The 106847-nt window shown below is 36.5% G+C and overlaps 3 protein-coding genes across 4 annotated transcripts in view; all 3 read left to right on the top strand.

The window, feature by feature from the left end:
* Positions 1-23458: 23458 nt before the first annotated feature.
* LOC129239352 (D-2-hydroxyglutarate dehydrogenase, mitochondrial-like) lies at positions 23459-42717 on the top strand. 2 transcript variants are annotated; one of them, XM_054874799.1, is made up of 8 exons: positions 23459-23547; positions 31671-31772; positions 38132-38273; positions 38341-38732; positions 38800-38968; positions 39045-39174; positions 39237-39559; positions 42443-42717. In XM_054874799.1, exons 2-8 carry the CDS (start codon positions 31680-31682, stop codon positions 42691-42693), a joined length of 1500 nt encoding a protein of 499 aa, XP_054730774.1. In that variant the 5' UTR covers positions 23459-23547; positions 31671-31679; the 3' UTR covers positions 42694-42717. The 2 variants fall into 2 exon arrangements, with proteins under 2 accessions (XP_054730774.1, XP_054730775.1); XM_054874800.1 differs by having other exon boundaries at positions 23459-23552.
* Positions 42718-50969: 8252 nt separating this feature from the next.
* Positions 50970-89441, top strand: LOC129239351 (D-2-hydroxyglutarate dehydrogenase, mitochondrial). Its single transcript, XM_054874798.1, has 8 exons — positions 50970-51081; positions 60342-60443; positions 77302-77443; positions 77508-77899; positions 77957-78125; positions 87733-87862; positions 88605-88927; positions 89005-89441. The coding sequence occupies exons 2-8, from the start codon at positions 60345-60347 to the stop codon at positions 89253-89255; spliced, it is 1506 nt and encodes a 501-aa protein (XP_054730773.1). The 5' UTR covers positions 50970-51081; positions 60342-60344; the 3' UTR covers positions 89256-89441.
* Positions 89442-103619: 14178 nt separating this feature from the next.
* The window catches only part of LOC129236838 (6-phosphogluconate dehydrogenase, decarboxylating), a 9033-nt gene continuing 5805 nt past the window's right edge, over positions 103620-106847 (top strand). Inside the window, exons 1-3 of the mRNA XM_054871092.1 lie at positions 103620-103865; positions 104215-104323; positions 104433-104547. Coding sequence (XP_054727067.1) covers positions 103858-103865; positions 104215-104323; positions 104433-104547 — 232 coding nt within the window. The 5' untranslated portion in view covers positions 103620-103857. The remainder of the gene's footprint in view (positions 103866-104214; positions 104324-104432; positions 104548-106847) is intronic.

The raw sequence follows: 106847 nt of genomic DNA, 5'->3' as shown, positions 1-106847 counted from the left end.
ATTTAAAAAAAATTTAATAATTGTAAAAGTTATCGCTGCCGTTTCTCCAGAAGTCCCTTGCGGTAATCATCACAAGTCCTTGGAGATTCATCTAAAATCAATCGGACAAGAGAAATTAGTTTTATTAATAGATAATCTTGTGCCTGATAGAGGCTTTTTTTAATTAACAATATGGCGGCCTCAGGAAATATTTTTCAGATTTTCGAGAAAAACCCCGAATTGGCGCGTACACTTCTGTTAGGTGCTTGGTCGAGCTCCTCCTCCTATTTCTGGTGTGCGTCTTAATGTTGTTCCACAAATGGAGGGACATACACTTTCAAGCCGACTCCGAACGGCAGATATTTTTATGAGGAGCTTTTTCATGGCAGAAATACACTTGGAGGTTTGCCATTGCCTGCCGAGGGGCGACCGCTATTAGAAAAATGTTTTTCTTAATTTTGGTGTTTCACCGAGATTCGAACCAACGATTTCTCTGTGAATTCCGAATAGTAATCACACACCAACGCATTCGGCTACGGCGGCCGCCGCAAAAAACATAGTTTTGAGAAAAACGCATTTAAAGTTTGGCTATAGGCTCCGGAGCACCCGAGCGCCCTTTGTTAATTGTTGAATAACTCAAACAGTACTTGTCGGATTGACTTCAAATTTTCACACAATATTTTTAAGAGATTATACTTTAAGAAAATGAAAAAAACTAATTTTTGGAAAATTCTGACTATCCCTAATCCTTAATGAAATTACTGATTTGGGAGTAATCTTCGACTCTACCTTTCGGTTGTCCTATAACTGGAGGATATTTACAGATTTGCCAAAGAATCTGGAAAATTCTCACAGGACTAACTATCTCTATCTCTGTCTCTATTCTTTCCTATCTCTTTCTGTGATACTTTTCTCCTTCCCTCCTTGACTATCTACCCTCTTTCCAGAGCTTTGAATACAATGGGCTTTTTAGCCTGAGTGTTTTAGGAGCCACCAAATGTGCTCCTTGGTTCGACCATTTCAAATTTCAATTTCACACCTTTTAGTTTCTTAGTCATATCGCCATATCGTATCCTACATTTGCCTTCTATTGGCGGTTTCCTTTCGACTTTGCGGATCCTTATACTTTGAAGTCACTATTTACTTCACTCGTACGATCCAAGTTGGAGTATGCCGTCTTTATTTGGAGGCTCATCATCAATGCCACATCAATAGACTTGAACGCATTCGAAAGAAATTTGCACTTAGATCTTTGAACTTCACTGATCCGATTCCTTTATATAAAACAAGGTGTGCATTCTTCTTCTTCTTAATTGGCGCGATAACCGCTTACGCGATTTTGGCCGAGATTAACAAAGCGCGCCAGTCGTTTCTTTCTCGTGCTAACCGGCGCCAATTGGACACACCAAGTGAAGCCAAGTCCTTCTCCACCTGATCTTTCCAAAGCAGAGCAGGCCTTTCTCTTCCACTACTACCACCAGCTGGTACCGCATCGAATACTTTCAAAGCCGGAGCGTTTGTATCCATTCGGACGACATGACCCAGCCAACGTAGCCGCTGGATCTTTATTCGCTGCGCTATGTCTATGTGGTCGTAAAGCTCATACAGCTCATCGTTCCATCGTCTGCGATATTCGCCGTTGCCAACGTGCAAAGGTCCAAAAATCTTACGCAGAATCTTTCTCTCGAACACTCCAAGCGTCGCTTCATCGGATGTTGTCATCGTCCAAGCTTCTGCGCCATACGTTAGGACGGGCATGATGAGAGTCTTGTAGAGTGTTAATTTTGTTCGTCGAGAGAGGACTTTACTGCTCAATTGCCTACTTAGTCCAAAGTAGCACTTGTTGGCAAGAGAGATTCTACGTTGGATTTCAAGGCTGACATTGTTATCGGTGTTAATGCTGGTTCCTAAATAGACGAAGTCTTTTACAACCTCGAAATTATAACTGTCTACAGTGACGTGGGTGCCGATACGCGAGTGCGCCGACTGTTTGTTTGAAGACAGGAGGTACTTCGTTTTGTCCTCGTTCACCACCAAACCCATTCGCTTTGCCTCTTTATCCAGTTTGGAGAAGGCAGAACTCACAGCGCGGTTGTTAAGGCCGATGATGTCAATATCATCGGCATACGCCAGCAATTGTACGCTCTTATAAAAAATTGTGCCTGAGCGATTAAGTTCTGCGGCTCGTACGATGCTCTCCAACATCAGGTTAAAGAAGTCACACGACAGCGAGTCACCCTGTCTGAAACCTCGTTTGGTATCAAACGGCTCGGAGAGGTCCTTCCCAATTCTAACAGAGCAAGGTGTGCATTACTAAACTTAAAATCGTTACAAAGTAGACGAAGTATACTTTCACTCTGCTTTGTTTTCGGTATTATAAATGGAGCAGTTGACTCGCCTTTACTCTTAGAGCACATTCATTTTCACATACCACGAAAAAATCTTCGGAGTAATGATGTGTTGATTCTAGAGCGGGTTAGAACTGTTTATACTTTGAAAGCAACTTTCGTTAGAGCACTGAATGAATTCAAGTTCTTTGGCTTTTAATTTATTGCTATCTAAATTTAAGTTCAAATTATGACTTACTGATTTCGTTAAATAGTATCGAAACATGTAGGTATATACACATAGTAGAAAAAGTCTGCGTTCACCTATGCAAATATTCTTTGCATTAGAAAAAGTTCAAAACAATAAATATTTCAGAAATTTTTTTTTATGAGTTTTATTAAGTTCACTTAAACGTAACTATCACACATATTTCGCTACCAATAACAAAATCAAATTTAAAATGAGATCACATAAAATTAAAAGGGCCATTCAAACTAAACGGAAAAAGTTTGCTTTCACTTCAGTAATAATAAAATTAAAGGCTTAAGATCATAGAAATGTTTTAAAATTAATAGCTAGTTGGATATCCACGCCTTTTTATGACTTCTATAACGGCGTCTTTTCATTGATCTAACTAGTTTGGCTGTTATTTCTGGACTTATGGCTTCCCATTCCTCTTTAAGCGCATTCTTAAGCATTTCCTTGCTAGTTATTGTACGCTCTCGTATTTTTTTTTTTCTAGAACGTCCCATAAGTGCTCAATGGGGTTAAGGTCAGGTGATTGTGGGGGTGTGCGAAGTTGTTTTGGAACATTCTACAACAACCACAACCTAACAATCTCTGCTGTGTGGTTCAGGTCGTTGTTCTGTTGGAAAATAAATCTTTCACCGAGTCCCAGTTTGATTGCACTTGCCATGCAAATAATCGTCACTATTCGAAATGAACGCACACTTTTTCTGCTCAGCCTATTTAAGTAACTGTACTACAATCCCGTTATCTGAACACGACGCAGCTCAAACTCCAAAAAATTTTGTTCATACCCTCTACGAATAATTTTCTTTGAAATAAGTGAAAAGAAATAACTGAGAGTTTTAAAATAAACACGTTAAATTATTTTAATACTTTATAACAGTGGGTGAACGCAGACTTTTTCTACCATGTGTATAATTCATACAAATACTATGTAGTCTGTTATAAACCTTGCATTTCTTGATTTACTAAATGAATAAATAACTAAAAAAAAAATCCTATTTTTTATTGAAATTGACCTAGAAAAAATGCAAGTTAAAGAGTCAAGGCGATGTAATTTTTCCATCAGCGAGGAAGAAATTCATACGCTTCGCCAGCTGGACCTAAGCTCGGATGCGGAGGTTAATTCACTATCCATCTTAACCCTTCTTCTCCTTCTTAGCATCATATATATTTTTAAAAGCCTATACTTTTGAAATATCAAAAAAAAAAAAAACAAATATCGATTTTTTGAAACTTCTAGACCGCCGGGACCCCTTAAGGCTACTTCCGTACACCGCCGCACGTTCAGCTTTTCTAGTTCAACTTCCACGACTTCGAACCATCTCTTTCTGCGGCTTCCTCTACTTCGGCCTCCAACAGGGCGTAATTGAACTGTCTTTCGAGTTGTTCTCTCCTTAGGCATTCTAAACACGTGCCCAAGCCATCCTATCATCTGAGATTTTATAAACCTTATCACAGTCTCGTTTTTTGCTTACAGTTCCAGCTCATGATTATATGTATATAATTCGATAGGTGCCGTCTTGAAGTCTTACAGGTCCATATATGTACATACGTTTCTTTCAAATTCCTGATAAGCTGATTAATGTCAATAGTTTTTAGGGTCCATAGTTCGCAACCATAGGGAAGCATGGGGGATCAAGGTTTTGTATATCCTTAACTTTCGGTCACGAGATAATAATTTTGACTTAAAACTCTATCAGTTATTGTCAATGGTGTATCGTTATTGCCTGATATTTTGATACCCAAATATAATATATACACTCTCGAATCCATAGTCTCCGATGAGTAGGTCATCATGCCTTAACCCTTTACTGCATAAATTGAACAAGCGTTGAAAAAAAAATTTGTGCAAATAACTTTATTTAATTATCGATAAGACGTATTAAAAGAAAGTTTTATATTTTCGTTTTTTGTTTTTACGAAACCATTTAAAAAAACTAGTTAAAAAGTATAGAAAACAGTTGAAAAGCGCAAATATTATTATCCATCAAGAAAGATGGGTATATCGACACCTTGAAAATATTTGTTTTTGTCAAAAAGTACTTACGTTTTACTCTGTTATCGTTTTTTGAAAATAAATCACTTGCACAGAAATTCTGCTTTTTCACCCACTCGCACAAAAGTGAGGTTATTTCGAAATATCATAAAATCATATTCCCTTTTTTTGCCTTTTATTTTTGCTAAATATATATTTGATGAATTAAAATAATTTGAATTATTTTATGATATTTGATTTGAAAACAAAATTGAATCAAAAGTGAAATACCCTGAATGGGCTCATGTGCGGTAAAGGGTTAAACTTATGAATTACTGGAACTGGAACGAAAAGAAAGATTGAGACCCTATGTTCCACCTAGAAAGCACGGGAAAATATATATATAACTGTAATTTTGTCTAGAATAACAAACTTTGTCAAAAATGAATCTCTCAGGCTGAAAAATATTGTAGTAAGAAATTTATTTTTGTTTTATTAAAGAACCACAAAAATATGAAAAGCTTTACAACAGCTTCACGTAGCGTAAATTTTAGGTAGAAATAAACATCATAAATGAATTTCTCGAACCCAAAAATTGTAGGATATCATAACTTTGCAGAAGAATTCCAGAAAAAAAAAACATTTTTTGATCGGCTTCCTCTTCCATTTAAAAAAGTGCGAGTATAGAAATTTTGCATGGAAGAAAAAGCGTAAGCAAAATAAAAATTCCAACAATCAACGGTATTTTGCAGTCACTTTAAACTTATGCTCTGCTGTACTTAAATTCAATGGGCTACAAACTGCATACCCAGAAAAATTCTTAAAATTTAAATTGGTTGAAAAGCGGAAAGTTATGATGAAATTTTGAGAAAGTTTGCAAATCTAATTATTTGTTATAGTTTTTTGATTGTAGTATGAAATATATTAAAAAAAAACTAGTGGCTTGTGGCAATTTTGCAACGGGGTCTATACACCTTGATCAACAAGTTCGCGAAATAACAGCCAGGCGACGCTCTAAGTAAACTGATTTGATTTTTTTTTCTGTGGTTCATGGCCACATGGGATTGGGATTACATCCATCCCAAAATTTTATTGCCGCCTCGGGTAAATCTACCTCTGCATGTGTTTTCGATTTTTTTAAATTTTAAAAATGGAACGAGTTTGTATTGAATTTTGAGTTAAAAATGGATGCGAGAACCTTAGAAATATTATGTATATATTATTATGGGAAACTATTTCTGTAATGATACTCTCAAGAAAACAGCCGTTTACGAGTGGCATGAACGCTTCAGAAGAGATCGTAAGTCCATCGAGAATAACGAACGTAGTCGTACGCAGGGCGTCGACATCGAACATGGAACTGATGAAAACATCAATAAAGTGAAAGAAAAGTTGAAATAACCGCAAATTAACTATCAAAGAGCTGGCAGAGGACTTGACAGGTGTTAGGTGTTAAACAGGAGAGATGATTAACTATTTTTTATGGCCGGAATTGGATGGTATTGATCTGGACAACGTTTATTTTCAACAAGACGGCGCAACCAAACCATTGATCTTTTATGGAAAAAGTTTCCGGACCGTGTTATATCTCGAAGAGGTGATCACAATTGGCCACCGCGATCTTGTGATTTAACAACTTGAGACTTTTTACTTTGGAGCCACGTGAAAGGTCTACGCCAACAGCCCAGAGTTGTTTGAAGACCTCAAAGATGGAATTCTTGAGGCTATCAAGGACATAGGGCAGTCACTTTGCAATTCGGTTATGGAAAATTTCATGAAAAGGGTATTGTCCTGTAAGCGTGGTCGTGGTGGTCATTTGCCTGATGTTATTTTCCACTACTAACGGCATACCTTCCTCTTTATAATAAAATAAACATCCGATCATTTATATTAAAAAATATCATTTTTCTTTGAATATCAAAATGACACCTCTGTTTGGAAAACACTTTAGTTAACGACTTGGGTTTGGCTCGCGTTGCGGCAAAGTGGGTCCAAAAAGACCTGAACGCCATGCAAAACAAAGGAAACGCGTTGATAGCGTTGGCTGAATCCCAGCTAAAGTTCAACAAACACATCATTACTGGAAACGAGACGTGAGTTTATTAGTACGACACACAATCCAGACATCTGGTCAATGAGGGGAGAGCTCCGAATGAGCGAAGACCACGGAAGGTCAGCTAGTTAATAAGGACTATTAATTGACGCTTTCAGACGTTTACGTGAAGCAATTCGCAAAAAAAGAAGGGATTTGTGGGAGAACAACTCGTGGATTTTGCACCATGATAATGCGCCGTCGCCCGGTGCCATCACAATCCGTGAATTTTTGATCAAGAACGGAAGGAAAACCACCAACCAGCCATCGAATTCATCTGATATGGCCCTCTGTGATTTTTAACTGTTTGAGTGAGTCAAAAAACCCCTACGGTGAAGGTATTTTAACAGGCGAAAGGAAGTGATGGTAAAATCGATGGCTCTGCCGAAAATAGAGTTCCAGAAATGTTTCGAAAACTGGATCAAACGCTGGCAAAAGTGCATTGCAGTTGATGATTTTTATAAACGAGGTGTGTTGAAAAAGTATCGCGAGTTTTGTGTTATTTTTTTTTAATTATTAATAAATATTATGAGATATTATGCTCTTGTTCCAACGTTTTTTCCAATCTTCGAAGCACTTCAAAAAATAATTTTTTTTTTGTCTTGTTCAGCTCCTCCTTCGATGCCGCCTTTATCTCGTCAATCGTAGCGTAGCGTCGTCCTTTCATGAGCCTCTTGAGTCTCGGGAACAAGAAAAAATCACAGGGGGCCAGATCTGGGGAATACGGTGGCTGTGTATTGTTTTTGGCCAAAAATTCGCGCCCAAGCAACGATATGTGAGCAGGGGTGTTATCGTGATGCAAGAGTCAATTTTTGTTCTTCCACAAATCCGAGCGTTTCTGGCGGATTGCTTCGCGCAAGTTGCGCATAACTTGCAGGTAATATTCCTTTTGACCTTTTTACCCTGTGCCAAGAACTCGTGATGCACAATGCCTCTGCAATTACCCCTGCGAAGAAAACGGTAAGCAAAACTTTTATATTCGACCGAACATGGCGCGCTTTTTTCGGTCTTGGTTCGTGTGGCAGCTTACACTGAGATGATTGAGCTTTGTTTTCCACGTCATAACCATAAACCCACGATTCTTCACCAGTTATGACCCTCTGGAGCAAATTTAGGTTGTCGCGGACAGAGTCCAACATCTCATTGGCAATGTTCATGCGATGCTGCTTTTGGTCGAAATTGAGCAGTTTTGGTACGAATTTTGCGGCGACCCGTCTCATGCTGAAACCATTGAAAAAAAAAATCGAATGGCACGAGCCAATCGACATGTCTAGGACCTCAGCAACTTCTCTAACGGTGATTCGACGATTGGCCAATACTTCTTTTTGGTATTTCTTCACTTTATCAATTTTTACGTCTGTTGTTGAAATGCTCGGCTGTCCGGCACGTTTTACGGCGTTCACATCTTCTCGCCCTTCTGAGAACATTTTGTACCACCGATAAACGTTGCTTTGGTCCAAAGTAGCTTCTCCGTATGACAGTCAACATTCGGAATGCATCCGCACACTTAATTTCGTTTTTCACACAAAATTTGATACAGGTTCTTTGATCCATCTTTTGGAATAGGTAAAAATCGAAGACGAGCCGAAACACGTGCAAGCAAAGCAGGTGTCAACAATTAACTGAACATTGAAAATGGCCGAACTCGTCGGCATGAGTGAAAGACATGAGTACTAACATATCGCCACAAAAAAATCGAAATTCAAAATTCGCGATACTTTTTGAACACACCTCGTATTCCGGGAACTTTTTGACAAAGGTGGTATGATAAGAATTTGTAGGGCACGAATCAATATTGGTTAGGATAGGTTATCTGTATGATCTGCCCCTCATAACTCGGTGTTAAATTATCTGAAATCAAAAAACCAAAGTTATTTCGTTAGATAATCGTTTTCGCCGAGAGGGTTTTTTGAAATTAAAATTTTTTCGATTTTTGGGAACACGTTAAAGTCAAAAACACGATTTTCGCGTAAAAAATCGGTGAATTAGTTACCGTAAAAACAAAAGTATCAACAAATTCGAAAAAAACTCTTCGGCGTTACCTTGTAAAACATCTACAGAAAAAGTGTTCAAAATTTCAAAGTTATGAGGGCACCGGCTTTGAAAAAGTAAGTTGTGGGAAAAACGCTTTAACGCTAACGCTAAACGCGGTTGAGCCAGGTAGGTAGCAACACTTACATGGCTGTATCTTTGTAAGTTTTGCTCCGATTCATCTAAAATTTTCACAGAATATTCTTGAAAGGTTCTTCATTTAAAAAATCAAATAAAAAAAAATGCAAAAAAAAAAAAAATTTAAAAACGTAAGGTAAGTGCATCCAAATGTATTTTTTACAAGACTGTACCACATCGAAATTAAAAGTTCTCCAAAACCTGGTAACATAAGTTCTTTTTACTTAAAAATATGTTCTTTTTGTTAACAGAGAATACATTCACAAATGAAAACTGAGCTCAGCGATCAGTACAATATTTAATATAATGGGAGTTTTAAAATTTCATACCTTGAAAAAAGTTTAAAGCCGACAAATTTGAAGCAAATCACTTTGCGTAGTCATTCCTGCAAATAAAAAACGAATTGATAAAATATTAGTACCGATTTTTAATTCTTATTATAAATAATTACATATTCCTCTCAAGGTCTGTCGGTGTCTATGAGCACTTTGCAGTAGCAGTAAAAATGCAGCATATATAATTTTTACTAATATTGCAATTTAGCTTGCTACCGTAAACTTTTACTGATTACTTAATTTCAGTAAAAGTATTGATGAGATAATTTGATTTGATAGATATCAGATATTCTACCATGAGCCGGTGCTACGAGAGGCTACGAATTGTACTGGCTGTGAGTTCAGTACAGCCACAATATTTTTCATGATATGCGCGCTGAGTTAACGCAACCAATCGATATACCCAATATTGGGTTGGGAAAATAGCTGTCCACGCGAGAGGCTCACTTAGACAAAGAATCAAAATTCGTCCATTGTGATGCCATATATACGTATATATACAATAATTGCGCCTACACTCTTTCTGGGTGTTTGACCGAGCTCCTCCTCCTTCTATTTGTGGCATGCGTCTTGATGTTGTTTTGACAAATTGTGATTCCGTACACAGGAAAAATAGAGGGAAATAAACCAAACAAAGGAAAAAAGGAAGAAGGGGCTTTGGTTTGCGACCCACGGTGGCTAATTATATTTGTTTTAACCAACAATTTGTCTGAATATTAGTCCGGCGAGAGCAGAGCAGCTGAGAAGAAAGTGCTGAGATGATCCCCCCTCCTCCGGTAAACAGTTTCTGCAGAAAGGACTTTCCAAGTCTCACCACACGGATACCTAACGGATAAGGCTCGGTAAGAACATCCACGAAACTCGATATCTGCAGCTTTGCTAGCCGTATAAGTTCCCTCGAGCGCATCCGATGTACGCTTGGCTAGAAAAATCTCACGACTTTGCAAGTTTGCGCACTAAGCCAGCGCGAGGCTCATCTTTCCAGGAGTAGACAACAGGTTGTTAAGGATGCCCCCGTAAAACGTATAAAATGTTTTCATGGAGTTGATATACTCATCTTTCTCGTCAGATGTTAAAATTTTTCCGCTTTTCAATTGCTTTTTGTATTTTAAAACTATTTTTTAAATATGGTTTCGTAAACAAAAACAAAAAATATACAAATTTTTCTTTATTTTTCCTGTCTTACGTCTTATTAACAATTATCTAAATAAAGTTATTTCCAGCGTGAAACATTTTTTTTGTAAGCTTCATTAATTCATGCCGTAGAGGGTTAAATTAAATTTCAAGCAAAACAAATTCTTTATTTAATTCTAAATAAAATTAATAAACGTTTTTTCTATCGTAACCTTTTTTCATTCAGCCCCACATCACAAATTTGTGGAGATACACCTATGAATGTATTTTGTGAGGGTTCTTGTAGAGGAAATCATGCCTGATACTGTGAGACTATTTCATGAAAGATTTTCTTAAAGCTCCACTATTCCTCCACGCAAACGAGCAGAGCAAAATAGATCCTTTCTATAGAAAATTGGCTTAGCTTGATATGTATGCCAGCAAGCCTTTGCCATAATACTACATAATTTCGGTCAGCAAATAAACTTTGGACTGTTTAATTTATCATTCCTTTCACAATTTATTGCAGCCAGCTTGTAGTCCTACCGCGAACGCCATTTAGAACTCTGGATAGGTATAAATTAAAAGGGCTAAAATAATAGTGAACTAAAAGCATAAAAGTGACAAAGTAAAAAAAAGTGGGGATATTAAGAATATAAAGAATGAAATTTAAATCGATACACTAGTTTTATACTACACAATAAATTATACTTACAGTTGCGGACAAAACTCTCCGTACGACCCCTTTTTTCCTAATTTCTCCCGATCTAAAGCATTTAAAAGAAATGTAATGAGGCCGTTTTGTTTTAAGGGGTAACACCACTGTACACGCGTAAAATAAACACGATTTTTAAAGAATTTTTTTGTATAGAAGGAAAGGGGAAACAATCACTCTGATTTGGGAAGTTATTACTTATATACTAAAATACAAAACTACAAAGTTTGATCGAAAAATTTTACAAAATGGCGGCATTGGAGACATTTTTGTAATGTGGTTTCTCTTGAAGGAGCTTCGCGGCACGCAGCACAGAGGGTGCAAATTTTAATCTGGAACAAAGAAACATTTTTTTTCTTAATCTAGATAAGAATAGCTAGAGAAACACGTAGGAGATTTAAAAAATATTTATTTTTGTGGAATTAGCAAGCATTTGAAGGAAAAAACTCTATTTTGGACTAAAAAAAACGGCACTTAAATAATTATAACAATCGTTTCAATTAATCTATCGAAAATCCCCTACGCTCTTCTCTTAAGAAGGTAGTGAAAAACCTGATTAAAAATATTTAAAATTGTTTGAGTTATGCTGCGTGCCAATTTCAGAAAACGTGTTTTGAGAAAAACGCGTTTAAAGTTTGGAAATTTGGAGAAATCGGTAGGTAGCAGTCACCAACGCTTGGTTAAAAGCTTAAAATATTTATGAAATAAACTTCGGTAACGTATAAAACTTTTTGTTCTGTATTTTAAAAGGTTCAAAGAATTTTTTAAGCTTATAAAAAAAATCAATTTTTTGAAATTTCTACAGTGGTGTTACCCCTTAAGTCTAATTGTATAACAAATGTAAAAAACAAATTTGTTCTCAGTATTTACTTTAAAAGTTGTTCACGAAAAACCAAAAAAAGGTACTGACAAAAGTGTACATAAGAACTTAGAAAACACGAATTATCTAGGAAAACTGATTAACTTTGCGGAAATTAATATTTTGTTGAGTCACCACCAGCATCGATGACTGCTTGCAAACGTCTGGGCATTGAAGCTGCTAAGTTTTCAAGCTCCTCCGCCGAGATATTCTGCCATTCCTCGGATCATTATCTTACTGGAGGATCCAGCTCGAGCTTAGACCTAGTTTGTCCACGGATGGCATCAGGTTTTGTTTCAAAATGGTTTTGTATTGGAAGCGATCCATATTTCCTTCAATGAAAACGATATTTCCAACTCCTGTGGGTGACACTGCCACCGCCATGCTTTACAGAATCAGATTCCTAGGAGCCATGGCAGTGTTTGGTTTTCTCCAAACTTTGGCTTTGCCGTCGTTGTATTTGGGCTCATTAGTGAATAAAACTAGTTTCTATCCCCTTATTTTTGCAAACTCCAGACGAAGCTTTAGGTTTTTCTAGCTTATAAAGGGCTTCTTGTTAGAAGTTCTGCAGTTGTAACCCTCATTATTAAGGGGGTGGACAACAATTTGATACCTCTCGGCTACCTCCTGGGCCAAATCAGTAGCATGTATTTTCGGATTCTGATTCACTGCTTTGTGAATAAAGGATGCATCTTTCCAGTTGAGCTTCTTGGTCCGGCCACTACGCGGCTTACTCTACAGAGAATTCGATGTTTCAAAGTTTTTACAAATAGTTTGTACCGTAGACTTGCTTAAATGCAATAAATCAGTTATTTCACCAAAGGATTTCTTATTACTTCTGTACTCAACAATTAATTTTCTGAAATCAGTAGAGATTTATTTGCGGAGCGACATTATTCCGATCGTACACTTTTTCAAAAGACAGAATGCCATACATTTTAAGAAGAATGCAAAGTATATATAACAAACTAAAACAAACGGTATTTTACAGTTAAGTTTTCGCAGAAAAGAAGAGCAAAATAAGTGTCTTAATATAACATATGCACACTTTTGTCAGTGCATTTTTTTGGTTTTTCGTGAATAACTTTTAAAGTAAATACATTTGTTATATAAAAATAAAAAAAATAAATAATTGGCGCGTACACTTCTGTTAGGTGTTTGACCGAGCTCCTCCTCCTATTTGCGGTGTGTGTCTTGATGTTGTTCCACAAATGGAGGGACCTACAGTTTCAAGCCGACTCCGAACGGCAAATATTTTTATGAGGAGCTTTTTCATAGTAGAAATACACTTGGAGGTTTGCCATTGCCTGCCGAGGGGCGACCGCTATTAGAAAAATGTTTTTATTAATTTTGCTTTCACCGAGATTCGAACCAACGACCTCTCTGGGAATTCCGAATAGTAATCACACACCAACCCATTCGGCTACGGCGGTTGTTATATAATTATAATTAGACTTAAAACAAAACGGCCCTCTTTAGATCGGGAGAAACTAAGAAAAAAAGGGTCGTACGGAGAGTTTTGTCCGCAACTGTATGCATTTTTTCTACTACAGGGTCCGGCACTCGAAGTGTAAACGCTCGCGCAGGTGATGCCGGTTAGTTGGCTAAATGGCAGACCAGAGTATTGTTTAAAAGCGCGCGGAAACATTTTGCCGAGAGTAAACGCAAAAAAGGAAATTAGTAATGGATTTCAAACGTAAAAATGTGATTGCATTATATTTGGCTGGAAAATCACGAGCTGGATGTGAGCTGGTTGAGCTCGAGCACTTTAAAGTAAACAAAGTTTTTGTACATCGCACCATTACTCGTTACAATGACACTGGTAGCATCGCGAAACGTCAGGGAAGTGGTCATCAAAAGACTGCAACGTCACGTGAAATGGTTCAAAAAGTGAAGAAGCAATTTGAGCGAAATCCCCGACGAACTGCCAATCAAATGGCGAAAGAACTGAAAGTATTTGACCGTAGCATCCGCCAAATACTGGAAAATGATCTTAAAATCAAGTCTTAAAAGATCCAAAAGGCGCATGATCTCACACCAAAGCAGCTACAAGTCAAACTTGAGAGAGCGAAGGAGTTGCTTCGCTTGGCTGAAAGCAGTCAAGTTCCGCACATTGTGTTTTCTGACGAGAAAATGTTTCAAATTGAGCAATTCGCATAGGGTTTATTTAAGCGACCATTCATACGAGAATTTGAGTCATCGATTGGCCACCAGGAGGCAGCACCTACCACAGGTAATGGTTTGGGCCGCTGTGACGGCAGATGGGCGCTCTCCAATCGTTTTCATAGAGCCTGGCGTCAAGGTAAATGCGAAATATTCTCGGGAAAGTATTCTGGAGGTTGCTTTGTAGCAGTGGGCAGGCAAACATTTCGGTAGCAGACCATGGACGTTTCAACACGACTCGGCACCATCTCACTAAGCTCGAGTGCACCAAGAATGGCTAAAAAACAACGTTCCGAACTTCATAACGTCCACACAGTGGCTCTCAAATTCATAAGACGCGAAGCCAATGCATTATTATTCTCTTTCGGCCATCTTGGATAGCAAATTACAGTTGATTTGTTAAATAATAATAAGAATGTGATGTTTTTTTCATTTCGCCTTGAGTTAAAGAGTTAAAAAAAGTATGCGAAAGGAATAAAAAAATAATCAACATGAAAGTTTCATAACAAAAGGCCGAATTCTTCAAAGTTGTTTAGTTCCAGACAAATCTTGCTTACACAAACTCTCAGTGCTCATATTAACAGTCTGAGTCAGAAAAAAAGAGCCGGTTTTTTTCTTGTAACTTCAAAATAAATTTCATAATAGTCCCAAGCAAGAGCTACGACGCCAATGCTAACTCAGGTTGGTATCGTTCGAAACTTTCCCGTAAACGAAACCAAACAAAAATGAGTGAGAAGTCCGCGAAGCGGTTTGAGGCGGTATTTTCATGCACGCATTCGAAAGGGCCGAAATTATTCTACGCCGCGGCTGCAAAAGTAATTAAAAAATCAAAAAAGTTTGTTGTGATGTGGAATCAGCGGTATAAGGTGTTCAAAAATGTTGATGACTTTTCAGAGCGCGGCTTGAAGCGAGTGATGACAAAAAAGCATGATAAAGTGATAGTCCACTTTTTAAGCGGAACCCTGCTTTGTGACTACGCCAAGCACGATCAGTTCTTGCTAAAAAGGGAATAGATGTCAGTATCAACACCATCGGAAGTCGACTGAAGGAGGCGAACATATCCTACCGTCTCACATCATCAAAACCACTGCTCTCAAAAAAACACATTGAGAAACAACAAAACAAGAAAATGGTGTCACAGTATTGGCCTGGCCTTCCCAGTCCCCAGACGCCAACCCCAAAATAATATAACTCACCACTTGGAAGACCAACTCAGCGCCGAGGAATTTCAAACAACTTCCGCTTAGCTTTATACAGCCCACCCTGACACCAACTAAAATCTGAAGATAATGTATCTCTCATCGAAAGATACAAAGGACGTTTTATTATAGGAGGCGATTTCAACGCTAAGCACATACATTGGGGGTCTAGGTTTACAACGACAAAAGGGCGCGAAATGTTTAAAGTCATAATACAAAGAGGTTGCGAAATAATTTCAACTGGCAAGCCAACATATTGGCCTTCAGACACCAACAAAATGCCTGATTTGATTGCCTTTTTTGTCTAAAAAAATATTCCCGCAAACCATCTTTCTATTTCCGAAGGCTTCGGTCTGAACTCTAACCACTCACCGATCCTTTTAGAAATATCAGGGAATGCGGTGCTTAATAAAACGTCTCCTCGTCTATATAATAAATTCAGCGACTGGCAGTACTTCAAATTGCAATTATAAGCTGTAGTGGTAGACACCGACCGTATCGTGACCATTCAATTCACGCAAATAATTCAAAACGCAGCATGGAACAGTACGCCATAGCAAGATGTCACATCAAATAAGAAAAAATACCCATCATATATCAAGTTGCTGATAAATAAAAAACGAAAACTTAGACGTCGTTGGCAGCAAACCAGATATTCTGAGGACAAATTGAAACTCAACCAAACAACAAAACAACTACACGTTCAAATTCAGACATTCAAAAATGATATATTAATTTCAATCGATTTCTTAAGAGCCTCACATCTGATAAATCCACAGACTACTCTTTATGGAAGGCAGCAAAGTCATTTAATCGATAAAACACATAGCGCCCATCAAAATAAACGACACCCCATGTTTTTGTTAAAATATGTTCCTGTGTACTGAAAGACAGCAGAAGTAATTATGATTCTAAAAGCCGGAAAATCGCCAAATGATGTGTCTTCATACCGACCTAATTCTCTGCTACCAATGCTGTCCAAACTTTTTGAACGACTGTTACTGACTCAAATGTTGCCGATTATAGAGAACCAGAGAGTTATTCCAACGCACCAATTAGCTTTCGAAAAAATCAACCTACAATCGACCAAGTTCACAGGGTTGTTAGAACCATAGAGTGTGCGATAGAGGAAAATAAAATTTGCGCAGCGGTGTTCCTTGACGTCTCGCAGGCGTTTGACAAAGTTTGGCATACGGGCTTACGCCACAAACTAAAATTGATTTTGCCCAGGAATTATTGCCGAAATCCTTTCTTCCTACCTTGATGGCAGATACTTTCGTGTCAGACTTGACAACGCCTATTCTTCATTACAAAAAGGAAGCGCGGGGGTACCTCAAGGAAGCATCCTAGGCCCTCTCCTATACCTCTTGTATACGCATGACTTACCGAGCAACACGTTACCGCAACCTTTGCAGGTGACACGGCTATCCTAGCAGTTGGAGAATTAATCGAGACTACAACGACGAAATTGCAATCAGCGGTGAATTCTATTACAACATGAGCAAAACAATGGCGTATCAAAGTAAATAATTCAAAATCAGTGCACATTGTATTCGGCCTGAAAAAAAAAAAACAATTTACAAACCAGTCTACATAAACAGCGTAAATATACCGTACGTTAACGAGGCAAAATATCTTGGAATAGCCCTTGATGTTAAACTGCGTTGGAAGCTGCATGTCAAGAAAAAGCGTGAAGAGCTGAAGAGCCAAAAACAAAAACCCTTCTTTATCTTATTGGCATACACTCTATTTAGAGTTAACGAACAACAAGCTACTACTAGAGATCAAAATAAGAAACTTTGCCGAAGGAACTATACCTCCAAAACGAATTCTGATGTCCCTCAATTTGGGTCGAACTTTTTAGTTTCTTTTCTCATGTAAAGGCCAAAAATGGTGATATTTTGAAATGATTGTATGGGGAACCCCCCAGGGGAGTTCCAGGGGGTGTGCCACTGGCATGGGTGGATCGGCCGTCCAAAGTTAGTGGGGGTCGGTCATACATTTGGACTCGATTGGAGCACTCTAAATGGGTCAAAGTGGGATTTTTCGTTCGACCCAAATTGGGGGACATCTTATTATTTTGATCCTTAGAATACGATTTTCACAGAGCAATGAGCAATTTTTAAATCGACCCGCCCTACTACACATAAATTGCCCAAAAGCAGTCATTTTGACTAGTTAGGAAATTTTAAATAATCAAATGACTCTTATTGAATTAAGTAAATTTCTTATATAACCAGTCCGGCTCTGTACTGAAACAGCAGGTTTCATTTTACCGTTAGAGCAATTTCCTGTTGCCGCCACATGGTAATTTGTCGATTTGGCTGTATACTTGATAAGTTGCAGTTGCTCAATAAGCTAAAGTAGCAGTGATACTTGTTCTAAGAAATTGTTTATTTTATTTTTTTTGTTCCCTAAAATCAATAAAAAAATGTCGAATAGAAATGAGTTATTGGAAAAGCTAACGAACATAAGTGAAGAGCGCTCCGATATAGAGTCAGATGCAACAAATTCTGAACTAAAGTGAAACATCTGACACTGAAGATAGTGATGAAGATTCGATCACCAATGATGAAAATAAAAGTGTCATCAATATGCCCAGGAAAAGGTTTAGGGTGCTAAATAGTGCAGACTCTGATGAAGAAACTGAAAATATCTTTCAGGAGACCGAAACAGCTGCCGATGGTACTGTATGGTCAAAATTTACCGAAGGTAGTATTCCTGGAAGGTTATCATCTACTTCTATTTTCAAGGGTGTGAAAGGCTACGCAAAAAGGAACATTATGGCAGATAATCCTATCAGTGGATTCTCGTTGATAATAGATAACTATATTAACAAACATATAAAAAAGTGCACAGAAGAAGAAGGCCGTCGAAATTCGAGGAACGATTGGACAATATCATTACCGGAAATATCTGCATTTATAGGGATTTTACATAGATTTCCCCCTTAATTTGCATAAAATGTACAAATAAAAATGAATAAATTTTTTTTTTCCAAGTGAAGTAAATTTTTTTTATTGTTTTTTTTATTGTTATCATGTACTAATAACTGTAAATAATATAAAAAATATTAAAAATTAACTTTAAACAAATTTCTTTACACATTAGTTATTCTTTCATAATGCAGCCATTTTGACTGCATTTGGGCAATATAGGTATATACTAACTTTCAGTCTTTCTAGTGTTAAATAAAAAAATTATAATAAAAACAATTAATTAAAATAAAAACAAAGATGTATCGCGCGGACCGGCCTTAAAATTTGCAATTTAATTAAAATAATTAAAAAATTATTTCTAACGAGATATTCCGAGCATTTTTTACACAACATGAAAGATTCACAATTTACTTATAGTATTGACCAAAACTAAACCACTCCCTCATAGAACTTCAAATAAAGTAGTGCATATCTTTACGTCTTTTAAATCGGTATCAATAAATTACAACAAAAATTATACATTTTCTAATGTAAAAAAAAACAAAACAATACTCAGAATATTCGAAAATTAAATGCTCAAAACTACAACTAAAATAAATTTTCAAATACAAAATCTCTCATATACAAATAAAATACAGCAACAAATTGCAATCAACTAGTTTCCATTTCATCTCTAAATGCCTAGTAAAACACAAGCATGCATACATAATAAGTATATGCGCGGCGTAGTATTCAATTAAAAAATGACGATTAGATTCAAAGAAAACAAAATGAAGGACCACACCATCAGTTGATCGGTTTTCCCCTTACTCACAACCCATATTATGCCGTCATTTTATTTAAATCATACAACAACCACCACCATTTTCTATTTTTTTTTTCTTTTTTCTTTATGCAATCGTGAGTCACGACCGTTTTCGTTTGCATGGGTCACAATGGTTGTATGTAGGTAGGTATATACATATGTGTGTGTGTGTGCAGTCGTTGTGAGTTAGGTAATGTGTTGCTGATGAGACAGAATATAACACTCCTTCATTTTTACCTACTCATGTATATGCATACACACAAATATATATGAGCGAGGGTACATACCCAAACATAGGTACATGAATTGCTTTCACAATTTAACCGCCCTCGTTTGCGCTGCCTATACACAAATGTATATACATATATATATATACGTATACACATTTGTGTGTGAATAAATTGTGAGACTGAGAGATGTATATTGCGCAAAGGTGTGGTTTGAACGGGCATATGCGTAGTTGGTATTCTCTTTAGATGAATTTGCTTCTCTCAAACACTCTTTATGCAATGGGTCATAGCATTTTCCTCTCTTTTGTAGTTCATTGAAAGTTACGCTATACAACAAACCATGGTGAATAATTTTATTCACTAGGTGAATTTGAATCCAAACACTATTTGCAGCGGGAGGAGAGAGAGAGCGATAATTTTAGTATTTTTGTATTAATGGAAAGCAAAAATGCCTGTGCACAGTTAATTTGCTTGAATGACACAATAGATACGTGTTTCTTGACGATAAATTTTCCATTTCTAATAGTATGCAATAATAAAATTCATACAATTCTAATAATTAGTTGTTCCATACAATTTTTTAAATTTAAATACTTATTATTAAAATACCTGTCTAAATTGGAGAGAGAGAGAACGGTTAGCTAGTTAAATCAATTGAGGAAACTAGATTTTACTGTTGTGTTAGTTTTAGCACTGTCTGAAAAGTGCTTTTTTTACTGATTTTGCTTTTGTTTACTGATTTGGGAGCTAATTCAGAAAATTAATAAAGTTATGTACAAATACACTGACGCAAAAAGAAAATCGGGCATATCGGAGAGAAAACTAAATTTTTTTTTCAGTAAAATGCTAATAAAAATTTTTTCTACAGTAAAATAGTAATACAATTTTTTTTTCATTACTTTTTTTTAACAATAAAATAATTTTTTTTGTTTACAGTAAAGTTTTTATTTTTTTACGATTTTGTCCTAGTAAAATCTAAATTTACAAAAAAATTTCTACAGGAAAGTAAAGAAAAAAATATTTTTTTCTACAGTAAAATAAAAATAAATGAAAAAATGTTTACGATAAAATATTTTTAAATCAAAATATTTTTAAATCAAATAATAATTATTTTTACAGTAAATTACTTTTTTTTTGTTTACAGTCAAATTTTTATTTTTTTTTACGATTTTGTCTTATGAGGTGAGTAAAATATACATAATTAAAAAAAAAAAAGAATTTTACAGTGAAATGTAAAAAAAAAAACAAAAAAAAAAACAGAAAACTAAAACTAAAAAAATTTCAACAAAATATTTTTTTTACCGTAAAATATACTTTTTTACAGTAAACATTATCTATTTTACGATTTTATTTTATGATGAGAATAAAAATTCGAATATATTAAAGAAATATATTTAACATTGGTACAAAATTATATACTTTCGTGTACACAAAAAAAAAACAATCCGGCAAAAAAAATCCGACACACCGGAGGGAAAACTAAAAAAATGTTTACAGAAAAATATAAATAAAAGAAATTGTTTTACAGTAAAACATATTTTTTTACTGCAAAACATTACTTTTTAACGATTTGTCCCAGTAAAATATAAATAAAAACAAAATTTTCTACAGTCAAATAAAAATAAAATTTGTTTATTACAGTAACATACTTTACAGTAAATTTTTTTTTGTTTTTGTTACAATAAAACTTTCTTTTTTTACGGTTTTGTTGTAAAAAAAAGTTTTTTAGAGTAAAATATAAATCAAAACAAAATTTTCTACAGTAAAAGAAAAATAAAAAAAAATGTACGGTTTTGTTGTAAAAACAAGTTTTTTAGAGTAAAATATAAATAAAACAAAATTTTCTACAGTAAAAGAAAAATATAATAAAAAAAATTGTTTAGTCAATTTTTTTTTACAGTCAATTTTTTCACACTAAACACAACATTTTGTTACAGTAAAATAGAAATAAAAACAAAATTTTCTACAGTCAAATAAAAACAAATTTTTTCGTAAAATATATACTTTTTTTTACAGTGAAACATTGTTTTTTTACAATTTTGCCAAAATTGCAATAAGTTTAACAAATTATATTTAACGTTTGTACAAAATTGTATACTTTCATGTACACAAAAAAAAAATCCCGCAAAAAAAAATCCGACATACCGGAGAGAAAACTAAAAAAAAGGTTTACAGCAATATATACAATAAATAAAAAGTTTTTTTACAGTAAAATATTGTTTTTTGTATACAGTAAATTATTTATTTTTCTTTATGATGTGATTAAAATATGAGTAATTTTTTTTTTCAATAAAATATAAATAAAAAAATTTGTGTGACAGTAAAATATATTTCTTTTCCCAGTAAAATTTTTTTTTTCAGTATAATTTTTTTTTATGATTTTGTCTTATGACGTCAGGTTATAGGTATTAAAAAAAAATAAAATGCCTTGGTTGTAAATAGTAGATAAAATTTAAAGAGAAATAGTAAATAAAATTTAAATTGCTGGTCGACTTGTACTCCTTTTCATAACTTTTCAATCAATTTTTGTAATCCAAGGCGTCTGTTGTTGTTGTTGTTGTTGTAGCAGCATAGACATCCCCCGTGCATATACGAGGAATGCTGCTGAAGTCACAGTCCTTGGCCGGATATAAATCCGGGTCGTTCCGGTTACGCGGAACCGACTGTCGCGGTAACGCCAAGGCGTCTATTATCTTGTAACAGTACGATTTTTCAAATAATTTCTATGAATTTTGTTTTTTTTTTGCTTCAATGACGCTGATATCGAGAGATTGTGGATGTGCTTCAAGGGCTTTTGAGCAGTTAACCCCTAAGAATTAACCCTCAGTTCGACACCTTTTCTAAAACCTTCGATAGAGCACCGGGGTCTGGCCTTCCTTTCGTCCTGTTCGAGGATCCTTTTCAAAAAGTTATATCCCTAAATCGATGGAAAATTAAATTTTAGTATGCCACCTGGAAGCTCAAGTCGTTAGCTGTGATAGAAATATTTTAAATTCACGTCCAAAGTTGAAAAAGCGAATCTGGCCATACCCGGTGCCCAACGGAGGGTTAAATTTTAGCTTGAGTTATTCGTTTCACAAATGGTTGGACGCAAGGAAATCATTCGTCCTGGTTTTTGTGGTTTTTATTCGATTTCAATAACTTTTGTCGTCACGATCGTTTTTTAATAAACGCAATTTTGGAATGAAAAAAATTTTTCTTTGACATCAATTTCGAAATTGAAAATTATATTTTCGAAATTAGAAATTACATTTTCGAAATTGAAAATTACATTTTCGAAATTGAAAATTACATTTTCGAAATGGAAAATTACATTTTCCAATTTTTAAAAATTGCATTTTCGAATTATTGAAAATTACATTTCCGAAATTGAAAATTACATTTTCGAAATTGAAAATTACATTTGATATATTGAAAATTACATTTTCGAAATTGAAAATTACAATTTCGAAATTGAAAATTACATTTTCGAAATTAAAAATTAAATTTTCGAAATTGAAAATTGCATTTTGGAAATTTACTTTGAAAAAAAAAAGTTTAAGGACGTAAGTTTCCATAAGGCTAGATTTATTGGAAAAAGTAGTCAACATGATGGTAACTCATAGCTACGGCGGACATATGCCGGATATCATATTCAAGAAATAAGTGTCATGGAATTATCTACCAGATTATAATAAAAAATACAAATTCATTCCAACAAAATGTCTGTTTTTTTATCATTTTAAGTTCTCAAGTTCTTAAAAGAACACCCGCTATAATAATTGGTCCTCTTGGGTGTTTGACCGGTCTCCTCCTCCTATCTAAGCCGTGCGTCTTGATGCTTTTCCACAAATGGAGGGACCCACAGTCCGCTGCCGCCCTCAAAGACAGATACTTTTTTTTGAGCAATTTTTTCATGGCAGAAATACACTCGGAGGTTTTCCATTGTCTGCTGAGCGGTGACCGCTACGAGAAAAAGTTTTTATTTATCATCTTGCGTTTCATGCGCATTGTTTTAATTCCGTTATACTGTTATAAATAACGGTTATAACAACAAAGTTATATTTTTTTCTTGTAATTGGCAGTGGAAAAGAAAAAAAAATATATTTTTGTATAAATTGCCACATATATGGGTATATTTCCAAATAAGCGCATGGGTATATTTCCAAATAAGCGCGATCAATTTCAGGCGTAACAGTAAATGCTCTAAAAACATTCCTCTCCCACTTATCTACGTGAGCGCTTTGACAATCGCCTTATCATTGCCGTGAATTTTGAATAAAATCGCTCAACTGACGACGACTAGCGTTTCATTTTTGTTTTAATCTCTTACTGTGCGGGTGATAATAAATTAGTTATAAATTCACAAGTTCTGCGGACGCCCGTTGTGCATGACAAGTAGCTGATAAAAAGAAGTAGCGTAAATGAATTAATTTTTTTATATTTATTGTGAACTAAAAAAAAGAGCATTGATAAAAAATGCAATTTTAAAGTGAAAGCTATAAAATAAAATCTAATCGACTATGCGATTATCAGCAGTGCGAAATTTGAGTTTTTGCCGAAATATTTTATCGATTTTTAGTTTTCTCTCACGCTTTTCCATGCCTTATAAAACAGTTCATACAGGACAGACAGTTTCGAGCCCCAAACAAAAATATGCCAAACGTCGGTGCTCATAAGAGACAGTAGAACGGCAACAAAATTTTGCTCAGCTTTAATTTTATTTTTTTTTTTTAACAGTTTTTCTAAGCTTAAAATTTTTAGTCAGAAACGTAAAAAAAAGCTGAAAAACTATTACGGACGAAAGAAGAAGCGTAAATCATGCCAATATTGCGCTTTGCAATAAAATAATTATGAACCAAGTACCAGTTTGCCCGACATTGCTTTTTCAGCTGAAATTTAATATAAGAATATGGAAAATTAAAAACAAAATCCGGTTTAATATCAGGTCAGTCCATAAGTTCGTGCGTATTTTACCCATAATTTCACTTTTGTACGATTTTTGCATACAAAAAATTATTCGCGGAATATAACGGAACTATTTATATTTTCTTTGATATATTGTGCATTCAACCAGTGATTTTAATCGCGGATCGAAGCACGTGTTGTTGAAAAATAAAATGGAATCTTCGAACGCGTATAAGAGGCATATTTTGTATTTTTGTATAAAAGTGGTAAAAATGCAACAACTGCTGCTGCAGAAATAAACACTGTTCACGGAGAGGATGCCGTGAGTGTAAGGACTGCGCAAAAGTGGTTTCCAAAATTCCAAAGGATGGAGGATGCCCCGCGCGCTGGACGTCCTGAAGTCTTTAACTCCGACGCCTTGCTTGAACTCGTGGAAGCTGAGCCAAATTTGACAGCTCAGAGGTTAAATTCATCGCATGGAACAGTTCACAGGTACCTGGTGCAGTTGGAAAAGGTTTCAAAACTGAGAAAAAGGGTTCCGCATAGACTTTCCGTCGCCAATCTTCAGCAGAGAGTGAATGTGTGTTCTCAGCTGCTGCAACGGGTTGAAAATGAAAGTTTTTTGAACCGTATCGTTACTGGTGATGAAAAATGAGTCCTTTACAGTAATCCTTTTCGCAAACGCGAATGGTTAGATAAAGATGAAACACCAGAACCGACCCCTAGAGACGGCCTTCACCTCAAGAAGATTCTCCTGTCTATTTGGTGGGATATGGCCGGTATTGTTTATTATGAACTTCTGGAACCAAACCAGACGACAACTGCTGATTATTATTCCCATCAGCTATCAAACCTGAATGAGGCACTTAACAAAAATCTACCGTCTTTAGTGAATAGACGCAAAGTTTTGTTTCACCACGACAACGCAAGACCTCATAACGCAAGGCAAACATTATTAATTTTCAAACCACCTTTAAAAAACGCACGAACTTATGGACTGACCTGATATTAACCTGTCCAGAAATCTAAAGCAAAAAAAAGAAAAAAATGCTGATCCCTTGCGTTTCTAGCTCCGACAGGTTACCCTGTATCACTTGCAACTGACATTCAAAATGGATAAAATTTTGATCTGATATGAATATACAAATACTCCCGTGATATCACAAAGGAAAAACGAATAAACAAATCTGATAATCGTCATTTAATTTGCACCCATTGGCAACATTTATCTCCAATAACAACATTTATCTCCAACGTAAACAATAGACACACACACATATGTACTGTTAGAGTGTATGCAGCATGAGCTAATAAAATTTTGTTCAGCGTAGAAGAGAGAGAGAGAGGAGAGAGAGCTTGTATGGTACTCTGGCGCTCAATCAGTGGCTACAGTAGCTCACTAAACGCATCATAAAAACTATTATAGTTTAAGATAAATGCATTTATTTTTAATTCAAAATGTGGAGAGGCAACAAATTTGCTAAGGTCACAAGTTTTTGTTTGCATTATTTAAATGAAGATGTGTACAGTCAGCAAAAAAATAAAGTGTACACCACATATTGCTAAGTTTTCACTATTTATTCATTTATTTTGTAATTTCAGTTATTTTTTTCATAAAAAATATAGTTGTTGTACTACCATTTAGAGCAATGCTTAAAACTTTGTATAAAAATTGTAAGAATTCGGCAAATTTTCATCAAATTTTCAAACTTTCAACTCAGAATTTCAGAAAAATTTCAGGCATGCGGTTTTATAGATCACTGAACTTTGTTGTTTTTGTTTGAAGTACATAAAAAACCATTTGAGATTCTTTTTTCGGAAAAGAAAACACCCAAAACCAACAGCAGAAAAACTTGTCAAAAATCAAATCGTTTGTAGTCAGCAAACCATTGTTTTATTGTTGTCCTGATGGAACAACAACCGCTTGAACGGTATTTTTCCCCATCAATAAGCAGTGTAAAATTAAAACACGAAATTCGAAAGTATCCTCAATCTTAGCACAATAACTAGCACGAACTAATGAATAGAACATCAACAGCTGTCCTTACCTTACCAGATACCTTACCTAAACGGCCATATTTTCTCTGATTTTCATTAAAATTATTTAAAATGAAGAAGTCAATATATTGTTTTCAAAATTGGCATACAGTTTATTTATACATTAAAATAATATACATTTTTTTTTTTTTTTTAATCATTTAAAATGGCGGATGTACACTCAATTCTTCCAGGAAGGTCGCAGCGGGGCTTCTCAATCGACGGGCATTGTAGCATCGGCGTCAGTGACCTGAATACAAAAAACCAACAATTTTTTTGTTTTTAATGTCATAATTTCTATATGAATTAAACAAAAATGAAAAAAAATCGCAGAATAAAATGCTTAAACAAAATGTATTTTGAGGCGAATTTTCCTACTATTTTTGCTTCGAAAAAATAATTTTTTTGAAAAATTTTCGAAAACTTGAACCACATAGAAAGTAATATCATAAAAAATATGTGTGCAAAGTTTCAGGGAGATCGGTTAATAACTTTCGAGTTATCGTGTACGCCAATTCGAAAAATATAGTTTTGAGAAAAAGGCGTCTAAAGTCGGCAACGTAACTATACCTCTCCCAACGCTCGAACGCAAAGAATAGAGTCGTCACGGTTGACGATCTATAATATAAGAAATACTTAAATTTACGTTCTAAAAATTGTTTGACATATTCTTAAAGGATTATTTTAACATTTTATGAAAAAAATAAATTTTTTTTCGAAATTTTACAGGTATCTGTCCCCTTAAGATTACAACTAACTGAAAAAGAGGTGAATGCAATAAAACTAGTGCCATCTATGTGCTAGGCCCGGGACTTTGTCAGCCCATATGTTACAAATAATTTTTTTTGTTTTTGGGATCATTGTATTTATTATTACTACTATTGTTTCAAAACAAAAAAAAAAAGAAAGAAAGTGTGAATATTCATGAACACTTTTGTTAGTCACTATACATATTAAGTTGTCCATGTTAATTCCGGCATGCATGCGCATGTTTAGCACCTGCTAGTAGATAAAACTAGATTAGTACGTTTATTTGTTTTATAATGCAACCTGAATTCAAAAGAGTTGAAAAGTTGCCAAATGGTTTATGAGCCTCGAGATAATTTTTGCTTTTATATGCATGCGTGACATGTTAATAAATATGTTTGTCATACTGTGTGCAGATATTTAAGCAAAAGATATTTATAATTAAGAAAAAATAATCAAATTAACGGAAAAGTAAAAAGAAAAGAAATAAATGGGAAAGGCTTCCCACAAGAAAGAGGTTGTCTGTAAAGTCGGTTTACTGACGATAGTTTAACGTGATAACGTCATAAGAAAATACTAATTGAATGGTTGCATTTTTCAAAAGAAAATTTTAATTTTATTTGTTTGATAGATATTTTGTATGGATATAGAGAATGAGTCAACATTAACATAACATAATATACTTTAACATAACATAACATAACATAACATAATATAACATAACATAACATAACATAACATAACATACATAACATAACATAACATAACATAGCATAACATAACATAACATAACATAACATAACATAACATAACATAACATAACATAACATAACATAACATAACATAACATAACATAACATAACATAACATAACATATCATAACATATCATAACATAACATAACATGCTGTTCAAGCAAGGTAACGACGCATGAGCAATATAACGACGCATTTTTTGGTGCGTGCAGCTGGCTACATAGAATTATAAGACGTTATCACGTCAAAAAATAATAATACCATTAAAACAACAGGTATTATTAACAAACTTGGTTTTATTTTAAATTCTTCAAGTAAATCAAATTAATAATAATCAATAAGAAGGCATATGCAAATACAAATAAGTGAATTTATATATGTACATATGCGCATATACATACACATATACGCTCACTTAAGTAGGAGAGAGCAAGATGTCGAACGTTGCCGTTCGTTTGCTTTGTCGTTCGTTCCGCGCTTTCGCTTGCAGTTCATTCAAGGTAACGGCAATGAGCAAGGTAACGACATATGAGCAAGGTAACGGCAATGAGCAAGGTAACGACATATGAGCAAGGTAACGGCAATGAGCAAGGTAACACTAATGAGCAAGGTAACGACACATTTTTTCGTGCGTGCAGCCTGTTAAATCGAATTATAAGACGTTATCACGTCAAAATGTTTTTATTTGAATATAATTTAGTATTTGACTAGAGTCGATGGCCTAAGCTGCTTGTACCCTATTTTTAGACATTAAGCATTGTATTTTATACTATGTTTTAATAAATAATAATAATATTTGACTCTAAATTCTCTTTTCGAAAACTTTTAAATTACACCACTGCAAAGTTCATATTCTGCACTGGCTTTTATTCGACGTTTTAGTTCGGACTTTGTTGATTCATATATCTACTCTAAAGCAGTTATACGAGTATACCTTTCTGGTGCATTCGAAGCTAGAGGCTCCTTATTTGGAGACCATCTTATGCTTGTCATATTAGTAACTTGAACGTGTCCAGAAATTCTTTATGCGTTATGCTTTGGGCTCTTTGCATTTCACTGATCCAATTCCATTATATAAAAGTCGTCGCTTGCTCATTCATCTAAACAAACACTGGATATTAGAAAGACTATTCTTTGCCTCAATTTCGTTTTCGATTTGATAAGTGGGGCTCTTGACTCCCCATCGCTACTCGAGAAAATTAATTTTAATAAAGGTCAACATAAAGATTTAAAACACTCAACATCGTTTTTTTTCCATTAAAAAAAAAATTATTCGAAAAAATAATTGGATAATTAATTAATAAATAATTATACCTGCTGACTCAAGACTTCAATGAAAATTGTTGCTTCGGCCGATTTGGTTGTACGCTTCGATTTTGTATTTCCCATTTTTATTCTTTCCTAGATTTGTGGCTGAGCTTCGCCTTCAGTTTGTGCTGTGTGTGTCTTGATATTGTTCCATTGTTTTAGCGTTTTTGCATTTATATTTTCTAGTAATAGTTTGAGATATTTATAACTAAACACAGCCTTTCGTATTTGCTTATGTGCGTCGTTTCAAAAAACGCAGAACCTATAGAAATGAAACCGGAGGAGCTTTCCATAAACATCCAAAGATACAAAGTGCGAAATATAAAAGCTGAAAGTCAAAATAAGGCTGGCGGAATCTGAAAATGCAGTCGAAAACTTACAACAATTTCCCAAAATAATTTTTTTTTTAATTTTTTTATTTATTTGTGTTTTTTTTTTTAATAATCTACAGTACAAATTACTTTACAAACTAGACAAAAATGCATAGAAAATCAAGCAACATTTGGCAACTAAAATATAAGCAACCAATAAAAATACAATTAGTAATATAAGATTTTAATATTAATAAGTTTTCCATAAATCTTCTAAAAAATGTACACAAAAATACCAGATAAAAGGCTGTAATTTTGAAATTAACTTAAAATGGAGTTTTACAAAAATATAATTTCCAAAAATATGGCAGAGTAAGAAAGACTGAAAGGGCTTTCATTTTTTAATATGAACGTTAATATTTATTAAATACATGTTTTAGTAAAAAAAATTAGTAAATTCTCTTATGCTGAATTTGAGGCTGAAATTGATAATGGAATCATCCCTTTTTTTTGCTTTTTTTTTGTTTTTTGAAATATAGGAATGAAATAAAATATATCTTTTAAATAAAGATTTTAGTAAAAAAAAAAATAGTAAATTCTATTATGGAGAATTTTCAGGCTGAAATTGATAATTGATTTTTTTTTATTTGAAATTTAATAATGAAATAGATAAAATATATCTTTTAAGGCACCTTTCTGGTCTAGAGACGTGAAAATTGAAAGCATTGAAAATTGAAGAAAAACAATCGGTGTCAATTGAAAATCGTTTTTATTCATTAGATCAATTCTTTATTTACAAAAAAAAAAAATATTTTTTTCAATGACAATAATAAAAAAAAATTGCTTCCCCTGACGTAACAAATGCCACTGGCGCAACTGATCGGGCTGCTTAGGTAGGTCTGAAAAAAAAAACACAAAATCGGTCGATTATTCATCAGGAGATATGTTTTACATATGATTTACAAAAACAAAAAAAATTTTCTAGATATTTTATCTGTTTATTTAAAAAACAAAAAAAAAGGGAATTTTTCACGTTCTCGCTCTTAAAAAAACTAGAAAAATTGATTATATTATAAAATTATAATTCTGCTATCCGCGACTCAATAACATATTAAAAATTCAAATCAATCGGTTCAGTACTTTTTGAGAAATTACCAACGCCAACTCGGAAAAAATGGTTTCAAGAAAACCACGGTTAACACGCTTATACCTGGGCGTCGTACTCCAAACCGGACTCTTTTTAAAGGACTGTAACGTCTAAACTACAACGTCTAAACAACAACTACAATTTCAATATAAAAATTTAACATGAAAAAAAAATCGATTTTTTCGAAATTCTAGACCAGAAAGGTACCTTAAATAAAGATTTTAGTAAAACAAAAAATTAGTAAATTCTCTTATGCTGAATTTTGAGGCTAAAATTGGCAATTGAATCATTATTTTTTTCCTTTTTTTTTTTTTTGAAATATAGAAATGAAAAAAAAAAAATATATCTTTTAAATAAAGATTTTAGCCATTAAAAAGTATTATTGCTGAATTTTCAGGCTGAAATATATATAATATAATATAATAATTGAATCATCCACTGAGCACAGCTGCTATAAATTTCAAATTGTATTTTTTTCTATTTTAAATTTTTTTATGTAATTTTGACAATTTAAATATTTTTTTATTTCACAATATTTTGTATTTTTTGTTTCAAAATAATTCTATTTATTTTAATTACTGCAAAATATTTACTTTGCACGCATTCGTTGTCAGCCCTCGCTGGAAGAAGCGCGATTTGCCGACGGCAAAACATCTGGTGCGCCTGCATACATACACACATATGTACATGCATAAGTGTGTAGCTTGGCTAGAGGCCTGTAATTGAAACTGGCCGGCAAATATGAGTGCAAGTATGGCGCGCACAAAACAATGCCAACCGCTTTCAGCTGGCGTGCGCCTTTCATTTTTTCCACCATTTTTGGATATACATATTATATATAATATAAACATTCACTTGCATACATATATATTCGCATTCGCTGTAATGTAGTTTAATGTCTCGTAGGTACACTAACGCGCAAAAAAAGCCGCACTTCAGGTTAGACGAATATTCATCGCCATACTTCTGTTGAAAATATTGAGTTCATTATTTTTTAAATAAAAAAATAGTATATATTTAAACCATACCAGAATATTTAAATTGGCGTTAATGAAGTGGGTTCGTCGCAACCGAAGTAAAATTTAAATGGGGTTTTGTGACGAATCTTTTTAACACAAAAAAATATAAAAAATTTGAGATATTAAAATAAAATTAGCTAGCATGTTTCTTTGAGACAGAAAATTAAAATTTTTTTGCTTCTTAATATTTACAGGATTAAATAAAACTAACTTCATTAAAAAAAAAATATAATTTCATATCTATAACGGACTTAACTTATAACAGAACTTAGGACTAAGTATATTTATTTAATATCTCATATTTTAGCCTGAAGCAATGTCTCTTGGAAGGATAGGAAAATTACAATTTTGCATAGCAAAAGCAATAAGAAGAGCGTATTCGAACGCTGGAATTCCGGAATTAACGCAGGTAAGTAGAAAAACTTGAAAAATTTCTCGAAAAAAGTTGTTACCAATAAAAGCATTCAAATCTAAAAGCCAAAACTCGAAAAATCAAATTCAAATTACGGAGATGTCTTAAAAATTCTTCTTTTTTTTTAATCATGAAAATCGTACCAGCTGGGTGTACCATATTTCTTAGGCATCTCTTTGTTCGCTCCATTCGATTTCTTCTTTGATTACTAGCGGTTTTCTTAAGGGGTTATATACCTTGTGGTCCGGTGAAATTAGCGAAAGTTGGGTTTTTTTTTTAAAATATGTAGCAATAATTTTATTGTATAAAAGTTTTTATTATTGGATATTACAATGTTTAAAGAAAAAAAAGGCTTTGTTTGTGTAAAAATATTTAAAAATGGCGGAGTTATGGCGTTTCCCCCCAAGACCCTTTTTTTGGAAGAGGCTTGCGGTGGACGCGATTCAAGTCCACCAAGTCAACTGAAATCAAAAAATCGAAAAAATTTCATTAGTATAGGGTTATATCTTCTTAGTGAACGATCAATATATTAAATATTTTGATTTTTGTGAAAATAGGAACATGTTTTTAAAAAACTCCACTTCTACAGTCCTAAAATTGGCATTAAAAAATTCATATCTGCAAAATAAAAATTTATACATAAAAAGTTGATCGTTCACTAAGAGGCGACATCAATTACGAACAATTTAAAAAAAAAAATTATAAAAATCGGTTGAATACTTTTTTTGCAATCGCGTCCACCGCAAAAGCATTTTTGGAAAAACACGTTTTTGAGATAATCGCGTTTAAAGTTTCAAGCGCCGCATGAGGCCGTACGCTCAGGACGTGACGACGCACAATTTAAAACGCTGTAACTTTCGATCTATTGCTCAGATCTCTATGAAATTTTTGGAAAATGCTCTCAAGGGATTGTACTTTACGATAAAGAAATAAAATTTATTTTGATTTTTTTGAAAAACACAAGGTATATAACCCCTTAAGAGGTTAGGCAACTGTAGAAATTTCAAAAAATTACGCTAGATACCTATGAAATGAGACTTTTTTTCAATTTCAAACGTTTATTAACAAAAAATGATTACAAATTTAATATTCAAAATAATAGCCATCGACCGCTAGCGACACATTTTTCCTATCTCTCAGACAATTTGTGAATGCCGCGCCAAAAAAATTTACCGTCTTTGGCCGCAAACCAATCATCGAGCCATTTTTTGGCTTCTTCGTGAGAATTGAAGCGCTGCTCGGAAAGTGCGTGGCCCATCGATGCAAACAAATGATAATCGGAAGGCGCCAAGTCTGGTGAGTAAGCCGCATGCACCAGCGGTTCCCAATCGTACGTCTTCACCAATTCCCGAGTCGCTCTTGTTCGATATGGCGGTGCATTGTCATTAAGAAAAAATACTTTGTGACGCCGATCGGCATATTCTGGGCGTTTTCGGTGTATAGCGTTGTTCAAATCGGCCAATTGTCATTGGTAGCGTGCACCGTCAACTGTTTCACCTGGTTTTAATAGCTCGTACCAAATCATATCACGCTGATCCCAGAAAACACACAGCATTGCCTTGCGGCCGAAACGATTTGGTTTGGCCGTTGTTTTTGGCTTGTGGCCGGGCGGACCATACGATCGTTTACGCTTGGGATTGGAAAAATACACCCATTTTTCATCACCCGCAACGATTCGATGCAAAAAAGACTTCCCTTTGAGCCGGGAGAGCAGCATTTCACAAGTTCTCTTGCTGCCTTTCAGTCAGTTCATGCGGCACCCATCTTCCGACCTTCAAAATCATGCCCATGTCTTTCAAACGTTTGGAAATGGTTTTTTGGGTCACTCCCAACTGCTCTGCCATCATTTCTTGCATTTGACCATCATCTTCATCCAACAATGCTTTCAATTCGGCGTCCTCAAACTTTTTCGGTAGCCGGCCAAGGTCCTCGTTCTCCACGCTAAAATCACCACTTCGGAATTTTTCAAACCACCTGAAGCACTGTGCTCTACTTAGAGCATGCCCACCATAAGGTTCTATAAGCATTTGATGAGCTTGAGAAGCGTTTTTCTTCAATTGATAACAGAAAATCAAGGATGTCCGCAAATCGTAGTTTGAAGGCACGAAATTCGACATTGTTAAGAGCGACAAAAATGGATTGTTGTATGAAACGTAACAAACACTGAACTGAATATTGTTGACAGATGAGAGACGAAAAAAACAAGACATTTGGAAAGGTTTAAAAATACTCCTAGCGACATCTATGGACTAATAGCTGAAAGTCTCATTTCATAGGTATGCTCACATAATTCAGTCGCAGTATTACATCTAGTTGTGGTATTTATCGCAAATAAAAGCAAAATGTACAACATTTTGTTAATTAATATACTTATTCGCGTACTAAGAAAAAAAAAATTACAATAATTTCACCACAATAGCATGAGCCGCCTGTCGATTTATCTTTCGTGCAAAACTCTTTTACTAAGTAATCTCTGTATCTAAAGCTATATTTAATAAAACGCAAAAGTTTATCCCAATGATCATTTTCTACAGTTGTGAATCATTTAAGGTAAATTTTCCGAAAAAGATTTTACTATATTCTCTTAATATTGGGCAGCGCACCAAGAAATGTGCTATGTTTTCGAGCTCGCCTAAACATACACATTGAGTAAGGGTTATTTTCTGTGTCCAATTTTGTTGGTATTTACAATTACCATGTTACCTCTAGCTCTCATTATCCATATGCTTGATTCTAAGTCATATTTTTGACGTGATAACGTCTTATAATTCGATTTAACAGGCTGCACGCACGAAAAAATGTGTCGTTACCTTGCTCATTGCCGTTACCTTGCTCATATGTCGTTACCTTGCTCATTGCCGTTACCTTGAATGAACTGCAAGCGAAAGCGCGGAACGAACGACAAAGCAAACAAAGCAAACGAACGGCAACGTTCGACATCTTGCTCTCCCCTACTTAAGTGAGCGTATATATGTATGTATATGCGCATATGTACATATGTACATATATAAATTCACGTATTTGTATTTGCATATGCCTTCTTATTGATTATTATTAATTTGATTTACTTGAAGAATTTAAAATAAAACCAAGTTTGTTAATAATACCTGTTGTTTTAATGTTATTATTATTAATTTTTTTATTATATATGAAGGAAAAAATGTATGGTAATATTTACCATATACCTTATAAGATATGTTGTCTATACTAATATTATAAAGAGGAAAACTTTGTTTGTTTGTAATGAATAGGCTCAAAAACTACTGGACCGATTTTCAAAATTCTTTCACCATTCGAAAGCTACATCATCCACGAGTAACATGGATTATATTTTATTTTGGAAATAGGGCTCGAGATATAGGTCAAAACGTGGACCCGGGTAACCTTCGGATGTGTATGTACAATATGGGTATCAAATGGAAGCTGTTGGTGAATGCTTTAGTCCCGAGTATTTTTCATGCCGCTCCGTGACTAGGGTCTCGAGATTGAGACCAAAACGTGGACCCTAGAATGTGTTTGTACAATATGGATATCAAATTGAAGCTGTTGGTGAATGCTTTAGTACAGAGTATTTTTCATGCCGCTCCGTGACTGGGGTCTCGAGATATAGGTCAAAACGTGGACCCGGGTAACCTTTGGTTGTGTATGTACAATATGGGTATCAAATGAAAGCTGTTGATAAGTGCTTTAATACGGGGTAATTTTCATACCTATTGATGACTAGGGTCTGGAAATATATGCCTTCTTATTGATTATTATTCATTTGATTTACTTGAAGAATTTAAAATAAAACCAAGTTTGTTAATAATACCTGTTGTTTTAATGTGATTATTATTTTTTGACGTGATAACGTCTTATAATTCTATGCAGCCGGCTGCACGCACCAAAAAATGCGTCGTTATCTTGCTCATGCGTCGTTACCTTGCTTGAACAGCATGTTATGTTATGTTATGTTATGTTATGTTATGTTATGTTATGTTATGTTATATTATGTTATGTTATGTTATGTTATGTTATGTTATGTTATGTTATGTTATATTATGTTATGTTATGTTATTCTCTATATCCATACAAAATATCTATCATAAAAATATCATAAAATATAAAATTAAAATTTTCTTTTGAAAAATGCAACCATTCAATCAGTATTTTCTTATAACGTTATCACGTTAAACTATCGTCAGTAAACCGACTTTACAGACAACCTCTTTTTTAAAATAAACCAGACCTTTTGACCAATCTAATTCCTTATATAAAGAGTGGTTAAATTTCAAGGGCCGATGTTGAATGTGAACCACACCTAAACGTCAAGTTTTTTTCTGCATTTCATTTGACATTTTTCAATTTCCGACTAACTCAATTTGAACCATGGAAAGATACACAATCGAGCAACGCGTTAAAGTTATTCAGGTGTATTATGAAAACGGGCGTTCAAATCAAAATGCATATCGCGCACTTCGTGATTTTTTCGGTCAATTTAATCGTCCAAATGTGTGTACAATCGAAAAAATTGTGCAAAAGTTTGAGCAAACCGGGTATGTAGGAGATGTGAAAACACCAGTGCATGCTCGTACAGCTCGTACTGCAGAAAATATTGCTGCTGTTCGCGATAGTTGGGTTGAAGAGCCGTCCACCTCAACTCGTCGTCGTGCCCAACAATTGCACCTCTCACGCTCGTCGTTGATGAACGTAATGCATAACGACTTGCATTTACACGCTTACAAGGTGCAATTGGCTCAAGAACTAAAGCCTCTTGACCATTTCAAGCGTCGTCAATGGTCAGAATGGTGGCAGGAAATGGCAACAGTGAATGACCAATTTTCGAAGAAAATCAACTTCAGCGATGAGGCACATTTTCACCTCAGTGGATTCGTCAATAAGCAGAATTGCCGCATTTGGGCGAATGATAATCCAAGAGTGATTGCCGAAAAACCAATGCACCCACAAAGAGTGACTGTTTGGTGCGGTTTATGGGCCGGCGGCATCATTGGGCCGTATTTTTTCCAAAATGAGGCCGGTCAGGCAGTTACTGTGAATAGTGTTCGCTATCGTGAGATAATAACGAACTTTTTATGGCCCGAATTGGAAGATATGGATGTGGACGATATGTGGTTTCAACAGGACGGTGCCACTTGTCACACAGCTAACGAAACAATGGCTCTTTTGCGCGAAAAATTTGATGGCCGAATAATCTCACGTCGCGGCGATGCCAATTGGCCGCCAAGATCATGTGATTTGACACCGTTGGACTTCTTTCTTTGGGGTTATTTGAAAGAAAAGGTGTACGTCGATTAGCCAGCAACAGTTCAAGAGCTAAAGGATGAGATAATTCGGCACATTAACGGCATAGAACCTCAATTATGCCTCAGCGTTATCGAAAATTTGGACCATCGGATGGAGGTGTACCGCCGAGGCCGCAGCGGTCATTTGGCCAATATTTTGTTCCACACGTAATTGAGTCATACCAATATTATCATAACAAAGAGAAATGACAATAATTTTCTAAAAAAATTGTATTTTATTCAAAATCAACACCGGCCCTTGAAACTTAGCCACCCTTTATTATTTTATGTAATTCTTAATGCGCGCCTTCGCGAGTTTTAGCAAGTCGTTCAGTTTTTTGTCAACAATATCCTTCAAGGATGAAAAATATGCTGATTCTAGGCACATTTGGCCAGTCCTACATAGAGCAGGACAGTGACAAAGTAGGTGTTTCAAAGTACCCCTAGCATTCGGAGACCCCAGTGTCCCGTCCCGTCAGTACTCCAACCAATATTTACTAGGTTTTTCTGAAGAGTGATAAAATCAAGTTTATAGTTTTCGTCGTCCAAGTCCTTTGCAGGTTGCGTGTTGCCATATCGACTGCGTTTCCAACGCTAGTTCCTAATTTAGTTCCGTTTTCAGAAAGGAGAGTGTTGGGTATATTTCTGACGAGTACAATCTTGGCAAGCAAATACCTGCCTTAGCGACATCATCGGCTCTCCCATTTCCTGCTATTCCTTTGTGTTCTGGTATTCAGTGAATAGTGACCTGCAGAGTTCTTCTACTTTGGATCTGCATTGTTGAACACATTCCGAGTTAGTCCAAGGAGCCATAATTGCTTTGGCTATCAACGAAAATGTTTGTCCGAGTATTAAAAGGGGCTAAGTCCACAGCCAGTTCAGCTACTTTTATTATGGCATAGATTTCAGCTTGAAATATACTACAGTAATTAGGGAGTCAGAAAGACTTTCAGAGAAAAGATTTTTGATAAGGCACCTTAATGTATGTACATATGTATATGGCCTCAACTAAGAATAAAAATTCGAATACAGTGATTTTATTTATACTTTATTCTTCTCCATTTTTCTTTTCAGGTGCGACACAATGTGAAACGCAGTCCGTTCACTGAACTAGAAGACAAGGACATTGCCGTCTTTGAATCCATCGTAGGCAACCGTAACGCCTTGCGCGAAGACTTGCAAGCCTATAATGTGGACTTTTGGAACACCGTACGGGGTAGGCCAAATGTGATCGTGTGAAAGGCCATTATTTTATTTTAAAATTCGCACTTTTTCAACCATAGGCAACAGCAAATTGGTGTTAAAGCCCGCCTCCACACAGGAAGTAGCTGCCATTTTAAAGTATTGCAATGAGCGCAAATTGGCGGTTTGCCCGCAAGGTGGCAATACTGGTGTGGTAGGCAGTTCAGTGCCGGTTTTCGACGAAGTTGTGCTATCTCTGGCACGCATGAACAAAATCATACACATCGATGACATCACCGGCATAACTGCCTGTGAGGCTGGTTGTATTTTGGAGAATTTGGATAATAAGGCGTGTGAATTGGATTTAGTAGTGCCACTGGATTTGGGCGCCAAGTCCAGCTGTCACATTGGTGGTAATGTTTCCACCAATGCAGGTGGATTGCGCGTGGTGCGTTATGGCAATCTACATGGCAGTGTGCTGGGTTTGGAAGTGGTGAGTGTGGCATAATCGGCAAACCGGCTAGATTCTAATAACTGATCGATAACTGTACCAAATATAGGTGTTAGCGAATGGTGAAATTTTGGATTTGATGTCAGACTTCAAAAAAGACAATACCGGCTATCATTTGAAACATCTCTTCATTGGCGCCGAGGGTACGCTGGGTGTGGTCACCAAAGTTTCGCTGCTGTGTGCGCCACAACCACAAGCGCAGAATTTGGCATTTTTGGGTAAAAAAAAAACAATTACTATTTTGTACTCTTTATAATCACGAAAGCGTCTTACTTAACGCAACATATTTTTAAGGTTTGCCCAATTTCGATGCTGTGCTCAAGACCTTCCAGAGCGCTAAACGTAATTTGGGCGAAATTCTGTCCGCTTGTGAAATGATTGATGCACCAACCTTGCAGGCTGATTTGGATCACTTTGAGTTGAAGTAGGTCATAAGAGCTTTTGCTTTTTTTGTAATTTTCTTAGCATTTTACCTTCCAATTACAGTCCACCTATATCAGGTTATCCATTTTATATGCTGCTCGAGACTTCTGGCAGCAATGTGACACACGATTTGGAGAAACTAAATAAGTTTGTGGAAATTGGTATGGAAAAGGGCGAAATCATTGATGGCACTATAGCAAAGGGCGCACGTCAAATGCAAGAAATTTGGAAGCTGCGCGAATTGGCGCCAATGGCTTTGGGAAAAGATGGCTATTGCTTTTACTACGATCTTTCGTTACCGCTGCGCGATTTCTATAGCATCGTAGACGTGTTGAGGGAGCAGGTTGGACCGCTAGCAACGCGAGTAACAGGATTTGGGCATTTAGGTAGCGGATTTGCTTATTATATTTTTTATAATATATATATTTTTAAATATTTTTTTTATACTTTTTCATATATTTTTTTATACTTTTTATATATTTTTTTATATATTTTTTATATATTTTTGTATATATTTTTTATATTTTTTTATATATATTTTTGTAGACATTTTTTATATATATTACTTTTTTTATATACTTTTTTATATATTTTTATATATTTTTTATACATTTTTTATATATTTGTTTAGATTTCTTTTTATATTTTTTATTATATTTTTTTATACATTCTTTATATATTTTTTTATACATTTTTATATATTTTTTTATATATTTTTTAATTTATTTTTTTTATATTTTGTTTTTATATATTTTTATATATGTTTTATACATTTTTTATATATTTTTATATTTTTTTATACATTTTTTATATAAATTTTTATATATTTTTTTAAAATATTTTTTATATATTTTGTTATATGGTTGGTTGGTTTAAGGGTGACCCCGCATCGGAGTGCCACATAGACCGTAAGTTGGATCCGTTGTGTTGCCCTAGAGCTCATTATGTTTAATGATTTCCCCACCTAACTGAGATTTTTATTGTAGATTTTGGTCAAAGATATTAATTCGTTTCGAGAATTTGATGAGAGATTCGATTTTCAGGTCCGAGAGTATTGAAAGATTGTCAATTGTTGGAGAGCCTAGAAGAGCGAGTCGATTTCTGGCTGGACCGGGACAACTGCACAGCAAATGTCTGCTCGATACTTCCTCATCTTCGTCCTCGCAATATCTGCACAGGCCGTTTTGAGGAACCCCGAGCCGACGTGCGTGAGTGCCCAAAAGGCAGTGGCGGGTGATAAGAGATATTATATGCCTTAGTTCGTGTTTCGAAAGACTTATAAGGGTTTTTGTCTGTTTCAGATTGTAGATTGTAGATTTTGTTATATATATATATTTTTTTAAATATTTTTTGATATATTTTTATACATTTTTTTTATATATTTTTTAAATATTTTTTTATATATTTTTTGCATATTTTTTTTATATATTTTTGTTTTATATATTTTTTATATATTATGTTTTTTGTATATTTTTTATATATTTTTTTATATATTTTTTAAATATTTTTTCATATATTTTTTACATTTTTTCTTTATATATTTTTTTATACATTTTTTAAATATTTTTTATATATTTTTTTACATATTTGTTTATATATATTTGTTTATGTATTGTTATATATTTTTTTATATATTTTTTAATATATTTTTGTTATATTTTTTTATACATTTTTTAAATAAATTTTTATATATTTTTTTAAATATTTTTTATATATTTTGTTATATAATTTTTATATATATTTTTGGATATCTTTTTTAAATATTTTTATATTTTTTTATAAATATTTTATATATTTTTTAATATATTTTTGATATATTTTTTTTATAAATTTCTTATATAAGGTTGGCCAAAAAGTCTTGCGGTATTTCCCCAAGCTTGTCTTTGCAAGCGCGTAGTTCTAGTTGTATTCGTCGCATCGGTTCACGCTAGAGCTTTTTGGAAAGCTCTTTTCACGTGCTAACACGTCTTTGATTAATTGTTGTTTGCTTTTAGTCGTTTGTGAGTTATAGCGTCGCAAACATGGAGCAAAATAAAGAGAAAATACGGCATATTTTACAGTACTACTACGATAAAGGCAAAAATGCATCTCATGCTGCCAATAAAATTTGTGCAGTTTATGGACCCGATACAGTTTCCATTTCCACCGCACAACGATGGTTTCAACGTTTTCGTTCTGGTGCAGAGGTGATCGAAGATGCGCCACGGTCCGGAAGGCCTGTCGTCGAAAATTGCGATAAAATTGCTGAATTGATCGAAAGAGACCGGCATAGTAGCAGCCGTAGCATCGGCCAAGAGCTGGGCATGAGTCATCAAACCGTTATAAACCATTTGAAGAAGCTTGGATTCAAAAAGAAGCTCTATGTATGGGTGCCACACGACTTGACGCAAAAAAACATTTTTGCCCGTATGGATGCATGCGAATTGCTTCTGAATCTCAACAAAATCGACCCGTTTTTGAAGCGGATGGTGACTGGCGATGAAAAGTGGGTCACTTACGACAACGTGAAGCGCAAACGGTCGTGGTCGATAAGCGGTGAAGCTGCCCAGACGGTGGCCAAGCCTGGATTGACGGCCAGGAAGGTTCTTCTGTGTGTTTGGTGGGATTGGCAGAGAATCATCCACTATGAGCTGCTCCCCTATGGCCAAACGCTCAATTCGGACCTGTAATGCCAACAACTGGACCGCTTGAATGCAGCACTCATGCAGAAGTGGTCATCTTTGATCAACAGAGGCCGAATTGTCTTCCATCAGGACAACGCCAGGCCACACACATCTTTGGTGACGCGCCAGAAGATCCGGGAGCTCGGATGGGAGGTTCTTTGGCATCCACCATAAAGTCCGGATCTCGCAAGTGATTACCACCTATTTCTGTCCATGGCGAACGAGCTTGGTAGTCGGAAGTTGTCCACAAGAGAGTCCTGTGAAAATTGGCTCTCCGAGTTTTTTGACAATAGGGAAGCGAGCTTCTATAAGAGGGGCATTATGAAGTTGGCATCTCGTTGGGAACTCGTCATCGAACAAAATGGCGTATATTTGACTTAAATCGCATTATTATAACCAATTTTATGAACAATTGAAAATTCAATAAAAATACCGCAAGACTTTTTTGACAAACTTATATATATTTTTTTTACCAATTTTTTTATATATATTTTTATATATTTTTTATATATATATATATTTTTTTCAAGTATTTTATTTCATATTTACGCTTTCACATTTTTAATATAATTGTTTTTTTTTTTATTTCAATATTTTTCTTTTCAGGCGACTCCAATTTACATTTGCAGGTTACATGCACCGAATATACAGACGAACTTCATCGCAAAATCGAGCCGTTCATCTATGAATACACGCACAAGCTAAAAGGCAGCGTAAATGCTGAACATGGCATAGGTTTTCTTAAGAAGAACTACTTGAAATACAGTAAATCACCTGAAGCGATTGCAATGATGCGCGATGTGAAGAAGTTGTTGGATCCCAACGGTATATTAAACCCATACAAAGTGTTGAATTGAGAATTGAGTTTGCATTTACTCTTGACCTACCATTATGCATAAAAAATTAAATAAATAGAAGAGCAAACATTATTTCATGTTTTTTTTGTTTTTGTGTTTACTATACCCTTACGTAGATCAGTGCGTGGATTGTCAAAATATGAAATACCAACCACCATTTTGCATTTTTTGTTAGCGACATTCTAATTTGCTTTTGCCTACAGCAAATAAGAACGTTCTACCCATTTCCCACGACAAATTCAATAGCCAACTGAACAAAATGTTTTCTGGGAGTACATACATACATACGTAGCAGCAGAAAGCTATACAGAATGCCGCCCTCCGGTGCCAGCTACGCGTCTTTAAGCTCCTTTCACTTACTACGAAAGGTGTGGCTTTTTAGCTCAACGAAGAGCGCGTATTTTGCAAATACTTGCTCTCTTTAATCAAAAACCACCGCATGAGGTGAGTATGTTCTCCACCTGTTTGGTAATTTTGAGAGCGGAGAGTAAATCAAAAAGGTGGTCAATAGAGAATATATCTAGCGAATAATTGTGTAAAACAGAGAGAGCAATAATGAAATGTTTTGCTTTTTTTTTTTGTTTGAAGTGTTGTTATTTATAGGTTATTTATTCACGAACGCAGCACTAATCCGCAATTTTTTTTATTTAACGATGCTCTTAGTGACAATGCAGAAATAATTTGTGCTTTTTGTTACTGTATTTATTTGTTGCTGCTTGTTTACTTAACACAATGGTGCCACTTTTCAGTTAGCATAAATGTATGTATGTAATTACCACAGCTCACGGTATAAATGACATTTTCCTGAATAAAGTGAGAGTATTTTTTTAATATTTTACAGCTATGTTAAATTTTTTTCTGAATAACACCATAGTAATTTTTTTTATTTCACGACAATCTTAAAAATGTGTTAATTTTTTGTTATTACGTTCAAAATATGTATACTGGCAACACTCTCTAGAAGAGACCAAACAGCTGGCACGGATTTATGGAAAATACCAAGGCGAAACTATGAAAGGTGGTGTCGGTAAATCAGCTGGTTTATTTTTGTGTTTTGCCTTGCTCATTTGTGTGGCTGTCAGCACAGAATGGAACAAGGCGAATTCATTCTTTGCTTTCTACGTTTCCAATACTTTACCGTGACAATCAAACGTCCAAGCGTTGTTGTTGGTCTAGTGTTACCAACTTTAATGAATGCGCCTTGGAAAATACCAATATGCCGCCAGCAGCTGACGTACCAATTAGTGACCTAAGAAGATATAAAGAGAAAAAGGGGCAGCCGTTCCTCTAACAAAACTTAGCTCAATAAACTCACCACACAAAAACCAATAGGAAACTGATTAGAATAAATTTAAAACCAATTATTTATAATGAGGAGAAATTTTCTAGCCGAGTGTTGTTACCGAAATGGGCGTAAAACTGCATCTCCTTGCCTTTATAAGTTTTTTGCAGACGCCCATATAGCCAATTCACTGACTTTTCCATGGTGAAAAGATTTACAGATATTTAGAGGTGTGCGGACCGTTATTCGGCTTCGAGCGAATTCGACCCAATCAGCTGATGGACTGACGTCACTTGGATTGTGTTTCCAAAAAAACTGACATTGTGTTTGTGATATACAAAAAATATCAACAACACTCCGTTGCCCTTTGAACAACGACTGATTGGACGAGTATGTGAAATTATCGAGCAGATTTCGGCTGACAATAAGTTTGTGTTAGTGATACACGAAAGCAAATCAACACAGTCTTCTCTGTGAATATGTGTGAAATGATTATGCTGAGTATCCCAAGTGACGTGTCAGCCAAGATTCCCCCACAATTTTCTTTTTCATCATAGTTAGAGAGCAAACCTTGAAAACCGATCATCCTTGTACTCTTTCGTGTTGTTCTTGGTATACGCAGACGCAGCCTTTATCGGCAGGCTCAATAGAAACTGAAATGCAATAAAAACCCAGTATATAGAGAACACAAAGATAGTGCCAATGCGCAAATTGCTACTTTATTTTTGGCGAATTTGACAACTGAGTGACGTCAGTATAGAAAATGAACAAACATTTTTGTGCAGTATGCATTCTCTCTATCTTAGCTTTCTACTTACATTCACTTATTATTCTTCTTCTTCTCATTTGCTTATTTTCTGTACTGACGTCAACGCCTTGGATGGCTACTATTCTTGGCATGAACCTTCTTCTTCTTAATTGGCGCGATAACCGCTTACGCGATTTTGGCCGAGCTTAATAAAGCGCGCCAGTCGTTTCTTTCTCGTGCTAACCGGCGCCAATTGGACACACCAAGTGAAGCCAAGTCCTTCTCCACCTGATCTTTCCAACGCAGAGGAGGCCTTCCTCTTCCTCTGCTACCACCAGCTGGTACCGCATCGAATACTTTCAAAGCCGGAGCGTTTGTATCCATTCGGACGACATGACCCAGCCAACGTAGCCGCTGGATCTTTATTCGCTGCGCTATGTCTATGTCGTCGTAAACCTCATACAGCTCATCGTTCCATCGTCTGCGATATTCGCCGTTGCCAACGTGCAAAGGTCCAAAAATCTTACGCAGAATCTTTCTCTCGAACACTCCAAGCGTCGCTTCATCGGATGTTGTCATCGTCCAAGCTTCTGCGCCATACGTCAGGACGGGCATGATGAGAGTCTTGTAGAGTGTTAGTTTTGTCCGTCGAGAGAGGACTTTACTGCTCAGTTGCCTACTTAGTCCAAAGTAGCACTTGTTGGCAAGAGAGATTCTACGTTGGATTTCAAGGCTGACATTGTTATAGGTGTTAATGCTGGTTCCCAAATACACGAAGTCTTTTACAACCTCAAAATTATAACTGTCTACAGTGACGTGGGTGCCGATACGCGAGTGCGCCGACTGTTTGTTTGAAGACAGGAGGTACTTCGTTTTGTCCTCATTCACCACCAGACCCATTCGCTTTGCCTCTTTATCCAGTTTGGAGAAGGCAGAACTAACAGCGCGGTTGTTAAGGCCGATGATGTCAATATCATCGGCATACGCCAGTAATTGTACGCTCTTATAAAATATTGTGCCTGAGCGATTAAGTTCTGCGGCTCGTACGATGCTCTCCAACATCAGGTTAAAGAAGTCACACGACAGTGAGTCACCCTGTCTGAAACCTCGTTTGGTATCAAACGGCTCGGAGAGGTCCTTCCCAATTCTGACGGCGCTGCTGGTGTTGAGCAACGTCATCTTACATAGCCGTATTAGTTTTGCGGGGATACCAAATTCAGACATAGCGGCATACAGGTAACTCCTTTCTGTACTGTCGAATGCAGCTTTGAAGTCGACGAAAAGATGGTGTGTGTCGATTCTCCTTTCGTGGGTCTTTTCCAAGATTTGGCGTATTGAGAATATTTGGTCGATGGTAGACTTTCCAGGTCTGAAGCCACACTGATAAGGTCCAATCAGTTGGTTGACGGTGGGCTTCAGCCTTTCACACAATACGCTCGCTAGAACCTTATAGGCGATATTTAGAAGACTAATCCCGCGGTAATTGGCACAAATTGCAGGATCGCCCTTCTTATGGATTGGGCAGAGCACACTTAAATTCCAATCGGCAGGCATGCTTTCATCCGACCATATTTTGCATAGGAGCTGATGCATGCACCTTACCAGCTCCTCGCCGCCATGTTTGAATAGCTCAGCCGGGAGTCCGTCGGCGCCCGCGGCTTTGTTGTTCTTTAGGCGCGTTATCGCTATTCTCACCTCGTCATGATCGGGTAACGGAACTACAATTCCGTCGTCATCGATTGGGGTATCGGGATCTTCACATTCTCTATGACATGCGCAGCTGTCACTGTTTAACAGGTTCGAGAAGTGTTCCCTCCATAATTTAAGATTGCTCTGTACGTCAGTCACCAGATCGCCGTCTTTGTTCTTACAGGAAAACGCCCCGGTCTTAAAACCTTCTGTAAGCCGCCGAACTTTCTGGTAGAATTTTCGGGCGTTGTTCCTATTGGCCAGCATCTCAAGCTCCTCGCACTCACGTATTTCGGCCTCTCGTTTCTTCTGTCGGATAATACGTCTCTCTTCCTTTTTCAGCTCTCTGTAGCGATCCCACATGGCTCGCGTTGCGCCCGATCGCAGCGTGGCTCTATAGGCGGCATCTTTTCTTCCTGCGGCAGCATGACACTCCTCGTCGTACCAATTGTTTTTTCGGGCTCGCCGGAATCCGATTTCTTCTTCGGCGGCGGTACGTAGGGAACGAGAAATGTTGCTCCATTGCTCGCGTATGCCGATTTGTTGGGCAGTGCTTTCGGAGAGCAGGAGTGAGAGTCGAGTGGCGAATCTCCTGGCTGTCTGTTGTGATTGCAGCTTTTCGATGTCGAACATTCTTTGCGTAGGTAGATGCACGTTTTTTGCTGCACAGAGGCGGGTGCGCAGTTTGGCTGCAACAAGGTAATGATCCGAGTCGATGTTGGGTCCTCGGATCGTACGTACATCTAATACACTAGAAGCGTGTCTTCCATCTATCACAACATGATCGATCTGGTTTCGCGTTTTTCGATCAGGAGACAGCCAGGTAGCTTGGTGTATTTTCTTATGCTGGAATCTGGTGCTGCAGACTACCATGTTTCGGGCCCCGGCGAAGTCGATCAGCCTCTGTCCGTTACCGGATGTTTCGTTGTGCAGGCTGAATTTTCCGACTGTGGGACCAAAAATTCCCTCCTTGCCCACCCTGGCGTTGAAGTCGCCAAGCACGATTTTTATGTCGTGGCGGGGGCAGCGCTCATAGGAACGTTCCAGGCGCTCATAGAAGGAATCTTTGGTCGCATCGTCCTTCTCTTCCGTCGGGGCGTGGGCGCAAATTAGCGATATGTTGAAAAATCTGGCTTTGATGCGGATTGTTGCGAGACGCTCGTCCACCGGAGTGAACGACAGTACTTGGCGACGAAGTCTCTCTCCCACAACAAATCCGACACCGAATTTGCGCTCCTTTACATGGCAGCTGTAGTAGACGTCGCAAGGTCCTATGGTTTTCTTTCCTTGCCCCGTCCATCGCATCTCTTGGATGGCAGTGATGTCAGCCTTTATTCTCACGAGGACATCAACCAGCCGGGCAGAGGCACCTTCCCCATTAAGGGACCGGACATTCCAGGTGCATGCCCTCAAATCATATTCCTTATTTCGTTTGCAGGGGTCGTCATCAGTAAAGGCAGTTCTCATCCGAGGCTTTTTTAATCTTTTCATTGGGGAGGATTTTTAAGTGGCGGGTCCCAAACCCAGCGCACAACCAGCTATCCTGGAATGTTTCGCCTTCTCACGTTAGCTCACTCCCGAACGGGTGTTCGGAAGCTAACCAGAGGATACGTGGGCTAATCCCGGACGTTGTGAGCTGCTTGAACCATATGTAGAAGAATCGTCCTGGCCACTCCCAAGTGAATGGCGATCAGTAACTTTCCCCACTTGCGTGGACTTCTACACATGGAACCATCCTCCGAACCATCCATGAACCAATGACGCAAAATTACGTAAGGAAAGAATAAACATAAGTTATTTTCTGGCAGTGACGTCACTATCTCGACGCCATGTTGCTTTTTATTTTACTGTCAAGAACTACGAACTATACGATGGACCGAAAGCGAAGAAACCGCAGTGAATGTTGAACGCTTTAATAAACATATTTATTACGTAAAATCGTTTGAGCTTTAGTAAAACAGTGGCCTTAATATATATTTTTGCTAAACTATACTTTACCTTCTGTATACTCACTCCGCAGGAGACAATGAAGAAAACAGCAGCGACTTCTCAACGCTTGAATAAACATATTTTTTATGCAAAATCTTTGAAAATTTTAGTTTGGGACAAAGGAATACATTATTTTTCTAGGTAGATGGCTGCAGTGATCGATATCTCGTAAGGTATCAATGAAACAATTCGAAGTTTATGCTCGTTGGCATGGTGACAGTTGTGAGTTACAGGGTGTTAACAATGGAAGACAATAAAAAGAGAATTCGGTACATTTTACAGTTTCTCTTTTATAAAGGCGAGAGTGCAAGCCAGGCCGCTGAAATTATGAATGGTGTTTATGGTGCCGATACTGTAACAGCGAATTAGGTGCCAGTTTGGTTTCGACGATTCCGTAAGGGGGTTACATACATGCGTCCAGAATTTTCAAAAAATCGATTTTTTTTACAGATTATTATTCTTTATATTGTAGTTTTAGGCGTATTTCTGTGGAGGTCGATTGTAAAATTTCCCCATAGATACAAAGTTATGGTAGAAAATGTAACTGCCCGACGAGAGTTTGATGCGCATAGGTAGCTGTGGCAAAGTTCAAACTCGAATTAAATTTCGGAAGGTGTTTTTTTTCGAAATTCAAAAATCCGATTTATAACTACAACTTTATTTAATAAAGAAAAATTAGAATAAATTGTTTTATAAAGCTTAAGTATTAATAAATAATGTATAAATTTTTTTAATATTTATTTCTGTTGTTATCCCTTCTAAAAACATGTTTTTTTTTTGTTTCTGACGCTGCTGGACGTATGTAACCCCTTAAGGCATTTTGATGTTAAAGAAAATGTCAAAATCAAAATCAAAAATCAAAATAATCGCAGTTGACCGGCATGTTAGTAGTCGTAGCATTGTCCAGGAGCTTAAGATCAAGCAGAAAGCAGTTTCAAACCTTTTTTTGTCTGCTAGCGTTGAATAAAAAAACCATTTTAAGTACCAAACAAGTCAAAAGCAAGCAAACAAAGAGCCGTACACAAAAGAGAAACCACAAAGTAATGACCTCACATTCTTCTTCTTGAGTGATCTGGTAAAATTGGTACATAAATTCGACGAAACTAATGCTCATAGCGCCTAAGGATGACAGATACCAGGTTTGCTCGTTAGGTATGATGAAAAACAAATTTTTTTGAGGCGAACTTTGAATTCTACGTCAATCGTTTTGTGTTTTACAAAATTTAGCTTTAACTGAGTGAAACACAAAACGAATGACGTCGGCACGTCTGTCAAATTTGTTCAGAGCCGAATAACGGTCTGCTAGGTAGTACACCTCTAAAAATCGTTTCACCATACATAGATCCATGGAGCTCTCCTTCAAAATATGACCCGTCTGAAGCGACACACACCCATGGTAGGCCTACGAAGGGATGACCTCTTTGATCTCCTCTATCGAATGAAATCTCCTTCCACGAAGTGGTAACTTCAACTTGGAAAACACGGGGCCATATCAGGTGAATACGGTGCTTGCACGATGGTATTTACTTGGTGTTTGGTCAAATAATCCAGCAGAATTTGGGCGCGGTGCGATGGCGCGCTATCATCATACAAAATCCAAGAATTGTTTGCCCACATTTCCGGCCGTTTGCGACGCACAGCATCTCTCAAACGCTGCAAAACGGATAAATAATATTCTTCAATGACTGTCTGGCCCGAGGAAAGGTACTTATGGTGCACTACGCCTTGGCAATCGAAGAAAACAGTCAACGTCACCTTCTCGTTACTTTTTGATCATTGGGAAGTATGATTATTTTCAATTATATTGAGGAATTGTTAAAATTCGTTCAGTAAAAGTGCTATAATTCCCTCAATTTTGCTCTGATTGGCTTGAAATCTTGACACATAACTACAAAAGCGTCAGCGTTTCTAAATGTGCAAAAATTATGAAAGTCAGGAATTCTAAATTTATTTCATATACACAGACAGGCAAATATTTTGAATAAACTAAAATAGCCAACCTAGTCAGACAACAACTTTCTACAGAAATTGCAATTTTTTTATAAATTACATTTTGGCTCATTTTCGGAAATTCTCCATATATCAGTAGATCCAAATTAAATAATTTACAATCCAACCGGCTGGTAACACTGATTTTAGCCGCATTTCTTTCTTTTTCCACTTAGAAATTAGCAACCAAAGATTAGACAAACATAGGCACGTACATACATACACACATACATTCGTGCATACATACAGAGAATTGAAAACAAATTTTCTACAAGCACGTATGCTCAGAGACAAACCCCCTCTACAATAAAATTATTCTCCGCGTTGAGCAGCGAAATAAACATTTCTCGCCTACACTTTTCCATTGTGTTCTAAACTTATTTCGCTGCAAGGGTGTTGGTGTCCGCATGGGGCTTCAATGTGGTTGTCGTTGTTATTTGCACGAGTTTTCATAAATATTTATTCGCTTCCACTATCAGATGTTTATTTTCTATATATGTATGTATGTACGTTAATTTTGGCTGATTTTAGTATTTCACCTCTACGCCAAAGCCAGGCAGTTTTGTTGGAGAGTGTGCAAGTTTCTCTGTAGTTGAACACATGCGTTACAGCTGTGTTGTACTTTTCTTGCAATATCTCTTGAGTAGTGAGACTTTGGCGTTTGTGATATTTTTTGGTGCAAAAAGTGATAGTAAGTAATGCGAAAAAGTGATTTACACATCTTAAAACAGTTCAAAGAAATAATTGCAAATGAAGTTGGGGTGCAGAGGTTTTAATTTGGCATTTGACGTTTGTCCACAGTTTGTTTACATACAAATGCATGGCCAAGCGTGTAAATCATAACGGTGGTAAAGTGTGAGAGATGTAAAAGTCAGAAAGCGAAGAAATATAAACAAGAACAGGGTTGTTACATCTGTATAGTAAAATATGTGCCAAATGTTTAATTGCTGGCCGGCGTTAAGATTTTTTAATACATCAGTGATATAATTTGAGATATTAAATACTACTACAAATTAAATTGAAGGGCGGAATAATGGAATGTTTGCTGTTTAGGTATTGCATAGCGCATTTTGTATTGCACTTCAGTTATTGCGTAAACTATCTAGCCACTTTTGATAACGCGCAGTGGTGCAGCAAAAAAATCCCCGTCTGCTATGTGAGCTCAAGCGTTCTTATGTGATAACATCAAATCAACGTCATTAGCCGTTAGAATAGACGGCTGCATATATTTATAAGTGTGCACACATGAATCTCATTACACAATTACTTTGTAGAAGGAATTATAAAATTTAGATAAAAAGCAAAAAAAAAAAATTTTTTTAGTGGCCCTGTAAAACCACTGATTCATAACTCATAATAATCACCTAAAGATTGAGACAAATGTATGTAGTCCAAAAGCTGGATTACTCCCCAAACGAATAAAATTGATAAATTATTGGGCTTGTTCGAGTTTCAATCACAACCGCAGTGTTGCATGATTTGTGCAAGTATCACGTTCGATGTAAAATTCTGGCAACATTATCAAAAGCATCACGTTCGAAGTGTCAAAAATTCGGCAAATGTTGCGCGCGAATACAAATAAATCGGCATCAAAAATTTTTTGTTTGCCAAACATCAGAAAAGTATCAGTTGAGCAATTGCAACAGTGTTGAAAATTGTCATCAGTACAGCAGTATTGCCGCTTTTATTACGTCCCTCGAACAAGCCCATTGTATCCAGGAATAGTATCCAAAATACTCAAAAGGCTTAACAAACTCAACTAGCAATTCCTGCGTTTTGGTCTGAGCACGACGAAGCACGAAATAGCTCTCGTCTACCCAGTCTACCGTTAAATCCCATTTAGGCAAGGTATAGTAATGCTATTAAAACAATAAATTCGTGTAGAGTTGGCTTGAAGGCTACGGCTATTGTTTTTGTAATAGCATAAAATTTGCTGCTGAAGTGACAGTCATTGGTCGGCCATAAATCCAATCGTTCCGGCAACGTAGAATGTTGGACAGAATAATAAGATGGTGTCTATCGTGGCACCGTTAGTTTGAACTCAACAAATTTGACAATGAGTGACACCGTATTAGCACCAATATGACCAGATTATCATTTTCGTAACTTGACTTAGCATTTTTTTTTTTGTTATATCGTGTCGGAGTTTAGTTCTTTCTTCATGACATTTTTCTAGGCTGTTCTAGTTAAAATGTAATTTTTATAATTTTGTAAAATATACATTTTTTTAAATTAGTTTAATAATGCGCTCAGTTGAATTTAGCTTTACTTTTTTTAACATCTGGTCACATTGCCCGCGATTGCGGTTATTGTTGGTGTTCTTCTCCTTTCAGCAGTCAAATCTCTCTCTCGCTACTGCAGTGTTGCCTAGCTTTGGATATAAAAACGCACTAAAATGCCCATTTAAGGAAAATAAAACACCAAATTTTTATTGAATTACTTAAAGAACTTTGAATGCGTGACAAATTGTCTTTAGAATGTGCGTTTTTTTTAATAAATGTGTTATGGTTACGTACAATTTAATTTGCGAGTGTTTCGTTAAGGGTACGACTTTTTTGCTATATTTTGAGGTTATGTAACAAGATAGGACACTCTTTTTGTAAAAATGTCATTATGATTTCTTTAGTATTTTCTGGTATCTTTTTGCTTATTTTTACTATGAATACATCTCTTGATGACCTTTGTCCCACTAAGGGCCAGAAGAAACGCCAGAAGAGACGACTACATCTCTATGGTTTTAATTCGCATTCAGTAAATTCAAACGCTTTTTAAAATGTGTAAAAAGGTGTTCAATGTTAAGAAGAGTTGAGAGAGGGGCATTTAATATTCAAAAAAAAAAAATAATAATAATAAATAAATAAATAAATGGCGCGTACACTTCTGTTAGGTGTTTGGCCGAGCTTCCCTCCTATTTGTGGCGTGCGTCTTGATGTTGTTCCACAAATGGAGGGGCCTACAGTTTCAAGCCGACTCCGAACGGCAGATATTTTTATGAGGAGCTTTTTCATGGCAGAAATACACTCGGAGGTTTGCCATTGGCGACCGCTATTAGAAAAATGTTTTTATTAATTTTGGTTTCACCGAGATTCGAACCAACGACCTCTCAGTGAATTCCGAATGGTGATCACGCACCAACCCATTCGGCTACGGCGGCCGCCTAACATACCATTAAAAGGAGCCAAAAAATAAATTTTCACTTTCAAAATATCAAATTTTATAAGAACCAAAAAATTTTCATTAACACTAAAATCTTCTCAGAGTGACCTTTTTAATATTCTTTTGCTTAATAATACAGTTTTTTTTTAAATTACAGTTTCGGTAGCTTTAAATTAAAAATACAAAAGAAACAAACACAAAACTTAAAAAAGCACTAAATTTATTGCAAAGAGCAAATGGTTGGCAACACTTCACAACTCAGCTAATGAGACGTCACGCACTCTCTGATGGGCGCAATCTTGTTTCTATCATTCTTGCGTAGAACCGACTGTCGTGGGAATGGTACGATGTTCAGAAAACAAAAACTTCTTGTAGAGCAATCGTAAGAGTTACGGTCGCCAAGGCTTTTTTTAATATTATAATTAGTTTTTGTTCGTAGCACCAAAAAATTATTAATTTATTTTATTAAAAATTAATGCAAAAAAAGTAGAATGAGAAATAATGCGAATATTGTAAAGAGATAAAAAATGTAATTAAGTGATAAAAAGTGTAACTATGAAAGGTGAAAGCGCACATTTTCTTCAATATTAACCTCAAAGTTGGCGATGACCAAAACAATATTATAAAATGCCAATCTATCAGCTAAATCAGCTGATTTGTTTTTATTTTCGCCGTGCCTATCCAGATGTCAGCATAAAATGAAATGCCAACAAGCCATTGCACTCGCACTAACGCCAACTTCATGTCAGCTGGGCAATATATGTAGTTCGTCCTTTTCTTTTTCTTTTCTACTTTGATTTGTTGTGGTATTTCAAAAACGTTGTTGTTGGTTTAGTGCCACCACATTCAATGAATGCGCCTTGTTACTACACTTATACAGTATTTCCCAGATATAAGCACCATCTAAAATACAGATTCGATGCTTAAAAGCGCGAAGTGCATATATGAAAATCCCTTTTATAAGCGCTAACTGTGCAAATATATAATTCCACGGTTCTAACACATTGGCGGTACATCTATTTGAAAGATATGAATCTCGTCTATGTCTATTTATTAAATAAATTTCCATGTAAAACAAGAACAAGTTGAGATTTCAGTTATTAATTTAAAATAAATACACTCGTGTCTGGATATAATGAACTAAATATTGCAACGCCTGTTCGCAGATTGTTTACTATAGCAGAGTCAACATATTTTAAAAACTTGTTTTATTTGCTCAAAATACACAGGGCTGTATACATAAATGCAAGAGATTATTAAAATAAATCCTCGTTTCATCCACAGTTGATATATAATAGGCGTTTTCAATTCGCTCTCTATATTTGGGCTCTACTCGCCTGATCGAAAATTTACATGTGAAAGCAACAACAAAGTTATCAAGCAAAATTCGCCACAAATGAGTATGGTTATACCTCACAATGCACAGAATGCCGAGGTGTGGCCAACAACGTCTTACCGGCTCTCAGCTGTTTTGAAGGAATACGCTGATTTACTGACGTCCCGATTATTTTATGACAGCGGTTTGTTTACGAAAACACTGAGAATATGTTGGTGATATAGAAAAAAAATTAACACGCTAATGATCACGTTGCTTCTGAACAATTCTGATTCGGCGAGTTTGAGAATACGTGGGAAATGAGTGGGCAGAATTCTGCTGCCAAATCCCCGATGACGTGGCAGCCAAAGTTACTCTATTATTTAGCTTCGGATGAACAACCTTTGTGGTCCATCAGCCTCAGTTATACATCATAAAATTGATATAATTCAATATATTTAATGCTGCCCTATGTTCTATTTTATGATATTATATTATGCAATTTTCATTAGGCACCGTTCATACAGAGCCATTGTGTTGCTTTAACTCGCAACTTGTTGAAGCGGGGAAGTGCTAACGCACGGCGAATTGAAGACGCCTAATATACGTATCTTTTCGTTTATTTCCGATATTGTAAATTTAAGCTGTAATTAATGGTGCCATAACTGAAACCAGATCAATCAGCTGTTCTAATCAAGCATATGGGCATCACTGTAAAAAGCACCATAGCTCCATAGCCTTAACCGTATGTATATATTGATAATAATTTGAATATTAGAAATGAACGACGAAAAATTAATTGACTTAATGGAAAATTATCCGCAAGTGTTGTCATTAAATGTACTTCAATATCAGCTGTTTATGGTTATGACAAGACTAATCGACACATTTTGTAATGCTGCGGCTATGTTTATGGTCACTGCTATGGCTTATCCCTACAGCACAACTAATTGCGGCTTTGATACCCCAAATATTCTTACCAAAGACGAAATGTCTTTTACGATTTCTTCAATGATTTAAGATTTTTCTTTTCAGCAAAGGAGTTTGCTCGAAGGCAAGATGCCATTACCAATTTATTAGCCTTCGGAATCTTTAAAATATACGTAAAACAGCACACTTTCAGCCCACTCAACGGTTTGATCGGTTCACTATATGGAAGTGTTCGCTATATCCAGCGACGACAGTATACATACGTATGTATGCGCAACAAATTTCAAATGCACAGAGATCAATTAGGTACCAATGCGTTAGTTCGTAGCTCGTAATTTTCGACTGAATGTTCATTGTAGCGAAGCGGAGATAGAAAAACTCCTCAATATTATAAATCTCAACCACATACACTCACCGAAAAAAGTATTGGCACAGTACTACTTAAAATATTGAAACGGTTATAACAGTAAATTTCTTTTATAAAAATAAAATATATTGCCAAATATTTAGTATAATGTATATCGCTTTGAAAAAAAAAGGTTAAAAGGGGGGGGATAGAGGGGTGTATCCCCATCTTAAAACTGAAAACTGAACCTGCCGGAGTCTTATAGTTTTTAAGAAATTTAATGTTAAAGTTCTCTAATTTAGCGAAAAGTTTGTGTTGCCATACAACTTAAATAAAAACGAAGTTCGTATGCAGGGATTTTCGGTGGAAGGTTCATTGTAAAACTGCAGTATTTTTTGCTGTAATTTAAAATTGAGAAATATTTTTGAAAATAAAAACATACAACTAATCGAAGATTAAAAACAATGATATTAAGCGTATCACAAAAAAAGTAATTAAAAGCCAAAACTTGCGGTTTATAAGTGTATTGTATTGCTTCGATCAGTTTTACAAACGAGTCCTCATGCATAGAACTTTTTTTCGCATGGGCGGCCTTTGGCCGCGCTTCAAAAAAATGGCTCCGACTCCATGTGTTCTCCCCTCACTTGTTTTGAGAGAAATATTACGAATTTTTCAATGAAATTCACAGGAGGTGTTCATTTCGTGCTTATTTTGCTAAAACTAGCACCAACACTATTCTGTTAATAATAGTTTTTAAGTTATTTGTTGATAAAGTTTGTCTTTTACCTTCACCAAATTTTGATAGAATAAGTGCATTTATCACATTTATTTTAATAAATATTGAAACTATATTAACATACACACACGTTTTTAACTCTTTTTATTTATTTATACCACAAATTAACCATTTATATTGCATTTTTAAGTTGCTAACTCCAAATATGCCAGCTAAATTTACAATAACTGAAAAGCATGGCTGAATGGAGTGCTGCCAGAAGCAAAAAATAAAAAAAAAATAATAGAATGCGATTGAAAACGAAGCAACTTAGGAACATAATTTCCACACACTCTTTTCTGTTAGAATATGAGGGAATGGGGGTTTACAACCTCTAAGGTGTATATATTCTTTTTAAAATTTTTTAACTATTCTTTTTTATATATAGATATTTAATATATAAAATATATTCATAATATAGTGAAAATTTGGAATAAAAAATCGCGAAATTTTCGCCTGCGGCGCTTTTTTTTCTTTTTTTTAAATATATATATGTATAATATAGTGAAAATTTGGAATAAAAAATCGCGCGATTTTTAATTCCAAATTTTCGCCTGCGGCGCTTTTTTTTCTTTTTTTTTTAAATATATATATGTACATATATATATATATCATATATTCATAATTTAGGGAAAATTTGGAATTAAAAATCGCGCGATTTTTTATTCCAAATTTTCGCCTGCGGCGCTTTTTTTCTTTTTTTTTTAAATATATATATGTATAATATAGTGAAAATTTGGAATTAAAAATCGCGCGATTTTTTATTCCAAATTTTCGCCTGCGGCGCTTTTTTTTCTTTTTTTTTAAATATATATATGTATATATATATATCATATATTCATAATATAGTGAAAATTTGGAATTAAAAATATATATATCATATATTCAAAATGCATACAATCAAACATACTTTACTGAAAATCAAGCATTAATATATATATGTATATAAATATATACATATATCCATAAATATACCTAATATATATATATATATATATATATATATATATGAATAGACGTATATAATATAGAAATAATTTGTAAAATTTTGTATTTCTAGTCATTTATTATCTTCTAAAATTGTTTATTTATACGATGTCTGGCAGCACTTCGGCTGGTTGTAGTAACCAAAATAGGAGGATTCTTGGTCAATTTTACAATTTTTAAACTCAAATAACTTAAAAACTATAAGGCTCCGGCAAGTGAAGTTTTCACTTTTGGATAGTAGAATACCCCCTCTACCCCCCCTTATACCCCTTTTTTTAAAAAAGTCGGGAGAACACATGGGTATTTTCCCTAAAAATCAAAAGCATTTTTATACAAAAAATAAAAAAACGAAGATCTATACAATACATAGGTCTGTTCATGTAAATATTATCCACTATTTTAATTTCCGATAATTCGCTTTCAAAGAGAGAAATATTAAAAAAGTACATTAACGTAAAAGCAGTAACAATTTTCAAGTCTTACGAACAGCTGATTTAATTGTTGGTGGGGAACACTCACAAAAATTAAAAATTTTTTCAGTTGAGTTACCCCGTATTACATTAAAAAAAAGCAAATAAAATACAAAATAACGAGCTTCGGTCTCACATGATTTCATTTTGTCCACCATAATTTGTTCTATTTCTTCATCGCTGCCAGATGAAGGGCATTCCATTGTGGCAATCACATCAATTCGCAAATTATAATTCGCGCTTATTTTTACTTTGCAATCGCGGTTTTTCTCACTTGCAAATTCTTACAATTAAAAATTTGTCCAGTAAAAACTTACAACTTCCCCTCAAAATGAAATCTCATTTCGCTCTCTCACTTTCTCCTACTTTGCAAGTTTTTTTGGAGACATGAACACGAAAATTGTTATTGTTACAAATTATTTGCTTCATGAATAGACCAAATTTTGTACGGTGCAAAGATTAATACATTAAATTCCACGCGCACGCACACTAACACCATTACCGGGTCTACGATATCGTCATTCTAGTAGGATTTTCCAAAAGGTTATGGGAATGTTTTATGTTGTTACAAGAAAAATAAAGCGCAATATAAAATAATATAAAAGCAATAGAATTCAACTCCGAATATTCTAAACTTTACAAGCCGACGGCAATCTAGCATTTTTGTGCTTCGATTTAGCGTCGGTAAATTCGCAAAGTGAACCGTTATAACCGAAGCACCAGCATCAATAAACAAGTGCTGCCCGCCCTTGGCAAGCTGTTTAGTATTTTAACGAATGCATCATAAATTTCCATACTGGAGATATGCATAAATATGAACTCGTCTGCATCATTACACTCCTTCAAACATTTCAGTCCTCCAACCATTTCACTCCTCCTCAATATTTCACTTCACCACACAAACCGAAATGCAATTCTTTTTAAGAAATGTTTTTTTTTTGTTTTCGTAGTTGCTTATCACACGCAAGTGAAGTAATTGTCGTACAAGTCTAATTAAGTTTACACAATGTCTTATGATACATATTTGATGCAGCAACCACCATCACCACCATACCACACGAAAGTCCACAACTGTTGCTTGTTTACCTGCCACAAAATTTGATAGTCTGCCACTTGGCCAGACACCCGACATAAATTAAGAGACACAAAGTTTACTTACCACATAACAAAGTACGCTGCAAACGTTTACTGTCATTTAGTGTTTTTTTTTTTTAAATACAGCGCACACAAAAATTTGTATGAATAAAACTAAGTTGCATACAAAATGTCCGAGATTTGTTGTTTTCTAGCACACAAAGCCTTAAAATTCGAGCCAAACTCGCCTTCTATGCGATTGAATGAAAAATGTACTCGAAATCACACACACGACAGCGCGTCCCTTGCCGAATACAAATACAATTTACACCAGAATATCACTGCATTTCGTTGAATTCTAGTTGCACCTCACAAATATTTTCTAACTGCACGCTACCGTTCACATGAATGTATTTTGAAAAAGTTAGCAGTTTGAAATTTGCATTTCTGCTTGAATAGCACTTTTTTACAAACAAAAAAAGGAAATAGTTAATGAAATTACAATTAGGCGAAGAAGTGTAAAAAGATAAAACGAAATGTCAACAAACGACGTCCAATACAAAACTGCGCAAAGTTGGCTGTGGTTTGTGTGGATCTTGTAATGGACTTTGTTTTTGACATTTCTTTCGCTGTTGTTGTTTTGATTTGCTGTGGACAGAGAACTGTGTAAGAGTTGAACTACATTCCACAGCACTCTTAACACTCTTTCTCGTCATTTAGAAGAGATTGTAATTCGCTGTACTTTTTTCTGTATTCTTTTCTTATTTTTGCATGATGGCATAAATGCTTAGTCCCGCCTTTTTTTATTGTTTAGAATATAAAAAATGGCCATTTTAAATGTAAACACATGTATGTATGTATGTATGCTAATAGATTAAATTTGACTTCTGCTTTTTAGAAAATGTCGTTAAATGGACTTCTTAAGCTGCGTGCAAATGTTGCGAAATCGTGTTTTAGAACGTACAAAGCTAAAGCTTCTGGCATTCCGGAATTAACACAGGTGCGTATAGAAAATTCGAATAGCCTTTTACTAATACAAATTAATAAATTTAATATTAAAATATTTATTTTAATTTAATTATAAAATTAATAAATTTAGTAAATCTTTATTGTGAATTCTCATATAAATAAATTAACATTCGTATTCGTGTACTATTTCCAATATTTGTTTTTAATTTTTCGCTTTGAGAGCGAAAGCTGACAATTCGCCAGAATTTGGTACTGAATAATTTTGTATAGAAACTGAGTAAATTTGTAGCCCAGTTATAATCTCTGGCTTATTGAAAGAGAAGAAAGCGATTTTTAGCTCATTTTCGTTTACAGGCAGAATCGCGACTTTATCTGCAAACGCCCAGATTTGCGTTGATTTATAGAAAAGCTTAAGGGGTTAGGGGTACTCACAATTTTGGAAAAAATTGGATTTTTTTTGTTTTTGACTTTTATTAAAGTATAAAAATAGAATCTTAAAAATATAGTGTGTGAAAATTCTAAGCGACCAATACTTTTCGAGTTATTCAACAACTAACAAAGGGCGCTCGGGCGCTCCGGAGCAGATAGCAAAACTTTAAAGGCGTTTTTCTCAAAACTATGTTTTTTGAACTGGTTATCACTGTAACTTAAAAAACCACTTGTAGATTTCAATAAAATTTATACAGCTTTTGAAAAACATAAAAACTCGCGCCTAATTGAAGGATTATTTTTTATCCAAAATTTTATTTTTTTTTTTTAATAATTAATTGCCAGTTTTTTTTTCTCGAATCGTCTTTACTAACTTGGCTCTTATCTACAGCTTTTGATGAGGTGCCACATCCATAGCTTATGAATTTTTTTATGTTTCTAACTGTGCTAAGGAACAGAGATTTTTTTCAAATAACTGCCGTTTCTATAAGAAAGTTTAACAACTTTGTATTATTTTCTAAAATTGATTAAGTTTGTGTAAATTACATTGGTCTTAAACTTTTGCAGAGGACTATACAATAATGCACTTGATAATAATATACAAGATAGCGCAAAATTAATCACCCTATCGGAAAATTTACATATAATTTTTGCAAATCGCGTCGTACGAGAATCAAATTTGACGCTTTCAACCAGACAGCTGCAGTATACAAACAGACACGCAATGGAGCGCGTAAAGGTCAAAATAAAGATTTCTATCACCCAAAATCACTTTTTTATTTAGTAAAAAAAATTATTGAAAAACAATTGAATGGATGATTAATTTTGCGTCACCTTGTACAGGTCTACGTAAAATTTCTCGCCAAGTACAATTTTTTGTAGTTGAAATAAAAAAAATTATTATTTGCAAATCGGATGATAAATTTTGCGCCACCTTGTACAAGTGCGCGTAGAGTTTCTCTATAAAGCATGATTTTTTGTAGTTAAAATAAGAAAAATGCATTATTTGCAAATCGGATGATTAATTTTGCGCCACCTTGTACAAGTGCGCGTAGAGTTACTCTATAAAGCACGATTTAATGTAGTTGAAATAAAAAAAATCATTATTTGCAAATCGGATGATTAATTTTGCGCCCCCATGTACAAGTGCGATAGAGTTTCTCGTTATGTACGATTTTTTGTAGTTGAAATAAAAAAATTTATTATTTCCAAATCAGATGATTAATTTTGTGCCACCTTGTACAAGTGCGATAGGGTTTACGTTACGTCGTTACGTACGATTTTTTGTAGCTGAAATAAAAAAATCATTATTTACAAATCGGATGATTAATTTTGCGCCACCTTGTACAAGTGCGCGTAGAGTTTCTCTATAAAGCATGATTTTTTGTAGTTAAAATAAAAAAAATGCATTATTTGCAAATCGGATGATTAATTTTGCGCCACCTTGTACAAGTGCGCGTAGAGTTACTCTATAAAGCACGATTTAATGTAGTTGAAATAAAAAAAATCATTATTTGCAAATCGGATGATTAATTTTGCGCCCCCCTGTACAAGTGCGATAGAGTTTCTCGTTATGTACGATTTTTTGTAGTTGAAATAAAAAAATTTATTATTTCCAAATCAGATGATTAATTTTGTGCCACCTTGTACAAGTGCGATAGAGTTAACATTACGTACGATTTACGTCGTTACGTACGATTTACGTCGTTACGTACGATTTTTTGTAGCTGAAATAAAAAAAATCATTATTTGCAAATCAGATGATTAATTTTACGCCACCTTGTACGATTTTTTGTAAAATAAATTTTATTTGCGGTCCCTACATACACTTGAACTCACATAATTAAGCCACTTTACGTTTTTCCAATATTCGCAATATTTTTCATGCGAAATTTTGTTCGTTAATTTTTTAAGATCTTGCAAAATTAAATGCCAAAATGTGTAAAAAATTCTCAAAAAATTTTTAAAAATATTCTAAAACTTTTCAGCAAAATTTTCCCATTTTTAATCAGAGTATTAAAAACCTTTGGGTAATAATAAAAAAGTGAAAGTTTGAAGTCGCTCAAAAATCGCGCTGATTTTCGACACTTTTTTTATCTTTTTGCGGCCAAAATCGCTATTTATGAAAATTGTTTCTTTTAATTACCAATTCTATAAAAACTTACTAACGGTAAATCTCAAAAAAAAAAATTAATAAAGTGATTTCCTGTAAAAATACTGTAAGGCGTATTTTTTGCATTTACTTAAAAAAACTGTTCTTTTAATGTGCGAAGAGCACAGGTACAGCTGTGTTAAAAAAAATAGGGGTGCGAATTACAAATTATTATAAAAAATGTATTATTTAACATTTTGTGTAAAAAACTGAAAAGTAAGTATAAAAAAAAATAAGTTAGATAAGATTGAGTAAAATTTCCGCATTTCGCTTTGTTTTCAATTTGTAGTAGGAGGAAAACACTGTACACTAGGCCGGGTCGATTTGTGGGGAGGCAAAAAAATCGCCCATTGCTTTGTGAAAATCATATTCTAGGGATCAAAATAAGAAACTTTACCGAAGGAACCATACCTCTAAAACGAATTCTGATGTCCCCCAAATCTGGGCGTTTCTGGCGGATTGCTTCACGCAAATTGCGCATAACTTGTAACCGTTTTACCCTGTGGCAAGAACTCGACGCGTGATGCACAACGCCCCTGCAATCGGAGAGAACGGCAAGCAAAACTTTTACATTCGACCGAACATGGCGCGCTTTTTTCAATCTTGGTTCGTGCGGCAGCTTCCATTGAGATGATTGAGCCATGGTTTTCACGTCATAACCATAAACCCACGATCGTCACCAGTTATGACCCTCTAGAGCAAATTTGGGGCGTCGCGGACAGAGTCCAACATCTCATTAGCAATGTTCATGCGATGCTGCTTTTGGTCGAAATTGAGCAGTTTTGGTACGAAGTTTGCGGCGACCCGTCTCATGCGCAAATCATTGAAAAAATCGAATGGCACGAGCCAAGCGATATGTCTAGGTTAGGTTAGGTTGAAGCGGTTGTCCATTGTGAACACACTCAGGCTCGTAGCCCATTGTGATGCCGCATGGGGAAACTAGCCCTTATCCCTCCTGAAACCACAGTGTACTATTCAAAAATTTTGCTAGATCCTTAATTTCGACAGAGCCGAGATCTTCTAGTTCATTAAAGAAATGTTTGCCCAAATTGGCGAGTCTACGTCTGGATAGAGCAGGACAATGGCACAGAAGGTGCGGAATCGTCTCTTCCTCTTCCTCGTCTAGACAACTTCTGCAGAAGTCATGTTTTGCACACCCATTCTCTGGGCGTGCCTACCAATTAGGCAGTGCCTCGTTATGACTGAAGTCAGTATGTTGAGACTATGTTTGTCTCCCCTTAGTAGAAGTTCTGTGCGTTTAGCATTGAGAGTCGGCCACATCTGTCGGGCTATTTTGCAAGTGGCTTCGTTTCGCCATCTTCCATTCGCTATTCTTACAATTTCCTCGTGGATATGTAGTCTACATGTTTGCAAGGGTATACCTATATCAGTGTCTATGTGCTCATCAGTCAGTTTGGTGCCGATTTTCGCGAGTTCATCAGCTCTGCAATTCCCCTCTATGTCGCAATGGCCAGGAACCCATGCTATCGTTAGGTGAAATGACTCAGCCATCTCGTTAAGAGATGTGCGGCATTTCATGGCTACCTTAGAGGTTGTCGACTGTTTAGTGAGGGATTTTATCGCCGCCTGGCTATCAGTGAAAATGTGGATATCATCACCAGATATCGCATCACACTGTACCAGTGTCACGGCTTTCATTATTGCCATCAGTTCAGCCTGAAAGACACTACAGTAGTTGGGGAGCCGAAAACTGAAGGAAATCCCCAGATGCTCGGAATACACACCCCCGCCCACCCTGCCATCGAGCTTTGAGCCATCTGTGTATACATGGATGGACTCGCCCTGTCTTACCACGTCACGCTCCCACTCTTCCCTCGTGGGTAGGAGGGTCACGAACGTTGTAGTGGCAAGTGTAGGCGGAATTGTGTAGTCCACCTGTCTGGGAAGTCCCAACGTGCCATCCAGGATTTTGCCGTGGCCATAATTTGTGTTTGACCACTTACTTAAAGTGCTCAGCCTTATTGCTGCGCTGCGCGCCATGTACTTTGCCTGCAGGTCTACCGGAAGGAAGTTTAGTATCACATTTAGTGCTTTCGACGGTGTGGTTGACATTGCACCGGTGATAAGAACAGATGCAAGTCTTTGGACCCTGTCAACCCTTTTGATGTTCACGCCTTTCTCCAGGGCGTTCCACCATATTGCAATACCGTAGTAGAGAATTGGCCTAATTACTGCTGTGTACAGCCAATGTATCATACTGGGCTTCAAACCCCATTTTTTCCCAACGAGCCTTCCACAGGAGTATAGCGCCGTCGTAGCTTTGCGTACTCTGTCTGCGACTGTGAGTCCCCAATTTAGCTTCCTATCTAGTACTAGTCCTAGGTATTTAGCGTCGATATGTCTAAGTCCTCAGCAACTTCTCTAACGGTGTTTCGACGATTGGCCAATACCATTTTCTTCAGGTCATCAATTTTTACGTCTGTTGTTGAAGTGCTCGGACGTCCGGCACGCTTTTCGTCGTTCACATCTTCTCGGCCTTCTGAGAACATTTTGTACCACCGACAAACGTTGCTTAGGACCAAAGTAGCTTCTCCGTATGATACAGTCAACATTCAGGATGCATCCGGGCACTTAATTTCGTTTTTCACACAAACTTTGATACAGGGTCTTTGGTCCATCTTTTTGAATAGGTAAAAATCGAAGACGAGCAAGCAAAGCAGCTGCCAACAATTAACTGAACATTCAAAATGGCCGAACTCGTCGGCATGAGTGAGAGACATGAGTACCAACATATCGGCACAAAAAAATCGAAATTCGAATATACAGTGGTGGCCTTATAATTAGAAACGATATAACAGCATTTGATTTTACTAATACAATTTTAAAATTTATTTGGCCACATCATTTTTTTTTTTTATTAGAAATAATACAAAAACAAGTAGTCTTTCAGTTTAACATAAAAAATGTTCACCATTACTACAATCCTAAAAAAAAAAAATAAACTTAATACTAAACACAAATTCATCTTGGTCAAATAATTAGAAACGACAAGGAAAACTTAAAAATATCTTCAAAAAGTTCAACAAAATTAGCATAATTTTAATATTTTGTGGGATAACCCTTATTTTTTATAACATTTTGTATTAAATTTTAATATTTTGTGGGATAACCCTTATTTTTTATAACATTTTGTATTAAATTTTAACATCTTTCAACAGATATGCTCTCCCAGCTTCGCTGCACCAATTGAAACAATTAATTATTATTTCTCGGACTTTTGTCCTTGAGATCTCGTTTCACAATTGCCCATAAGTTCTCAATTGGGTTGAGATCAGGAGTTTGCGGTGGCCAGTCCAAAACATCAATATTTTGATCCAACAGCCAACGCTTTACTAACCGTGAAGTGTGCTTTGGATCATTGTAATGCTGGAAAATGTAGTGAACCGGCATGTTCTCAAAGGAATATGGTTCCATTACATTTTCCAGAATGCTTTTCTATTGATGTTGGTCCATGATTCCGTCAATGCGCACAATTGGGCCCACGCCACGCCAAGAAAATGCTCCCCAGACCATAATAGATCCGCCACCGTGTTTCACTGTTTTCACAGTATACCTGGGGTCCAACGCTTTGCCTGGAGGACGCCTCACATATGTTTTTCCATCAGATTGGAATAAATTGAATTTCGATTCGTCACTCCAGTGAACTCTATTCCAGAATCTTCAATCTTTTTTGAGCATTTCCTTAGCAAATCGTAACCGCTTCATAATATTTTTTTTTGACACATGCTGTTTTTTGCGATGCGTTTGTGCGATGCACCCACGTAGTCCCGCCTCTTGTAAGCGCCTTCTTATCGTCCGAACGGAGACTTCTACGTTTAATTGCTCTGCAACTTCGGCTTTTATATCATGCGAAGACATAAAAGGGTTGCTCTTGCTGGTGCTACAAATATGCCTATCATCCGCTGGAGTTGTTTTTCGAGGTCTAGGCTTCCTGGCTGGGGTTTCAAAGTTCCTCGTTTTTTTTGTACAAATGAATTGCTCCGAATAACATTTTTTTGGAACAGCCAAACCTTTGTGCGATAGCCGACGTTGAAATTTTTTCCTTTTGACGTGATAACGTCTTATAATTCGATTTAACAGGCTGCGCGCACGAAAAAATGTGTCGTTACCTTGCTCATTAGTGTTACCTTTCTCATTGCCGTTACCTTGCTCATGTGTCGTTACCTTGCTCATTGCTGTTACCTTGAATGAACTGCAAGCGAAAGCGCGGAGCGAACGACAAAGCAAACAAACGGCAACGTTCGACATCTTGCTCTCTCCTACTTAAGTGAGCGTATATGTGTATGTATATGCGCATATGTATATATATAAATTCACGTATTTGTATTTGCATATGCCTTCTTATTGATTATTATTAATTTGATTCACTTGAAGAATTTAAAATAAAACCAAGTTTGTTAATAATACCTGTTGTTTTAATGTTATTATTATTTTTTGACGTGATAACGTCTTATAATTCTATGTAGCCGGCTGCACGCACCAAAAAATGCGTAGTTATCTTGCTCATGCGTCGTTACCTTGCTTGAACAGCATGTTATGTTATGTTATGATATGTTATGATATGTTATGTTATGTTATGTTATGTTATGTTATGCTATGTTATGTTATGTTATGTTATGTTATGTTATGTTATGTTATGTTATGTTATGTTATGTTATGTTATGTTATGTTATGTTTTGTTATGTTATGTTATGTTATGTTATGTTATGTTATGTTAATGTTAACTCATTCTCTATATCCATACAAAATATCTATCAAACAAATAAAATTAAAATTTTCTTCTGAAAAATGCAACCATTCAATCAGTATTTTCTTATGACGTTATCACGTTAAACTATTGTCAGTAAACCGACTTTACAGACAACCTCTTTTTTTGTAACACCGTACAATTAGCTCCCTCAATTTCGGGGAGCATGACTTTTTCTTACCCATTCTAACAATTGAGATGAACTAAAATTAGAAAAGCTAATCTAGGGATTTTTTCAGTATACTTACTTTAACACTAACTCCAAGATAAATATAGAAAATTTAAGAAAAAACTGCCCGTTTCTAATTTTGTGGCCAGCCAAGAAACACAATCAGAGAAACAATGTGAATTTTTTCAGGAATCAACCATCAAATATCAACGTGTTTTTCTAATTTCAATGTTCATCGCCTATTCTAAGAATAACGGTACTCATAATTCACAGTGCACGTCTTCCAAAAATATGCACAGTGATTTTATTTTTCGTACATAACCTGCGAAAATTCAAAATTCCCAATACTATTTGAAGACACCTCGTATATCATGATAGGACGGACACATGCTTTGTATATACGTGTTTTACTCCTAACACTCATGTTCTTATTTCTCCACACTATATCTCTCACGTACCCGGAAATTCGTGCTGCTCTTGTTGCTTGCGCTTTGAACTCCTACACCAAATCCCTGTGCGATATTATCGTCAATCCCAAGTACTGAAAACTCATGACTTGCTCTATGATTTGCTCGGACCCGCCCAACCTCAACGGTTGTTTCAACACGGTTATGATTTTTGTCTTGGTGTCGGAGATTTGCATTTGAAACTTCGCTGCCGATTGCTCGAAAATATATAATAGTCTTCGCGCATTATCTTCCGTATCTGCTAAAATCACAGCATCATCTGCATAACAGACAATTTGATTTCATTTGTACCCATTTTATACGCTCTTTTCTACTATTTTCATTACAAATTATTGGAAAGCAAACGACTTAAAAATGATAGCAAGAGAAATAAGGATGAAATTCACAGAAAAGAGACTCTCCTTCTTCACTATTTAGAACCCCACGAACAAAAAAATTGTTCACAGTGCATTTCATGTACATTTTTTTAATGTAAAAAAACGAGCCTTATGCAATCTATTGCACAAGGTTTTTTTTTTGTTTTTTGAAAGATCTCAATTTTCGTTAATCCAACACTCTAGCAATTGAAATTTTGCAATCTTTCTATGGGCATATCATTTATTGCTAAACTTATATCAGTATAGATATTTATTCTGTCAACGAATATGCCGAAAGATTAATTGAAGATTACCAATGAGGTTTTGGTCTAAGCAAGTCTACAATCGACCAATGTTTTGTTCTTAGTAAAATGTTTGAAAAACATTATAAATACACGTTAGCTATTCACTGCCTGCTCGTTGATTTCAAACAAGCCTTCGACAGTGTTAAAAGAGATAGGATCCAGCAAATACTGCTTATTCTTGGAATGCCTGCCAAACTAATAAGGCTCGTTAGCGCAACGCTCACAAACACGCAAGCAAAAGTGATCATTCAAGGGAAGCTCACAGAGTCGTTCTCTATTGAACCAGGTGTAAAATAAGGTGATGCCTTATCGACAGTCATATTCAATTTGATGCTGCACTTTGTCGTAAGGAAAGTGAACAAAGGAGATACCTTGATAACTAAAACAACCCAAATATGTGCTTACGCAAATGGCATCGCTATTCTCTCAAGAAATAGGAATGATTTAAAAGAAATTTTCCTAAAAATTAACAAAATTGCGAACCGTATTGGCCTTTTTGTAAACGAGGGCAAAACTGAATTTCTGATGAAATCGAGGCGGCCTGCACAGATGCAAAATTTCCATGCGGGAGCCTATACATTTGAAACAGTGCAGCATTTTAAGTATCTAGGAGTTATGTTCGCATGTAGCAGTCAGGGATCGCATCAACGCCGCCAACAAAGCGTATTACGCCCACCTTAACTTGTTCAAGTCCCGACTTTTGTCTGAAGCTACAAAGTTAACTATGTACAAGACCAATCCTAACGTATGATTGTGAGGTATGGACTCATAAGGTTGATGACCAGTGGCGGCGCTAGACCAAATGTGTACGTCGGCGACATCAACTTCGCGAGGCCTCTTTACTTCGCAGTGAAAAAAACCGTAAAATTAAGTGAGCCAAATTATAAAATAATTTATGAGTTTAACGAGTTTTATTGTTAATAAAATGATGACAAAAAATAATTACACACAAAAATTAAAATAGTCGAACCTTTCGTCTTTTAGCCGCTATTTCAGCTTCGATTGACAGAACTGATAACGCGGATAGTCTGTCTTGGCTCATTGTGCTTCTCAAATAGGTTTTTATCAATTTCAACTTTGAGAAGCTTCTCTCAGCGGAAGCTGTGCTGACCGGAACTGTGAGCATGATTCTAATTGTAATATTATATAAACATTTGGATATATACTATTTCTTCTAAATTATTATATTTTCTAAAAAGTATTGGATGAGTTGTTTCGCGTCGTTGATAGAGTCTAGTGAATTAGTTTTTAAAAGCTGAAGTTCTTCATTAGTTCGAAAGGCTGTATATTACTGTTTTCGCCTTCCCGAAGTCTTGTACCTAAATCGGTAAAATGTTTGAGAAGATCCTCTTTTGGCATAGATTTCAAATAATTGATATCATAAATAAAACCAAATTGTTCAAAATATTCATTGAGCGCTGTAAATCGACATTCGGTATCGACTATTATAGCATATTATACCATTGTGTTAAAATAAATAACTCTGAACTGCATTTCAGGAGATTCAACTGGTTCATCAGTATGCTCGTAACTAAGGATTCGTTTATTCCTGGCTATTCTTTTTTCATTAAATTGAGACTGAATTTCATAAGTACTTTTCTCCACAAATAATCTAGCTTCTGTTACGTTTTTTTCAAATCCTGTATTTCGGAATTCTTTAATCTAGCTACAAAACGAACGTAAAGCATCAATAGCGACTTGCAAGTTGACTTGAACCGATTGCCATAGTTTACTTTTCTCCCTACGTCTCTGTCTCTAGAAGCCCCTCCAGACATGATAACCTTAAGGGGGGGGTAACGTTTTTAAATTTTTTTTTTGTGCATTTCTTTTTTATTTGGTTTTTTAAATGAAGAACCTTTCAAGAATATTCTGTGAAAATTTTAGATGAATCGGAGCAAAACTTACAAAGATACAGCCATGTAAGTGTTGCTACCTACCTGGCTCAACCGCGCGCCATTTGTACTTTAAAGCGTTGTTCCCACAACTTACGTTTTCAAAGTCGGTGCCCCTCATAACTTTGAAACTACTGCACCGATCCTTTTGAAATTTTGAACACTTTTTCTGTAGATGTTTTACAAGGTAACGCCGAAGAGTTTTTTTTTCGAATTTGTTGATACTTTTGTTTTTACGGTAACTAATTCACCGATTTTTTACGCGAAAATCGTGTTTTTGACTTTAACGTGTTCCCAAAAATCGAAAAATTTTTAATTTCAAAAAACCCTCTCGGCGTTACCCGGAGAAAACGATTATCTAACGAAATAACTTTGGTTTTTTGATTTCAGATGATTTAACACCGAGTTATGAGGGGCACCGCAAAACTACTTTTTTTTGAGATGCGTCCGAATAATTTCTGCCATTGCCGTATTTTTAAATATTTTTGGATGAAAATTTCACAAAATATACTTCAAATGCTATAGTTTTATGTAGTAAAAGATTTGACGAATAAATTTTAACTGTGTCATCAAAAAAAAATCATAAAAATGTGCCTTTTTTTCCATGAATTAACGTTACCCCCCCCCTTAAATATTTTTTAGTTAAGTTTGATAAGAACGCAATGTTACAGGATACAGATTATAAGAGTTGGTTGATGATTATTACAGTGGGAGGCCCTGGATAAAGTGAAAATACGAAAACCATAGATTACGATACATACCCGGAACATTTTTTGTCAAACTTTTTGTCGGAAATGAAAAAAAAACGACTATACAAAATTTACGAGTCAGCTGCCAATTTTGTATCATCATCATCATCATCTCAACCGGTAGGCATCTACTGCTGGATATAGGCCTCCCCTAAGAGCGCCACCTTGATCTGTCGCGGGCCGATAGTCTCAATGGTATTTGCACTTTATCCATGACCATCCTGTATATGTATGTACGTACATGCCACAGATCGAATATTTTTATTTTATAGTCACTATTAAGAAGGTAAAGGTAAGTAGTACCAACCTACTTATTTTGTTGAATACGTAATGCAGAAGCAACTTTTTATAAGCAAGGTCTTTCTATGGAGAAATGAAATAATTCGTTCTAGGTACCTATTCATTTATATGATTTTGTACTTATTGTAGGAACACCTCATGAGATGTAGGTATGTATGAAAAAAGAACTCTGTGAAAATAATTGTTACGAATTTTGACGCATACAAAATATACAGGGTTGGCCATATTAAACTGACCCATGTGATTATTAAAAAAATATGGAAAAAGAAACATTTTTTTGTGTTTCATTGTGAAAAACATTTAATTTAGTTCAAGGAGATTCGTTTACATCACTTTTTGAATATGATATCGCGCAAGTGGTCGCCCTTAGCTCGTATAGCGTAATGTGCCCGTTTTTCGGCGTTTTCCATAGTTTTGGCCAGCGTCTCGGCCGATATGGCGGCTATTTCCCGTCGGATATTGGCCTTAAGTGCGCCTAGTGTCTTTGGCTTGTTGACGTAAACCTTAGATTTCAAATTACAGTAAAAAGTTATAGGGTTACTCAATGGGTCAGTTTAATATGGCCAACCCTGTACTCGAAGGCATTGGTCGGGAGGCGAAATATTTCTATTATTTCGAGAAAAAACACTAGCCCAGGTTTAAAAATAAGTAGGTAGGTACTTTACTTATCTAGGTAAATATAAAATTGATTATATTTCTTTATTAATATTACGAGTATTTACGACTTATAAAAGATATAGGTAACTATTGATTTTGACGAAATAATTTTTCTTGATCACTCTGCCGAAAGTACGGTCTTTCTGGCCGCATTTGACTACAGGAAGAGCGACTTTTGAGGCCTGCTCGAGCCGCAGCGCGCTCTAGCGGATTACAAGACTTTCGTGGCCGGCTCGGCTTCGTCTCGGCTACCATTTCACACCCGCCAGGAAATCCAACTTTCTGGCCTTGGGTTGTAATATACTATCGTTAAAGTCGTTAAAAAGTTGATGTTGACTTACCTTAACATTAGGTATGAAATTAATAACAAATAACGTAAAACTTTTATCCACTAGAACTGTGCACTAAAACGTCGGGGTGATGACTTTACAATACAATAAAAAGAAACTTTGCGCTTACGAGTCTGCAAGTTGCCGTATGAAGAAATTTACTCTCACAGACAAATGAAATATACACTCAAAAAAAAAACTTCTTCGGTTCAAGTTAAAACGACTATTGAAATGAGGAAATATGGGAATGATTTGGCGCCTATGAAAAGGCATCCTCTTTTCAGTATCTGATTTTTTCTCAAAATGAAGAAAAAATGTTTACATGCTTTCGAGAAAAACTTTCCCGATTTAAGGAATTTGTTTTTATATTTGTAATAAATTTTATGTTTGAAATAGATAATATTTTGCTAAAAGAAAATAAAAATATTACTCATTTCAGAGTAAAATTTGCTGGAATTAGGGAAACTGTTATTTTGTTTCTAGTAAAAATTTACTAAAAGAAAAATAGCTTTTTTCTCAATTTTAAAAAATCTACCTGAATTTTCAGATTATGAAATGTTTTAAATATTGAATAAAAATGCAAAAAATTTGGTTTTAGTTTTTTATTTTTGAAACACAAACTGGAAAAATTCATTAAAAAAACTTTTTTGGCCGTAAGAGCTTTTCATTGTTAACAATATACACATGAATTGGTATTCATTGATATTCATTTGCCAATAAAGCGCATGCCTCAGTGGGAATGGCTTGTGTTTTTATTCCCTAGTGAAGTAAAACGAAGATTATGAATTTTTGCATGCATATCTGCATGTGTGTATATGCACAAAATAACAAAATACCTGTTGCGCTTGCCAATTGAGCAGATTATGCTCAAAAATTACCCTTGGTCCAAACTGCGATGTGTCGATCAATGTATCCAAATGGCTTGGCTTTAGGCGCTTCAATGATTCCTTAGTTAGACCGCTTTCTATAATTGAAATGATTAGAAATAACTAAAATGAGCAAAACAAAATATCCATAAACTTACCAATAAACACGTTCAAAAACGGTTCGCCTTCCAACTCAATTAAAATTTCTATTAATTCATCCATTGCACGACAAAATATATAATCACGTAGAAAAAAAACAATCAACTACGTATGTTCGTAAAAGCAATGAGCATTCGATAAGATAATTGTATATTAAGTAAAGTAAAAAATAACAAAGAAGAATGTAACATCAAAATGAGGACTACGGGTTTATGTTTCAAACACATTTATAGTCATTTAAAAGAAAAAATACTCAAAAGCGATAAAATTTAATGAATTTGGAAGAGTTCAAAATAAAGAATGGTTTTCTTTATTTTAGGGAGGAAATTTTTTCTGAGTGTATGTAGATAAACAACAACAACTAAACAACACGGGGATTCCCCGTCCAGAGTCTCGGCGCCGTGCGCGAAATCGAGCGCTCGATATTGGTATTGGACGCTCATAATGAAGAGGACACACACACATTATGTTTGTATATATGCTAAACTAAGATTTTTTGCACGTATAACTGATTTATTTATTGCATTCATAGGTTTACCTACACCCATGAATTCAATCAATAAATAAAGGATAAATGCCACACACATTACTTACAAACATTTTCACCCAATATAGATATCGTGTCGGGCAGTGTGTGTGAAATCGCTCATTAGGGCGAAGCCAGGATGATTGACGAAACGAAAATAAATAGGTAACTCGTTTATCTGCGAGGCCCCCTCAGGCGCGAGGTCGTCGGCGGTGGCCGACGTCGCCGACGCCTAGCGCCGCCACTGTTGATGACTGCGCACAGACAGCTAGCATGTGAGAAATGTCAAAATGTCAGAAGGAAGTTCATCTGAACCTGTTGCTTTATTATCATGGGAGGTTTTGAAGGCATTTTTAATTTTAACTTTTGTTATAGTTGGTCCCGTTAAGTTTTCAGTAGGTATTGCCTGATGCGCAGATCTAGTGACGTCGGAGAAAAAGGAATGAATTTATTATTGCCAGACTGTTTTCTTTTTGCAAGGGTCTAGCACGACCTCATTATGGTTATTCAATAAAATATTTGGCACAGTTTTGCGGCAGTTTCTTTAAGCTTTTTGTAAGGAGTTTCGAGTTTATTTATTGAAAATAGTCCCCTCTGGCCTCGATACACTGTTTTGCGCCATCTAAAAACTTTTCTAAAGAGTGTTTCAGTTCATTGACCGGAATATCCTTCAGGATGTCAGTACAGCCTTTTGGATAGTCTCTATAGACGCAAAATGTTTTCCGTTCATGGTAAAATGCAGTTTTCCGAATAGGTAGAAGTCACAGGGAGACATATCAGGTGAATACGGTGATTGATTGATGGTTAAAATTCGATTTCTAGTCAAAACATCAGTCACAAGAGTGGATCGATGAGGTGGGGCATTACCACGCAATAAGCGCCAGTTTCCTCCTTCGCGGTATTCACGGCGAATTCCACAAATTCGACGAATGCGATGCAACAAACGCTTTAAAACGCCAAAATAGAAAATTGTATTGACGGTTTGGCCCATTGACACAAACTCCTTGTGGACAATCCCCTTGGAATTGTAAAAAAAAATGAGCATCGACTTGATTTTTGACTTCTCGAAACGCGATTTTTTTGGTGGTGGCTCATCTTAGGCCCTCCATTCGGCACTTTGACGCTTAGTTGCAGGTTCATGTTGGAAACACCACGTTTCATCACCAGTTACAATGTTGTAAGGGAAATTCTCATTTTCTCGCCTCTTTACTGAGGTCTTTCGAATGTTGAATTCTGAGCAATTTTTGGTCCTCACTTAACTTTTGCGGAATGAAACGTGCACAGACCTTTCGTAAGCCCAAATGATCAGTTAAAATGTGATAAATCGATGTTTTTGAGATATTCAACTCCGATTCCATGAATTTCAACGATGATTTCGGTTCATTTTTGATAAATTTACGAACAATTTCGATGGAGTTTTCGGTGATTACTGATTTTGGGTGGCCCGTATGCTCATTGTAATTTATGTTCTCACAACCATCTCTGAAACGTGTAAACCTCTCATGAACTCTGGCACGAGATAGACAATCATCGCCATACACTTTTTTCATCAATTTAAATTTACGAACAATTTCGATGGAGTTTTCGGTGATTACTGATTTTGGGTGGCCCGTATGCTCATTGTAATTTATGTTCTCACAACCATCTCTGAAACGTGTAAACCTCTCATGAACTCTGGCACGAGATAGACAATCATCGCCATACACTTTTTTCATCAATTCAAATGTTTCGGTAAAAGTTTTACCAATTTTAAAACAAAATTTGATATCAGCTCTTTGTTCTAAACTCATTTTTGTACCGATAACACAAACATACAGACACTGACACTTTAGACGCAATAAGTTCGCTCCAACTGAACCAAATGTCACCAAGCTGTCACTGGAAGTCAGCTAAGGATGTAACTTCCAACGCACTAACTCATTAAAAAGATGGCACCATCAAAAGGATTTTTATGACGCCAGTCTTTTTTTATTTTGTACTTCACCTTGTAGTCTCTCAATTTCTTTGTTCATCGACTAAATTTTTGCGTGGCGCATTTTGCGTCTAATGTCATAGTTAAGTTCTCTGTATCTTGTTTGATCCTTATTTTTGCAAGTACGTCGTTCTTGTGTTAAATTTTATATTTCTGCTGCTATCCATTTCCATTTAGTTTCAAGTACTTTTTTGTCTAGGTTATTCTGCGGAAGTGGATAAAGTAATGGTTAAAGAAGGTACGATGTATGTATATAAAATCGAGCGTCTCTATAAGCGAGCGCGTACTGTATTTTGAAATTAAACAATTAAATATTTTTATCATGAATGTTCTTATAATTTATATAATTATACGTTTACATACATATGCACGTAATTATATTTATGTAATTATTCACTTTTGCTCACGTAATTGTTTCCCAATGCAACACAAAAGCTAAGAGAGAATTTCAAATACAATCAAAAGCCGCCAACGGCCAGCTCCGCCTTCTAGACACGATATTTTTGTTGCTGTTGTTGTGTTTTTATTTGACACGCAAGTTTCTATTCGAGCACCCCTTTTCTTAGTTTACGCCATAGGTACCACACACGAACACACAAACACACACATGCAGCCGAAAACAAAGTCGCATTCGCGTAAAACAACAACGCAAAGAAAAACTCATTAAGGGTGGCTGCCTGCTTCTTCGCTGTACTTGATGTTTGTTTGTGTGCGTATGCAATTGTATGTTGTTGTTGCTGAAAGGATTGTTAAGAAAATTATATTCTCTTCCTTGTCTTTTTATTCCTTGCAGGTGCGACACAATGTGAAGCGTGGCAATTACGCCAATTTAGAGGGCAAAGATGTCACCTTCTTCGAATCTATTGTTGGGAAAAATCATGCGGTCCAGGAGGACTTACAGGGCTACAATGTTGATTTTTTGCGTAGTGTACGCGGTGCGTTGTTGTTGGTAGCACAAAAATACCCAGCCTTATTCAAATTATTTCCATTGAAATACAGGTGACAGTCAACTTGTGTTAAGGCCCGGCTCCGCACAGGAAGTCTCTGCCATACTGAAGTACTGTAACGAACGGAAATTGGCTGTTTGCCCGCAAGGTGGCAACACTGGCCTAGTAGGTGGTTCGGTGCCGGTTTGTGATGAAATTGTATTGTCTTTGGCGCGTCTCGACAAGATTATGCATATAGACGAAATCACTGGTATAGCGTCTTGTGAAGCCGGTTGTATACTGGAGAATTTGGACTTAAAGGCAAGGGAAGCGGGCTTGGTGGTGCCACTGGATTTGGGCGCCAAGTCAAGCTGTCACATTGGCGGCAATGTCTCCACAAATGCTGGGGGATTGCGCGTGTTGCGTTATGGTAATTTGCATGGCAGCGTTTTGGGTGTTGAAGCGGTGGGTATTTGAGTTAAATTAAAAAGTGGCATTAATATGGAATGACTGCTATGTCAGGTGCTAGCCAATGGTGATGTCCTCGATCTTATGTCTGACTTCAAAAAGGACAACACTGGCTACCATTTGAAACATCTCTTCATTGGCTCCGAGGGTACGCTGGGTGTGGTCACTAAAGTTTCGCTTTTATGTGCGCCACAGCCACAAGCTCAGCATGTGGCCTTTTTGGGTAAGTACTTGTACTCAATCATTAGTTCCCCTGCCATTCATTTTCGGTACGGATCTACCACAACATTTCCCAATCGAAAATATCATAAGTGATACATAAAAGTAAGGATGGGGAAACGCATACGACTCCGGTAAAGGATTATCCTTTGAAATTAAAATTTGAAAAATTCGAGCCAAGAAGCATAGAGCGATTTGGTAACTCCTAAAACACTCAGGCTAAAAAGCTCAATGAATTTTTTTTAAAGCTTTTGAAAGAGAAAGGGTAAATAGTCAAGAATGAAAGAAGAGAAGTAACAGAAGGAAAAGGGTAGGGTGGAATAGTGGCATAGAGGTAGTCTAGACCTGTGATAATTTTCCAAATTCTTTGGTAAATCTAAAAATATCCTCCAGTTTGAGAAAACGAATTTTACTCGTACCCTTGACAACGAAACCCAAAATTCGCAGCCTTGCTTTAGCAAAGGGGGGACACTCACTTGCTTTCCGCCTCCTCTAAGCAAGACATGCAAATCGGGTTCTCAATGATTCCAATGGTGGTCATATGCAGACTCACATGGGTTATGTCCTGTAATAATACCGCCCACGAACCGAACGTCTTTTCTACCAAGTTTTCGAAGAAAGTTCGACAGTTTTCTGTTCGGGCTTGTCACAAGACACTTTGCAGCTCTACAGCATTCTAGACTGGACCACCGCTCTTTATGTAAATTGCACACATAATCCCTTATCCATTTCCTGGTTCCTGTAGCACTGATTCCGATTATTGGCTTCCGCTATCTGACTCTGCTACTTTCAGAATTACAAAAATTCTCGTTTGGAAAACAGTTGCCATCCTCCCATAGCGTAATGATACAGGGTGGCTGATGAAAGGCGCTACCAAAAAAAAATTTAATAACTTTTTTTCTTTTTAAGTTATCTGTTCCATTTTTGTTTTAATTTGCAGATTGATCTTTAAAATTTATTAAAATGGATAACTGGGACACGCAAACAAGAATTTGGATAGTCCGCCGCTATCACGCACTGGAGTCCGTAGTTTTGGTACAGAGAGAGTACAGGCGGATGTTTGGCGGCGATCCCCCGAGCAGATGGACCATAATGAGACTGGTGAATAATTTTGCTGAGCAAGGAACAGTCGCAAGAAGGCCTTATCATCGAAACCCACCAGTTCGGACGGAGGAAACGATCGCTGCTGTAGCTGCAGCTATACAAAGCAATCCAAGGGTTTCAACAAGAAGCTTATCTGCTCAACTTGGTGTCAGCCGACAGTCTTTGGAAACAATAATGCACAAAGATTTAGACTTATTTCCCTACAAAATTCAAATGGTTAACAAACTGAATGCAGCAGATTTGCCGATTCGCTTGGAATTTTGCCAGAAGATCCTGCAAATAGTGGAAGAAGACCAAAACATGTTAAACTGCCTTTTCATGTCTGATGAGGCCCATTTCGATTTAAACGGCAATGTGAACAAACAAAATTGTCGAATATGGAGTACTTCTAACCCACAGATACTCCACGAGACGGAATTACATCCTCTTCGCGTGACAGTGTGGTGTGCGGTTTCTTCACGCTGTATTGTCGGGCCTTATTTTTTTGAAGAAAATGGTCACACCGTTACGGTTACTGGAGACCGTTATTTGAAAATGCTGAAAGAATTTTTCTATCCAGAACTACGCCGAAAGAGAATTCCTTTCAACTCTGTGTGGTTTCAACAAGATGGGGCAACGTCTCACATAGCCCAGACTGTTATGACAGAGTTGCGACGAAAATTCCCCAGTTCCGAATTTCGTTGGCCCCCCAGGTCGCCTGACCTTACTGCACCTGACTTTTTCTTGTGGGGTTTATGTAAACAAGAAGTTTATAAAAAAAGCCAACAAATTTGGATGAACTAAAACAATCCATTCGGGCAACAATTGCGGCTATTCCTGTCGCAACTCTCAAAGCAGCAATGAACAACTTTTTACTAAGATGCCGCACTTGTGTCAACGAGCAATTATTTTTAAAACTAGTTAAGCTACATTTAATAAAATTTAATGACTTTCAACTTGAAAAAAAAATAAATGAATTCCATACACTAAAAAAAAGTTATTTGAGTTTCTTAATGTAGCAAAATTCATCAGCCACCCTGTACTTATTACTATCGTTTAAGTGCCAGTACGGACTCGAGAACCTATTTCATTCTTGGACCCATCGGTAAAGAAAATATCCGTCAGACCTCCCTGAATGCATTCTGGATTGCTCCATTGCTCACGCAATGGAAATCTGACATCAAATTTCATTCCAAATGAAACTGTGGGTATCAGGTCGTCCTTAGGTACCAAAAACAGTGGATACTCCTCAGATAGCATCTTAAAGATTTCTCTGTGTCTCGAAAATCTGTATTCGTTCGAGAAACCTCATTTATGGAACCTACACTTTGCTTTTATTGCTTCCTGTTGTATCTTAAGATCCAAAGGGGGCAAATCAAGCTAGCATTTAGAGCAACACCGGAGGTTGTTATTCATGGCACTCTCAATGCATAAATATACACTTCTTTGCGGGCTGTATACGAGCATGTTGATTATCGAAATGTGGACTTAACCATAGTCCGTCGCCACCAGACCACAGAAGCATAAGTAATGATTGGTCTGATGAGTGCTGTGTATATCCACCAGACCACAATCGGGTTCAGACCCCAGGTTTTGCCAAAGGCTCTACGGCATGGTTGGAAGATCCTCAATGCGCGGGCTTTACTACTCAATTGCGCACTTAGCCCAAAGTAGCACCTGTTGGCAAGAGTTATCCTTCGCTTGATTTCAATTCTCTGTCATCGCGGTAATATCGGAACCAAGATAATTGAAGTCTTTGACCATAACGAGTTTATAGTTGTTAATTTCTATCTGTAGTTCAAGACGTCGCGACTTCCTGCAGGACGCCAGCATATACCTGGTTTTGCCCTCGTTTACCATCAGACCCAATCGAGCGGACTCTAGTTTAATAGCGAATAAACCAAACAATTCATTCTTGAATTAAGGCAGAGAGGGGCCCTGGACACTTTAAGCAGGACGATATTGTTACCTTCGAAGAATTAATTGTCCGAAGTCGTACTTGTAGTTCCCTCTAGAAGTACACTTACTCATCTGTGTAGAGTTAATTTTAATTCAACCGAAATATGCAATAAACAGCGCCAGAAAGTGCTAAATTCCATTAAAATAGGGCGAAGAGTCAAACCCATTGAATGTAATATCCAGGACAAAGACAGAACAAAGAGTTCATCTTCCTATTAAAAGAAGTGTAAGGCCGACGCCTTAATTTAGGCCGAGGACTTGCGAACTCTCATTGGATTTTGCATGGGGCATTTTTGTGTGTCCAAAAAGGAAACTCTTCTTGTTTCGGTTTCAGTAATCGATTGTTATTCAAAGTGAGGGGCTGGTTGGACCTCTGCATCCGATCCTGCTACCGTGGTCACCAGATACCTGCAAGCCCGGTGTGCCAACTTATACCTACTGGCAGGTGTTCTTACAGCCGCTTCTCAAATGAAGTACAGATGCTGACAGAAAAGCTGCTCACTCTAAGACAGACGCTTTCCGGTTTTGGTTTTTGCTTTCCAGTTTTGGTCCGCGGGTGGTATTTTATTTCCCACTATCCGCCACCTGGAAACGCGGCCCATGGGAGACTGGAAAACCCGAGCCATTACAGAGACCCCACAAGGCAGCAGACGTAGAGAAAGACCAGCTTATACCTGGAGAAGGCAGCTGGCAATCGAAGTAGAGAATCTCCAGCTAAGTTGGAATGAGATCAAAACTCATGCAAACGACAGAACAGTTTGGAAAAAAACTTGTTAGAACCCTTTGCTCCTTAACGGAACGAAGGAAACTGAAACTCTCTGTAGTTTCTCTGAGCTGGGTGGCAAAATGTCGGTCTCACTCTAGTGACAATTGCTCATCTAGGTAAAGGGACTTCTAATTCATGCTAAATCTGAAATAAATAGCTCCAGCAGGAAATGCTAAAATATATTAAAAACTTATATGTACATAGGGTGAGGAATTAACTACGACAGACCGCATTACAGGTCGAATTCTAAAGGGTTTTCCAATAAGAGGTGTTATTTTGATATTCAAAGATTTGTTTCGTTGCTTGTGTGGCACGCAGTGCCGTCTTATTGAAAATAAACGTTGCCCAGATCAATACCATCCAATTCCGGTCATAAAAAATCGTTAATCATCCCTCGATAGCGCAATTCATTCACCGTAGCTGTTGCTCCAGCTTCATTTTCGAAAAAGTAAGGTCCAATAACCGGGCCATAAACCGCACCAACCAGTCACACGTTGAGGATAGAGAGGCTTTTCAACAATAACTCTTGGATTTTCTGAACTCCAGATCCGACAATTTTGCTTGTTGACGAAGCCACCGAGGTGGAAATGAGGCTCATCACTCAAGATGATTTTTCGATGGAATTCCGGATCGTTTTCATGCATTTCAACGATCCAATCAGCAAAGACACGACGTTGTTGATGATCGGCTGGCTTGAGTTCTTGTGTTAACTGGACTTTATAAGTCTTAAGACCCAAATCTTTATGTAAAATACGGTGTAATGACGTTTGTGGAATGCCTAATTCCAAAGAACGACGAGGAATGGACAAACATGGGTTTCTTCAACACTTTTGGCTACAACAGCAATATTTTCGGCTGTTCTTGAGCGACCTGCACGAGCTTCATTCTTCACATCACTAACTGGCCCCCACAGCTCGAATTTGTTCACCAATTTCTCTATTGCGGTCCAACAAGGTGCTTCACGATGACCCAAAATTGTTCGAGCTTTACGGTTCTCTTCCAAATTTTCACCATTTTTATAGTGAATTTTAATAATTTCGATGCATTGTTTAGGCATGTATCATTCCATTTTTATTAATGGCGTAGTTTTTACTTGTCAAATATTAAAAAATGACAGCTTCAAAAGTGACATCTACCGAAAAAGCGGGCTATTCAAAATAACTCCTTTTATAGGAAAACCCTTTATTTAGTAGGTCCACTATCATTACCAGTCACTGCTTGAAGGCGGCGAGACATTGATCCAACTGGTTGTGTTACCTTTTCCTGTGATATTTGGTTCCATGCCTTCATGAACTTTTTTTTAGCGATTTTGCTTCAGTTACTATACTTCGCCGAATTTTTCTCTTCAAAAGCTCCCAAGCGTGCTCTATCGGATTTAAATCTGGACTCTGCAGCGATGTATTTAGGTGTCTGGGTGCGTAATATAGGAGGCATCCTTTGGCAATTAGTGCAGTATGCTTGGGGCCATTCTCTTGTTGGAAAACCCAATATTGCCCAAGACCCAAGCTTTTTACTGATGACCTTAAACGGGATTCCAATTTGTTTTCATATTTATATCAGTCTCTAGTACCTTCAATAAAGGTTATCTTTGTAACGCCAGACGCAGCTATAGTTCCCCACACCATTACGCTACCACCGTCGTGCTTCGCATTGGTATCCAATTCCATTTCCATATCCGCATTTCTTCTCCTCCTTATTTTAGCCCGGCCATTACTTCCAAATATATTGAACTTCGATTCATTAGTAAATAAACTTTTAGAACAGAAATCCATTTCCTTGCCAATATGAGTCCGTTCAAGCTCAAGCCCAAGGCGACGGGTTTTTGCTGAAAACGGAGGCTTTTTGCGTGGTGTCCTGCTGAAATATTCGCTATTATTAAGATATCTTTTAATAGGTAGTTCTTGAATGATTATTTTTTCCGAATGTCTCGATGGATTGGACCGATTTCGGAGCACTAATTTCTCGAATTTTTGTCGACTTCTCTTCAAATGTAGCTTACATCTCCTCTGGACAGCTTGTTTCGGCAGTCGCGAGCCACCAGTCGGTTCACTTTTTATTTTCCCACGACTTAGTCTCTTCGCAGTTTTTAATAATCGTTTGTACCGTTGCTCGACTTAAATTTGCTATTTTTGCAATTTCGCCGTAAGGTTTATTTTCCTGCTGTATGACGACTTAAGTCCTTCACTGTAACATCTGCAAAATTAGTAAATGCTTCCTGAAAAGGCTAGATCAGGAATTAGCGAAGTTCCACACCAGGACTGACGCGACTTGCAATGACCGAGTGTGTATCACAATGCGTAGGGACAACATATGACCACCAAAGTCATGATTGATACCGTACCGAACCATGTTGAGCTATTGCATCATATCTTTAGATTAGATTTGTGAAAATTCTTCTTTTACTGGATTGGCGCTATAACCGCTTAAGCGATTTTGGTGCCGAGTTTAACTAAGTGCGTCGTAAGTCGTTTCTTTCTCGTGCTAATCGGCGCCAGTTGGACATAACAAGGGAAGCCAAGACCTTCTCTACCTGATTTTTCCCACGCAAAGGAGGTCTTTCTCTTCCTCTGTTACCACCAGCTGGTACCGCATCGAATACTTTCAGACTCGGAGCGTTTGTATTCATTCGGACGACATGACTCAGCCAACGTAGCCGCTGGATTTTTATTCGCTGCGCTGTGTCTATGTCGTCGTAAAGCTCATACAACTCATCATTCCATTGCCTGAGATACTCGCCGTCACCAACGTGCAAAGGTCTAAAAATCTTCTGCAGAAACTTTTTCTCAAACACTCCAAGGGACGTCTCATCGTCCACGCTGGTAATTAGATAATTTTATTCTCATGTGTCTCTCAGGTTTTGTTAAGGAGTCCCTTAGTTTGAAGCACAATGGTAACCTCTACCTCAGTACTTGGAAATCGATCTCGCTTTTCCGGTTGAATCGTTTCTGAATTATTTGCTTGACTTCGAATTTTCAGTGTAACCAATAAAAATGATCTGGCGGGGTCTATCTATGCAGTTCCCAGTTGGCCCATTTGCCATCCCCAAAATGGTTATTAGCTCGTTTATCGAAGTTGGCGTCTGCTATTTCATGCGCTGTGCGACATAACCCATCATCCATTTTAAGCTGAAGAACTACCAACTGCAGCCCTCAAAAAGTCTGTAACCATTGCGTTTCTAATAATAAAATTTGCATAATACTGCCACTCTCATGAGGATGCATTAACCTTGAATCCGCTATCTGTCGAGATGAGTCATAATTTATCGGCCAAATTGGAGCTCCAAATAAGGCTACTTCGAGGCACAAACTGAAAAGGGACGGTCATTTTCGAACGCTCATAGGGCTGATCTGTGAAGTAGTACGTTTTTAAGATGGTAAGCCGATGTTTTAGAATTAAATTACATACTTTCGGCTACAGAAGCCTTGCCATATTGTCGTTGGGACGTACCGTAGGGCGGTGGATTCGATGAGTATTTTTCAATAGTAAACCAGTTTCACATAATCTTTGAACAAATTTGAATGGTGGGTGTTTTAGGTAGTCGCGGACAATGATTTAAAGATAAACTGATCCGTGCACGTTTCATGAACTTTCTTTTATAGCAACTAGGCACTTTAAAATTTACAAGGGGAAGTCTAAAATAAACAAGACTGTGCTAAAATAGAAGCGACAGGAGCTTTGTTCTGATAACTTCGAGTTTATGTATTCAAAATAGTCCCCTCCGGCCTTGATACACTGTTTTGCCCGATCTAAAAACTTTTCGAAAGAGTGTTTCGGGTCATTGACCGGAATGTCCTTCAGGATGTCGGTACAATCGTTTTGGATGGCCTGTACGGACTCAAAATGTTTTTCTTTCAGGACAAAATGCAATTTTCCGAATAGGTAGAAGTCACAGGGAGACATAATATATCAGGTGAATACGGTGAGAGATTGATGGTTAAAATGCGATTTCTAGTCAAAGAATCAGTCACAAGAGTGAATCGATGAGATGGTGCATTATCATACAATAAGCGTCTGCTTTGTCCTTCGCGGTATTCAGGGCGATGCCACAAAAGCTTCAAAAGGTCAAGGTAGAAAATTGGATTGACGGTTTGACCCGTTGACACGAACACCTTGTGGACAATTCCCTTGGACTCGTAAAAAAAAATTACGATCGACTTGATTTTCGACTTCTCCAAATGCGATTTTTTGGGTGGTGGCTCGTCTGGGGCCTTCCATTCGGCACTTTGACACTTAGTTTCAGGTTTATGTTGGAAACCCCACGTTTCATCACCAGTTACAATGTTGTAAAGGAAGTTCTCGTCTTTTCTCCCCTCTTTAATGAGGTCTTTCGAATGTTGAATTCTGCGCAATTTTTGGTCTTCAGTTAACTTGTGCGGAATGAAACGTGCACAGATTTTTCGTAAGCCCGAATGATGAGTTTAAATGCGATAAATCGATGTTTTTGAGATATTCAACTCCGATTCCAAGAATTTCAACAATGATTTCGGTTGATTTTTGATAATTTTACGAACAATTTCGATGGAGTTTTCGGTGATTACTGATTTTGGGCGGCCCGTATATTCATTGCCATTTATATCCTCACGTCCTCATGTCCTGATATCAGCTCTTTGTTCGAAACTCATTTTTGTACCGACGACACAAACATACTGACACTTTAAACGCAATAACCTCGCTTCCGCGGAACCGAATGTCACCAAGCTTTCACTGGAAGTCAGCTAGGGAAGTAACTTCCAACGCATAACTCATTAAAAAGATGGCACCATCAAAAACATTTTTATGACGCCAGTCTTGTTTGTTTTGGACTTCACCTTTTATAGGGTGGGCCATGTAAAATTTGCTTTCTGAATCGGCTATAGAAACAAAACTAATCAATATTTTTTCAAACTTTTGTTTTTATTTTGAAGATTGAACATTGTCATTTATGAATAAAAAATAATATCGTTCAAATGACTGCCACGACTGGCTTTACAGTAGGCCATTCGATCAACCCAATTTTTAAGCACATTCGATTGTTTGGGCTCCAATTTCATGAATGGCAACTTCGATTTCGTGTTTTAAAGCATCAATCGTCTCTGGATGGTTCGCATAGCATTTGTTCTTAACGGCTCCCCACAAAAAATAGTCCAACGGGCTTAAACTGATGTGAAAATGAGCTTCATCAGAAAATATGATTTTTCGGTAAAAATGCTCATCTTCGGTCAAACGATTTTTTGCCCATTGAGCGAGCCGAAAACGCATTGGATGGTCATTAGGCTTCAGTTCTTGCACGAATTGAACTTTGTAAGCCTTCATACCGAGGTCTTTATGCAAAATTCTCCTCAAAGAAGTGCGTGAAATGTTCAATTCTTGAGAACTATGACGAGTTGAGGTTGTTGGATGTTCACGCACATTTTCGGCTACAGCAGCAATGTTTTCGGGTGTACGCACTGTAGGACCACGTTCACGTGTTGTTTTATCCATTAACGATCCACTTTCACAAACACGATTGACAAATTGATCCACAAACTGTCTTGTTGGCAAATCTTTTTTTTGGAATTTTTTTTTTTCAAATTTCTCACAGTTTGAGTAGAAGACTCACCACTTTGGAAATAGGTTTTCAATATTTCCCAATTTTGTTCAAGCGTATAGCGTCCCATTTCGTAAATGTCAAACCTTTGAGTAAATTATGAACACATTTGACATGTCATTTGTGTGACCATTCTCAAAAAAATAGGTGGTTCAAAAAGCAAACGCTATATGGCCCACCCATTATATTGTATTAAAATTAAATTCAAACCTAAACTTTTTCCCTTTCCATATGCAGGTTTGCCTTCCTTCGACGATGTGCTTAAAACTTTCCACAATTCCCGGAAATTTTTAGGTGAAATTCTGTCCTCATGCGAAATGGTCGATGCCCAGTCCTTAGACGCCAGCGTTAATCACTTCAAGCTCAAGTAAACAATTTTTTTTATAGATATTAAATTAAAAAAGAGGTTGTCTGTAAAGTCGATTTACTGACGATAGTTTAACGTGATAACGTCATACGAAAATACTGATTGAATGGTTGCATTTTTCAAAAGAAAATTTTAATTTTATTTGTTTGATAGATATTTTGTATGGATATAGAGAATGAGTTAACATTAACATAACATAATATACTTTAACATAACATAACATAACATAACATAACGTAACATAACATTACATAATATAACATAACATAACATAACATAACATAACATAACATAACATAACATAACATAACATAACATAACATAACATAACATCACATAACATAACATAACATAACATAACATAACATAACATAACATAACATAACATAACATAACATAACATAACATAATATACTTTAACATAACATAACATAACATAACATAACATAACGTAACATAACATAACATAATATAACATAACATAACATAACATAACATAACATAACATAACATAACATAACATAACATAACATAACATAACACAACATAACATAACATAACATATCATAACATAACATAACATGCTGTTCAAGCAAGGTAATGACGCATGAGCAAGATAACGACGCATTTTTTGGTGCGTGCAGCCGGCTACATAGAATTATAAGACGTTATCACGTCAAAACATATTTTTATACGATTTATACAAAAACAATTTCTGTTACTTTTTCCCCTCATACTCCAGTTCCCCGATCGAGGGCTATCCCTTTTATATGTTGATTGAAACTTCCGGCAGCAATGCCGAACATGACATGGAAAAGTTCAATCGCTTCTTGGAAAATGGTATGGAGAAAGGACAAATTGTCGATGGCACCATCACGGGCGAGGTGAGTAAAATGCAAGAGATTTGGAAATTGCGCGAATTGGTACCCGTTGCGCTTGTGGAGGATGGCTTCTGCTTCAAATACGACATCTCATTGCCATTGCGTGAATTTTATCACATAGTCGATGTGATGAAGGAGCGCGTGGGCGGTTTGGCCACGCGCGTTTGTGGTTACGGACATTTAGGTGAGATCTTCATGCAATATTCGAAATTTATAGCTTGAATTTACTACTTTATAAACCTTTCACCCTTTCACATATAGGCGATTCAAATTTGCATCTGAATATCTGCTGCACGGAATTCACACAGGAAATCTACAAATGCATTGAACCCTTCGTCTATGAGTACACGGCGCAGGTTAAGGGTAGCGTTAGCGCTGAGCATGGTATTGGTTTTCTGAAAAAGAACTATCTGAAGTATAGTAAAAGCGCAGCGGCCATAGGGAAGATGCGTGAGATGAAGCAACTTTTAGATCCCAACGGCATTTTGAACCCATACAAAGTGTTGAACTGAAAAGGGGCAGGACAATATACTCAAACTACGAAGTTTAAAAATAAATATCGAGAACACTTCCATACTTGCTTTGGTTAAGAATATGTAAACACTTGTATATTAAGTTAGTTGTACAGTTAGCATGAAAATATTTGGTTATTAACTCAAAAGTGAAATAAAAATGTATAGGAAATAAACGAAAACGAATAGACGCGCTTACTTATTATTACGATAATAATTATAATCTTCCTGACTGGTCGAGTTAAACTAAGCGCGCCAATCATTTCTTTCTCTCATCAAGTGAAGCGAGGTCTTTCCAGCGTAGAGGGGGCCTTCCGCTTATTCTGCCATACCCTACCACCTGGTACCGCATCGAATACTTTCAGTCATCAATGATAGGCACCAAAGTTATCAATGATAGCTCATGTGCGTACCGAACCTTGTTGGGCGCTTGCATCATATTTTTAGGTTAGATTTGTGGAAATTCTTATTCTGCTTGACTGGCCCGATAACCACTTAAGCGGTTTTGGTGTCGAGGTTTACTAAGTGCGCCAGTCGTTTCTTTCTCGTGCTAATCGGCGCTAATTGGACACGCTAAGGGAATCCAAGTCCTTCTCTACCTGATAGGAGAGGAGGCCCTTCTCTTCCTCTGGTACCGCATTGAATACTTTCAGTGCTGGAGCATTTTTATCCATTCGGATGGCATGAAGCAGCCAACGAAGCCGCTGGATCTTTATTCGTTGCGCTATGTCTATGTCGTCGTAAAGCTCATACAGCTCATTGTTCTATCCCCTGTGATACTCGCCGTTGCCAACGTGTAAAGGATCAAAAATCTTCCACAGAATCTTTCTCTCAAAGCAAGGCGTATTCATTAAAAGTGGTGCAATAGACCAACAACAATGCCTTGTACGTTTAATTGTCAAAGCAAAGTATTGGGAAACTATGAAACAAATAATGAATTCGCCTTGTTTCATTCTGAGCTGACAGCCACATGGACACAGCGAAAAAAAACTCAGCTGATTTACCAACACCACCTTTAATAGATTCGCCTTGTCTCAAACACTCCAAGGAACGCCGAAATTCATAATGGCTACGAAAATTAAAATAACTACTATTTTTATGAGACTCTAAATCATTTTGTACGTTTGGGCCATTGTACAGAAATAGAAGTAAAAATATTCTTCGTCGTCCTATTTTTTTTTTTTGACTTGGCATTCTAAGTGTGAGTTTGAAAGGCACCTAAGGATTTATTTGTTCTTTTTTTCTGGGATGACGCCTGTGAAAAGAAGACTCTCATGAGTGCTGCTGTACCGGCATAGCAGTATGCACGACTTGTAGTCCCACAGCTCCTCTATCCCCTCCACTATCGACCACTCTCCCCGCGGAATTGCCAAAAAGGTAAGTACTACCTCACAAGGCTCGTTAGCTCAAAAGTTCCTAATTATTTGCCTACAAAACTTTGCTTGGCTTAGCTCATTATGAATATATGTCACAAGCGCACAGATTCCTTTCCAATTATCAGCTGACTTTAACATAAAGTCTACAATATTTTCTCCGTTTAAGATTCCAAAGGTTTCGGCAACATGGCGTGGGCATTGGAATGGGACATGATCACCATTTTCTTCCTTTTCCGTGCAGATTCGGCAGTTTGGTGAGCTGTCATGGCCAAATGTATGGACGTATTTTTATTAAATACCTCTTGCCCTGCAAGCGATTGAGTTAGGTAGTAATTTGCTCCCGCATGGTTCTTTTCTAACCACGTCGTAAGGGTGGGTATTAACTTTTGCGTCCATCTACCTTTAGGTGATTTGTTCCACCGGTCTTGCCAGTGGGCGATCGAAAGACGCCTTTCTTCTGCTTACATTTTTCACGCCTTGATCTACCGTCGTGTTCGGATAGCCTGCCTTCATTTCTTTTGCCAAAATCTCAACCGGAATTAGTCGTGCAATGGCGAAGGAAGCGTCATCAGAAATTGTGCGGAGGCCACATTTAGTCCGCAAAGCGCTTAGCCGTTAGAGGGATATTAGTTTTCTTGAATAGCTGTTTATGTTCAATGCGTCAGCCCAGATCGGCCCCACGTATAAAAGGACTGAACTGACAACCCTACTATGTAGTAGTAGCCTTTTCCTATGGGTAAGGCCAACGTTGTTTGGCATTATTCGTGCCAGACAGGCCTCCACATTCGATGTTTTCTTCACAGCGTATTCTAGGAGAGTTTTAGAGTTTAAACGACTATCTATCATCATCCCTAGGCCTCCCTAGGCGGGTTTTGAATTGGTAGTTACCCTCCCAACATTTATATATATATACTAGCGTACCCTCGCCCGCTTCGCTAGACGATAAATTCAATGATTTGCTGAAAGAGAATAAAATTAATACGAAACAAAGCAAATTCTTTGATACAATTTCATTCGAACTTTATTGTAACACTTTTTGGTAGACAACGTTTTTGGTTTTTTCATCTTTCGCGTGAATAATGACGATGGTTTGCCAACTCGTGAGCAAGCTACATACAATTGTCCATGAGAAAAAATTGGGTATTCTAAATTAATACCGCACATTTGTAGATATTGTCCTTGCGCCTTATTAATTCTCATAGCGAAGGCAAGGCGAATAGGGAACTGCAAACGTTTGAAATCGAATGGTAAATCCGCCGGAATCAGTGGAATTCAGGGTATCAAAATGTCTTCTCCTTTGTACTTCCCTTTCAAAATTGTTGCTTCGATAACCTTACCCATTAGCTTCTTCACAGCGAGTCTGGTATCGTTGCAAAGTCGGGGCACATTACTATTGCGCAGCATAATAATCGGTGCTCCAATTTTTAATCGTAAATTATGAGGTGGTAAGCCTGGTAAATCGAGTGAGTTTAAGAATTCAGTTGGATAATTTACATCTTGATCAGTAATAGTGTCTATTGACTTATACGCAACTATGTCAATAGGTATTTGATCTAAAATAGCTGAATTTATATCATTGACGTCCTTATTTTTCCCAGCTAAAATTGCTCTTTCGCTGAGTCAATCATGGTTTTTGTAATGTTGAACTATGTTTGGAAATACACTCTGTATCAATGTCTCTTTAGACTGTGCAAAAGTGCAGAAATTGTTAGGCAATGTTATCATTCCTGTTGTTTTTGAAAAAAGGTTTATTTTTTTTGGTTAAAAAGTGTTTTTTGAAGTTTGATATGGTAAATAATATGCAGGGTCTGATACACGCAAATTTCCATTGACCATTATAGTGACAAAATTATCGATCACCAATTCCAACAGGATTTCAAAATCAGAGTTGGAATGAGTTGTTGTGTGGTGTACTTCTGAAAAAAATGAGAAATAAACAAAATAAATCTAAAAATTCGAATTCTAACTATATCTTGTGTATGTTCTTATTACCTTTGAATTTTTCCAATGAAGCACCATTCATTTTAAATTTTCCAAGAATTTTTTTTATCATTTCGCGATTCTTTCCTTTTTCATTCGATTCCAACATTTGTTCATAGCCGAAAACACCGTTTGCAAACGCATTCATTTCCATATAGAATTGGTCAAAGAAAGCATTGCTCAATTGAATTGAAACATTATTTTCATAAATACTTAGGACCTTAACTAATGCACCTTGGTACATACCTAACGCAGATATTCATCGCGACCTTGACATCGATACTATTGATGAAACAATACAAAGCGCTAGCAGAAGACACATGAATAGACTATTAAGGCATACAAATCCTATGATGAGAAGACTACCAAATAAAGAAAAATCTACCCAAAGTCGGCTTAACCGTCAAACACCAACAGATCTTGCAAAATCCTTGTAATCAATTGTCAACTAATCGTATATATCATTGTTTGTTAACCACTTGTTTTTAAATAATATGTATATATTTCTTCTAAATGAGCTTGGGGGCATTGGCCCTTCAATATCACTCTCATTCCATCTTTTTGTAAATCAAATTACTTATTGTCTAACAACAGGTGTAATATTTTATGGAAGAAATAAAAAAAAAAAAAAAAAAATTTCATTCGAATCATTTGAAATTTCTGTATACAATACATTTCTGTATCACAATACAAATACAAAAAATTCAAAAAAAGTTGTACACATAAAATGAATGTCGATTCGAAACTTACTTTAATCTAACAATCGAGCAAGTTTTGTTTTGGACAATATTTTGATTTTTTCTTTTTTTTATATGAAGAAAATATTTAAAAGAAATTTTTTTTTGCTAAAAACCTTCCCCTAGTGGATCCCTATAATATGAAAAAAGAACGAATAAAATTGGCCTCGTATCGGCCCAAAAAAATGCGGACGAACGAACATCATTTCATTTTTATATATATAGATAGAATAACCTAACTTAATTATAACACAAAAAATTTAATTAATTTTCAATGTCAAAACTCATTCTTGACATACTGTAAATGATATACTCGACTATTCCGTCTGCTGTACTTGCAATCTAATCAATTTGGTGGAAAAGCTCGGCCCACATCAGTCGAAGTTTGTTGCACCACCCTAATATGTTTACTTTCCAACAACAAAATCAGTTCGCTATTTTCACCTTGATAACCTTTTGAAGTTTTGTCAATGTGCATGTCGATATTAGGAAGCCCTCTAAATTTATTCTATGGCCAAAAAAACGAATTATTAATATTTTTATATACATATATATATAATTGGCGCGTACACTCTTTTTGGGTGTTTGGCCGAGCTCCTCCTCCTATTTGTGGTGGGCGTCTTACTGTTGTTCCACAAATAGAGGAGGAACCTACAGTTTCAAGCCGCCTCCGAACGGCAGATATTTTTATGAGAAGCTTTTTCATGGCAGAAATACACTCGGAGGTTCGCCATTGCCTGCCGAGGGGCGACCGCTATTAGAAAAAGTTTTTCTTAATTTTGATGGTTCACCGAGATTCGAACCAACGTTCTCTCTTTTTTACTTTTATTTATTTATAACTAGCTGACACGGCGACCTTTGTTCCGCCCTAGAGGCAATAAAAAATCAGATTTTTGATTTTATTAAATTAATTTTTTGATTAATCAAGTATTTCAATGAAGCTTTAATAGATTTCACTCTTCAGTTAAGTACCTTATGATACACAACATTTTTCGTTTTATTATCAGGTGCAAGAACAAACAACGCAAATGGTTTTCCGACCCGTGAACATGCCACATATAATTGACCATGTGAGAAACATTGATTTTCTAGATTCAGCCCAGAAACTCTTAAGGATTGGCCTTGTGGTTTGTTAATGGTCATGGCGAATGCAAGACGGATCGGAAATTGAAGTCTTTTAAACTCAAACGGAAGATCGGTGGGGATCATCGGCATCCTCAGAATGAGAACTTCTTTACCTTCGAATTTTCCTTTGAGCATCGCGCGTAAATCACACAATCATCAATTTATTTACCACCAAACGCGTACCGTTGCAAAGTTTTGGTGGGCTTATGTTTCACTCTTCCACTAAGGCAGCACAATCCGGGCGTTTCTCCGGAAAACTTCAAAGCGCCACAATACTCGCAAACAACGTTCATTGGCCCAATGCAAACGCTAGGATGCAAGCAGTAATCAGTGTTGCAATCATATCGAAACGCTGCTCGATTCAACTCAGCACTTGATAATTCTCTTCTTGTGCGTCGAAAATGATCTACTTGTTGATCTCTGTTATTCGCTCGCCGATTTCGCATTGCCAACCGAGCCGTTTCATGGGCTGCCTCGCTTTGCTCTTGTGATTGAGAAGCACGAAGTCGAGCCATACTAACGCGGCGCTCTTCACGGGCAATTCCTTGTGCTTCTTCAGTCGTTTCATTTGCAATGTTTCGTATCCTTCTTGCATTACGGCTTTGTCGGGATCGATCGGATTCGATCGTCTTGGTCGCGGCATTTATAGTATAATGATGATTCAAAGAGAATACAAATTACTGTGATTATATATTTCTGACAAAATTTATAAAGGTTGTCAAAAAAGTCTGGCGGTATTTTTATTGAATTTTCAATTGTTCATAAAATTGGTTATAATAATGCGATTTAAGTCAAATATGCGCCGTTTTGTTCGATGACGAGTTCCCAACGAGATGCCAACTTCATAATGCCCCTCTTATAGAAGCTCGCTTCCCTATTGTCAAAAAACTCGGAGAGCCAATTTTCACAGGACTCTCTTGAGGACAACTTCCGACTACCAAGCTCGTTCGCCATGGACAGAAATAGGTGGTAATCACTTGGTGCGAGATCCGGACTATACGGTGGATGCAAAATAACCTCCCATCCGAGCTCCCGGATCTTCTGGCGCGTCACCAAAGATGTGTGTGGCCTGGCGTTGTCCTGATGGAAGACAATTCGGCCTCTGTTGAACAAAGATGGCCTCTTCTGCATGAGTGCTGCATTCAAGCGGTCCAGTTGTTGGCAGTACAGGTCCGAATTGAGCGTTTGGCCATAGGGGAGCAGCTCATGGTGGATGATTCCCTGCCAATCCCACCAAACACACAGAAGAACCTTCCTGGCCGTCAATCCAGGCTTGGCCACCGTCTGGGCAGCTTCACCGCTTTTCGACCACGACCGTTTGCGCTTCACGTTGTCGTAAGTGACCCACTTTTCATCGCCAGTCACCATCCGCTTCAAAAACGGGTCGATTTTGTTGCGATTCAGAAGCGATTCGCATGCATCCATACGGGCAAAAATATTTTCTTGCGTCAAGTCGTGTGGCATCCATACATCGAGCTTCTTTTTGAATCCAAGCTTCTTCAAATGGTTTATAACGGTTTGATGACTCATGCCCAGCTCTTGGCCGATGCTACGGCTGCTACTATGCCGGTCTCTTTCGATCAGTTCAGCGATTTTATCGCAATTTTCGACGACAGGCCTTCCGGACCGTGGCGCATCTTCGATCACCTCTGCACCAGAACGAAAACATTGAAACCATCGTTGTGCGGTGGAAATGGAAACTGTATCGGGTCCATAAACTGCACAAATTTTATTGCCAGCATGAGATGCATTTTTGCCTTTATCGTAGTAGTACTGTAAAATATGCCGTATTTTCTCTTTATTTTGCTCCATGTTTGCGACGCTATAACTCACGAACGACTAAAAGCAAACAACAATTAATCAAACACGTGTTAGCACGTGAAAAGAGCTTTCCAAAAAGCTCTAGCGTGAACCGATGCGACGAATACAACTAGAACTACGCGCTTGCAAAGACAAGCTTGCGGAAATACCGCAAGACTTTTTTGACAACCTTTATTATCACAGTTTCTATTTAACCATAGACAAAATTACGTTTAGCTGTCATTTGCGTTTTGTTATTCCATATCAGATGCGCTTTTGTTATACCACATTTTATAATGACTTCACGGAAACGCGTTCGAATGGGATAAAAAGTATCCTATGCCCGTCTCCTGGTTCTAAGCTACCTCTCCACCAATTTTCAGCCAAATCGGTTCAGCCGTTCTCAAGTTATAAATGGTGTAACTGACATGACTTTCTTTTATATAATATATATAGATTTTTGTGCGCCGCCAACGCTTTGAAAATTATTTTAAATTTGTTAAAAAATGTTTTCAATATTCTCTTTTGATTTCTCTTTAAAAATTTTCAGAAAATGATACTGAAAAAAAACTGAGGTAAATACAAGGTGGAGTCCAAAATAAACGAGACTGGCGTGATAAAAATGTATTTGATGGCGCCATCTTTTTTATGAGTTAGAGCATTGGAAGCTACATCCCTAGCTGACTTCTAGTGAAAGCTTGGTGATATTCGGTTTAGGGGAAGCGAAGTTATTGCGTCTAAAGTGTCAGTATGTTTGTGTCATCGGTACAAAAATGAGTTTCGAACAAAGAGTAAATATCAAATTTTGTTTTAAAATCGGTAAAACGATAACCGAAACATTTGAATTGATGAAAAAAGGTGATGGCGATGATTGTCTATCTCGTGCCAGAGTTCATGAGTGGTTTACACGTTTCACAGATGGTTGTGAAGACATAAATGGCAATGAGCATACGGGCCCAGAATCAGTAATCACCGAAAAAAAAAAAACAAAAAAAAAAAAAAAAAAAAAAAAAAAACTTCATCGAAATTCTTCGTAAATTTATGAAAATGAACCGAAATCATCGTTGAAATTCATGGAATCGGAGTTGAATATCTCCAAAACATCGATCATTTGGGCGTTTCAATCCACAGAAGTTGTTTGAATTCAACATTCGAAAGACCTTCCATTACAACTTTGTAACTGGTGAGGAAACGTGGTGTTTCCAACATGAACCTGAAACTAAGCGTCAAAGTGCCGAATAAAATGCCCCAGATGAGCCACCACCCAAAAAATTGCGTTTGGAGATGTCAAAAATCAAGTCGATGGTCATTTGTTTTTACGATTCCAAGGGAATTGTCCACAAGGAATTCGTGCCAATGATCCAAACCGTCAATGCAATTTTCTATCTTGGCGTTTTGAAGCGTTTGTTGCATCGCATTCGTCGAATTTGTGGAATTCGCCGTGAATACCGCGAAGGAGGAAACTGGCGCTTATTGTCTGATAATGCACCATCTCATCGATCCACTTTTGCGACTGATTTTTTTACTGAAATCGCATTTTAACCATCAATCTCTCAACGTATTCGCCTGATATGACTCCCTGTAACTTCTACCTGACCATGAAAGGAAAACGTTTTGCGTTCGTAGATGCCATCCAAAAGGCTCGTACGACATCCTGAAGGACATTTTGGTCAATGACCTGAAATACTCTTTCGAAAAGCTTTTAGATCGCGCAAAACAGTGTATCGAGGCCAGAAGAGACTATTTTGAATACATAAACTCGAAGTTATCCGAACAAAGCTCTTGTCGTTTCTATTTTAGCTCAGTCTTGTTTATTTTGGACTTCACCTTGTATATATATATATATTTTTTTTTTTAATTTTAAGGTTTTTTTGTAATTTTGGTATCATAGTTATCCGGTTCTCATGATTAAATAATAGAAGATTAGGTAAGTAAACAGCTTTCTCGCTCCCTCTTGACCAATCAGCTAACTTATTGGAATACATGTTGCTATATTACAAATATATATATATATATGTAATAGGACTATGAATAAGTTCGTGCGGTTTTTTTCGAAATTTGAAACTTTATTGACGTAAAATGGTTACAAATTTAATATTCAAAGTATTGTCCATCGCTTACTACTACTTTTTCCCATCTTTTTGGCAATTCACGGATTCCCTTTGTGAAAAATTCGGTCGGTTTTGCCGCAATCCACGAATCGATCCATTTTTTGACTTCATCGTAATTACGGAAGTGCTGGTCAGCCAGGCCATGTTGCATCGATCGGAAGAGATAGTAATCGGATGGCGCAAGGTCTGGACTATACGGCGGGTGGGGTAGGACATCCCATTTGAGCGTTTCTAAGTATGTTTTGACCACTTGTGCAACATGTGGCCGAGCATTGTCATGTTGCAAAATAACTTTGTCGTGTCTATCGGCGTATTGCGGCCGTTTTTCTCGCAGTGCTCGGCTCAAACGCATCAATTGTCGTCGGTAGACATCCCCCGTAATCGTTTCATTCGGTTTCAGTAGCTCATAATACACAACACCCAGCTGGTCCCACCAGATACACAGCATAACCTTCAGGCCATGAATATTCTGCGCCGACGTCGATGTTGAAGCATGGCCAGGGTATCCATACGTTGCCCGACGTTTTGGATTGTCGTAATGGACCCACTTTTCATCGCCAGTCACAATTCGATGCAAAAAACCCTTTCTTTTGTGCCGTTGAAGCAGTTGTTCGCATGCCATAAAACGGCGTTCAACGTCTCTTGGCTTCAATTCATACGGCACCCAATGGCCTACCTTTCGGATCATTCCCATGGCTTTTAAACGTTTGGAAATGGTTGATTGATCAACTCCCAAAGTTTTTGCAACCTCTTCTTGCGTTTGAGCCGGATCTTGATCGAGCAATTCCTCCAATTCGGTATCCATGAACTTTGGCGGCGCACCCTCGCGTTCTTCGTCTTCCAAGCCAAAATCACCACTTTTAAAGCGTGCAAACCACTTCTGGCACGTTCGCTCAGCTAGAGCATGCTCACCATAAACTTCCACCAAGATACGATGACTTTCGGCTGCTTTTTTCTTCATATTAAAATAATGAAGAAGAATTCCCCGCAAAAACACATTATTTGGCACGAAATTCGACATTTTCAAGTGTGGTAAAAATATTGTTGTTTACGCTTCAAATAAAAAACTTATACTGACGTTTGTGCCTTACGACAGTAGCTCTCCAATGAATGTTTGGAAATGTGGATCGATGGAATAATAATCAAGTTACGCCATCTGTTGTAAAACCGCACGAACTTATTCATAGTCCATTATATATAACATTAATATATATATTAAAAAAAAACTAGTAGTAGTAAAAATTTAATTTTGGTGCAAATTTTATGACTGGCAACGCTGTTTCCATTTTGACGCTTTACCTTGTTATTATTCGTTGAAAATAATTTTCTAATTGCAAGCATTCTAATCGTAAGCAGGTGCACATTGGACTTAAAAAAACTTTTCTTCCAATGTATCAACGAGTGAAAAATCTTAATAAATCTATACTAATATTATAAAGAGGAAAACTTTGTTTGTTTGTTTGTTTGTTTCTTTGTTTATTTGTAACGAATAGGCTCAAAAACTACTGGACCGATTTTAAAAATTCTTTCACCATTCGAAAACTACATTATCCAAGAGTAACATGGATTACATTTTATTTTGGAAAAAAATAGGGTTCCGTAAGATATTTGGATTTTTCGGACACAAACTGAAAAAAATCTTATATATAAAATAAAGTCAACTTTTTGTGTGTGTTCGCTAACCGGCCGTGTCTGCACCGAATTAAACCAAACTTACACACAATGTTAAGAAGGTATTGAAGATGGTTTCCGTATAGTTTGGATACCTATTGGTAGATAGGGTCTCGAGATATAGGTCAAAACGTGGACCCGGGTAACCTTCGGATGTGTATGTACAATATGGGAATCAAATGGAAGCTGTTGGTGAATGCTTTAGTTCAGAGTATTTTTCATGCCGCTCCGTGACTAGGGTCTCGAAATATATGCCAAAACGTGGGCCCGCCGTGTCTTTGCACCGAATTAAACCAAACTTACGCACATTGTTAAGTAAGTATTGAAAATGGGTTTCGTAAAGTTTGGTTGTAATTCGGAGCACTGGCAACGGGTACAGCGTTCTTTTCAACCAGCCATAATGTCGCTTACTTTTTTAACGCTTGGAGCGGAACTGAACTGTCAAATTGACAGTGTGAGTTACAATGTGTCAATATTTCTTTCTGATTTGGATGCCATAAGGAAAAAACGTAAGTGCAACATGTAAAAATTGTTTGTGAATTTTTTTGGAGTGGATTTTGGAACAGTGAATAATTTCTTACGAAATTTGAGAATTTAATGTGAAATCCGAATGAAATTATGTGTTCGTGGAAAAAACAATTTTTTTCGTTTTTTTTTTTTTGAAAAATATAAATGGATAATGGTTAAAAAAGCTCCAATGCTTAATAAAACATATAAATTGAAACGAAAAATTCATGGATGATCAGAAAAAAAGATTATTCATATGCGTTGATTTGAAATTTAAAAACAATATTCTTTTTTCCTGATTTTCAATTTAAATTTTATATTTACTCAAAAACAAATAGAAAAACAAAAAATATTGTTTATGCCAAAGCGCTTGAATAAAGAATAAAGAAATAAATAATATGAAAACCATATCTTTTCTGTTCTAAACCATATCTATTCTATTTTAGTGTGCCCAGCGAAGGGGGCCGGGTTTGCTAGTATAGAATAAGTTCGTAGCCTTTTTAACGAAGACTTTTATTTAAACAAAAAACACTTAATTATATCAATGAGTTAATCAATTAAATATTCGGCGTTGCTGTTCACAACCTCTTTCCACCTTTCGACCAATTTATTGACGCCGTTCCGCCAAAATCGCCTGGTCTGGTGTCAAAGAAGTTGTTGAGCCAGTTTTTAAGGACCTCTCTGTTATCGAAGGTAACGCCCTTCATATGGTTTGACAGAGAGCGGAAAAGATGGTAATCGGATGGTGCAAGGTCCGGAAAATAAGGCGGATACTGAAGGACCTACCGTTCGAGCTCTTGGAGTGTGGCTTTGACGACTTGTGCAACTTGGGGCCTGGCATTGTCGTGTGGTTTGACCATGCCGATCAGCTCTTTTCAGTCGAATAGCCTCATTCATGCGATGTAGCTGGGCAATGTAGAGCTTCTTGTCGACCATGTCATTCTTTTGGAGCATGTTGCAGTGCACCATGCCCTCCCAGTCCCACCAAACACTTATCATGATCTTCTTTGGATGAAGATCCGCCTTGACTCTCGGCTTTGGCGTATCTCCTGAAGCCACGCACTTCTTTCTTTGCTTCATTTTGATGTATAGCCACCATTTCTCATCTCCCAAAAAGCGCTGTTTATGACCGCGAGTTGCTCGATGGCGGGCGAGATGCCGAGAAGCAATTTGAAGGTGATTTTCTTTGTTTGTTGAGCTCATCAGACTTCCAATTTCTCGGTAAAACCTACTGAATGAAGGCGACTGAGAATCGTTTTACGATCGCAATTCATTTTTTCCGCCAATTCACGACTGGTTTGGCGACTGTTCTCCTTCAGAAGTGGCGTGTCATCGACGTCAAAGTCCCCATTTTTGAACTGCGCAAACCATTCCGTGCTGTAGACTCAATCGCCTATGACACCTTCTTCATACTCGTCGCAAACATCGATGAAAAGCAAAGAGGAGCAGGTGTCGAAAATGTTAATTTTTGCCTCCTGGGTATTCCATTTCTAAGCTTCAAAACTAATAAAAAATTAAATAACTCAAAAATACAATTAACATAATTTTGTAGAGCAGAAAGAGTTCTATCTAATGAATACTCTCCCTAACTACTAATTACCTACTTTGCGGGAAAGTTTGTACTCCTTTTTCTCCATCCTTCGTAAATGCAACCCTAGAAGGGGTTAGTGCTAGTCAGAGGCCTGAAAAACGATGATTTTCAATAATTTTTTTTCTGCTAGTTAATTGCCTTATTTTACAAAATCATTAATACATACTTTTTCGATTTGACTTTAGCAAAATTTTAACAAAAAAAAATTAATAATTCTAAAAGTTATCGCTGTTTGTGTGGATCCCGTTTCTCCAGAAGTCCCTTGCGGTGATCATCACAAGTCCTTGGAGATTCAACTAAAATCACTCGGAGAAGAGAAATTAGGTTTATCAATAGATAATCTTGTGCCTGATTGAAGTTTTTTTTTCGAAATTAACCGGCAGCCTCAGGAAATATTTTTTCAGATTTTCGAGAAAAAAACCGACAATTATGTAATTGTTTGAAAAAAATCGAAAAATTTCTGAAAAAAAAATCCTGCGATCAGGCATGCGTTTTTTACGTTTTTCAAAGGCAGTAAAAATTTTATTGAAATCTACCAAGCGGGTTTTAAATTACAGTGATCACCAGTTCAAAAAACATAGTTTTGAGAAAAACGCATTTAAAGTTTTGCGAACGCTTCGGAGCGCCCCTTGTTAATTGTTGAATAACTCGAAAAGTGTTTGCCGGATACACTTCAAATTTTCACAGAATCTTTTTAAGATATAATACTTCAAGAAAATGCAAAAAAATTCAATTTTTTGAAAATTCTGACTACCCGTAACCCCATAATTGGATCTTGCCGGATTACGTTAAAAATTATTATTTTTTTTTTTTAATAAAGCATTAAGTATAATTTTGTTGACGCTTGTGAAGGGAAATTAAAAAAATAAGATTAAAAATATCGATTTGTAAACATTTGATAACAAATTTACGGAAAAGTGCATTTTCCCATGGGAATTCAGTGGCCAGTTTTAAAGCGTTCTTGGCACGGGCAAATATTAAATAAATAAAAACAAAAATATTGGTGACTCGTTTTTTTGTCATAGAACAAATTTAAGTGGTAGCATTGAGAAAAACATTTTTTTTGGACCATCCTAATGAACATACATGCATACATTATTTTGTTGTTGGAAAGCTTCGCATAATGTCCAAAACAAATGGGCATTAATTTACACAAATAAACGCTAACGAATTCTAACAAATTTTAAATTTAAATTTATTGTATGTACATATGTACATATTTATAAGTATAGCAACCCGATGCCCTTCTGTGAAATAATGAAATCTCGTTCACTTACATATATATGCATGTACGTATGTGCATTTACATGAATGCATTCGCGCCAAAAAAGCTTAACCGCACGTCAAAGCTCAACCCCAATATAAAGCTCCACGTTATCGGCCCCACTTTTGGCTTCCTTTCTGGCATACACTACTTCTACCGGCTGTTGTGAAACAATCAGCCAGTCGCCACACTAATACGGCTTTTCAACACATTTCAACGTTCAGTAATCGCGCGATTGCCAACAAGTACGGTACATAAACGAGAGAAAAAGCAGTGGAAACTTTAGTGCTAAGCCAGTGAAAGCGGTGATTAAACTGTGTGGAAAAAGGTGTAGTGATCGTCACAAGTGGAGAGCAGGGCAAAAGAAGCCGAACGTATAGTACTTACAAATACTGTAAAAGCAATAAGCAATAAGCAGAAACAAGAACAACGAAAAAATCATGTCAGCGTAAGTAAATACATGGCACAACTAGTCGTTAGTTTTACATACATACATACATATGCACATAAATGTATACCTACGAGTACATGGTTAGCACCACGCTGAGAGCCTCACGCCATACACATACACATATACATACACATTATATATAAATATGTAAACAGTTTACTTGTTGTGCGATTAGTGCTCTGCAGCGCCATGCACTTTTTAACATTTTGTAAAAAATTATAATGACCCTTTGTATTTTCCATAAAATCACTTTTAACCCTTAACGCTACATTTTATATACACACATACACACATACATACATGTTTATTTGGCTGCTCAATAATTATTGTTCAAATGACATTACAGGAAAGCAGATATTGCATTGATTGGCTTGGCCGTAATGGGTCAGAATCTAATTTTGAATATGAATGATAATGGATTTGTAGTATGCGCCTACAATCGCACCGTCGAGAAGGTGAGTGAGCTATCGAGCTATCAATCGATCGATCGACCGACCGATCGATCGTAGTAAAAGTATGAACCTTTGAATATTTGACTTTGCTTTCACATTCACGCCGGTGTAGGTCAACCAATTTCTGCAGAACGAGGCCAAGGGTACAAATGTGATTGGTGCAACATCATTACAGGATATGGTGAGCAAATTGAAGGTGCCACGCAAAGTCATGCTTTTAGTCAAGGGTAAGTCCAGAATGACAATGTCACTGTCAAAGTCGTTCGCATACACACACATACACACACCCATGCACATTTGTCGATATATATATGTATAGATGTGAGTTCAAGTGTATACACGAACCGGTAATCACTTCGGTCGCCTGGAGTGCGAACATTAACATACAACAAATGTGTACAGACATACACATGTACACACATGTGTACTCACTGTTTGCATTATCGTTTTGCTGATTTTGAACGCACTTTACTTTTACTATGCATTGAGTGGCTTTACCGATTGCCTTGATCGGCACCAAATGCGACGTCATCGTTGCGTCACGAATAAGGAGCATGCTGTTACGGTCAAGTGAATGTAATGTGCGGTGACGACACATACATATACACAAATGGTTAATTTCCATATTCACATACATACATACATACATATATGTATATGACAGTGTACGAGTGTAAGCAACAACAGCTGATTGGTACATTGCAGCATTTAGTTTTGTTTGAGACACATCGCCAAAAAATTTGAACTATTAATGTTTGTGAAAAGAAAATAAGAGCAAAATAGCTATGAAATATAAATAAGTAGGGTAAATGGGTAAAGGTAGTTAGTTGTTGATTAATATTTAATGGTGTTGACACATGTTTTTTTTTTTCAAGAAATTTTTAATAATCAAATTAAATTTTGCGCGCTTCTTGGGACGAAGAAATTATCTACGTTTACGTTAATGTGCATAGGTTAGGTTAGATTAGGTTGAAAGCCATCACATAGACCCATTGGAGCTTAGTGGTACCAGATGGAGCTTCACGTTACGTTTCTTTGTAGTAGACTTCTTGTAATAAACCTGCGTTCTTTGCGAATCTAAGTAAGCCCTGAAGCTCAAACTCCGAGAGACATTTTAACTTATCATATTGTAGAGCTTCTAAACCTTTCATTCGTGTTCTAGCTAATGCAGGGCACGAACATAGGCAGTATTCTAGAGTTTCCCTCTCTTCGAGTTCATTGCAAAATCTGCAGTCATAGTTGTTTGCTTATGCCGCTAACAAATTGTGGCCTGCCAGTATAACTACGATAGTTCTGATTTTCTTTCTAGTTAGACTTTTTCTCCTGTAACTAAAAGGAGAAAATTAATAAATTAATTTAAAAAAAATTCTATATTGTGTCCTGTTTTTAATCCACTTATTTGAATGGTTCTAAGAAATAAATAGGAACAAAAATGGTCATAAGTAAAGTTCAGTAACTTGTGCCAATCTGGGGTATACATAGACTTGTATGTAGTACTGTGACTAAATTGCATATTTGCTTTCCAATTTAAGCTTCGCTGATAAATCGCTCGGTAAAAATGTTTTTTTTTTTCGGTTGACAGTACTGCCATTATTATCTGCGTATTACCCTCGATAGCCATTGGCGAAAACTTCGGCCCATATAGTTTCTGAACCAACGCCAATTCACCGGATTTAGCTCCGTGTGATTTCCGATTATTCAATGAACTAAAAAGGTTACTTCGGGACAGTTTTGAGTATCTACTATGAACTTCAAGTGAATCTTTACGCGAACTGCAGGTCGAGGCGAAAATTAAAAAAAAAAAAAAGAACAGAGCTTGAATTTTGAATTAAATTCTAAATTTAATTTACTTGTATGAATATACGTGTTTTGACCTTAAATATATATAGGTCTGTTCATGTAAAAATTACCCAGTAAATTAATTAATTCGAGAAAAATATGAAAAAAAGTACATGAACGTAAAACCAGTAAAAAATTGCAAGTTTTACGAACAGCTGATTAAATTTTTGGCGGGAAAAATTACAAAAAGTAAACATTTTTTCAGTTGAACTACCTCGTATTAGGAGCTACCACGTATCTTGAGTGATGCATATTTTCGCTAAAACAAAAAAAAAGACTTTGATCTGGTACCGCTATAAACCAAAATGGTCTTTGCGTGGCTTCGACCAGCCAGTATAACCTAATCTAAACTACCTCGTATTAAATTAAAAAAAAAAAAATTAAGCAAATAAAAGGCAAAATAACAAGCTTAGCGTCACAAGATTTTATTTTGTCAGAACATTTCATTAGCAATTGCATTGTTGTGCCAATCACAGCTTTCTTCATATTTTCCTTGCTTCCGTCTATGTTCGCATGTACGTAAATCCCTCCGTTGAACTACTTTTTTTAAAACCTTGAGTTGAGCACCCGGGTTTGGCCTTTTTTCGTCCTGTTCGAGGATTCTTTTCAAAAGCTTATATCCATAAATCGATAGAAAATTAAATTTTAGGAAGCCACCTAGAAGTTCAAGCCATTAGCTATGATAGAA

Source organism: Anastrepha obliqua, chromosome 2 (assembly GCF_027943255.1).
Source record: "Anastrepha obliqua isolate idAnaObli1 chromosome 2, idAnaObli1_1.0, whole genome shotgun sequence".
In the NCBI taxonomy this organism is placed as follows: Eukaryota; Metazoa; Arthropoda; class Insecta; order Diptera; family Tephritidae; genus Anastrepha; species Anastrepha obliqua.
Note: the sequence above shows the minus strand (reverse complement) of the source record. Positions and strands in the feature narration are given on the sequence as shown.

Coding starts and splice junctions, on each gene's coding strand:
- LOC129239351 (XM_054874798.1), top strand. CDS start 60,345: ATGTCGTTAAATGGACTTCTTAAGCTGCGTGCAAATGTTGCGAAATCG. Junction 60,444..77,301: donor GCATTCCGGAATTAACACAG/GTGCGTATAGAA, acceptor TATTCCTTGCAG/GTGCGACACAATGTGAAGCG. Junction 87,863..88,604: donor GTTAATCACTTCAAGCTCAA/GTAAACAATTTT, acceptor CTCATACTCCAG/TTCCCCGATCGAGGGCTATC.
- LOC129239352 (XM_054874799.1), top strand. CDS start 31,680: ATGTCTCTTGGAAGGATAGGAAAATTACAATTTTGCATAGCAAAAGCA. Junction 38,733..38,799: donor GTGTGCTGGGTTTGGAAGTG/GTGAGTGTGGCA, acceptor TACCAAATATAG/GTGTTAGCGAATGGTGAAAT. Junction 39,560..42,442: donor AACAGGATTTGGGCATTTAG/GTAGCGGATTTG, acceptor TTTTCTTTTCAG/GCGACTCCAATTTACATTTG.